At 31.6% G+C, this 121896-nt stretch overlaps 5 protein-coding genes, 1 long non-coding RNA gene and 1 pseudogene across 12 annotated transcripts in view; all 7 read right to left on the bottom strand.

Moving 5' to 3' along the window:
• Positions 1–2425: 2425 nt before the first annotated feature.
• On the bottom strand, positions 2426–4270 carry LOC128172957 (tripartite motif-containing protein 3-like). The gene has a single exon (XM_052838692.1). The coding sequence runs from the start codon at positions 4257–4259 to the stop codon at positions 3921–3923; it is 339 nt and encodes a 112-aa protein (XP_052694652.1). The 5' UTR covers positions 4260–4270; the 3' UTR covers positions 2426–3920.
• Positions 4271–13352: 9082 nt separating this feature from the next.
• Positions 13353–14436, bottom strand: LOC128174510 (tripartite motif-containing protein 2-like; the record flags this gene model as incomplete). The annotated part of the gene is made up of 1 exon (XM_052840049.1): positions 13353–14436. A coding segment is annotated over one exon (1026 nt), but the record flags the coding sequence as incomplete, so codon positions are not given.
• Positions 14437–20242: 5806 nt separating this feature from the next.
• Positions 20243–22414, bottom strand: LOC128172565 (uncharacterized; annotated as a pseudogene).
• Positions 22415–22987: 573 nt separating this feature from the next.
• On the bottom strand, positions 22988–58083 carry LOC128172863 (uncharacterized). Of its 7 annotated transcripts, none has more exons than XM_052838571.1 (9): positions 57934–58083; positions 49271–49438; positions 27417–27518; positions 27221–27316; positions 25219–25348; positions 24850–24986; positions 24136–24236; positions 23749–23890; positions 22988–23470 (listed from the first exon to the last, which is right to left on the bottom strand). In XM_052838571.1, the coding sequence occupies exons 2-9, from the start codon at positions 49374–49376 to the stop codon at positions 23286–23288; spliced, it is 999 nt and encodes a 332-aa protein (XP_052694531.1). In that variant the 5' UTR covers positions 49377–49438; positions 57934–58083; the 3' UTR covers positions 22988–23285. The 7 variants fall into 7 exon arrangements, with proteins under 7 accessions (XP_052694531.1, XP_052694530.1, XP_052694529.1 ...); XM_052838570.1 differs by lacking the exons at positions 25219–25348; positions 27221–27316; positions 27417–27518 and adding exons at positions 47053–47182; positions 48895–48990; positions 49091–49192 and having other exon boundaries at positions 57934–58075; XM_052838569.1 differs by lacking the exons at positions 49271–49438; positions 57934–58083 and adding exons at positions 27598–27765; positions 34959–35044.
• A 2486-nt stretch (positions 58084–60569) lies between these two features.
• LOC128173493 (uncharacterized) lies at positions 60570–69790 on the bottom strand. Its single transcript, XM_052839191.1, is given in 9 exon segments — positions 60570–62327; positions 62604–62745; positions 63041–63141; positions 64291–64427; positions 64644–64773; positions 65934–66029; positions 66134–66235; positions 66324–66478; positions 69632–69790. Coding segments are annotated over 8 exon segments (999 nt in total). The 5' UTR covers positions 66430–66478; positions 69632–69790; the 3' UTR covers positions 60570–62142.
• A 27907-nt stretch (positions 69791–97697) lies between these two features.
• On the bottom strand, positions 97698–100889 carry LOC128170910 (uncharacterized). Its single transcript, XM_052836663.1, has 4 exons — positions 100842–100889; positions 100526–100757; positions 100305–100421; positions 97698–97804 (listed from the first exon to the last, which is right to left on the bottom strand). The coding sequence occupies exons 1-4, from the start codon at positions 100887–100889 to the stop codon at positions 97698–97700; spliced, it is 504 nt and encodes a 167-aa protein (XP_052692623.1).
• Positions 100890–118945: 18056 nt separating this feature from the next.
• LOC128173274 (uncharacterized) overlaps positions 118946–121896 on the bottom strand; it is a 5370-nt gene continuing 2419 nt past the window's right edge. The window contains exons 2-3 of the long non-coding RNA XR_008242461.1: positions 120638–120679; positions 118946–119233 (exon numbers count right to left, since the gene is read on the bottom strand). This is a non-coding gene — a long non-coding RNA (uncharacterized LOC128173274). The remainder of the gene's footprint in view (positions 119234–120637; positions 120680–121896) is intronic.

Genomic DNA, 121896 nt, shown 5'->3' with positions numbered 1-121896 from the left:
CAATTAAAATTGACAGGGAAACGTTTTTTTAATGTCCAATGACAAAGTTACAACCCTCTAAACTACAACGGCTACTGTGAGAAATATATGGGTTTTTCCCCAAAGATGGCGGCCATGGGACATAACTTTCGTAAAGTGTTGATTGGTCTATTGTTTAAAATATTTACATGTATATTTCAATGATAATATAACTTCATGATATAATATTACTCCCTTAGACACATAAATATCTCGTGCGAACTGGGTTTTTGATACCCATTTAATAACAGGGTATCTTCTTTTGAGACAAAGTTACAACTTAAAAAGCAAGTTTTAACAGTTTTTTAAATAAATGGTTGTAGAATGGAGACTTATGACCTTTTTCATATTTTTCTAAACTTTTAAATCTTGAAATCTTGAATTTAATCTTTAGCTTCGCAGTTCAAAGTGATTATAAAGGCATTGTTCGGCTCTTGTATGCGTAATATACATACAGTGCAACATGTAGAACCTCATTTTTGGGAGTTGATTTTAATCAACTCTCCTATGCAGTTACTCTGGCAAACCGAAACTGAAACAGTGTTTGGACCTAAGCGCAAATCATCACCGCTGACAAGACTTCGTTTTTGAAAATAATCGATAAATTCGATGTAATTTACGCTGAAACATTTTTTAAAAAGGAAACTTATTTATAAATACCTTGGAAATGGTCAGATTTTAAATAGTACGAACAATTTAGAAGTTTTTGCAGTCGTATGTATTCCTACCTCAGAGATCTTACAATCATAGGCTGTCTCCGAACATCTTCGGCAAACAGAGAGTCAGTCTATATTGAGAGGTCGCATCGTCAAGCTATCACGTGATCGGGTATATCTTCCTTGTCGGAGATTAACGGAGATAGTCGAGCATTCGATTGAACGAGACTAGTGTTCACTATTGGTTGGATTCATGCAATTTTTGAAATATTTCGAATACCGATACATAATTTGATAAAATCAATTCTATTTTTAAATATTACACGACATGATTTATTAGAGATTTTCTCGAAATTCTTGTCGGAAAAGTCCGAGAATTCATATTATAAAAATGTGCGTAATTCAAATACCGATTATAAACTACTTGCCAAGCAAATTAACATATCGATGATTTTAAGATAAATAATTATCGATAAGTACTTCAGTACTTTGATTTTTAAGCCAGTTCAAGAAATGTTTACATTTTACATTATCCTCAAATGCACAAAATGGCCGCACATTCCCCTTAATATGCAACTAATAGAGATGTTCTAACAGATTCAAGCATACGCAGCGAATGACTTTTGAGATTTTAGATAATAATAATAATAATATTAAAAATCACAAACATTTACATTGAAATCTAAAAGAGTCCATTAATGATTTTTTTGGTATCCTACCGTTTGAAGGCTTCATAATGTACGCCTAGCAAACCTGAGCATGAATGAATAAATAGCGTCCATATTAAGGCACCCTAAGTAGTTGTAAGGGGAGTGGTTATGGACGACGACGCATTTACATTTAGTTTTTGAGTTCAGTTGTTGATCAATTATTATTGTAGAGTACATGTATAATACATATGGTCCAAGTACAAGGGTTCAACAAAGAACTCCAAACATTAACTTTGGACACAAGATATAAATGATAGAGGACAAAAATAATCTTATTTAGAAAAAAAGATTACAAATACCAAATGATATTCACTAAAAACAATTGATTTATCTACCCTGTATACATACATACCTCTGCGATATGACATGGCTCGTTCAGTTATTCACATTGCGTTGTTTAGCTACCATTGTTAGATCAGAAGGTGAATTTAAATGTCTGGTCGAACTTTAACCTATTAAAAGTTTATGTGCATGAATCAATTGAACAAAGTATATTGATGTTTGTATAAATGGTTTATGCTAGTTGATATTGATTAAATTGAATACAGAGAAAACTGAATATTAGACCAAGAATATCAATATATAAAAGTAAAAATGTGGTCGCAAATACATACAACTGTTCAGCATTGTACGATATTTTTGATAATTTTTATAGTTAAATGAGAGTAGTTGTTACGATGTAACACTCAATACAGTACATATTTGCTGGTACTTACATTAAAGGTATTAGAAAATCTTAATGAATGGAGTGTTCGAAGTGGTCTTTATTTTCCAGTTTTAAGTGGTCTAGTTAAAGCATTAAATTGAGAGATTAATTCAAAGTTAATATGCAAAAGAATAGGTCATTCCTAGTCTACCGACTGAATCTGCCCCTGGATGATGGTACGGATATTTATGAACAAAGTCATTTCTTCGTAGAATATAGAGCTAAAGTGTTTTTAAATTACAAGAAAATGCATGAAGTATGTTTCTTTAATTTTTTTTAATTTAGTTATAATAAATTCATATCATTTCCTAGAGATAATCATAAAACACACAACTTTCATATTCATTAAAGGGACATGGTCACGATTTTGGTCAAATTTTATTTTTCTGTTTTTATTATTTACAATGCTTTAGGAATGCAATTCTAATGATAAAATGAATTTTGAGAGTCAATCGTAGAGTTATAAGTAAGACACAGGACTTACAACTCTTTGTAATGTAAACAAGGCTCGTGCCCTGTTTTTGTTTACATATGTTAAATATACCAGTCAAAATCTTTTTCAAACCGATTTGTCTATCTTCTTATTCATTTCAAGCATAAAAACAGTTCCTAACGTTTAATACATTAGTTTTGGTCTAAAACTGTAATTTTCACTTCAACATTCAAAATGTAAACAAAGGCTTTGTTTACATAGCAAAGAATTGTAAGCTCTGTAACTCGCTTATAACTCAACAAGTGACATTCAAATTTGGTTGCATATTAAATATGCCTTACCGAAGCATTGTAAACATCAAAATTGGAGAAATCATTTTTGACCAAAATCGTGACCATGCCCCTTTGAATGATTCATTATATTTTTTAAATCGTCAATCCATAGAAGAAAATAAACACCTTTTTCTTAAATCTAAATTGCCGAAGTCCAACTGTACATGTGCATGGAGTACAAGAATATCAAAACAAAAGATTCTTATTCAATGTATGCCCTTAACACATCCATAAAGTATTATTTATATAACAAAATATATGTGTTTTAAGAACATGCTATGGTTATATTTCTTAATGAATGATAAATAGGTTCATACAAGTAAAATAGCTTTCTTTCAGTCATTTATTGTGATGCTAGTATTGTCATATTTTTGCACTTAGATAAATGTACGTAGTATTCATACATACATTTAATCAAATACATTATTGTTCAAAATTGTGTTAATTGCATCGAATGCCGCACCTGTGGACTAAAAGAAAATGAGAGAGAGAGAGAGAGAGAGAGAGAGAGAGAGAGAGAGGGTCTTCATTTTTGTTTGAGTTAAAAGTTTATTTCAAAAGATTTATTCAATTGAATTGTATAACTTTGGTTATAAATTCAATTTAACTATATGTCTTACATTTTTTTTTATTGTGGTGATATTCAATGTTATATGTGGACATTATTTCAAAATAAATTTCATTAAAAGTTTAAACAAATGTAAAAGAAATTTTTGAAAGTACAATTGCAAAAATAAGCATTACCAGATATAATGATATGTGATGAATTTTAAATAACACAATACTACTAATTGTAATGTTTAAAGAAGGTTTTTACAACGAATAAAACTTTCAAAATATTATTAAGTCCACATGTCTTTTCTCGTTTTGTTTTATCAAATATTTTTTATCAAGCAGCAGCAACATTAGATGGAACACTTAAGTGAATGCAATCAATATATATCATATACATAGAAGAAATAAGAAGCTTATAATGGTTTGTCAAAAAAATGTATTTTACTAAGAAATTCTGTAATGTACCAGCGACTGTAGAGAACACACAGTGCTTAAAACAAATAAACTTATTCACTGACAGTATTGAATCTTCTTCACATTACCACTGTCTCTCCTTAACACTATGAGTTTATCTCTCCTCAACACTATGAGTTTATCGTCATTGTCCACACTTAAACCCCACGGAGCCACTAAGCCACAGTTGTCGATGTAGCGGAGAAACTGTCCGTCCTGATCTAGGATGTGGATACGATTCTCAGGGGTTTCAACTGCCAGGATCCGCCCCTGGCTGTCTGTAGCGATGCCGATAGGATTAAAAATTCCCGTGTACCGAAACCTGAGTTCACCGGCACAGTTGACAACAGTGATTGCATTGTTGTGGCCGTCAGCCACACAAATGTCTAAGTTCATATTTCAACGATGTTTTTAGAACATGAACATGGACATTCACCAAGATTTGAATACAGACGCTGACCTTTGCCATCAAACTGTATACTTTGTTTTTCGGTTGAGCCAGAATAACGAACAACTTTTGAATCATATCCATTCAAATTGTCCATAACAACCAAGATATCACCCGAAGAGGAACAACAGACATAAAAAGGTCTCCATTCTTTTAGTATAACGACTTCAAATATTTCTGTATTCTTTACTATGTTCACACTGAGATTTTTTAAATCAGTATAAACTAAATCTCCGCTTTTTGTCACTGCTATGTCAACAGGTATGTTTCCCGTCTTGGTTTGAAATGACTTCACTAGTTCTCCATGGAAATTGTAGAGCCTTATCCTATTATCACGATGACAAGTCCAGAATTCTTCATTATTTGCACTACATACACAGTGTAAACTATTAGAATTTAAGCACTGAATGTAGGTATTTGCAATGATTCTTGGTACATCAATAAGTGTTTTAACTAAGGGAAAAGACGTTGTACCTGGAGATTTCAATATGTACCCTTGTTCTTCAGTATTGATGGAAAGCGGTGACAGCAAGCCAAAATTTTCTTTTACTAGTATTCTTATTTTGTTGACATCATGAGGAAAAAATTCAGGCAGTGTCACCACTGGCTGAGCTGGCAATCTTCTAAATCTATCATTTTTGGATTTGTATAAGGAGACAACACTTACATCGTTAGAATCATATAGTTTTTTCAAATCTTCTATGCTTTGTTTGATATCAGAAATTCTGATGGTGTATTCATCTTTCTGTCTATTCAAGGCAGAAAAAACATTACTTTCATTTTTGTCAAGTCGCCATCTAAGTTTTTCTATAAACATATCTATTCCTCTGTGCCAAAGTTCACCCTGTTCGTTGATAGCTGATTTTAACTTTTGGATGTTTTCTTTCATTTTGTCTTTTTGAACTGGGATCTTAGATGCCAACTGTTGGTATGTAAGATAGATTTTATTCTCTAACTCTTGTAAATCGTCTTTAATTTCCGCTTTCTTGTTTTCGAAACATTTTAAAATGTCAATTTTCTTGTGTTGTTCATGTTCACCAGACGTAACACAAAGTGAACACATCGGACCATCGCATGTTTCACAGTAAAGTTCACAAATTTTCGGGGAATGATTTGTACAAGTAAGAGTGGATCCTCGCTTTCTAAATGGCACCACCCGGTGTTCTATCAACTCATCAGAGAGATGTTCACCCACGCATGCTTTACATAGATTTATGTGACAAACATCACAGTACATAGAGGGACCAGGGTTCTCACAGAGATCACACCGTAACACATCCTGACCACTGCGACGAGGGTCCATGGTTGGGCACATATATCAGTTACCAAAACATATTCTAGAAAAATATAAAAAATTGTTTTTCGTTATCATTTTTCCTCTGAGTTTATGCACTTAAATTAAGTTTACAAATTCACCATATATTTCATAAATGCTTTTCTTTTTGAAAATTGTGACACATACTAAAACACAGTATAATTTGAATTTTAAATGAAGACCATGTCCATACTGCACATCGAAAATTTCTGCTAATGCAATTGTATTTTATTTAGTTACATTGTTGTTGGATTCAGAATAGGAAAATAACTGTGCCCTTATATGTATGACGTTATCTTTTATCGATTCTGTTATTTCAATGGTATATTTAACCAAGATGAATTAAATGGATATTATAATGAGATGTGGTTTTGTAAATTTCAAGTAAAGAATATAATGTTTTTTTATTAATTTTGTGTTGCCACTGAGTTGTTTTTCTGTAGAATAAAACACAATTTATTGATGAATATGATGTCAGTACACAAAAAGTTAACTTAATGCGACACTTTATAAATAGTGCCTGTTTGGGAGGGAACAGTTAAAATTAACACCCCGAGAAAACCGTTGTCACCCGACGCGATTTCAGTATTTAACATGAAAGTATAACAAAACGTTTTATTAGATATTGTCTGACCTCATTCTGCCAGCGCACATACATATTGTTCTTGAAGGCATTTTATTAGAATTTAGATAAATTCGATTGACAATAAAATGCAAATAAAAAGAGATGTCCAAATGAATTCAAGCAAACGCAACAATATGTTTACGCTTTTTCTTACAAATCAATAAAAAACCCAGAGATATTCCATTTATATGTAAGGGAGTCAATTCGTGGACCTTTTTTTTGTAGTGTCCCATTTGAAGGCTTCATAATATACGCATAGCAAACCTGAACATAAATGAATAAATAACGTCCATGGTAAGACATCCGAAACAGTTGCAGTTACGGACGATGACGCATTTACATTTAGTTGTTGAGTTCAGTTGTTAGTCAGACATTATTGTTGATAATATGGAAAATAATCCAAGTACGAGGTAAATACAAAGTACTCCATACATGTTTATTTGATAATGGACATAATAAATACTGCTTTGAGAATAAGATTAATCTTATTTAAAACAAAAGGCTAATAACACTACATGGTGTTCGCTAAAAAAAGACGTTTTACCTAATTTGTACACATACATACCTCTCCGATATGACATGGGGAGTTAAGTTATTTACACTTCGCTGTGTAGCAACGAACATAAGATCACAAAGTGAATTTAAATGTCTGGTCTAACTTCAGCTAGTATATTGATATTTGTATAAAAGGTTTAAGCTAGTTGATATTGATTGTGAAGGAAACAGGGTGAACAAGACCAAACAAGAATATCAAATATTAAAACTAAATACATGGCCGCCAATACTTTAATTATTAAGCAACAAACATACGATCACAAAGTGAATTTAAATGTCTGGTCTAACTTCAGCCGATGAAAAGTTTAAATGAATGAATTAACTGAAAAAAGTATATTGATATTTGTATAAAAGGTTTATGCTAGTTAATATTGATTATGAAGAAAACAGGGTGAACTGAATATAAGACCAAACAAGAATATCAAATATTAAAACAAAATACATGGCCGCCAATACTTTAATTATTAAGCAAGGTACGTTATCTGTGATGATTTTCATATTTTACCGAGATAGGTTAGCATTTGATACAGTACATATTAGATGTTACTTACAGACAACGTGTTGGAGAATCTCCATGAATAGATGTTGGAATTGTTCTTAGTTGTCATGATATTCCGAGTGTATTATTTTTGTTGTTTTGTTGTTAAACATGACATTTTTTTTATGTCAAATACGAGTAAATATTTTTTATTTTTTTATACAAATACAACCACTGTCAAACATATTTCAATGTTTTCATAATCAATTTTAATACTTTTTTTGTATATAAAAAATTATTTTTCTTTAAATTTATTTGATTCAGGCTTCTCTTATAAGTATTTTTGTACTCAGTTCATTCGGATTAAATATATTAAATATTTAAAAAACCAACATACTTTTAAAGATTTTTAAATCTAAAAAAGAATTAGGTAGTTAAAGTATTACACTATTTCTTTGTCTTATTTCCTGGTTAACTTTGGTTTATTAGTGTTGTTTTAAAACTGTACAGTGCATTCTTATAGATATGACATTTTACATGTTCATGAGAAAAAATATAATAATTGTAATGAATATTTCGTTAATTACTTTATCTCTCTATTTGACCCTTTTTCAAGAATTAAGTACAGCTGTATCAAAAGAACATTATTGTTTACGTACCACGTGACAATCAAATGTTATCCGCTGATTCCAGTTCTAGGTTCTTTGTTGTGTGTGATGTGATAAACATTGTGTTCTTTATTTAAGTCCTACTATTATTTTTCCCTGTATTTTTTACACTATGCAATTCCTACGTGATGTCACTTCAAACAGACTCATCTCTACCTCAGATCTTATATTGACAAATATTTACAGTATATGCTCTGAATTTTATATACATGTATTTGTATTTTTTCTGTCACATATATTCCACATAATATTAAGTATTCCATGCTTGTTTTTGCTCAAATTGTACACAACCTGTTTGTACAAAATGCTAGTAAACAGTTACAGATGTACTGCCATTCGTGGATACCGAAAAAAAAATCATTTTTGGGGGGTGGGGGTGGGGTGGGTCCGACGGTTATATGCGTTTGCAGGGGAGGGGTTTGAGCATATTTTTGGTGAGTTTTAATGCAAATGTAAAGAAAATTGAATTTTGCAGGGAAGTCTACACCCCCCCCCCCGACTCCCGTCTTGATTCAGTTCCATTTGCTCATTGCTGAAAGGTTATACAAGCCCTTGATTACTGTTTACAGGGAAACATTCGCTCCCATTTTGTTTTCACTCTTTTTGCCCTCGTTGTCAGCCGACGAATTAAAGTGGACGATTTATGTTGAATCATACTCTCTGTTTTTAAACACATCTTTGGGCGGGCGAATCGGGAACGTGGCAAACGATTTTGGCGAAAATAACACAAAGCGTAACATAACCTTAAATACAGTATTTTCAGTATTGTTTTATACACAGTCAAATAATTGTGCCTCAAAAGAATTTCTTATTAACTTTTTTGAAAAAAATTCATATAAGAAAAAGAGAATTTTTAGCGAGATAATTTGACATGATGTAAAATGATTGTGAATGGCTATAAAATGGTTAGGCGATTTTCTCCAAACTTACACTTGAAAATTTATGCCGATGTTCTAATCTTTTGATATTTAGAGTAAATAAACATTTATAGATATTTACAGGAAAATATTTATTGATTTCTAAGTCTAGAAGCAATGACATGGAATTTTTTGTTTAGAAAAAAAGAATAAAAAAATAAAATGTTATTCATATCATAATGCTGAAATTCTTTTCTTTTTAAAACTGTATAGTATATTTTATAGTACAATTTGTCATGCAATGCATGAAAAAACATGTGTATTTGGAAAAATAAAATTTTTGGCGGATAAGCACTGAGAGAGATACAACTATAAAGTACAAAAATCAATTCTAAGTCTAGTTTAATTTAATGTTTTCAGAATGCTAAGAAATTTGTTCTAGGAAGTTAGTATTAAATAAATCTGTTATTTCATTAATGTTTCCTAAAAAAGTAAAGTATCTGTTCTTCTGATGAAGGGAATTGACATACCAATTATTCAGTTTATTCACAGACAGTATTGAATCTTCTTTACATTACCACTGTCTCTCATCATCACTACTAGTCTATCATCAATGTCCACACTTAAACTCCACGGGGTCATTAAGCCACAGTTGTCAATGTAGCGTAGAAACTGTCCGTCCTGATCCAGGATGTGGATACGACTCGCAGCGGTTTCGACTGCCAGGATCCGCCCCTGGCTATCTGTAGCGATGCTAAACGGTTTATAGATACCTTTGTACCGAAATCTGAGTTCACCGGCACAATTGACAACAATGATTGCATTATCGTGGACGTCGGCCACACAAATGTCTAAGTTTTTGTTTTCAACGATGTATTTAGTAGTATCGAAGTTACAATTAACGGCGGTTATATAAAGACAGTTTCCCTGGGCATCGAACTGAATAGTTTGTTTCTCTTTGGACCCAGAGTAACGCACAATTTTTGTTTGTTCTTTATCAAAATTATCCATTACAACCAGAAAATCTCCCGATGATGAACAGCAGATAAAAGAGGGGATCCATTCCTTTAGTCTGATAACAACATACTTAAATATATTCTTCACTTTGTTCACAGTAGAATTTTTGGGATCAGTATAAACCAGATTACCATTCTTAGCCACTGCTATGTCCCTTGGCATAATTCCTGACTCTGTTTGGATTGTCTTTACCAGTTCTCCATAATAGTTATAGAGTCTCATGAATTTATCAATGCCGCAAGTCCAAAATTGTCCCATATCTACACAAGACACTTTGCGCAATGATAACCCATGCTGAATGTCGGTGTTTGCGATGATTCGTGGTACATTAATGAGAGTTCTGTCTTCGGGAAAAGACATACTACTTATCGGTTTCAGTATATATCCTTGTTCCTCTGTTTCTAAAGATGACCATGAAACCAAACCAAATTGTCGATGTATCCCGTTTTTCCCAACATGGACCCAAATTGGCAATGGCACCGTCATTTTAGTTCGTAATCTTCTAAATATATCATTTGTTGTTTGGTATGTGGAAACAACTTATATCGTTGGAGTCTTGTAATATTTTTAAATTCGCTATGCTTTGTTTGATTTCAGCAGTCCTAACTGTGTATTCAACTTCCTTTTCATTCAAGACAGCAAGAAGTTTGGAATCTATTTCATCAACTCGAGAATTTTGTTTATCTATAAAAATATCTATTTCTCTATGTAAAATTTCACGCTGTTTGCTAATTTTTGATTTCAATTTTTGTGAGTTTTCTTTCACGTTGTCTTTTTGAACTGGGATCTTTGATGCAAACTTTTGGTATTTAGGATAAATGTGATATTCTAGCTCTTGTAAATCTATTTTTATTTCTAGTTTCTTGCTTTCAAAGCGTTTTAAAATGTCAGTTTTCTTGTGTTGTTCATGGTCACCAGATGAAACACAAAGTGAACAGATCGGACGCTCACATGCCTGACAGTGAAGTTCACATATTTTGGGGGAATGCTTTAAACAAGTAAGAGTGGATCCTCGCTTTCTAAATGGCACGACTCTGTGTTCTATGAATTCATCAGAGAGATGTTCACCCACGCATGCTTTACATAGATTTATGTGACAAACATCACAGTACATAGAGGGACCAGGGTTCTCACAGAGATCACACCGAAACACGTCCTGACCACTCCACTTTCTGTGAGTTAATGCATTTAAATTAAGTTTACAAATTCAACACATATATATCATAAATGCGTTTCGTTTGAGAAATGTGACACATACTAAAACACAGTATATTTTAAATTTTAGGTATAGACCATGTCCAAACTGCACATGGAAAATGTCTGTTAATGCAGTTGTACTTTTTAATGTAACATGTCTGCTGTTGTATTCAGAATAAAAAAATAACAATGACCTATAACGTATGACGTTTTCTGTATTTGATTCAAATATTTTGATGGTATATTCAACCAAGGTGAAGTAATTGGATATGATGATTATATGTGGTTTTGTAAATTTTAAGTAAAGGAAAAAAACATTTTTAATTTTACATGTTTAACATGTTAACATGTTTAATTTATTAATTTTGTGTTGTCACTGAATTGTGTTTCTGTAGAAAAAAACTCGATTTATTGATTACTATGATGTAAGCTTACAAAATGGTAACTGAATGCGCTACAACGTTTTATTAGATATTGTCCGACCTCATTCTGCGAGCGCACATACATATATTTCTTGAAGGCATGTTATTAGAATTAAGATAAATTCGATTGACAATAACATGCAAGTGAAAAGAGATGTTCAAATAGATTCAATCAGACGCAAAAGAATACTTACGGGATTTTTACTAATCATTAAAAAAGTAATCTAAGGGAGTCAATTCATGGAATATTTATTTTGTAGGGACCCGTTTGAAAGGTTCATAATGTATGCCTAGAAAACTTGAGCATGAATGAATTAATAATGTCCATGGTAAGGCATCCGAAACAGTTGCTCGGGGAGTGGTTACGGACGACGACGCATTAAAATTTAGTTATTGAGTTCAGTTGTTGATCATTCATCATCATAGATTATACATTATCATAGATTACATTGTACACGACCCATGTACGAAACGTTAACAACAAACTACATATACACATGAATTTAACCATGGGCATAAAGCATAATTAAATAAGATGAAGGAAACTCTTAATCAGACTGAAAGTATGATAAACTGTATAATATTACACACCAAAACTAAAAATAAACGATTCAGTGCTTTTTAAACGTACCTGTATGTTTTAACATTGCAGTCTCTTGTATTTACACTTATTGTAGCTACCAGTGTGAGATCATCGACATAAATGAATTTAAATGTCTAGCTGGTCCAATATCAATCGATGAAAAAGTTAAAGTGAATTATTCAATTTGAAAAAAAGTATATTGATATTTGTAAAGAAAATCCCCACAAACATCATTCAATATTTAAAGGTACCCGTGCATTATGAGAGGGCGAGCAGTTGTACTTACATTTGTTTATGTAGCTACCAGTGTAAGATCACCAATAACAAGATATTTAGAAGTCTGTTCCAATATCAATTGATAAAAATGTGATTGAATGATTCAAATTCATGAGATATATTGATATTTGTAAAATGGTTTATCCTGATTTATATTAAATCATTAAATGAGAGAGAGAAAGAGAGAGAGGAGAGAGAGAGAAGGAGAGAGAGAGGAGAGAGAGAAAGAGAGAAAAAAGGAGAGATAGAGAGAGAGAGAGAGAGAGAGAGAGAACCGGATGCAAAGCACTAAACACAAACATAGAATAAAATTAAATATGATATCTAATACACTAAACAGTTTTACTAGTGTACGGTATCTGTGATTCAATTTCCGTCAGGCTAGGTAGTGGATGAATACGATTTTGGCTAAATTCAAAGTTTCATCCTGATTAATTTTAATCAGGTAGGTTTTATGTATTTTTAAATTACATTTTCTGATTGATTTGTTTTTGTTTTCTAGATTATTCTTGTATATTTGTTTTGAAAATAAAATAAATTTAAAATTGTGTTTAGATAGTTATTGGTTTTTATTCTAATTTTTTTATTTTCTAAAACTAAAGCTATATGTACTTGTACACACACTTCTTTAACATGATCCATTATATATCTATGATACTTAGTTAATAGCCATTATGATGGAACATCAAATTTGAGGGTTAGTCGTAGAGTTATAAGCAAGACACAGGGCTCACAATTCTCTGTCATGTAAACAAGACGCATGCCCTGGTTTTGTTTACCGGTACCTGGGTTCAATGTACCAGAAAAAAGTTTTGCATCTCGCTTAAAACTCAACGAATTTAACATTCAAATTTTAGTTGCTTATTAAAAATGCCTTACTGACGTTTTGTATACATTAAAATCGGAAAAATAAGTTTTGACCGAAATTGTTACCATGCTCCTTTTATTCATGGATGCGTTATTATTTTTTTGAATAAAAAAGGCTTTTCACTATTGCAAAAAGGTTAATAAAATGCCTAGATGTTAAGTAAATGGTATTAAATTGATTTATTGTTTTAAACAACACATTCATTTTACACAAACGTAATGGACACAATCAATCCGTTTTAATAGTTATATTTGATTTTCTTGATTTTTCCTGTATCATATTCCACCACAATGAGATTATCGTTGCTGTCCACACATAAACCCCTTGGACTCCTCAATCCGCAGTTGTTAATGTAGCGAAGGAAGTGTCCGTCCTTGTCAACGACGTGAATATTGTGGTTATAGTAATCAGATATCAGGATCCAACATTGGCTGTCAGAAATGATTCCAAATGGTCTAAATACCCCAAAGACATGAGATGTGTGACCAGTGTATCGGAATCGGAGTTTTCCGGCGTGGTTGACCACCACTACTGCACCGGCTTCACAATCAGCTACACAAATATCCAAGTTCCTGTTCTCAGTGATACATTTAGGGAAATAATTGATTCTGCTACCTGAATAGAGAGGTTGTTTTTTGTCATCAAACTGAATGCTTTGTTTTTCAGCGAATCCAGAGTAACGCACGACTTTTTCTTGTCGATCATTAGAGACCATGAGAAGGAGTAAGTCACCGGAGGACGTACTACAGACACCATGTGGTGTCCATCCCTGTAGTCTTATTACTTCCCATATCCCTGTGTCCTTTACAATGTTCAACGTTCCATTGAAGGAGTCGCCAAAAACAACACTACTGCAACCTGTCAACGCTATGCCACATGGAATGAACCACGGTCTTGTATTGATTGACTTCAATAATTTTCCATTTAGATTGTACAGTTTTAAGATGTTGTCATAGCTACTCGTCCAAACTTCGTCATCGCGAAGACAACAAACGCTCACCAGAGAATCATGGACAACATGGTCAGTGGTTACTTCTGTAAGGATCTGTGGCTCATCAATTAATGGTCTAGCAGATGGAGGTATGGCATCATCTACAGGAGTAGAACAGCCATTTTCGTCATCTTTCATTGATAATGCTGTTAGAAACCCAAACTGTTCATACATCTTTTCCGTGTTGATCTGATGTGGTGTAAATGTTGGTAAGGAAACTGTTATTTTTGGATGCAATTCTCTGAATATATTATTCTTGGATTTGTATGCAAATTTCTCTATGCCATTCCTTTCCCTTTTGGTCAATAATTGTTTTCATCTTTTGAGAGTTTTCAACAAAAGCAGACATTTGACTTGAAATGCTTTTTGCAATCTCTTGATATTTAGGAAAAATTGAATCCTCCAGTTCTTTAAGATCTTTTTGAATTTCTCCTTTTTTATTTTCAACATATTCTAATATGTCAACTTTTTTGTGCTGTTCATGCTCACCAGAGGAAACACAAATCGCACATATTGAATTATTACACTCTGCACAGTGAAGTTCACATATTTTTGAGGCATGCTTTGGGCATTTTGGAGTAGATCCGCGCTTTTTGAATAGTACGACTGAGTGTTTTTGGGAATCATCTGATAGATGTTCCCCAACATAGGCTTTGCAGAGTTGTATGTGACAAATATCACAGTACATAGAGGGAAGAAGTGTCTCACATAGATGACATCGTAAGACGTCTTGTCCACTGCGATTTGGGTCCATTTTTATACACCGTTTTCCATTCTCGTGAAATATTCTGAAATAACAAGAAGTTTAATTTATCTTCATTTTTTACGATAAAAACCATTTTAGTTCAGAAGCTTAATTTTGAAAGAATGCCAAATATTATGCATTAAGAAAAGTGCTAACATTCACGTCAAGTATTGACTATTTGGGTACATTTTTAAACATTTGATTTAGAAGATTGATGATAAGTTTAATTAAAAATAAGAAAATGTAAGTTATTTTTATAAACTCAATTGTAAGGAGAAAGTAAGCTACTACCTCTACAATCCAACATGGCGATTTCAAGTCTGAGTTTCGTTCAGGTTTTTAAGCGTTGGTAAGTAAAGAAAATGAATATTTAAAGCACTTGTTATTGATCAATACATACACAGGGTTTAAACGAATGAACTGTATCGTCATATGGTTGAAATGGGTTTTGCTTGAATAGGTGTCTTTTCTTACAGTTGGTTTGGTTTGAACATATTTTATTGTATATTTACACAATTGGGCACAATTTTCATATCTTATTAAGCAACAAACATGATATAAAGTATCGGAAAAGGTCACATGTTTAAAACAGATGCAATATATATCACATACATTACTAAAGATGCTAACGGCACTATTAAATAGATATAAATATATAAAGTGTAGTACACTACAAAAAAAAAACGTTCAGATTTTTTTAAATGAAAAGGTGAACCATAGAGAACAAAGTTTCATTAAAACTATAACTAATTGTAACATCGCCCCAGAGCAACACATGTGTGTTGACTATATTCAAATTTCGAATATAAAAAACATTATTTAGCTCGTCTCTGGCACGTGCATACTTAGTAGAAGAGAAAAAATAATGATAAGTGTCTTTTCCACATGTACATAAAGGACTATCAATGATATTATATCGAAATAAGTCACAATTTAGCTTGCAATTATGACGTAGTTTAGTATGGATTATATTGTAGGATCTATCTCCAAAAAGAAGTATGATGGCTGAGATTTATTTATATTTAAAATATCTTTATAGGAAGTATGAAATTGATGAAGGTTGATAGTGAGGTAACTTCCCTGATATGCAGTTCCATTCCCCAATGACTGTTGGAATTAAAGAAGATTTGTACACTTGCAATCGACATTTTTGGTAAGGAATAGTTCTGAGAATTTCTCATCGTATAATTAGACAAACTACACCGCTTGTCTGGAAAACATTCCTTAATGTTAGAAGGAATTATATTTTTATCTACCTTGAACATTGTTTTTAGTCTAGCTATTTTACGTTTTGTACTAAAAGAATTCCAACCTGCTTCTAAGAAGAGCAAGTCTCTGGAAGCAAAAATTGATAAACCAGTAACAATTCTAGCAGCAGTTAGTTGTACTTGTTTAAGCTTTTCTGTGTCTGCAAGAGAACATCCTCCCTAAACTTCTGAAGCATATCCCAAATGTGGCCTAATGAAGGATGTGTACATATGCGATAAAGATTAACGATTTAATTTAAATTGTATGTTATATTTCTTTATTTAGATTTATTTTTTTGTGTGCCTTTGCTATTATGTTATCCATACAAGCTGTCCATCTGGGATTTTCGGAAAAAGTTAATCCTAAGTGTTTATGGCTAGTCACAAACTCTATGTTACAATTTTGAAAATTTAGAGATGGATATTTAAAAACATTTTTGTTTTAAAATACATAACTTTTGTTTTTGTGTGATTAAATTTAAGGAGCCACTTTTTAGACCAATTATCTAATTCTAAAAGATCCTTATTTATGTTATTTTCTATGATTTTTAAATTTTCCGAAGAATCTTGTAAACTATTATCATCAGCAAATAGTGTACAAAAAGTAAGCATATTATTAGCTACATCATTCATATATATCAAAAACAAAAGATCGAGGTCCTAATACAGATCCCTGAGGAACCCTTGCATATAATGTATTCACAGACAAATATGTATTACGGTACACAACTCTCTGTTTCCTATTAACTACGTAGCTCTGAAACCATCTCAACAAATTACCATCGATTCCATACGTTTGAAGCTTAAATAACAAACCCTTGTGTCATACTCGATCGAAGGCTTTAGACAGGTCACAAAAAACTACACAAGTTGTTTTGCCTTCATCAATGGCTTTTAAAATACAATCATAAGTTTCAATAAGCTTCAAAAATTGTACAAATGCTCAAATACAATGCGTTCCATTATTTTACCAACACAACTAAAAAGCGAAGCAGGTCTATAATTTGACGGTTCAGACGGGTAATCTTTCTTAATTAAAGGAAGTGCATTTGTTATATTATTTTCGATGAGCGAGGAAATATACAGTCGTTCAATGATCTATTGAAAAGTAAGCATAAGGGTTTAACAATTGTATATATTGTGCTTTTCAACACCTTGTGACTAATGGTATCTGGTCCAATGGCTTTGTTTGAAGGTAAAATTGTAATTATATCTATACTATCTTGCTCTTTAATGACAATGTTGTCTACATCACTATCACATAAAGAAAACATATATGGTAATTTAACTCCATAATCATCAACACATGAAATCGGAGAGAAAAAATTATTGAGGACATATACTTTATCTTCATTAGAGAATACATTTGACTGATATCCATTATTAGAAGAATATACTAATGGGGGAATAACTGTTAGGGATTTAACACTAAATACATCCTTTAAAAGTTTCCAAAAAAGTTTGGTATTATTTGTACTAGCATCAGCAAGATTTAATTCAATGCTTTTATAGTAATTATTTATCGATTACTTTTTCATGTTGTTTGCTTTATTTCTTGCTTTTCGAAATTTCCGTAAATCGCTTAATTTATTTGATTTTTGTGCTTTCTCCGTAAACGATTTTAAATACGAATTTCTCTACGTAAAACCGAATCAAACCATGGTTTATCTCTTGGCCTAGTAACAATAGTTTCCTCAGGTATGCACTCGCTGACGTGTCCTAAAAAAGTTGAAGTAAAATCTTGAAAATGATTAATATCAGTAGCATAGTTCAGTTCCATAATTATTTATGCTAATCCGAATCAGAAATTAAGGTATTTAATTTCTCAAAGTTGTACTAGTATTTTCTGTTTCTTAGTAAGCATTAATCTGTTGATGCTAATGTGAAGAAGATATTCAAAACGTTTTGTCACAAATTTTATAGTAAATAAACGGACATGTTTCTGAAATAAAAACTCAAATAAAATATTCAAATTTTATAATATCTCAGTAATGTCAAATCTTCATATTGGGTTATTTGCGTTAGCTCTTTAAGTATGCAAAATTGACAATTTCAGGTTTTTGATGCTACTTCTAAATATCAATACAGCCTTCGCAATCTACCAATTATTTCTCCACGTGTTATATCAACTGAAAATGCTATGCACGGTTGTGCTCACTTTCTTGGACTGCTAGTGATGCTCTAAATTGTTTTCAAAAATGGACATTTTTCCTTTTACCGGTTAATACAATTCTTATTATGGTACAATTTTGCAAACTTTGAGAAGCACCTTGTCTCAGTTCACGGGTTAAAATAATTCTTATCAGAAATAATGTTACGCGTTTCTACACTTTGTCGACAGTTGTTTCTTCAATAAAAATGGAAGTCCTCATTGGAAATCAAAAAATTGTTTTGTTAAAAACCATTCGAATTGCACACACAAGTACTCTTATGTTGACATTAAAAAGACGCTTTAGTTTCTGATAGACAAAATTTATGTATTTTTTTTTGGAAATCAAGTCTTCCAACAATCTGTTGGAACTCCCATGGGTACCAATTGTGCCCCATTGTTAGCAGATCTATACATTCTAGTGAACTTGAAATAAAAGATACAACAGAGTCTGCCTCATCTGTTTCATATTTGGATATTTTACTGGAAATGGACATTGATGGTAACCTAACAACAAAACTTTATGATATACGCGATTACTTCAAATTTTCTTGTCAACTTTTCTTACTTATGTACATTTTGAAGCAATACACCTTCATCACCTGCACGTGGTGCTTTTGTCTCTCAGTTAATTCGATACGCAATGACATGCTCTTCGTATGAGCAGTTTGTAAGGCGAGGCAAGATACTGAAAAACAAGTTGATAAAACAGGACTATGAACAGTCTCATTTGAAATCATATTTTCGTAAGTTCTATGGTCGATAGAACGACCTTGTCAGCAAATACAATCTTCCACTGGGTCTCATGCTGACTGACGTTTTTCATACTTATTGTTAGACCATAATTAATCGCCTACTTGTCTACGGACCTTTCCGTTCTTTTCCCCCGATTACGACAAAGAGCAAACGGCGCGTGTGACAGGTCAGCAGTCCTGCTTACTCCTCCTAGGCACCTGATCCTACTTCTATATTTTCCGTGTTGCTCTGCTATGAATTTGTATTTCGATTTATGGATTTTTGAGATGGTTGATAGTTTGGTATTGTCATTTTTCTTTCTCTCAAATGCATACTTTTGGTGTAACGGCTTAAACTTCAAACCAGTATTTGGTGCTGCGATGAGAGTTTACCATTCTCTTGAAATTCCTTTTTATGCATATTTCAAGATCATATACGACACTGTCCTATTTCCTATTTTCTTAATCAATTTCGTTTAGTGAGAGAGACTTTTGAAGAAATTCGTACTAAATTTTCATTCCTACGTCATACATTCCAACACTTTCTAATTACTATATACAAAGTGTACATAACCGACCAGTTTTAAACGGATAATAAAGGGGAATATATCAGATATCTTATTATCGCATTATCACTGATGTGAGATAGGTTTGTCCAATGAGAGACAGCAGTGTGAGATTTTTGTCTCATGCTTTGTATTACTAAGACGCTTTAAACGTAAACATACGTTATCTACTGTAGGGAAAAGCAAAATAATAGATTGAGATTATTAATAAAGTAATTGTTTTGCTTAATTATTTATAATCTATCGTATTTAAAAAAAGGTGTCATATGCTCTCATTATGACTTGCACTATTTGAAACAGGCGGAGGGATAAACCGAAGGCAATCTCTTGAACTTTATAACAGAAAGTTGTCAGACATCATTTTTAAAGTAAAATAATGCGACCAAGAATATCATTCATTATATACTAATGTGGGATACCCTCGTCTTAGACCGTGAATATTTCCCCCCGGGTGGAATTACACTATCTCACACTCGTAATAATTAATCATTCTATTAGTCTTAGATCTGCTTTGAAAGCCATTTTGAGTAAAAAGTGTGTCTGAGATAAATTTATATATCCATGATATGTCCAACTTTGTCGAACGACAGGGATTTAGTCCCCAAGAAAAACAGAAGGAAGAAATATGAAAAAAATGTTTTAATCACAAAAACAATTTTTGATTAAAAAATATCAATACGACATTTCATTCAAATGAATAATTCAAATACAGAAATATTTAAAATGTCATTGATGATTCATTAAAATTTTAACATGTGCGTTTTCGTTGCTTAAGGTCTGATTATTGAGAATTGATCTACACGTAATATTGAATTTTTTTAATTTTTCCAGTACCTATCTCAGCCACAAAGAGATTGTCCCTGTTGTCCACACATAGACCCCATAAATTGCCATTGGTACTATAGTCAATGTTGCGAAGGAAACTCCCGTCTTCTTCAAGAATCTGAATATTCAGGTTGTTGAAATCAGATGTAAGTATTCGACATTGACTGTCGGTTGTGATTCCGTACGGTCTGAATAAATGAAACACTGTATAACGAAATCTAAGTTTCCCGGCATGATCAACTACGACCAAGGCACCTGCATCACTGTCTGCCACACAAATATCTAAGTTTTTATTTTCAGAGATGCCTTTAAATTTAAAAGCACAGATAGGTGAATATAAAGGCTTTCCACTGTCGTGGAATTGAATGCTCTATTTCTCCATAGAGCCAGAGTAACGCAGAACTTTTACTTGCTTACCGTCATCATTGGCCAGAACTACTAAAATGTCATCCAACGACGACGTACAGACACCGCAGGCTTTCCAGCCCTGTATTGGAATCACCCTCGGAGTATCTGTATCCTTCACTATATTCAGAGATTCCTCTAAATAATCAGCATATATCAGATCACCACACCTTGCCACAGCTATACCAAGAGGATAACTACCTGATCTTGTTTGAATTGCCTTAAGAAGTTCTCCCTTTAGATTATAGAGTCTCATGTTTCTGTCATAGCCACTTGTCCATATTTTGTCATCATTTAGACAGGACACATTCCATAATCTATTAGGATCTCCCCATTCAGTGGCAATATCTAATGTGATACGTGGCGTATCCATGAATGCTCTTTTTAAAGTAGATTTATCGTCCTTTGCAGTAGATGTAGCTGAAAGGAAACCAAACTGTTGGGAAATCTGTTCTTTATCGATTTGATGGGAAATAAAAATTGGTGAGGAAAGTGTGAAACACGGAGGAAACCTTTTGAATTCAGCATTTCTGGATTTGTATGCAGAAATAAGGCAAACATCGCTTGAGTCCAATATCTTTTTTAGATCTTGAATAATTTGTTCTATTTTGGAAATTCTGCGTTCAATATCAGATTCATTTTTATGTAGAGCAGACATTTGTTCTTTGTTCTTTTCGGCGTTGTTAGATTTCAGCTTTTTTATAACAGTATCTATTTCTCTATGCCATTCTTTTCCTCTTTTGTCGATTTCATTTTTTCACTTTTTGAAAGTTTTGCTTGAGGCAATTTTTCTGCATTGAGATTTTAGATGCTATCTCTACGTATTTTGGCAAAATGCATTCTTCTAGTTCAAGTAAATTACTTCGAAGATCTGCCTGTTTGCTCTCAACTCGGCTTAATAAATCAACTTTTTTGTGCTGTTCATGTTCACCAGAGGAAATACACAGCGCACATATTGGACTCTTACAGTGTTTACAGTAAAGGTCACATATTTTTCTTGAATGTTTTGGGCATTTTGGAGTAGATCCTCGCTTTTTAAATGGCACAATTGTGTGGTTTTTGAAATCATCTGATATATGTTCCCCAACACATGCTTTACACATCTGTTTGTGACAGATGTCACAGTACATAGAGGGAACAGGTGTATCACATAGGTAACATCGTAAGATGTCCTGTCCACAGCAAGCTGGATCCATTGTAATCCACTCTATTCATATATTGTTTAAAAATCAATGAAGAAATCCATATATATTGTTAAAAATTTTCACCCAAATAAAAACGATTACAAAACATTATGCATGATATAAAAGAAGAATAATACCACAATAAAATTATTATTATACATAGTTATTTTATGATTAATCATCGGTATTTAATTCGAAGCTTGAGATAATAATGTTTTAGTATAAGTGTATACATACAGAGAGACAAGAAATCACAAACCTCTAGATCTATGGCGATCCAGGTATCGGTTCTCTCATGATCAGGAGAGATTTGCTGTGTGTCGTTACGGGTTTGTTTTGTACGTAAATTCTGTTTTGATGCTCTGATAATCGGGTCTATGCAGATCTCTACGCAATAGACTGGCCTGAGCGGGATTTAAACTGTTTTGCGTGTGTAAGAACAGTTACCAGATCAGTAGTTATAAAAGACAACCTTGATGTAAGACACATAGTATTTCAAAACAATTAATGCAGACAATTTTGAAACATATATCTCGACGTTTAAACTCCAGTGCTTCGATCTCGTTTTTTAACAATCGATTAAACTTTGTCTTTTTATCGATCAAAAAGGTGTATAATATTAACTAAATGTTGACTTAATAGTATAACCAACCCCCTGTGAATAGAATTGCAGATCTTCACGCTCAGCAGGTAGATGATTGTACACTACCAACGTATATGTATATACTGTTCATATTTTAACACACAAAGATTATTTAATGAAAATCTAGAAGGACTGTAAAGTTAGCATTAAAAACTTTCAATTCTGTAAAAAAAAATATTTATGATTTTAATAAATAATATTATGAAAAAAAAATTAACAGCAGCTGTCCACATTGTATTTCCTTATTAGCGTAAACTGAAATTATATTACTGTTATTAAAATGAATAAAAAAAACTAAAACTAAAAAACTCTACCTATATGAAAAACCTCTTTTTATTAAGAAAATCATGATTTATACATTGTAAATTTTAATCTAGATCACATGCCTTTTACTTCATAACAAATCTTCAAAGACATTAGGTTCCAAATCAACACACAATTCAAGGGGCAAATCAATGTTATTGTTCATCGTAGCTTGGGTACTGTCTCATGAAGATTTAAACTGAGCTAATGTTTAAAAAATAAGGAATCATTCTTTATGTATTCTGGATATTCAAAGATTTACTTCTTATTATTTGATCCTTAGATTGCTTAGGATGATAAAATTGCTCCTTTTTGAGATTGTTACAGTTTCTGAAAAATCACTTCATAAATGTTATAGTCCACACATTTCATGTCAGAGAGACGACTTCTCAAATCATGAAAGAACAATTCACAAACATCTGCAGCGTCGTTGATACTTCTTGTTTGACATAGTCCAGCCATCAAACTAGGAGAAATCCATGCTCTCACGCATTTTAGTAGGTCCTCTAGAAAGTATGAGTTGATATTTTGAAATATATAATAAATACTGGAGCTTATGTCCTTTGCATAACAATGGATTTGATTTTGAATTTTGACGTTTTACATTAAATTCCCAGATTTAACTTGCTACGCAGTTGATTTGATTCATTTTCTCTTCATGACCAGGTGAGTTTTGTATACTTTAAATAAAATGAATTAACTGTCGTTGAAATTGCTCAGTAGAGCTTTCACTTTGAACGTTGGAAGTTCGCGACTAAACCAAGAATACAGTAAAGTTACTTACTATTCTGATACATTTTGACTCTTCTATGCGTAAAGTGCAGAAATTCCACACCATTATCCTTCCCTATTTCCACAAATGCTGTTTTAATGTCAGTCTCCGTTCGTGCGTTATTGACAGGGACGAATGTATTCCTCAATTCCTCCTTCGTTTATAATAATGATAATAATAGTAATGATAATAATATATACATTTGTTATAATGATAATGATGTAAACACATTCAGCACATTTAAATACAAAACTGATTTTTGATTACACGGCACTCAAAGTAATACATGAACATTCTTTTATCCCCATTATTCTTAAACTATAGGCATCGATTTGAATTCCATTTTAAACGAATGCGACAACCATTTTAAATACTCATTATAAAATCCGTGTGCAGTACCTTTGATATGACATTTCTTTGGTAAAGTTGATAAAACGTAGATGAACACATTTCATTTATTTCCAGAGGGTCAGTGGGAATGTTCACGAAAAAAATTGCACCTGTAATGTTGATATAAATTTACACTTTAAATTTTTTGTCAAAGTCAACATCACAATAACACAATCATCTACAATATAATTTATTTTAAAGTAATTTCCCTTTGATTGCCTTTCCATAAGATGCCTTATGAGGAATCATTATAATGAATTTAAAAAAATGTATCACTAATATGCTTAATTGTTTTTTTTTAAAATTCTTCAGGACAATAAAATAAATTACATAGAATAAAAACATAGAAAACAAAATCTAAAACTTCAACTAATACTACCAACTATTTTAATTATAAAAAAAATAACAACTACATTTTGAACAGTTTTGTTTTCTAGTGATTAGGATGGTGTAGGCCATGCGGCCAATTGCTCTGGAGTCAGAAGTCGACTGTCAACTTCACACCTGATTTGGTTATATATATATATATATATATATATATATATATATATATATATATATATATATATATATATATATATATATATATATATATATATATAACAGTGTAACACGTACGAAGAGGAAGACTTTTTTTTTTAAAAAGCGGATTTTAACCTCAGCTGCCTTGGTGTACAAACGTATTGCTTTAGAGTCTGCAATGTTTCGATACAAGTTAATTACCTCTTTTCATTTCAGTGAGTCTGGCCCGGATGAAAGTTTTTAAATCCTCTGCCGCTAAACTCCTAACCTTCGTTGTTTCTTCGTCACTTACCAATAGACCAGGAACGAACATCAATGCATTTTCAAGTACAACATACCTACATGTACAAATAAGCATTTATAAACCGCCGTTGTATTGTTTTATGGATTTTAGAGATGGTTCACAGTTTGTTATTGTCATTGTTTCACGATGAACCGTGGTTAAAAATCTCATACACTTGCTTTTTATTGTTTTACTGGAAACAAATCAGACTCTCTCCTTTGTTATATTTTTCGTAGAGCTTAGAAATAAGAGATTTTTCTTTAATGTTGACTAATTTGCTGACTTACTCAGAAAGAAATTGCACCATCAATGAACAGGTTCCAATATCGATGGTTTTGTCAGGTAAACAGGGGTGGTATGCGCTTCCAGGAATATTGTGTACTGCTAAGAAGTCGTCCTTTATCTCATTCTTAAAATCTAGAAATGGTATATATTTTCTCTTGAATTTCATTACAAAACCATCAACATATGTTTGATGGTAAAAATTGAAGAAAGTAATAACTATCAAACAATTTGAGGAAAAACTTATAATTGTATAAATGTAGTGTCAATCTTAAGATTGTAACACAAAATTATATTCTTTTTATCTTTTTATCTTTTATATGTACATTTGATACAAATACATATATACCATATATACCATTCACTCAAACCCCACCACTCACAAACATATATAAAAAATAAACACCTCATTTTACATTATGATGTTTATTAGAAATTAAGGTAACTGTCTATGCGTCAAAAAACAACGACTGACGTAGTTCGCGCGTTATTACGTCTTGTCCGTGCCCGATGTAATTGATATATTTAACAAAGAAACTAAGCTGATATAAAAAATGATTTAAAATTATTATTTTAATCATTATTTAAACAAATTAATTGTTTTTAAAACTAAATCATATGTTAAAGAAAAGTTACTTCATTACTGTTGTTATACCGAGTTCATCACTTATTTTTCGATTACTCTTTTTTTCTATTACAATTTTCTTTTATGCTAGTAAGGTCCATATTCAGAACAGAACATTTTGCTTTATCATAAATATTGGCTTGCTTCAGTTCTTCTTCGATATTCCTGTGTGTATTTTTTCTCTCTCACATTTTAATGAAGTGTTTATGTCAATATTTAATTCTTTTTTTTTTCATTTCATCCTTGATTGTGTTTTTAATTTTCGCCGTTTAACTTTGACAATATATTTTTCATGCCCCTACACATACCATTCTTTGTTACCATTGTTTGTTTTCTTTCTTAAAGGCTTTTATAAATTGAATGTAGATACATTTCATCTGTTTTCTCACCTGCTGTGTCCGAGATTCGACGGGAATTTTTATTTCTAGCTTATTTGTCAATTTTGTCAGATACATTTTGAAGTAAGGTTGATGCATGATTAATGTTTTATTTAACGATGTTGTTGTTGTCTTTTGTGCCCGTAGCGGATGATGATGTCGACAAACGAGGTCAAGGGGTAGCACGATAACTGTCCATGTTCGTGTACACAGTGCTCAACTTAGATAAATGCACAGATGCACTTTAAATTACGTTCTTATCTAAGATAAGATCGCAACCTACTGCACACCCCGTGACTCCAAACAACACCTCTTACGGATAACGTCCATTTGCACACTGACACTTGAAAAAAAGCTATTTATTTTGTACCTCGCCACTATTGGTCGCGTGCTCCTTCTGCGTTATGTATGGGTGTGATAGAACTATTTTAGATTTAAGGTATTCAATGTATAACGACCACATTTCGTATTTAAAAAAATGAATGTTCTGATATTCTTAATCATGATATCATTTGGAAGGTGTTATCAAATAAAAAAAAACTCCACCAAAGGAATTTTCATTGTTTTCTGTTTTAATATTGTCCAATCAATTGCACCTTGAATTTTGCATTGAAGTTTGTGAGCAACACGTGTTTTATTTAGATATTGTAAAGAGTAACTTAAAAATTCAAACTACTGTGGAATCATTAGAGTTCGTGGTGGCTAAATTTTCGTGGAATTCGTGGGTACCTCTCATCCACGAAATAACATCCTCCACGAATTGAAAAATTAGGTTAATAAAGGCATATTTCCTTTTGTAGATATATAAGAATTCACGAAATAACGTCCCCACGAACCTGTAAAATTTACGAAAATTGTCGCCCACGAAATTTAATGATTCCACAGTAATCTCTTTTTGAACACTTGCATAAACTTTCTCTTTATCAAAATGTAAAATAAAATGAAAAATTTCATTTATCATGACATAATATTATGTAAAAGTTAAATTCAATCTTAATAACTAACCTTCTGCATTCTTCACCAAAGCGGAAAAATCATTTGTGGGTTGATCATTCAATGTTACACATATTTCACACGACGCCGATCTTTGTCGAATGAGTTCTATAAATAAAAGTTATAATTATAGTGAAAAAAATAAATCATGTTGATTTTGATTGGATACAAATGCATATAATTTATTCATTAAAAATTTGTATCCTACCGATCATTATCCTTAGAAACGGAAAGATATTTTTTCCGTCATTTGTTCCGAAATCTGCAAGATTGATCTTTGATTTAAAATCCAATCCATCAAGATATTTGTCTGAAAAAGAAACAGAAACATTTTTTTCATAAGCAGAAAACGCGAATCAGAAGAGAAATTTCAAATTAGTTATACTTACTGAAAATATCTTTCAACCTTCCCACATTTGGCAATAGGAACAAATCAAAATTCTCTGAATTGACATGAGAATACTCTGGGTTCATCTTTGGCTTAAACATTGCCATTCCAATGCCTCTGTCTATGTTTTTAGACGTGCAATTTTATCCTTAAATCTTCTTTGGTGATCCTTCGATAAAAAACCAAAACGGTAAATATTAAGAGTGACACTAAAATTATGTTTAGTTTAAAACCACTCAGCATTTTTACAAGAGGAAGGGCGTTATATCCCAAGACTTTACAATTGCTTACCTCTCACGAACAAAATTTAACAATTTACTTGATTATATTCATTATATATTAGCTTTGAACTCATTCCCCCCAAATCTATCGTAAAAATGGATTCATGATGTTTCCAGTTTTGATAGGCTTACATTGTCTGTGCATATGGATATAACTCACTCTTCCAAAATCAGAGTGTCAAATTTGTTCCTTTATCATGTTAGCTTTCTACAATAAGCCCTTCTTCTGTGTCGCACAGAGCTTAAGTTAAACATATTTGGAAACAAAATGTCCTAAGCGAATGCAATTACTCTGTTATTCTGTAAAGTTTTATACTATTTAGGTAAAGTTCCGTTTGCATGTCTTACATGGCAGAGCAGGGAGATTAAATATAGCATCAAAGTAGCAACATTACGTCTCATGGTTAACTTGACGTTTAGAGTTGTCTTTCCGCTATGCTTGTTGCGAACTTTGCACACTTAGAGAGTGAAAGGAGAAAAGAAAGTAGAACGTCAGTGACATGTACCACTCAAAATGTGCTTTGCGCTTTAAGGAAGTCTTCTCGTTCTCAAACATACTTCTTATAATAAGAAATTCAAGAAATGTTGACACAGTAAAACAGATCATAAAACCAATAGATTCTATCAGTTAAATCAAATTTGACTCTCTTGTTTTTGCATAAAGGTCAGGTCAAGTTTACTACCCTTTTCCTCAACTTTAAAGATGATAAAAATAAAAGTAATTGTTTTCAATTAAGTAGACATCTGTTTAAGATATGAAGTTTCTATTCTTCAATAAAACGATAGAATATCAGAATGTATATCAGATTATACTACTAAATGGGAATAAATATTGAAACTATAATTGATATTGCTTAGTCCGCATTTCCTCTAATTCTCTAAAATTTTGAAGATATTTTGATAATTTTTTATGTTTCCAATATTAAAATATTTCTTATTTTTACGTATTATAAAGACGTCACATAAAGATATAAATTGACAGAAAAGCTAATGTATTGACTATTTAATAAGAAAGAAAAACTGATTTTAATGATTTTTTCACACATATCAATGTATAAATGAGCGCTTTAAAAAGTTTATAAAAATGTAACTTGATAAACAAATCTTATTTTAAAGACAAATTCTGAAACCAAAGTATCAAATTATTAGTTCACATTAGTTAAAAAAATCCAACATTACTATTATTGTTTTAAAAATGCTAAAACAGACTCATTAATCTAAAGCAATTTTGAATTGCGAAACATGTGATATTTTCCTACTCCAATATTCCGCCTAAAATATAGTCCTTGTTAAATTCTAAATATTGATTACTATTTTTATGCCAAGTTGTACGATAATAAAAAAGAAAGAAAAATTTACTATTTTAATATCCTTTCATCTTGGTTTATTGAACAATTCATCAATTTTACGTTTCTCAAAAAGTCAAAATCCAGAAAAGACTCCTTCCTTAAATCATTTTGGAGTCGTTTTTTTTAATTCTATGGAATATAAGCTTTTTATGACAAAACATTTTGATAGAAATATCAAAATATTGTTTAAATATGTTTTCAAAAGAAAAAAGAATATACTGTAATACACAAACAATCTGAAAGTTTGGACTGCGCTGAAAATATGGGAGCTAAAGTAACAGTACCTTAAAACTATTGAGTTATGAAAATTGTTCATTTTATTCTTGAAATCCTTCCGCCACAAAATACAGTCCCTTACTCTGATATGTATTTTTCTTTTAACAGTTTCATTCACTTGGTGTATTTGGCATTGTAAAATATAAGTAAACAAATAGAATTAATATATGATGCATAATTTTTAGACTAGAGTGGACATAGATTAGGAAACACGAGAGGAACGAACCTTTTTTATAATTTTACTTTTTTCATAAAATGGGTACATGTATTAATGTGTTACTTAACATCATATTTATTTAAAACGAGAGAGAGAGAGAGAGAGAGAGAGAGAGAGAGGGGGTGTTTCTCAACCTTTGATAAGATTTCTCACGGCACGTGGTCAGAGCAGGGTGCTTTCATAGACAAGAAGTGTCATATACTAATTATACACACGCACAAACATAGGGATATTTTTTTTGTATTGTGCTTTACCTGTGGTTCTTAATATACCTGTATGAATAATGCATTATTTTATCTTCATGTTCGTAGGAAAGCGCATATGATCAGTCACGCACAGTGTTTATACGTCCCTTATATGATATATTGCTGAAAACGTTCGTTAAGACAACATGTGCGCTTATTTAGAAATCTGCATTTTAATCAGATTGTAGTAACGGCAAAATATATTACCTAACTAATTCATATAAAATATTAGTTTTTTTGGAACGAACGAGAGAGAGAGAGAGAGAGAGGGAGAGAAAGAGAGAGAGAGTTGTCTCAACATCCGATAAGATTTCTCACGGCACGTGGTCAGAGCAGGGATGCTGTCACAGACAGGAAGGTTATGTAATAGTCTGAACAGGAATGACCTTTCTGAATTTTGCATTATTTTGTGTTTGAAAATAGACGGTCAACATATTGTAAAGATCGAAAGCGCGTACGGTATTTATTGCTACTTTTAAATAATAACGCGTTTTTGCAAATAACGATTCCTCTAATATTTTACTTTTTTTTTTGAAACCGGCTACTTATATTAATACATTACATAAATTTTTGCTTTTAAACATGAGCAAGAGAGAGATAGAGAGAGAGAGAGAGAGAGAGAGAGAGAGAGAGAGAAAGAGAGAGAGAGAGGTTTGAAAGTAGTTCTTGAGTTAAATAAGAGTCAGATTGCCGGGAAAACATTCATGGTGTCGCGGGAAAATACATCTATATTTAAACAGTTGAATAATCTATTCTTTTCACAGAATTAAACAGTTATATTCAGTCAATAGAACGATAACTGAAAGTTATGGAAAGGTGGCTGAATGGCAGAGATATACCTTTCAGTCAATTTTGGGAGATCTGAATGGCAGAGTTTCATCTTGTGTTTGTTGTTCTGCTGAGTAATAAAAGTTTAAAAGAAAACTGTGAGTTTTGGGGGCAACATTCGTCTAAATACAGCAGTTCTTGATCTGTACGCAGACGAACGGTGGAAATCATTCGTTTTACATATCAGACCAAAAAACACCGTTTGATTTGAGAAATTATGCGTGCATTTCTTATATTCCTATTAATTGAGGGCGGTTTTCTTATAGTCTGGTGGCCATTTCATTAATGTCGGATTTCAGTTTTAATTTGAAGAGTTCACTTTAAAGGCAGCTTTTTGAAGCGACTTTATATATAAGGATAATAAATTATTCTTTCTTCCAGTTTTTCACCTTTCTTCTAACTCTTTAGTCTATCTTTTTGGAAAGTCAGTTTTTTTTGTTTTCAATCTTTTTCCAGACGTCACTTTTATCAGCTATTTATGTTTACTAGAAGAAACACAGGTTACACAAATTATGCTGTCATATTCAAAAAAAAGTTTACAATTTTCTTTTTGAATGATTGGGACACATATGAGTAGATCTTCTCTTACAGGATGGTTTAAGTTTGTGTTCTGTTGACACGTCAAAGAGATTGCTCCAGAAACAGGTGTTATAAAGTTGATTTTTTACAAATGTCAAAGTACATAGAAAGGGCAAGGGTTTTAAAAGGATTACATCTCAAAATTTCCTATATGGTTCGGCGAGGGTCTTTGTTTGTATACTGTATAATGTACAAGGGGATATCATGACAATTCTGTTGTACAAATAGTTATCTGTATCTAACGGTTAAAAATTGATTAAACCTCTACATACCTTAACGATTCAAAGTGGCAGATCTACGTATTAAAATATTACTTAAATAGTTATGTGCATTTGTGTAAGATCACGTGATGAAGTGGCAATATATAGGGGTGGAAAGCCTGTGTGCATTATCTTGTTGCATGGTATTGATCTTTGGCATTTCAAAAGTAGAACGACGTCGGAAGAGAACTCCGTCTATGTACGTTAATAAATAAGGGGTCGAAATTTTTTTTTTAAAATCTAGGTAGCATATACATGGATCATTTTATAAAACCCTCACCGTCCTGCAGACCCTCTACAGCCCCCCCCCCCCCTGTAATGTGTAAGAAATAAGCCTTTCTCCTATAATCACACATATTTTTAATATATATTTTTATAATTTTTTTCTTCAAATTTTTACGGAATGTATTAAAACTTCTATACATTAAACAAATTTTTCCCGTAAGATGTATAATCTTCATACGCAGCCAAATGCAGATTAAACTTTAAAAATTAAAACGTAAATACGAAATATAAATAATGTACAAATGTAAAGGGTCAAGGAGAAATGTGTAAACAAGTCCTGAAACAAGTATGTCTGCTGTGGGGAAAAAAGGGACTTCTACGATAGACCACGGTGAATTAGATCAGATAGCGTTATTGTTAACAGGCCAATTGTGTTAAAAGGTTTGTGTAACGTAGGTGATCGTTCGTGTATCGTGTGGAATCGTTCGTGTATAAGAATAATTGGTTTGCGTTTTTTACCGTGCGTGATCGTGTGGATTTTTTGCCTTTTGTAACTTTTTTCTACCGAATGCAAGAATTTTTTTTCTACGGGATGTTTCTTTTAAAACAGCGCATTACTGTGACTTTTAAACTTTTTATGGATGAATATTGACAACTGTTTACATACATGTACCTTGTCAACGCTAATCTTTTTTTTAAAGATATCTTCTTTAGCCGTTAAATTGTTAGTATATGTACCAGGGTCAATAAAAAGATACATCGATAATATCGCTGTCTGTCATATAAATTTTATAAAAATCACAACTAACACATTAACCTTTGTTTAAACATTTCTTGCATTGCTTTGTGAAGTTTTACTACATTTGTTTGAGAGGTATATTTGTAACTGGATTTTAAAAGCGGCATGGTTATTACCACAGAGCACGTTTATACGGGTAAACATGACGTCATGAAAGTTTTTTAAAATTTTTGTAACTGTGTGCCTTATCAAAAATAGAAGGTGAGACGACATTATTAACTATTCGACAAAAAAAAATCTATTTATAAATCAAATTTCTTGCGGGCTAATGTCCAGATCACAGATTCCACCACGTAAAAATGAATAACAATCAAACACTAATGCCCATTTGACACATTGTTTGCATCAACGTGCATTTTAACAGCTTGCATCAGTTTATTAAGAGTTTAACTTATACCTCCATCACGTTTCCTAAGAAAAAGCAGTTAAGGATGAATAAATTCTGCATAATATTGTACCTAGACAAGAACTGCTTAACGTTTAAGCTCTTGTTAAGAGGAGGACCAATATGACGTCGAGACTTCATATCTTGCTGTTTTCTGGTTTACAATTCAACGTCAGATAATTGTGCATTGGTTGCTTGATTCACAATTATTGATCTGGATGATTTATAATTTTACAAACTCACGAAAAATACATGTAGCATGGTCCAATTTAATTCATCATCTTCTCCTTTCAGTCGTCAGCATCTTACAGATATCAATAAAAGGTCATTTCCTCTACCTTTGCATACAATCTAACTGTACTTTTGAATTATAGACATGCTTTTATCTGGGTATATCCCTCTAACTATTTTTAGAATCGGTAGGACAACAAAGAAGTGCCTTTAAGCAAAATAGTCCCTATACTTGCAGAGTGTATATACATTTATTGGGACATTTTAAATCAGAATGTTTGACACATGTCAGAAAAGAGGATTTGCAATTTTTAAAACAAGTGTCAAAATTGAATTATCATTTGAAAAAAAGAATTGAAATTGTTTGATGTACACCCTTTCCAAAACTGAGAAATTCCCTACTTTTACTTTCATTTTCAGAGTTTTTCAATACAGACGCATTTTGCCGGAAAACGAATCTGACTTCAAACCACGAAATTTTAACAGGAAAGAGACAATTTGATGAGCTTTCATTCAAGAGGTCCCTTGTTGCTGAACGAAAATTAGGGCCGGAGCTATGAACCCTAACGTTAACATTACCGCCTATGGAAAATGCATTAGTGGACTATACCCATCCAATAGGATTTTCTTGGGTAAAATTGCAGACTTTTATGCGCAGCAGCTAGATAATTGTATACTACCAACGTATATGTATACATTGCATATTTAAACACACGAGGAGCATTAAATGAATATTTACAAGGATTGTATAGTTAGTATAAAAAAAAATTCAATTGTGTAAAAACGAAATTATTTATAATATTTATGAAATATTATATAAAAAAGATTGATGCCAAACTAAAGGTCTAGTACTGTTATCAAAGTTAATTGAAATACCTACATAACAAAATTTTTGTTTTAAACTGAGAACGTTATGCTTTCTACATGTGGAGTCTGATTATACATTATTTCAAGCAGGATCGCATGCCTTTTAATTCATAACAAAACTTACCAGACACTCACTAATAAACTACCAAATTTAAATTCACAATTCAAGCGGCAAATTAATATTATTGTTCATCGTACTTTGAGTACTGTCTACATAATGGTGATTTAAACTGAGCTAATGTTGAAGAAATAAGGAATCATTCTTCAAGTATTATTAATATGCCAAGAACTACTCCTTTAATTTGATGCTTAAGTTGCTAAAGACGTTAAGTTTCCTTGTGCTTCTTTTGCAAATGGTTACAGTTTCTGAAAAATCACTTCATAAATTTTATAGTTCACACATTTCACGTCAGAGAGTCGACCTCTTAGATCCTGAAAAAACAATTCACACACATCTGCAGCGTCGTTGTTGCTTCTTGTTTGACATAGTCCGGCCATCAAACAAGGAATAATCCATGCTCTCACGCATTTTACTAGGTCCTCTAGAAAGTATGAGTTGATATTTTGAAATATATAATAAATACTGCAGCTTATGTCCATTGCATAACAATTGATTCGATTTTGAGTTTTGACATTTTACATTAAATTCCCAGCTTTAACTTGCTACGCATTTGATTTGATTCAATTTCTCTTCATGACCAGGTGGATTTTGTATACTTTTAAAAAAATGAATTAACTGTCGTTGAAATCGCTCAATAGAGCTTTCACATTGAACGTTGGAAGTTCGCGACTAAACCAAGAATACAGCAAAGTTACTTACTATTCTGATACATTTTGACTCTTCTATGTGTAAAATGCAGAAGTTCCGCACCATTATACTTCCCTATTTCCACAAATGCTGTTTTTACGTCAGTCTCCGTTCGTGCGTTATTGGTAGGGACAAATGTATTCCTCAATTCCTCCTTCGTTTATAATAATGATAATAATAGTGATGATAATAATAATATACATTTGTAATAATGATAATGATCTTAACACTTTCAGCACATTTAAATACAAAATTGATTTTTGATTACACGGCACTCAAAGTAATACATGAAAATTCTTTTATCCCCATTATTCTTAAACTAAAGCCATCGATTTTAATTCCATTTTAAACGAATGCAACAAACATTTTAAACACTCATTATAAAATCCGTGTGCAGTACCTTTGATATGACATTTCTTTGGTAAAGTTGATAAAACGTAGATGAACACATTTCATGTAACACCAGAGGGTCAGTGGGAATGTTCACGAAAAAAATTGCACCTGTAATGTTGATATAAATTTACACTTTAAAATCTTTGTCCAAGTCAACATCACAATAACACAATCATCTACAAGAATACGGTTCTACCGTTCTGGCGAGCGCAGCAAGAATTACGCATACCTTGCATCATTGTCAACCTAGTGTTATTTAGGTATCAACGAATGTCAAAGAATGTTTGAGAGAGTATTGCTGTTCAATAAGTATGCCAAAGGTACTAATTTTAATGGTTATGATACATACAGCGCAACCCCCTACCCCGACAGAGAGAGAGATAGAGAGAGAGAGAGAGCAGGCACGTAGCATCGTTTCTGAGAGAGAGAGAGAGAACCCAGACCCTGTTTGTAGGTTGTGTAATTTCTCACTTTCAAATTTAATTGTTGACTATAAGCAATATCTACATACATTTTTTAACTGTTTATTTTTTCATTAAATATTCCTTTTTATAAATGTCCTATTGTTAATTTCCGTCCTACTCATATACTTATCTGCTGCATGCACAATTAGCTTAAAAATGGATCGATATGACAGTAAAGTATGGTTCTTGCTAGTACTCTATATAAAAAAATTAAAAACAAATCATATGTCAATGAGGCAGGTATCGCGGTCTATACTGAAATAGCTAGTACACACATTACAGATGTTTGATCCACCTGTAAATTTATCGCGGGAAATATAGCGAGAGAGTACTGTGACGTCATCCATGACTTTGTTCGTCCTTGTTTACGTTTCTCGACTCAATACGAAGGTATGGAAGCATGTAACAAATCTTTTGAGTCTCGCCAAAGCATATGCGGTACTCAAAACGTGTCTTCAAACTTTAAGACACCGTAGATTACGAATTAAAAGTCGGCCATTTTTGGCATAGGACCACGGGTTAAAACATTAGCGAGCATTATGGGACATAGACAAAAAACTTTGATGAACTGTAGGTTTAGCTCGTTCTTTTTCCCGCGCACACTGGTTCTTAGAGCTCGCTTCGCTCGCTATAATTGATTTTAAAGTAACTTCCTTTTGATTGCCTTTCCATAAGATGCCTTATGAGGAATCATTATTTTGATTTTAAAAAATGTATCACTTATATGCTTGATTTTTTTTTTTTTTATAAATTTAGCAAGAAGTGATAAGTCCATTCTTAATGTTCGCACATATTCAACAGCAGAATATATTGCGTCAAATGTCCACTAATAGAACACTGAACAAGCTTGACAGAAATATTGCCATCACTTGAGGTTACAACTGGTGAGGTACTTGCTACACATTTGAATGCCTTACATTCGGCTAGAAAGGCCTATATTCAGACACAAAGCTAAAGAAATATTAGGGAATGTACTGAGACAAAAAAGTTAGGACATTGCAGCTCATTTTTTTTACGTGACTGTGAGTGTGTTTTACAACCAAGAGCGAAAAAGATAGTTATTGCCAGGAAACGTTGTATACACGACATAGGTTCTTGGCAAGGACAGCAGATAAGAATAGTTTCGAGTAATTGTCGAATCAATCAAGAAAAATGTAAAATTATCTTGAATAAAAGACATGACGTCTTTTCCTTTTTTGAAGTAACCATAGAACCAGAAAAAGGCAAAAGATAATATATATATATATATATATATATATATATATATATATATATATAATAAAAGAAAAAAAGCAACACTAACTGCAAAACATAAGCGCTTTCATTGTTAAAAATCTTCAGACGTTTTACAACGTCTGAAGATTTTTAACAATGAAAGCGCTTATGTTTTGCAGTTAGTGTTGCTTTTTTTCTTTTATTATATTTTTACCGGACACTGAGAAAATACTTTTGTGATTTGGATATATATATATATATATATATATATATATATATATATATATATATATATATATATATATATATATATATATATATATATATATATATATACCGTATAACGGGTATTTTCTGCGGTTGTTTATTTTCTGCGGTATTTTGCGGATAAGAAAAATCCGCAAAAATTCAAAACGCAAAATATTCTTTAAAAAAATCACTAATTTTGACACTATTTAAAATACAAGCTATAATTTTCAAACGTGATCAGTCCGTTATTAGGGGGCTCTGCGTCGTATTTCACACCTAATTATCTCATGTTACCTGTGTGATATCAATTATAACTGAACAGATATATGGACTGTGTGTTTAGTCGAGTATGAAATAAAAATGATCAAAGAAAAGTTCACAAGCAGTATTTAGTAGACTTGTAAAACATTTGAGAGTTGGTTCTCATTCACCGTGAACGCGGTAAGAATGTCGATTTTAAGATATTGAAAGCGCGGAAGTATTCTTCCAAATCCTAACAGACAGTTATCGGCAAGTTTATCCCCTAGATCGATCCAAGAGTGTAACACAAGGGTGTCTGAAGTTATGGATAAATTTACAACGCCAAATTCGAGCAAAAAACGTGGTTCATATTCGACCTATTCACCCAGGGACCGAGCCATAATCGGGAACTGCGCCGCTGAACATGGACCTGCCGCAGCTATGAGAAAATTCAAAGCCGATAATTCAGAATTAAAAGAGTCCACAACAAGATATTTTAGAGATTCATATAAACGCGACCTTACAAACAGAAAAAGAAAATAAGACTTTGAAATAAAAATTGAAATTGAAATAAAAACGCTACAATATTGTAAGTTTGGTTCTCTAGTTTACGTTCCCTATTAAGGCAAATCGGGTAAACATATGTATTTTTTGCGGTCTAATGTAACCGCAGAAATTGAAAACGCAGAATATAATTTGATACTTTTTAGGGGTTAAACCGCAAAAATTTCAAGCCGCAGAAAATACCCGTTATACGGTATAACAATATATATAAGATAATATATATAATAATACTATAGTATTATTGTTGACGTTATCACTAAGTAACGTAATAACGTCATTGTTTTAACGACGGTAAAACGTCTGACGATTTTTAACAATGAAAGCGCTTATGTTTTGCAGTTAGTGTTGCTTTTTTCTTTTATTATATTTTTACCGGACACTGAGAACATACTGTTGTGATTTGGATATATATATATATATATATATATATATATATATATATATATATATATATATATATATATATATATATATATATATATATATATATTCTAGTTCGAGGCAAAACAAATATATATATATATATATATATATATATATATATATATATATATATATATATATATATATATATATATATATATATATATATATATATATATGAAAAAAATCACAACACCGAAATAAACTCAACTAGTTTCATTTTAAATCATCAGGAGTTTAACAACATGTTGCTATGTTACACAAATACACATACATACGAATACATATTTCTTATTGTGACGTCATAAAACGCTAGTATTATGTTACCTTATGTAGCCGAATTGATTATGACGTTATAATATAAAGATATACATTAATTACGGGAAGATAAAATTCTCCATACAAATAATAGAAATATATAAAATAATTACGGGAAACAGTTTTTATCTGATACATTATATAATTATTAGGCATTTAAAACGGGTCTATATTTGTTGATAAACAGTTTTTCTTTTGCCTCACGTTCTTTTTCTGTGGTATCCCTCAGAAACTTGTAAAAAGGAAAAATGGTAAAATTAGGACTTTTATTCCTTGCACAGTTCCTTATATGTTCACTGACGGACGTACATTGGTATTTAGGTTCCCTGATTTGTTGTCGGTGCACGGTCATCCTGTGTCTCAAGGTGTCTCCTGTCTGACCGATATAATTTTCACCGCAACCAGCGCAACGTATGACATAGATAAGGTTTGAACTGGTGCATGCCATGGAGGTTTTGATGGAAAAATCGCTTCCGGTTTTAAAATGAAATGTGGATCCTTCTGTCAGATATGGGCATGTACTACATCTTGGTTTTTCACATTTTTTGATGATGGGTGGTTCCTGGATTTTACCAGAGCATCGTTTTCCAGTAAAATCCAGGAACCACCCATCATCAAAAAATGTGAAAAACCCAGATGTAGTACATGCCCATATCTGACAGAAGGATCCACATTTCATTTTAAAACCGGAAGCGATTTTTCCATCAAAACTTCCATGTCATGCACCAGTTCAAACCTTATCTATGACATACGTTGCGCTGGTTGCGGTGAAAATTATATCGGTCAGACAGGAGACACCTTGAGACACAGGATGACCGTGCACCGACAACAAATCAGGGAACCTAAACACCAATGTACGTCCGTCAGTGAACATATAAGGAACTGTGCAAGGAATAAAAGTCCTAATTTTACCATTTTTCCTTTTTACAAGTTTCTGAGGGATAACACAGAAAAAGAACGTGAGGCAAAAGAAAAACTGTTTATCAACAAATATAGACCCGTTTCAAATGCCTAATAATTATATAATGTATCAGATAAAAACTGTTTCCCGTAATTATTTTATATATTTCTATTATTTGTATGGAGAATTTTATTTTCCCGTAATTAATGTATATCTTTATATTATGACGTCATAATCAATTCGGCTACATAAGGTAACATAATACTAGCGTTTTATGACGCCACAATAAGAAATATGTATTCGTATGTATGTGTATTTGTGTAACTTAGCAACATGTTGTTAAACTCCTGATGATTTAAAATGAAACTAGTTGAGTTTATTTCGGTGTTGTGATTTTTTTCATGTAATACTACGTGTGTGGATTTATACTATTTATTTTTGGAGTATATATATATATATATATATATATATATATATATATATATATATATATATATATATATATATATATATATATATATATATATATATATATATATATATCCAAAGTCTCTTTTTCAATGAATAATAAAATTTTAAAAAAAAAACTGTTTCAAAATATTTCGACCGTGTTACCGGTCTTCATCAGTCGGTGTTTATTGTCTATAGCAACACAACGTAGAACATATACTATGACGTCACAATGTTAATACAGTCTGGCAAGTGACGTCATACAACAATATTGCGCCAAAAACATATGAAATATAGGTGAGAGTCTATAGAAAGTACATTGATAGCCGTAATTAGTACATAAACAAGTAAAATATGAAAAATGTATAGATAACGGGACATAAAATAAAGGAAATGTCTATACAAACTACTAATAATGTAGTCTAAAGACATTAATGTTCCCTTTTGTTGATACCAAGAGGCATATAAGTATTTAATTTTTTCTTCCACAAATTTTCTCTGAATTTTCTGTAAATTTCATCTTTGTACAATTTTTCGATACCTATTACAGAATAATCCTCAACTGTATGTTCGTCCGTATAAAAATGCATTGCTTCAGGGTCGTTAGTTTCTCTCCTGATCAGTGGCAAATTTAAAACATGTCTTTGATATAAAGTCACCCCGTTTCCCCAACATGTACAATTTTGTTACACTTTCTACAAAACACCCCATAAACAACATTACTTGACTTGCAATCGATATGATTTTTAACTTGATACGTTTTGCCCTTAGAATCTTGAAATTGGCCAGAACAAATAATATATTTACACATAACACATTTTTTGCACCACACGGCTCGCATAAGTGTTGTTTTTTAAAAAAGAGGTTATTATGTTTCTTATGGACCAATATGTCTTTCAAGTTTTTGTCTCTCCTGAATGCCACTATAGGTGTGTTATGAGACGCAAGTTTTAGGCGGTCGGAATTTTCGAGAATTTTTTGACGTTTCTTTAATATTTGATGAATAGTTGGTAGTTCTCTGGAATAGTTTAACACAAACGGAACACGGTTACACTCTTTGTTATTTTTTCTGTAGTTCAATAAATCCGAGCGGTTGAATTTATCCACCTTCGCCAGCTGATCCTCGACCTCCTTGTTGGAATATCCACATTTGTGTAAATTAGTTTTAATTTTCTCCCGTTGTTTGAAATATCCCTCATCTGTTGAGCAGATTCGGCGCGCACGGATACCCAGTCCAAATGGTATAGATTTTTTTGTAGATTCAGGATGGCTGGATTTTTTTATTTAGGTACATGTGTTTGTCAGTGGGTTTACTGTACAGGTCGGTAGAAAGAAATCCTTTTTCAATAGAAATATTTACATCTAGGAACTCTATGCTAGATTTAGAAAAGCGTAGATCAAGCTGAATATTTGGGTGTATACCATTTGCCATTTTATGGAAATGTAGGAGATCGGCTTCTGTCCCTGACCAGATTCCAAATATGTCATCGATATATCTAACATGAAAAAGAGGTTGTACGTTACACTGTTCCAAAAGAATACGTTCCCAATCCCCCATATATATACATGCATAGTTTCTGCCAAGTTTGGATCCAATAGCAGTTCCTTCTGTTTGAATATATTGTTTGTTATTAAAACTGAAATTGTTATTTTCCAGGACAGCATCCATCATCTGTAAAATGGTATTTGTGTCAACTTCTTTTTTCTGTCGTTGATTTAAAACTTTTGCTATTACTTCCCGCGCTTCTTGTCTGGGTATACTGGGATACAGCGCTTTCACGTCCATACAAACTAATATTGAGGAATTGGATAATGGTTGATTTACGGTAGAAAGTTTTCTTAAAAAATCTGTAGTGTCTTGTACATAACATTTTAACGATCGGTTTGCCTCCTCCAATTGCGATTCTACATATTCTGCAAGCTTCTCTGTTGGATGTTGGCGGCCATTTACTATTGTTCTAAATAAATGGTTTTCCTTATTAATTTTTGGATTTGCCTGTAGTTTTCCTGAAGATATTTCTGTAGGTAAAAGACAATGTCGTAATTCAGACGTGATGGATCCTTTTTTATACATATTGTTAATTAGTTTCTTAATTTTGTTAGTGATTTGTTTGCTTTTATCTACTTTAACTTGATCATATGACGCACTGTTAATCATTTCATTCTCCAACTGGTCGACGTACTTATTGATGTCCATCACTACTATCCCAGATCCCTTGTCTGCTGGTCTAATAATTATGCTTTGATCATGTAATAATTCCCTCATTGCTTTGTCTTCTGAAACAGTTATGTTACTTGAAAATTTTCTATTTAACCCCCGGATAACGTCTTCTTTAACTTGTCTGATGTATTCATCCAACCACTTGTCTCTTCCCTCTTCTGGTGTCCAATTACTCTTAGAGTTTTTATGATTAATAGTACCTACATCTTGTGAAGAAATGTCAGTTTCTTCGTCAATGAAATACTCCCGAAGCCGCATCCCACGTTCCCAAGTCTTCAGATCTGTTAGTAACTGTGTGAAATCAATATTTTTTCTAGTTGGTACAAATTTTAATCCTTTTTTCAATAAACTCATTTGATCAGCAGTAATTTTTTTTGATGATAAGTTAATAACTTCCATGTCACATGTTTCAGCTACTGTTTTTGGTGAACACACTTCCTGTTCGTTGGCCTGAGAAGTTATTTCGTCAATATTAGCGTGTATTGATGGTTGGTAATTCTCTTCTTCAGGAGAGGGTGATAAGTTGCAAATACATGGACGATGTGAGGTCTTAATTAAGTTAAAATGATTTGACGAATAATTAAGACAAATAAAATCTTTCTTATGGTTACATTCACCAAGCGGTTATTTCTGCCACTGCGATTGTCCATTGAAATATGTCTTAACAAAAATGTCTTTATCAAAACGATAAGATGTAGCGATGATTTCTGCCCAGGAGGCCACTCTGCCATCTAATGACTTGACCTTGTTCAATTGAGTGTCAAAATCCCCATCCACAAATTCTCTGTAAAATAGTCTATTGGAACTCAATTCTTGAACAATGGTGTTTCTTACATATGGATGGAGATCCTGATTATCATAAAGATTGTACGCAATGCATCTATAAAAACAATTTCCGTCTACCTCTACTGAAATTTCTGTAGATGTATCATCTCTAATAGTATTGTCCACTGTATGTATAGAAGTATTTTCCGATATGTCCGAAATGTTATGATTAACTACTGGAATCCTAGACAGTGCTGAGGGTTTCTTACTCTTTAACCTATGAAGTCGGTTAGCACTGGCATCAACATTATCTTTGATGGATGAAATGGCAGCCATAAATTGTTTCTTGCCGAGTTTTTGCCGCCAAATTTCACATTGCCTATCTATGTTAACATCGCTACATCTTATCGTTTTGATAAAGACATTTTTGTTAAGACATATTTCAATGGACAATCGCAGTGGCAGAAATATCCGCTTGGTGAATGTAATCATAAGAAAGATTTTATTTGTCTTAATTATTCGTCAAATCATTTTAACTTAATTAAGACCTCACATCGCCCATGTATTTGCAACTTATCACCCTCTCCTGAAGAAGAGAATTACCAACCATCAGTACACGCTAATATTGACGAAATAACTTCTCAGGCCAACGAACAGGAAGTGTGTTCACCAAAAACAGTAGCTGAAACATGTGACATGGAAGTTATTAACTTATCAAAAAAACTTACTGCAGATCAAATGAGTTTATTGAAAAAAGGATTAAAATTTGTACCAACTAGAAAAATATTGATTTCACACAGTTACTAACAGATCTGCAGACTTGGGAACGTGGGATGCGGCTTCGGGAGTATTTCATTGACGAAGAAAATGACATTTATTCACAAGATGTAGGTACTATTAATCATAAAAACTCTAAGAGTAATTGGACACCAGAAGAGGGAAGAGACAAGTGGTTGGATGAATACATCAGACAAGTTAAAGAAGACGTTATCCGGGGGTTAAATAGAAAATTTTCAAGTAACATAACTGTTTCAGAAGACAAAGCAATGAGGGAATTATTACATGATCAAAGCATAATTATTAGACCAGCAGACAAGGGATCTGGGATAGTAGTGATGGACACCAATAAGTACGTCGACCAGTTGGAGAATGAAATGATTAACAGTGCGTCATATGATCAAGTTAAAGTAGATAAAAGCAAACAAATCACTAACAAAATTAAGAAACTAATTAACAATATGTATAAAAAAGGATCCATCACGTCTGAATTACGACATTATCTTTTACCTACAGAAATATCTTCAGGAAAACTACAGGCAAATCCAAAAATTCATAAGGAAAACCATTCATTTAGAACAATAGTAAATGGCCGCCAACATCCAACAGAGAAGCTTGCAGAATATGTAGAATCGCAATTGGAGGAGGCAAACCGATCGTTAAAATGTTATGTACAAGACACTACAGATTTTTTAAGAAAACTTTCTACCGTAAATCAACCATTATCCATTTCCTCAATATTAGTTTGTATGGACGTGAAAGCGCTGTATCCCAGTATACCCAGACAAGAAGCGCGGGAAGTAATAGCAAAAGTTTTAAATCAACGACAGAAAAAAGAAGTTGACACAAATGATGGATGCTGTCCTGGAAAATAACAATTTTAGTTTTAACAACAAACAATATATTCAAACAGAAGGAACTGCTATTGGATCCAAACTTGGCAGAAACTATGCATGTATATATATGGGGGATTGGGAACGTATTCTTTTGGAACAGTGTAACGTACAACCTCTTTTTATGTTAGATATATCGATGACATATTTGGAATCTGGTCAGGGACAGAAGCCGATCCCCTACATTTTCATAAAATGGCAAATGATATACACCCAAATATTCAGCTTGATCTACGCTTTTCTAAATCTAGCATAGAGTTCCTAGATGTAAATATTTCTATTGAAAAGGGATTTCTTTCTACCGACCTGTACAGTAAACCCACTGACAAACACATGTACCTAAATAAAAAATCCAGCCATCCTGAATCTACAAAAAAATCTATACCATTTGGACTGGGTATCCGTGCGCGCCGAATCTGCTCAACAGATGAGGGATATTTCAAACAACGGGAGAAAATTAAAACTAATTTACACAAATGTGGATATTCCAACAAGGAGGTCGAGGATCAGCTGGCGAAGGTGGATAAATTCAACCGCTCGGATTTATTGAACTACAGAAAAAATAACAAAGAGTGTAACCGTGTTCCGTTTGTGTTAAACTATTCCAGAGAACTACCAAATATTCATCAAATATTAAAGAAACGTCAAAAAATTCTCGAAAATTCCGACCGCCTAAAACTTGCGTTTCATAGCACACCTACAGTGGCATTCAGGAGAGACAAAAACTTGAAAGACATATTGGTCCATAAGAAACATAATAACCTCTTTTTTAAAAAACAACACGTGTGGTGCAAAAAAATGTGTTATGTGTAAATATATTATTTGTTCTGGCCAATTTCAAGATTCTAAGGGCAAAACGTATCAAGTTAAAAATCATATCGATTGCAAGTCAAGTAATGTTATTTATGGGGTGTTTTGTAAAAAGTGTAACAAAATTGTATATGTTGGGGAAACGGGGGTGACTTTATATTAAAGACATGTTTTAAATTTGTCACTGATCAGGAGAGAAACTAACGACCCTGTAGCAATGCATTTTTATACGGACGAACATACAGTTGAGGATTATTCTGTAATAGGTATCGAAAAATTGTACAAAGATGAAACTTACAGAAAATTCAGAGAAAATTTGTGGAAGAAAAAATTAAATACTTATATGCCTTTTGGTATCAACAAAAGGGAACATTATTGTCTTTAGACTACATTATTACTAGTTTGTATAGACATTTCCATTATTTTATGTCCCGTTATCTATACATTTTTCATATTTTACTTGTTTATGTACTAATTACGGCTATCAATGTGCTTTCTATAGACTCTCACCTATATTTCATATGTTTTTGGCGCAATATTGTTGTATGACGTCACTTGCCAGACTGTATTAACATTGTGACGTCATAGTATATGTTCTACGTTGTGTTGCAATAGACAATAAACACCGACTGATGAAGACCGGTAACACGATCGAAATATTTTGAAACAGTGTTTTAAAAGATTTTTATTATTCATTGAAAAAGAGACTTTGGATATATATATATATATATATATATATATATATATATATATATATATATATATATATATATATATATATATATATATATATATATATATATATAAATATATATATATATATATATATATATATATATATATGTTATTTTCCCAAGTAAGAAAATCATCCAATGTATGGAAAACAAGAATATTTACTCTTGCTTCTCTTGGTAACATCAATAACAGTGTAGCACGTACTGTGTATAAAGAAGAGGAAGACGTTTTTATTTAAGCGGGTTTTAACCTCAGCTGCCTTGGTTTGCAAACGTATTGCTTTAGAGTCTGCAATGTTTCGATACAAGTTAATTACCTTTTTTCATTTCAGTGAGTCTGGCCCGGATGAAATTTTTCAAATCCTCTGCAGCTAAACTCTTAACCTTTGTTGTTTCTTCGTCACTTACCAATAGACCAGGAACGTACATCAATGCATTTTCAAGTACAACATACCTACATGTACAAATAAGTATTTATAAACCGCCGTTGTATTGTTTTATGGATTTTAGAGATGGTTCACGGTTTGTTATTGTCATTTTTTCACGATAAACCGTGGTAAAAAAATCTCTCATAAACTTGCTTTTTATTGTTTTACTAGAAACAAATCAGACTCTCTCCTTTGTTATATTTTTCGTAGAGCTTAGAAATAAGAGATTTTTCTTTAATGTTTACTAATTTGCCGACTTACTCAGAAAGAAAGTGCAACATCAATGAACAGGTTCCAATATCGATGGTTTCGTCAGGTAAACAGCGGTGGTATGCGCTTCCAGGAATAGTGTGTACTGCTAAGAAGTCGTCCTTCATCTCTTTTTTAAAATCTAGAAATGGTATATATTTTCTCTTGAATTTCATTTCAAAACCATCAACATATGTTTGATGGTTAAAATTGAAGAAAGTAATAACTATCAAACTATTTGAGGAAAAACTTAAAAATAATATAAATGTAGTGTAAATCTTAAGATTGTAACACAAAATTATATTCTTTTTATCTTTTTATCTTTTATATGTACATTTGATACAAATACATATATACCATATATACCATTCACTCAAACCCCACCACTCACAAACATATATAAAAAATAAGTACCTCATTTTACATGATGTTTATTAGAAATTAAGGTAACTGTCCATGCATCAAAAAACAACATCTGACGTAGTTCGCGCGTTATTACGTCTTGTCCGTGCACGATGTAATTGAGGTATTTAACAAAGAAACAAAGCTGACCTAAAACAAGATTTAAAACAAATCTATTTTAATCGTTATTTAAACAAATTAATTGTTTTTAAAACTAGATTGTACGTTAAAGAAAAGTTACTTCATTTCTGTTGCTATACCGAGTTCATGACTTATTTTTCGATTACTCTTTTTTTCTCTTTCAATTTTCTATTATGTTAGTAAGGTCCATATTAAGAAAAGAACATTTTGCTTTATTATAGATATTGGCTTGCTTCAGTTCTTCGTTGATATTTCTGTGTGTATTTTTTCTCTCTCACATTTTAATGAAGTTTTTAGACAATCTTTAATTCTTTTTTTTTTCATTTCATCCTTGATAGTGTTTTCAATTTTCGCGTTTTAACTTTGACAATATATTTTTCATGCCCCTACATATACTATTCTTTGTTACCATTCTTTGTTTTCTTTCTTAAAGGCTTTTATGAATTGAATGTAGATAAATTTCATCTGTTATCTCACCTGCTGTGTCCGAGACTCGACGGGGATTTGATCGGAACTATTTATTTCTAGCTTATTTGTCAATTTTGTCAGATACATTTTGAAGTGCGGTTGATGCATAATTAATGTTTAATTTAACAATGTTGTTGTTGTTGTCGTCTTTTGTGCCCGTAGCGGATGATGTGGTCGACAAACGAGGTCAAGGGGTAGCACGATGGCTGGCCATGTTCGTGTAAACAGTGCTCAACTTAGGTAAATGCTCAAATGCACTTTAAATAACGTTCTTATCTAAGATAAGATCGCAACCTACTGTACAGCCCGTTACACCAAACAACACCTCTTACGGATATTGTCCATTTGCACACTGATACACGTGACAAAAAAGCTATTTATATGCTACCTCGCCACAATTGGTCACGTGCTCCTTCTGCGTTATGTATAGTTGTGATATAACTATTTTAAATTTAAGGTATTCAATGTATAACGACCACATTTCGTAATTAGAAAAAAATGAATGGTATGATATTCTTAATCATGACATCATTTGGAAGGTGTTATCAAATAAAAAAATACTCCACTAAAGGAATTTTCATTGTTCTTTGTTTAATATTGTTCAATCAATTGCACGTTAAATTCTGCATTGAAGTTTGTGAGCGTTCAAACTTCAATGCAAAATTTAAGGTTTTATTTAAGTGTTTTATTTAGATATTGTAAAGAGTAACTTAAAATTCAAACAAATCTCTTATTGAACATTTGCATAAATTTTGTCTCCATTAAAATGTAAAATAAAATGAATAATTTCATTTATCATGACATAATATTATGTAAAAGTTAAATTCAATCTTAATAACTAACCTTCTGCATTCTTAACCAAAGCGGAAAAATCATTTGTGGGTTGATCATTCAATGTTACACATATTTCACACGATGCCGATCTTTGTCGAATGAGTTCTATGAATAAAAGTTATAATTATAGTGATAGAATTACATCATATTGATTTTAATTGGATACAAATGCGTATAATTTATTCATTAAAAATTTGTATCCTACCGATCATTATCCTTAGAAACGGAAAGATATTTTTTCCGTCATTTGTTCCGAAATCTGCAAGATTGATTTTTGTTTTAAAATCCCATTCATCAAGATATTTGTCTGAAAAAGAAACAGAAACATTTTTTCATAAGCAGAAAACGCGAATCAGAAGAGAAATTTTAAATCATTTACACTTACTGAAAATGTCTTTCAACCTTCCCACATTTGGCGATAGGAACAAATCAAAATTCTCTGAATGGACATGAGAATATTCTGGGTTCATCTTTGGCTTAAACATTGCCATTCCAATGCCTCTGTCTATGTTCTTAGACGTGCAATTTTATCTTTAAATCTTCTTTGGTGATCCTTCGACAAAAAACCAAAACGGTAAATATTAAGAGTGACACTACTTTGATAAAAAATTATGTTTAGTTAACCACTCAGCATTTTTACGAGAGGAAGCACGTAATAACCAAGGACGTTACAATTGCTTACCTCCCACGATCAAAATTTAACAATTTACTTGATTATATTTATTATTTATTAGCTTAGTACTCATTCCCCCCAAATCTATCGTAAAAATGGATTCATAATGTTTCCAATTTTGATAGGATTACATTGTCTGTGCATATGGATATAACTCAACCGCTTTCTACAGTAAACTCTTCTTCTGTGTCCCACAGAGCTTAAGTTTACATTATTTGGAAACAAAATGTCCTAAGCTAATGCAATTACTCTGTTATTCTGACCAGATATAAAAATGGAAAATTAATGTTTAAAATAAAACATAAGTAAACAAGGTTTTTCTGCTATTACTAGCTGTAAATTCTATTTGTCCCTCTCTGGTTACAAAGATTTGACCTGTAGCTTTTGACTAAAAAAAGAACTTAGGAACTTTATCTGGCTTATCAGTCGACGACTTTTTTGTGTCAAAAACTACAGGTCAAGTCTTTGGTTACAGTTTAAATGTAGAAAAGAAAATACCAGGTTTAGACCTAAAATGAGTGTGATAAACTTTACAAATTTAAATATATGGTCAAATCGAATAAGCAGATAGAGAACTCAGCTTGAAAAAGATTTTTAACAGGTACAGTCAGTGACAAATGTAAACAAAAACGAAGCACACGCTTTGTTTACTTAAGGGTTTCGTTTACTCAGAATGAAAACAAATTCCACTGCTGATAATGAAAACCATCAATTGTGTGTTTTAGAAATTTTATTATAGTGTTACCTTTCACTTTAAAAAAAGTAGGTCAATGACCTACTTTTTGAGATAATAGCCCCGAATATTTTTTGAAAACTCAAGAAAAATCCTTTAATTTTCTTAATTCTGAAAATAATGAAAATTGCTAATCTCTTGTAAAAATGAAATACAGTTTATGAGTGGTAATGGCACTAAACAGATATAAAGCATTAAATGTTCAAAGACATTTAATATGTTTTACGGTACGACCGTTGGGGCGAGCGCAGCATATGATCAAATAATGAATTATAATAAATCAATAAAAATAAAAGTATCAACGTAACGTAAATGAATTTGAATGCAAAATAAGATATAAACATGCCTATTTTTTCTAGTAAATTTTCATTATTCATAATATATAAGATTGTTTATTTATTTAAATAGAATTTATCTCAGTTTTTACAATGTTGTTGAATAATAAATGTTTTAACATAATGTTTATTGCAGTTTATTTCCTCTTTTCTTGCAGCAGACATTTTTCTTAAACTTACATATAAAAAATTGACTTATCATAGAGCCGCCCCCCCCCCCCCCCCGTTAAAAAAATACAATTTACGTATAAAAAAAATTGCTGATCATATAAGAAAAACGGTTTTGGACCCCTCCCCGGGAGGATGTAATAAATGTGAAAATAAAGATACCATTGAGCAGTTAAAGAGCTAAATGCATACTACGCACTCACTGTTCCTCACCCGGATTAGAATTTCCCTGATTTTGAGAATTTCTTTTTCATTTTGCTTGTAAATATTTTTTGAATGATGCTGCTGCGCCCCTTTTAATCGTTCCTGGAAATTAATTACTGTAAAAATAAATGTGAGCATTCATCCAAATGAGAGCAAGTTACAACTGTTTTCTATTTAAAAGAAAAAGAAAGATGTCCCCATTCGTTAGCTTTGCAAGATTTTGAGAAGATTTTAGTATTTATATTCTAACAGATTTAAAATAACTACTTAGAGTAATTTCCCCTTATTGTGACGTCAAAGTTCACGTCGGTCAAGTGTCGTCTGTCTCTTTGAAAAAACCCTGGAAAAAAACTAAGTGAAATATACTGTTTTGTTTACTTAAAAAGCATGATATTCTTGAAATTACACAATTTATCTGTTTCTCAAAAGTTTTACTTTGATTCTCGCGAGAAGGAATCAAGTCTAGTGAGATCGTCCGACATTGATAAATTGCATTGTGGGTCGAAATTTACTGACGCCAAAAAATTCTGTGGGATCAATGTGCAAGAAATCCATTGTGACGTCACTCGAAGGAGCGACAACTCTGTTAGTCTTACGTAATGGAATTATTTTATTTACAATGCATGATGAACATAGTTTTTTATCTTGTTCTCGTGAGAGTGTGAAATGGGAAACCATATTTACAGGGAACTACGGGGACGATTAAAACAAGGCATTACTGGTCCGATTTACTGACGCCAAAAAAATCCGTTGAATGAATGTGCAACTAGTCCGAATTTTCTATTCACACACGCCTTGCCGGTAGAGCTCGCTTCGTGCCGGCGCTGCGCGCCGGCGAGCTTCGCTCGCTATTTAAATATTCCAGTCCTAATTTTTCTATCAGTTTTCAAATCCCAACCGATGTTTGACTGAATTTGACAAAAATGTGTTTGAAGATAATGCTTAAACATCTATAGTATTAAACTAGTTACAGTAAACGTATTATAGTTGGCGTGTACGATGTTTGGCGGAATATGATTTTTGAACAATTTAGCGTAGATTTGATTTAGCGCATTTCAAAATGTAACTACTTATCTACTTACATATTTTAAATTTGGCGATGTACTTGATTTAGCGGATGCCATTTTCCGCCAAAAACGCTATATAGAATACACAGCCAAATGTAATACGTTATATACAGTATATTGACTTTATTCTGCTGGCATAAAATATATGTGAGATCAATGATCAAAATATTAAGATATGGTCTTTTATCGATTTAAGCATTTTTCAATATTTCTGTAATGTGTATCGTACGTTTATCTTAATGAAAAAGTGAGATAAAACCAACAGAAAATATGCAAAATTATGTTGACTAACAATAAAATCTTAACATTAATTATCATAGTACTGCCAGAAACATTTCAGTAAAAACAAAATCTGAAAAAATTTACTTCAAATTTCCTCTGTTTTGCTAAAAGCCCAATTTAGTTTAATTCAATAATACAGTAGAAATATCGAATGATTTGTCAGTTATAATTCATTTCAATAATACTTTTTGAGTTTAGAACAAATTTTACTCATGAACTTTAATAACAATCTGAACTTGGATACTCAAGCCTGGAGTAAACCTGTCATTAAACAAAGAGTTGTGAGCTCTGTATCTTGTTTTTCATTCTATGACTGACACTTAATTTATGGTTGATCATTAGAAATACATTACTAAAGTATTGTTAACAATAAAAATAGAAAAATGAAATCTCATCCAAATCGGGAGCATATATCTTTTTATCTTAACATCTAAAATTAAAATTTATACATCTTTCCATTAAAAATGATCAAATACATTTCAAATCCTTGTGTCTTCAAAAATAATTCAGGCACAGTTTCGGTGTCGTATTCTTCTTTGGTGCCGATTATTGCATGATTCTTGCAGACCATGCACTACATCAGCTGACCCACTTTCCCCTGAGTACTTTTGTAAGCTGATAGTTCCTTGTCTCCAAGCTTCGTAAAGTAAAAAGGCAGCTTTTGAAAGAAAACCTATTTCTGTGGTTTTTCAAAACAACTTTTTGTAGGAATTGTTTTGCAGTTCAAGAATGCAGTAACCCTACTAGAGATATTAACAAAATAGGATATGGTGGACGATGGACAATAAAGAGAATGAGCATCTTAAAACAATAGATTACGATGGCAGGGCTTGCATTCGTGGTGAAATAAGTAGTACAATTTCTGTTTGTTCTTCTCTTATGTATGATACACTTATTTTTACGAATAGTAGAAAAACGTAAACTTTTATTTTGTTTTAAAGCCTTTATCCTCATTGATCCTGGATCTTCTTTTCAACCGAAACATTGATAACGTTGATGTCTTAGGCAAGAGGGAACATGTCTTATTTGCAAAATTTACCGGCTTTTGCTTTTGCATTAGTAGTATCTTTATGTTAAACTTCTGGTTACGGAGTTAATTAATCTACTAAAAGGTTTGTTCTTGTGCATAGGCATTATGGTGCAGGGTAATCCATAAATTCTGATACTGCTTTGAATGCCCATTACAATTTAAAAGAACAAATTTAAATTCAGTGAAACATATCTGATGAATATACAAAAAGTACAGTTTTATACTATTTAGGTAAAGTGCCTTACATGGCAGAGCAGGGAAATTAAATATTAGCATCAAAGTAGCAAAATTACGTCTCATGGTTAATTTGACGATTTGCGGTTTGCATGTATAAAAATAAGTTTTTTTAGACCAGTTGCCATGCCATTGATTTGTCTCTTATCCAGTAAATAGAACTTTTCATAAATCAGAGGTGTCTTTCCGCAATGCTTGTTGCGAACTTTGCACACATATAGAGTGAAAGGAGAAAAGAAAGTAGAACGTCAGTGACATATACCACTCAAAATGTGCTTTGTGCTTTAAGGAAGTCTTCTCGTTCTCAAACATACTTCTTTCAATAAGAAATTCAAGAAATTTTGACACAGTAAAACAGATCATATAACCAATAGATTCTATCAGTTCAATCAAATTTGACTGTCTTGTTTTTGCATAAAGGTCAGGTCAAGGGCACTACCCTTTTCCTCAACTTAAAAGATGATAAAATAAAAGTAGTTTTTTTCAATTAAGTAGACCTCTGTTTTAGATATGAAGATTCTATTCTTCAATAAAACGATAGAATATCAGAATGTATATCAGATTATACTACTAAATGGGAATAAATATTGAAACTATAATTGATATTAGCTTAGCCCGCATTTCCTCTAATTCTCTTAAATTTTGAAGATATTCGATAATTTTTTATGTTTCCAATATTAGAATATTTCTTATTTTTACGTATTATGAAGATGTCACATAAAGATATAAATTGACAGAAAAGCTATTGTATTGACCATTTAATAAGAAAGAGAAACTGATTATAATGATTTTTTCACACATATCAATGTATAAATGAGCGCTTTAAAAAGTTTATGAAAATGTAACTTGATAAGCAAAAATCTTATTTTAAAGACAAATTCTGAAACCAAACTATCAAATTATTAGTTCACATTAGTTAATAAATCCAACGTTACTATTATTGTTTTAAAAATGCTAAAACAGACTCATTAATCTACAGCAATTCTGAATTGCGAAACATGTGATATTTCCTTTCATCATGATTTAATGAACAGTTAATCAATTTTACGTTTGACAACTCGAAATCCAGAAAAGACTCCTTCCTTTAATCATTTTGGAGTTGTTTTTTTTTTTTTAATTCTATGGAATATAAGCTTTTTATGACAACAATTTTTGATAGAAATATCAAAATATTGTTTAAATATGTTTTCGAAAGAAAAAAGAATATACTGTAATACACAAACAATCTGAAAGTTTGGACTGCGCTGAAAATATGGGAGCTAAAGTAACAGTACCCTAAAACTATTGAGTAATGAAAATTGTTCATTTTATTCTTGAAATCCTTCCGCCACAAAATACAGTCCCTTACTAACTCTGATATGTATTTTTCTTTTAACAGTTTCATTCACTTGGTGTATTTGGCATTGTAAAATATAAGTAAACAAATAGAATTAATATATGATGCATAATTTTTAGACTAGAGGGGACATAGATTAGGAAAAAAGAGAGCAACGAACCTTTTAAATAATTTTACTTTTTTCATAAAATGGGTATATGTATTAATGTGTTACTTAACATCATATTTATTTAACGAGGCCGAGTACAAAACGAGTACGCACGCTTTCGCGCAGCGTTTCATTTGTATTGTGACGTCATCTTTTTGCTTTGTTGACGCCATGGCGTGATAGTTTCAACTGCAGATATTCAGCAAAATTTGTTGAAAATAGCTCGTTTGATGCGTAAAATTAATATTATAGTGTGGAATAAACGTAAATGTCTCGAAGTATAAGCTATATTTGGGCTCGGTTCTAAAACATGAAGAGGGTTCAGCAAGCCTATCCCTCTGTCACGTTTTCTTAACCCGCCTAAATATAGCTTAATTCATATATTTCAAGACAATAACCATGTATTTTATATAAATGACCCTTAATATGCGATGTTATATATTTATTTATTACTTAAATGTGTCTGAATGTTTTAATATTACTATAAAGATCACCATTTCCGTCTTTGTCAAATAAAAAATAGCTATTATCTGGCAAACTTGGAAATTGGGCATACAAAAAACAACTTTGATAAGACCCCTGGAACAAACCAGGAGGTAAAAGTTTTTTTTTATTTGACCATTTGATGCCTTTAACCAATAACTTTAATATGTAGAACAGAAAAAGAAATCCCTAGGGCAGAAATTTAAAAAATATGCAAAAAATGTGCAAAATTGATACATTTCAAGCAAAATCCCATAGGGTCCTATGTTAAAAATTAACAAAATTTGAGATGACCCCTTGAACAAACGGTGTGGTAAATGTCTGATTTTTTTATCTTAAAATAATAATCATATCAGTAGGAATTCCTGTAAAAAATTTCATTAAAAAATCTAGGGCAGAAAAAATTAGACCCGGCCTCGTTAAAACGAGAGAGAGAGAGAGAGAGAGAGAGAGAGAGAGAGAGAGAGAGAGAGAGAGAGAGGAGAGAGAGAGAGAGAGAGAGAGAGAGAGGTAGAGGTGTTTCTCAACATTTGATAAGATTTCTCACGGTACATGGTCAGAGCACGGGTGCTTTCATAGACAAGAAGTGTCATATACTAATTATACACACGCACAGACATAGGGATATTTTTTTTGTATTGTGCTTTACCTGTGGTTCTTAAAATACCTGTATGAATAATGCATTATTTTATCTTCATGTTCGTAGGAAAGCGCATATGATCAGTCACGCACAGTGTTTATACGTCCCTGATATGATATATTGCTGAAAACGTTCGTTGAGACAACATGTGCGCTTATTTAGAAATCTGCATTTTAATCAGATTGTAGTAACGGCAAAATATATTACCTAACTAATTCATATAAAATATTAGTTTTTTTGGAACGAACGAGAGAGAGAGAGAGAGAGAGAGAGAGAGAGAGAGAGAGAGAGAGAGAGAGAGAGAGAGAGTTGTCTCAACATCCGATAAGATTTCTCACGGCACGTGGTCAGAGCAGGGATGCTGTCACAGACAGGAAGGTTATGTAATAGTCTGAACAGGAATGACCTCTCTGAATTTTGCATTATTTTGTGTTTGAAAATAGACGGTCAACATATTGTAAAGATCGAAAGCGCGTACGGTATTTATTGCTACTTTTAAATAATAACGCGTTTTTGCAAATAACGAATCCTCTAATATTTTACTTTTTTTTTTAGAAAGCGGCTACTTATATTAACACATTACATACATTTTTTCATTTAAACATGAGCAAGAGAGAGAGAGAGAGAGAGAGAGAGAGAGAGAGAGAGAGAGAGAGAGAGAGAGAGAGAGAGAGGGGTTTGAAAGTAGTTCTTGAGTTAAATAAGAGTCAGATTGACGGGAAAACATTCATGGTGTCGCGGGAAAATACACCTATATTTAAACAGTTGAATAATCTATTCTTTTCACAGAATTAAACAGTTATATTCAGTCAATAGAACGATAACTGAAAGTTATGGAAAGGTGGCTGAATGGCAGAGATATACCTTTCAGTTACCTTTCAGTCAATTTTGGGAGATCTGAATGGCAGAGTTTCATCTTGTGTTTGTTGTTCTGCTGAGTAATAAAAGTTTAAAAGAAAACTGTGAGTTTTGGGGGCAACATTCGTCTAAATACAGCAATTCTTGATCTGTACGCAGACGAACGGTGGAAATCATTCGTTTTACATATCAGACCAAAAAACACCGTTTGATTTGAGAAATTATGCGTGCATTTCTTATATTCCTATTAACTGAGGGTGGTTTTCTTATAGTCTGGTGGCCATTTCATTAACGTCGGATTTTCAGTTTTAATTTGAAGAGTTCGCTTCAAAGGCAGCTTTTTGAAGCGACTTTATATATAAGGATAATAAATTATTCTTTCTTCCAGTTTTTCACCTTTCTTCTAACTCTTTAGTCTATCTTTTTGGAAAGTCAGTTTTTTTGTTTTCAATCTTTTTCCAGACGTAAATTTTATCAGCTGTTTATGTTTACCAGAAGAAACACAGGTTACACAAATTATGCTGTCATATTCATAAAAAAGTTTACAATTTTCTTTTTGAATGATTGGGACACATATGAGTAGATCTTCTCTTACAGGATGGTTTAAGTTTGTGTTCTGTTGACACGTCAAAGAGATTGCTCCCCAAACAGTTGTTATCAAGTTGAATTTTTACAAATGTCACAGTACATAGAAAGGGCAAGGGTTTTAAAAGGATTACATCTCAAAATTTCCTATATGGTTCGGCGAGGGTCTTTGTTTGTATACTGTATAGTGTACAAGGGGATATCATGACAATTCTGTTGTACAAATAGTTATCCGTATCTAACGATTAAAAATTGATTAAACCTCTACATACCTTAACGATCCAAAGTGGCAGATCTACGTATTAAAATATTACTTAAATAGTTATGTGCATTTGTGTAAGATCACGTGATGAAGTGGCAATATATAGGGGTGGAAAGCCTGTGTGCATTATCTTGTTGCATGATATTGATCTTTGGCATTTCAAAAGTAGAACGACGTCGGAAGAGAACTCCGTCTATGTACGCTAATAAATAAAGGGTCGTAATTTTTTTTAAAAAATCTAGGTAGCTTATACATGGATCATTTTATAAACCCCTCACCGTCCTGCAGACCCTCTACAGCCCTCCCCCTGTAATGTGTAAAGAGTAAGCCTTTTTCCGATAATCACACATATTTTTAATATATATTTATATATTTTTTTTTTCAAATTTATACGGAATGTATTAAAACTTCTATACATTAAACAAATTTTCCCCGTAAGATTTTTAATCTACCTACGTAGCCAAATGCAGATCAAACTTTAAAAATTAAAACGTAAATACGAAATATAAATAATGTACAAATGTAAAGGGTCAAGGAGAAATGTGTAAACAAGTCCTGAAACAAGTCTGTCTGCTGTGGAGAAAAAAGGACTTCTACGATATGCCACGGTGAATTAGATCAGATAGCGTTATTGTTAACAGGCCAATTGTGTTAAAAGGTTTGTGTACCTTAGGTGATCGTTCGTGTATCGTGTGGAATAGTTCGTGTATAAGAAAAATTGGTTTGCGTTTTTTACCGGGCGTGATCGTGTGGATTTTTCGCGTTTAGTAACTTTTTTCTACCGAATGCAAGGATTTTTTCCTACGGGATGTTTCTTTTAAAACAGCGCATTACTGTGACTTTTAAACTTTTTATGGAAGAATATTGACAAGTGTTTACATACATGTACCTTGTCAACGCTAATCTTTTTTTAAAAGATATCTTCTTCTGCCGTTAAATTGTTAGTACCAGGGTGCCTTGTTAAAAATAGAAGGTGAGGCGACGTAATTAACTATTCGACAAAATAATCTATTGATAAATCAAATTTCTTGCGGGCTTCTACCTGTGATGTCCAGATCACAGATTCCACCACCTAAAAATGAATAACATTCAAACACAAATGCGCAAATAACATTTGACTCATTGTTAGCATCAACGTGCATTATCAGGCTGCATCGGTTTTTTAAGAGTTGAGATTACACCTCCATCATGTTCCCTAAGAAAAAAGCAGTTAAAGATGAATAAACTCTGCATCAAATTGTACCTTGACAAGAACTGCTTTAAGTTTAAGCTCTTGTTAAGAGGAGGATCAGGATGACTTCATGACGTCATATCTTACCGTTTTCTTGTTGAGAGTTCAACGTCAGATAGCTGTGCATTGGTTGCTTGATTCAGAATTATTAATCATGATGATCCACCGAAAAAATAGCACGGTCTAATTTAAATCATCTTCTCCTTTCAGTCGTCAGCATCTTATAGGTAAGTCATCTCCTCTACGTTTACATACAATCTAACTGTACTTTTCAATTACAGACATGCTTTTATCTATTTTATGAGAGGCTTATTTCTTCAATACTAGAAGTCACATAGATTAGAAGCATGGATTATTTTTTCTATCTTCTAATGAAGAGTTCCAATAGGATTTCAATAAGTTGGATAAAAAGAAAGGTCGTGTGAGGAAGACCTATCGATACCTGTCAGACCATGACGAGTATTAAGAAAAGGGGGTGTTCTAATCAGACTGTAAAGATTTTATAATAATTCTGAATAGATGTACCTCTATTGATTAAAATTTGAAAGGTAAGAAACCTTTAAACACAATCATTACACTTGCCGACACCTCCGTTATTCACAGCATATGTCTAAAATGTGGTTATTCTAAATCATATTAAATATTATCTATTTGATATCGGGGATAATGGCCGTATACCTAAATTATGTTAAAAAGTACCCAAACTGCTTAGAAATTGTCTCGTTTTTTACACTACATTATAGATTTCCCCGTCATTTTGTTTATCGTTTAAGGTGCATTTAACTTTCTAAAACTAAGTACAGGCCGGTAATACCTCGGCAATCATCCAACTAGAAATATATTCCGGGATATCAAATTCTTCTCCCTCAACAATAGATTGAACAAAGATACCATATGCGTTTGGTTATAAAATCGCAATAAAATTTGGTTTAAATTACAACTTTATTTTTTTCCCATGCTCCCAACATTTGTCTGAACTGATCCATTTTATTAGTTCACGTCTTTTTTTCACCTACTTTACACTAAACCTTGTATTTTGTTTAATGCTCTCTTAAAAATATACATATAAAGCTTTCTTTAAAGATATGACATCACTTACTTAATATACATTATAACGGGTTCTTTATATGTAAGTTTCGCCCCATGTAATTTCGCCCTTTTCACACCTGCAAAAAGTTCCGTTTCGTCTTAGACTCACCAAGACACAGTATTTTTTAAAGAAAAAATAGTTTTAAATATACCCAGTCTTAAATACGCTTGCTGACGAGGTCGACATGGACAAAAATAAAACGGAGGCGAATATTTTCCTGTATACAGTATTTGATTACGATGACTCTAAAAACTTAAAAAAAATTCTTAATAAAAATATCGATATCTAAAATATGATTTCAAATAAATTGTGCGAACAAATCATACAAAAATTATAAGTTTTATTCACATTGCTCATTAATGCTGGTGTAAGGTGGCTTTTTACGAATGGATTTTTCATTATCAATCAAACTTTACTCTTGCATAACTCATAAGTTTAAAGTATAACTTTAAACAAGTAGAGCAAAACAACAACAGAGAAACATAATATCAATATTGGTTATAAAAGATGATAAACGATTCGCCTCATAACCGAAAAGCAGAAAGTTTTTTTTGTAATCAATATCAAATTTTCTAAATATATTCTTATGCACTTATTTTTGTAATCTTGGTTATTTCTCTAAAGGTGGATTATATCCGCATCTAAACACATTTATTATTGTTATATCATCGTAAACTAATAAATGATTGACAAAAGTTCCAAATATCACAATACCTTAAAACAAATAAGATATGGCATTTTCTAACAGCACATAATTTTATTGTTGATTTTGATAATCTACGCGGACTCTATATTGAACACCAATAAAGTCAGCCAGGCGAAAAGGGATGTGCAGCATTTTCTCCTCATTGATAAATATTACTCATTGAATTAAATTGACATTGCAAACAGTGAGTAAGAGAATACACAGTGATTTAATGATGGTTCCAAAATTTTATGAATTATTATGAATCGCTCTTTAGAAGAGCGAATGGTCAAAAGACTGACAGCCATAAAGATAGTCACAGAGATATGAGTTAATTATTGAGCTTCCAGTGAACTAGCATATACCAGTATATATATATTTTTGCATACTGAGTACCTGTTTTTAGGGACTATGCTGCAAGAACTATTATATCTTATCTTTCCGCTATTGATTACATTTATACGCTTAACTGGTTTGGGGATCCATATTCGTGTTTAAACTGCTGTTGTCAACACACAAGCTGACCCGTCCAAGTTACTTAACAAACGGTGTCATACAGTCAACCAAAAAGGTGGATAATTTTTGATAAACGTTGGCTTAATAGTATGGCCTTTTCTTGGGTAAAATTGCAGACTTTTATGCGCAGCAGCTAGATAATTGTATACTACCAACGTATATGTATGCATTGCATAATTAAACACACGAGGAGCATTAAATGAATATTTACAAGGATTGTATAGTTAGTATAAAAAAAATTCAATTGTGTAAAAACGAAATTATTTATAATATTTATGAAATATAATATAAAAAAAGAAAAATGCCTAACTAAAGGTCTAGTACTGTTATTAAAGTAAATTGAAATACATACATAACAAAATCTTTTTTTTAAACTGGGAACGTTATGCTTTCTACATGTGGAGTCTGATTATACATTATTTCAAGCAAGATCGCATGCCTTTTAATTCATAACAAAACTTCAAAGACACTCACTAATAAACTACCAAATTTAAATTCACAATTCAAGCGGCAAATTAATATTATTGTTCATCGTACTTTGAGCACTGTCTACATAATGGTGATTTAAACTGAGCTAATGTTGAAGAAATAAGGAATTATTCTTCAAGTATTGTTAATATTCCAAGAACTACTCCTTTTAATTTGATGCTTAAGTTGCTAAAGACGTTAAGTTTCCTTGTGCTCCTTTTGCAAATGGTTACAGTTTCTGAAAAATCACTTCATAAAATTTACAGTTTGCCCATTTCATATCACTGAAACGACTTCTCAAATCATGAAAGAACAATTCACAAACATCTGCAGCTTCGTCGTTGCTTCTTGTTTGACATAGTCCGGTCATCAAACTAGGAAGAATCCATGATTTCAGACTTCGTACAGGGTCCTCTAAAAAGTATCAGATGATATTTTGAAATATATAATGAATACTGAAACTTACGTCCATTGCATAACAATTGATCTGATTTTAAATTATGATGTTCTGCAACTCCCAGTTTTAACTTGCTAAGCATGAGATGATTTATTTTCTCTTCTTGAGCAGGTGAATTTTTTTTACACTTTTATTCTAAATGACGTAACTGTCAATAAAATTGCTTGAAAGAGTTTTTGCTCTAAACGTTGGAAGTTTGTGACCAAACATAGAATAAAGCCAAAGTTACTTACTATTCTCATACATTGAGATTATTCTCTGCGAAAAATGCAGAAGTTCCACGCCATTATCTTTCCCGAATTCTACAAATGCTGTTTTCACCTCAGACTCTGTTCTCGCGTTATAGATAGGGACAAACGTATTCCTCAATTCTTCCTACATTAATAGTAATTCTAATGATAATAGTATTAACACTTTCAGATCAATCAGATACAAATTTGGTTTTTGATTACATTGCACTTGAAACAATACATGGACATTATTTTATCACCATTATTCTTAAACTAAATAAAATGATTTTAATTTTATTTTAAACTAAACCCTTAACCATTTTAAACATACATTAATAAATCCGTGACTAGGATCTCTAAATGAAGTAAATTAGCCTATTTGAAATTGAATTTATGATTAAAAATACCATTTACTTAAAAGAATGACTGTGTAGCAGTACCTTTGATATGACATTTCTTTGGTAAAGTTGATAAAACGTGGATGAACACATTTTATTTACATTCAGAGGTTAAGTGGGTATGTTCAGGAAAAAAATTGCCCCTGTAATTTTGATAAAAATTTACTTTTGGAAATCTTTGCCCAAGTCAACACCAAAAGAACACAATCATCTACACTATAAGTCTAAAGTAACTTCCACTTTAATTGCATTCCCATATGATGCATTATGAGGAATCATAATTATGAACATATTAATACTTCTCTACTTGACTATTTTTTTGAAACTTAGCAAGAAGTGCTTATGTTCATTCTCAATGTCCGCACATGTACAGCAGCAAAATATATCGATCGAATGTCCACTTTATTCTGTTCCAAGATATTATTGCAGCACATTTGGAGGATTTAAAAAAATATATACATCCGTGTGAAAGAAGTTCAATTGAAATCGATGAAAGGGAAAATGTCCAAGAAATCTTCTCTGACACATTATTTTTTACTCGAAAAAAATGCAGGAACAAAAACAAATTTCTAATGGAGATTTTTAATGTAAATGTTTACATCTTTTCTCCATTTGAAAGTCACTCGGAACACCTCGCACAATTTTTCAACGTTATCATCCCGGCTTGCTTGCATGCAAATTCCCCGTAGACTTCACACGTTTTAGTCGTGTATTGAAATCTGATAAGCTAACAGGGGCGTTTTAACTGAGAAATCTTGGAAACTTTTCATACTTTTGAATGAACATGGATAAAACCATGAGATATTTATAAATATAGAATAATAACAGAACATGTGAATCGAGGGTATCTTGGGACAGAGAATAATAAAATGCTAAAAAAATCTTGAACGAAAAATTGCCACCTCTAGAGGGTAAAACTAGGTATTTACTAAACATTTGAATGCCTTACATTATGCTAGAAAGGCCCACATTCAGAAACAAAGCTTATGAAATAATACGGCATGTACAAAGGAAGAAAGTTAGGACATGAGAGCAAGTTTTTTTTACCTGATTGTGATTGTGTGTTTTACAACCAAGAATGAAAAAGATGGGTATTGCAAGGTAAGAGAATCATCTCAATATTGGAAAACGAAAATATTTACACTTGCTTCTCTTAGTAGCCTCAATAATATTGTAGCACGTATTGGGTATAAAAAAGAGTGGATTTGTATTTTACGGCTTTTAAGATCAGCTGCCTTGGCGTACAAGCTTATTGTATCAGAGTCTGCAATTTTTGGATACAAGTAATTTACCCTTTTTCATTTCAGTAGATCTGGACTTTATGAAATTTTTCAAATCCTCTGCAGCTAAACCTCTAATCTTTGTTCTTTCTTCATTACTTACCATCATGCCAGGAACGTAAAATAATGCTTTTTCAAGTACAACATACCTACAAATAAACATGTTTAAACAACGTCCTGGTATTCTTAACACGATTAACCGTTGTTAAATATCTCGCAAACACTTGGTTTTCACTGTTTTACTGAAAAAAAATCAGAATTACTCCTCAGTTTTTTTTCGAAGAGCTGAGAAAAATTTTTTTTTTTTACGTAAAGAAGTAATATGTGGAGAATTTTCATTAATTTTCACTAATTTGCTGACTTACTCAGAAAGCCAGTGCAACACCAATGAACATGTTCCAATATCGATGGTCTCGTCAGGTAAACAGCGTTGGTATGCGCTCCCAGGAATAGTGTGTACTGCTAGGAAGTCGTCCTTTATCTCTTTCTTAAAATCTAGAATTTTGGTTTATAATATTACTTGAATCTCATGTAAAAACCATCAACATATGTTTCCTTTTAAAAATAGAAAAAAAATGATAACTTTCAATGTCATATAAGTAGGAAAAAAACTAAAAGAAAAGTTTATACATACCGCTTTAACTTATGTAATAGCTGTCGTGTAAATCTTATGGTTGCTACATAACTATTTTTCTTTTCTTTTTATTCATTTTCAATACAAATTAATGTTTACCATTCACTCACCTCACACTACTCACAAACAAGTTGAAACAGTGAATAGTTAATTAAAAAGTCTTAAAAGTTATGCCATATCAAAGAGCTCATTTTGACAACTTTCTTTAAAAAATCTATTTTTTTCTATTTAATCTATTAAATTTTTTAAAGATTAATAATTTTGTAAATATTTTACAATATCATCAAATGCAATATACATTCTTTTTCTGGATTGGCTAAAAATATGTCTGTTAACTAACATGATATTTACATTTTAGCCATTTGTTATTCTCTAGAAAACAAAACTGTTATTTTTTGTTTTCTAGAAGAATAACACGTCGACATCAAACTCAAAGGTTTTCGTTAATGTCACCAAATTTATCAAATGTGTATCGGTGTACGTAGCAGATTCTAACAATAACTATTCCATTTTCCACTTCATTCCACTGAAATGAGATTCAAACAGATGGTTTAAGGACATGTGAGCAAAATTTATGTGGTCGGATTTTTTAAATTTTGAATATTTATGGATTTTATACCAAAGAATATATAATCAAATTTTCAGACAAAAAGAATGATTAGAAAATTTGTTTAGTTCTACCTTGAGATCTGTATAATGAATATATTACTCAATGTCATAAAATCTAATCATTAACCGACCATTAAACAAACATTAACACGTGACATCACTTACCCAATTCAAGCAATCACCAATGGTCAATGCCAACCAATAGGAATTCATTTGTTGTATTGATTTTAAACCCGAAATGGTAGCTGAGATACGATTATAGGTTTGTCGGAGTCAGTCAAGTCTTATCTGGGGTAAAAATTTGTAGATTGTAGGTCTGAGGAATGTGATTGTAAAAAATAATAATAAAGGAAGTGTCATTTATTCTTATTAAATGTAATTGATTCAATTTTTTAATACTTGAATAACTAACCTTCTACATTCTTAACCAAAGCAGTGAAATCATTTGTAGGTTGATCATTCAATGTTACATATATTTCACACGATGCTGATCTTCGTCGAATAAGTTCTGTATATAAAAGTCATAATTATAGCTAAAAAAAAAATTGGATGATGTTGATTTTGATGGGATTCAAATGAATATAATTTATTCATTAAACATTTTTATCCTACCGATCATTATCTTTAGAAACGGAAATATATTTTTTCCGTCATTCGCTCCGAAATCTGCAAGATTGACCTTTGTTTTAAAATCCAATCCATCAAGATATTTGTCTGAAAAAGAAGCAGAAACTTCTCTCTATAAGCAGAAAAAGACATAAAAAGCGCATCAGACGAACATTTTGTAATTAGTTATACTTACTAAATATTTCTGTCAACCTTCCCACATGTGGAGAAAGGAACACATCAAAATTATCTGAATTGACATGAGAATAGTCTGTATTCATCTTTAGGTCAAACATTGCCATTTCAATGCCTATGTCGTGTGATTTTATCCTTAAATCTTTTTAGGTGATCCTTCAATTGAAAACAAAATGTTAAATGTTAAAAAGTGATTTTGATAAAAAGAATATTTCGTTCAAAACCACTCAGCATTTATTACAGGAGAGTAAGCCCTTTATTCAGGGAGGATATTAAAGACGTGGTCATAACTTCTTCTTCCTCACAAACAACATTTCACTATATAATTGATATATACATGTACATTATTTGTTAACTAAGTACTCGTTCCACCAACATCCAACGTAAAAAAAAAGGTTTCCAGTTTTGATAGACATACAGTGTCTATGCATATGGATGGAGCACAGTCTTACTCTATCAGTGTGTCAAATTGGTTCCTTTATCATGTTAGCGTTGTTTCATTTAGCCCTTCATCTATGTCCCGCAGAGCTTAAGTTAAACATGTGTGGAACAAATGTGCAAAGGTAACGCAATAATGCTGTTACTCTGAACAAGATACTTGTTTGGAAATTGAAAATGTCCGTTTGAAATAATATTTTTTGATAAACAAGATTTTTTGCAATACCTGTTCGTTTAATGGTGCATTCCTTAAAAGATCCAAAATTTGGATTTTGTGAGGATCAACCTTAAAAACTGTAGGTGGATACAAGAATGGAACCTTGAATAAATATTCCTTTTTAAAGCTGTAAGCAGAGCCTAGCGCTTTATTGTCGTTAGACTTCTACTTCCGGTGCATCGAATAACCGCCCCCTATGAGCAGAAGTATACATCATTTACACTGGTTAGGGAACCAGTTTCAGGGGTTTATGCACATAACTGCAAGGGCTATTGTGAATCATACGCGCTATTGTAAATTTAATGTACGGGGCTTACATGCATCATTGCAAGGGGTGTCACGCAGTAATGAGGAAATACGTTATAGTGCCAATACAAAAGCTGAAAGTTTATATACATACATACACTGTTTATCCTTAATATACATTCAGAAGCTGGGTTAGCGCTTTTCAGTACTATGAGTACTTTGATTTAAATGCTATATTCAAACTAGTGCTTTGACATTTGGTGGGATGTTACTGTTTAGTTTACTTTTTAAAAAGCTATCAAATATTTACCTTCTTTATTCTGTTTCGCTAAGAGAAGCTTCTCAATAATCAAAGACTCTTGATATCGTAATTTGTTTTTAAAGATCTGTTCTGCTGTGTGAAATTGACACTTGTTCAAGTGATATACATGTATATATATTAGTGGACAAAGTCGGACTGGTTTCATTGCGTTCAATGTATTCATATCTAATAATTTAATTCTGGTTGTAACGCGGCATTTGATTGGATAGAAAAAATTAGTTAAATTTATATAACCTGGTTTGCACGTCACAAGACACGTCACAATGCACCAACGTCAAAGACGTATTAATCCGATTGACGTAACGTTTGAATTTTGAACAGATTAATATCATTTTTAAAAGTAAAACGGACTCAATTTTCACAGCAAATTACTGAAAATTAAATTATAAGGAATGAACTCAATATCTACCCAAGATATACTTGTATAACCTAGGTTGGAGCAATTTAGGTTTTTCTATAATCCGCGAAGCGGATTATAAAGCGTAAATTGACCCAACCCAGGTTATACTCGTATAACTTGGGTAGACATTGAGTTCATTTCTTAATTAGCCAATGATTGGCCAGTCAAGTGAACGATAAGTTGTGTCAAATTGTAATTTAATACAGAGTGCCAAAAGTCCAAGCTCTAGTCAAAACAGCTATAAATTGCAGGACAAGGATGAGTCATATCGTCACATCTTGCTGTTGATAAACCAAAGTCAGATAATCGTGCATTGGATTATTTATACACAAGTATTTGACAAGCATTATGTTACAAAACCACTTTAAATAGCGCAAATCTTGCAATCTCCAAACTTCTGAATATTACATTCATTGCGAAAATGTTAAATATGAGAACATCCCTCATATTTCTATATTTAGATATTTAAGTTCTGCAGTCCTGTTAATCCAGTGTCACAGGAGATGATATTACAGTTTTGAAGATAAGATAATATTAAAAATTGATTTAAAATCATATTGATGGATAGTGAAAGTCAAACTTTTTTATTAAGGATAAAATTTCAGACAAAGTTTGATTCAGAATGCATGAAAACATATTTGTAAGGACACTGAATATAAATTGTATGAATTATCACCATTTAAAACTCTCTCAGGAACAAGATCGTTTTATGAAGGTTAACTATATAAAGAATTAAGGGCGGAGGTACAGCTGCTTAACGTCACGAAGTGATCAAAAGAGGAATTTTTCCATAGAAATATACATAAATGTAAATAATGCAATTAAATAGACAAAATACTCGTATTTTTTTTAAATTGTTGATTCAAATACAGATAATCACTCAAGCAAAACTGGAATTAAATCCATGGACAGAAAGAATTTAACTTTTTCGATGTTTTGCAAAACATCTATTTCTATTGCATAATAGCTTGAAAGCCCATACGAATGATTAAATATCACGATCTAAAATGTTAAAAGATCCAGCCGAAGCTAATTGGAAGGTCTATTACGAAAGACATGGTATCTAAATTGGTGAAATGTACTGTTGTTAATTATTTACTATAATTTGTTACACAAAACACATACATTATTCGACAAAATGTTTTGTATTACAGGTATTTATAGATAAAAAATGTTTTATTTTCAATTTTTCTCGACAAATTTTGGACATTAACAAATAACATAATATAAAATTTGTTAATTTCCCTGTAATTTTTTATATAATTTTTTTTTTTGGATTTTAAAGGAAATATGCACTGCCGCAAAAGTATCTTAACAATAATATACATATGCATTGCAAAAATAAGTGCTGAACATCAAATCTAGGCTTTTAAGAAGAAGTAAAAATTGAAAAAAAAAATATCAAAGGAAATCGGGAAGTGTAATTATTTTTTAACAATGTAACATAATTCATTTTGTTTCAATCAATTATCAATACTAGGTTTATAAATGTACAACAGTGACTTCCTTTACATAAAAATCAAGTATTGTTGACTCACACTAATACCACACTCATACCTCACACTCACACTCATAATGACTCACACTCATACCAATACATATGCACTTAAACAGAAGAATTTTATCCAAACATACGTTTCCTGACTTATCTGTAAACTATGTTATTCCAAATCACTTTATAAGTACCTGTTCAACCGCATGGACATTGGCTCTTTTATATTACACAATATGCAGGAAAAAGTATTCCCGTCACTGCAGGCGCATGTTAAAAATAATTAAAACACGATCTGACTATCGTTTATGTAAGAAGCTATCGACTTCCTCTGTTAAATAACAGGCAGGTAAATGGCCCCGGCAATCAACCAGAAATTGTTTGTGAATTGAATCCCCCTAGCCTAGTTTGAAAACAGATACGTATACCGTACCTGTTATATAATGTTATTACAATTGCTTTGAATGGCAATGGTATTTTGTTTTTATCTCCTAACTTCCGACACACAATGTATGTCAAACCCGATTGAAGTTATCAAGTTGAGTCATTTTCACCTTCCTTACATATTACAATTCAAATTAATATTTTGTGTTTTGTTGATGTTCTACATTTATAAATGCAGCAAATTGTAAAAAGGACTTCTTTTCAACAGATCCCGAGATAAATGTCATCATGTACATTTCGTTGCTTCTATTTAATGATGAGAATAATGTTTTGCTTTTTTCTATTTATTCAGGAAACAAACATTGCAGAAAAAAACCAGTCAGCAATTAATAATCATGAGATAGTTGCAACCTTCGTTGCCCGTAAAAAACACCAGAACCAATTTTAAAGTTACCTTTTACGTCTCCCTCTGAATGTCCTACAGACTGTGAACATAAGTATTGCATGATGATGGCGGCCATTTTGATTCTTGAAAATATGTCCTGCTGATCAAAGGTTTTTTGTACCGTTTGAATTAACATGTGCATAAAACTGCAGGAAAATATCTCACTTTTTTCGTAAGATCAATCAAACTGAAAAAAAAATAATTACAAGGTTTTACCTTAATTTCTTAATATTTTTTTTATGTATCCGCGGTCCTGATGAACTTTGCGCGCTCGTTTAAAAAACGATGCATACACGTTATATACAAATTCTACCCACAAAAGTCCAAAAAGTTCTTACATAGTTAAAAAGAACAAAAAAAAAAAAAACAAACAAACAAACAAAAACAAAAAAAAAACAAAAAAAAAAAACATGCGATAAAAGTGTGAATGAAACTATGAACTTTTCTTTTATTAACAAACCAAACTTTTTGGGGGGTTTTATATCAGGTGACAGTGCGGTAAAAATCACATCTTAGTAAAAAAAAATGTGTTTTGTGTAATTTAAAACGGCCGTAAGGGAGAATATATCACACATTCGCACAAAACATTGGGACCCTTTTAAACCATTTAAATAGGTAAAAAGGGGATTAAGACCATCTTAACCAAGGGAGGGGATACTCTCTTTTATGATCACTGCTTGTAAAGTCTTATGGAAAAAATTTTTGGTGGTAGAATGGCTATGGTTTTGGCATTACTTTTATTACAATGTACTTTTATTAACTCTTTTTTTCCAAATTCTGTTTATCTTATTCGATCAACCGTTATGATCCACGTATTAAATCTTTTTGTTTCAGTCACGTGATAATTTTTGAAGACCCGAAAGTGGAATATAATAAATGTTGCGGTAACCCCCCCCCCCCCCTCCCGGCCGCTTAAAACATTGTTACATGCCTGAGATCTAAAACATTTTTTTCTGTTTCCACTGATTTCTTGTTTTATCTTACTTTACATCTTAATTATAAATTATTAAGGATTAGAATCAAGACTCGAGATTGCTACTGCTATAATTTTATACACGACTGTAACTTGCCGACATATGCATTCACCTTCTCTCGCTACAAGTATCTTGGTAAACAAGGATATATTTAGGGGTTGAATTAACCATGTGCGTCAATGTTATCTATTTACCAGGCATTATCTGTAGCAGAAGATAGGCCATATTTTGTGCAGAATTATTGTGTACATCATAAACACTCCTAATAATGCTTTAATAGGAGAACACTGATTTTATATTGAAACTGATATCAACTTGTGTGTCAAACAAGTTCGTTTATGCCAAGTGCTGTTTTCAAAGCATTCAGTCGATCTCTAATCATTACCGAAAAACATTGACACCAACATTTACCTTCTCTCTCCGCAAGAGTAAACATGGATACGTTTTGGATACGTTTGTTATCTTGTCGAATCTGACTGATGGATCATTGAATGTTTCATGCTTCGTACATTCACATCGATACCAGATATGATCATTTAGAAATTTCACCTCTAGAAATATGCCTTTTATGTTATGAATATTTATTTCTATTCATACTAAATGATTTGTGAAATGCTTAAAAAAAAAAATGAAAATTCATAAATGGAAACACGCGTTTAGTATCACATGCATTTGTACGTTGTTATTAGTGTAAAAATATAATATATAAAAAAAATATTAAACATAAATAAAATTAAATATTAAAATATTAAACAAGATAGCTTTATCAAAACTTTTGTCATTTTTTTATTGTGCAACTTCATCAGATGTATTGATCTATTTATTTTAGAAACGAAATTTAATGTATAAATAACCTGGTTTTGTTTAGCTGTAAAGTTCGTCTCCTTCAAACTGTTTTTAAAATTTTGATAAAGTTTTTACCCCATTACGTTCTATGAACTTTTGAATTAATTAAAAATTGTAGTCACTTTGTCTTATCCTAATCGTATTACTCTAAAAATATTAAGAATGCTCAGAAGATATTTAATCAAGACAAATTAATTATTGTAAAAAAATGCATACACCAAGAGGGATTTTACAATAATGATAAATATTTACATTCCAAATATTTTTTGCATGTAAAGTGTGTGAAAACACACTGCAGTTATAAGACCGTAACACACACAGGGTACTCAAAGGTTAGAATGACTAGTTTTATTATGACGTCACAGACGATGAACGCTGTAAAATGCTACGTCACAAGCGAGAATCAAAGTTCACGCTTGTGGCTGTTACAGTGGCTCTTCCATTAATTTGAACTTACCCTTAGGATAAAACAGAAGTTTTGACGTATAAATCACATTTGCACACAAGGCAAGAAGTTAAAAATATTTAAATATAAGCATTGAATCATTATTATTTGAAAGATATAGTCTCATAACTGCAGCGGTGTGTGCATACAAATTTTCATTACTCAATTTGTATGCAATGATCAAAAATATATACAATATATTTACCTTTAATTTAGACGAGCCACTTGCTCAAAAGAACTGTTTGATTTAAGGAGGCCGATTTGGGTTTTTTTGCGGAAAAACTACAATAGCATAACTCTTTTTTTTTAACCATATGTAATTTAAACCAACTCTAGTTTATTTGCGAAGGTTCATGAAAATCGACCGTCTGGTTCTTTTTAGGGACCATCTCAAAATAGAGGTACATTTACTATAGGAATATTTAGGAAACTGTCATTTTCCGCACATCAAAGCAGTTTTAAAAAAAACTTCAATAGCTTTTTTTCTTAAATTGTTATAAATGATTAGCAATATCATTTCCTACCTTATATGTAAAAAACACAAAATTCTACCGTCTGGTTTTTAGTGGGGGCCATCTCAAAATATTAAAATGCACCAAATTTTGCTATATATTTGGATCATCACGAATGATGATTGGTAGAAATGGATTCATTCCAAAAATGAGGAAAATGTCCTCAAGGATAGCATCATTCTGTATATAAAATTTCAACAGCGTACAATTTTTACTTTTTCTTTTATGTTATTTCTTATAACGTACTCCTACAAAGCTTCATTTTATCATAACGTCATAAAAGCGCAATGGCAATGCTCCCCTACCACACAACGTAAAAATCGTGTTAAAAATAAAAATTTCCTTTAAAAATCTAAATAATTTTATCTGTATTTTGTTTATTGTGTTCAATTTTATAAATGATATCGAAAAAAAATCATAAGAAGTATAAATCAACTGTATTATATTAGAATGCGCAAAAACATGCGCAATGCAAACTAAAGTCGGCCTCCTTAAGTAAAAGTTTAGATAATTTCTAATAAACTAACACTAGAAAACTATTAAAGTTTGTTTTTTTCGATTTTTTGAATATAATTTTGCGTTTAATTACAAAAATCAGAACCCTTTTTAATTTTAAAGATTACATGTATTAAAATACCCAGAATATTATGTGTATGTACAGGCCTATATATTATTTTCTCGTATGAAATGTTTCAAGAAATAACAGTACTATGGTATTCTTTAATGATCAAAAGTAACATAAATCAATGCAAAGAATTATAGTACTTTCATGCAAATCACTATCAATGTACATTTCAAATTTATGAAAAGATATTAAAGACAAGTAGGTACCGGTTGCACAAACGATGTTTAAATAACGGGTAACAATAAATGTATTCTTATTTATACATAAATAGGTTACCTATGATGTTTGCAAAAATTCCTGTTGAATGTGGTAAATGAAAACAGATAAAGATTGTAACTTTGAATGATCTTTGCGTGCATGTTAAAGGAGGTAAATGATTTTTTCTATAAAGGAGTGTGTAATATCGAAGATTAACTATTTCACGTGCGACGGAATTATTAATTATGGGGTCTCTTAGTCTTCCTTTATAGGCTAAGGCCGACTTAATTTCATATGCTCTTTGTTGATCTGGTGAGTGATAAAAGTTGGTAAGGAAATTTAGGTGCAGCATTCGTCTAGATTCAGCATTTCTGAATTTGTATGCAGACAAACCGTGGAATTCATTATTGTTCAATTTACATTTCAGACCAAAAGTACTTCGTTTGATTTAAGAAATTATGCATGCATAGTCATCTTCCCCTGTATTTAGGACAGTGTTTTGTCTAGATGCCATTCCATCAATGTCGGATTTAAGTTTCTTTATAATATCATCTATTTCTTTGTGCCATTCTTCTCCTTTTGTTGCAATATTAATTTAATTTTTGTGAGTTTTTCGTAAATGCAGCTTTTTGATCGGGGATTTTAGATACACTGGCTTCATATTTAGGAAGAAAGAATTCTTCCAGTTTCTGTATATCTTTTTTGAAGTCTTCTTTCATGGTGGTAATCTTTTCTCCGGAGGAAACACAGGTTGCACAGATTATATTGTCACATTGTTAAAAAAAAAGTTCACAAATTTTTGGTGAATGTAGATAACACATATGAGTAGATCTTCTCTTATTGAATGGAACAACTCGACAATGTCGACACTTCTAAGGCATGGCTCCCCACACAGGTCTTACAAAGAAGATTGTGCCAAATGTCAAAGTACATGTACATAGTGGGAATAGGCGTTTAACAAAGATTTCATCGTAAAACGTCCTGTAAGCTTCGGCGAGGGTGCATAGTGATAATCTGAAAGAATAAACCAGCAGAGTTATTCGCCATTTAAATGGTAATGACTGACTATAACTTGTCATATAATTATGTTAACTAATCAGATCTTTATATCGGCTTGTCAGATAATTATGATGTCGACTTGACAGATATTATAGTGATAAGTTACTGACAGTTAGTTGCACTAACACGCTTTGACAACAAAATATGCAATTTTTAGTCAATATGGTTATTTTCTGACAAGTCAACAAGATTTGACAAGTTGACATAAATATTTGTGAAGTGATGGCAGATACATGCCACCATACATACAAATTGTATTGTCACTTCAAATAATGACGCGTTTTTGCAAATATAAAATTCCTTTAAAATTTTACTTTTTCCAGAAAACGGCTACATGTAATAATGTGTTACTGTGTTAATGAGAGAGAGAGAGAGAGAGAGAGAGAGAGAGAGAGAGAGAGAGAGAGAGAGAGAGAGAGAGTTGTTTAAACATTTAATACGATATTTCACGGCACATGGTCAGAGCACGGCTGATGTCACAGACAAGATGTGTTATGTAATAGTAATACACCCGATTAAACACAGGGAGATATTTTCTTTAAATTGTGCTGTACTTGTGGATTTCAATATACCTGTCTGAATCATGCATTATTTTATCTTCATATGGGTAAGATAGCGCATATGACCAGTCACACACAGTATATATATACGTCACTGATATGATATATTGCTGATTCGATTTCTCACAGCACGTGGTCAGACCACGGGTACTGTCACAGACAAGAAGTGTTATGTAATAGTTATAACACGCGTTAACACACTGAATGATTTGTAATGTACCTGTCTAATATATGTATTATTTCTCGTTTAAATATAGACGGTCAACATCTTTTGAAGAGCGAAAGCCGGAACGATATCTATTGCCACTTTAAAATAATCACGCGTATAAAATTCCAAATTCCTTTAATATTTTTTTTTTTCAGAAAACGTCTACATGTATTTATACGTTACATAACATCTTATCTATTTAAACAAGAGAGAGAGAAAGAGAGAGAGGCCTGAAGTAATTCTTGGGTTATATAAGAGTCAGATTGACGGGAAAACATACATGTTGAGTTGTTGCCTACTGTAGCGATCTCATAATAGACCATTGCGTTATATTTTTCTTCTTAAAATCTGTCGCATATTTTCGTTATAAAAAAAAGTAATACTTTAAAATCTTACTTGTATAATATTAACAAAAATACGTGTAGCAATAGTTTTCTAGAATTTTTTTTCAATGAAATAATGAATTTTTCTTTTGATAATATCTATATCGAAAATATTGTGACGATGTACCGCGGAAGAGATTAGAACACCATCATGGTGTCGCGGGAAAATACACCTATATTTAAACTATTGTATAATCTGTTCTGTTTGCAGGATTAAACTGTGTTATTTAGTCAATAGATAATTTGAAGGTGACTGAATGGCAGAGGTATACCTTTCATCATCTTTCAGTTACCTTTCAGTCATTTTTGGATGACCGATGGCAGCGTTTCATCTTGTGTTTTTTTATCTGCTGAGTAATAAAAGTGTATAAGGAAAAGTGAGTTTTTAGAGCAACATTCGTCTAAATTCAACATTTCTGGATTTGTACGCAGACGATCGGTGGAAATCATTTGTTTTACATTTCAGACCAAAACCATCGTTTGATTTGAGAAATTGTGCATGCATTTAATTTTATATTCTTGTTAACTGAGGACGGTTTTTTTAGTCTTATGGCAATTTCATTAATGTTGGATTTCAGTTTTAATTTGAAGAGTTTGCTTCAAAGGCAGCTTTTTTTGATGTGATGGACCACACTATTCTAAATCGCCTAGAATTTTTCTTTTGGAATAACAGGTGCTGCCTTGTCATGGATACAGTCGTACCTCAGTGATCGATATCAAAGTATTGCTATAGGCCAGTCTAAGTCTAGAGACTTTCAATTGAATTTTCAGAATGAGTTTCCAGTGCTATGCTGACGATACTTAATTGTATATGGCAATTACACCTACAAGCAACTGGATAGATATACCATCTCGTCTGCAGATTTGCCTGTCTGATATTGGTACTTGGATGCGTTCCAACTATTTGAAGATTAATCAAGAAAACACAGAGCTAATTGTCTTCGCTCCAAAACACAAAATTAATTACTTCAAAGAACTCAGCATCAATTTTGACGGCAACAAAATTAACGTCTGATCAGCTGTAAAATCTTAGGTGTCATTTTTGATTCGGTACTAAACATGGATCACCAGGTTCGAAACATCGCAAAATCATGTTACCACCAAGTACGGTATATTGGTTGCATTCGACCCTTAATATCAGAAAGCGCTAGTAAAACCCTTTTATGCTCACTTGTGACCTCTCGATTGGACTACTGCAATGCCTTACTACACGGTGTATGTACCAATTCCTTGTCAAGACTTCAAAGGATTCAAAACACAACCGCTAGGATTATAACGCGTACTAGGAAATATGACCACATAACACCAGTGCTGGTCAAGTTACACTGGCTTCCATTCGAGCAGCGAATTCAATACAAGCTGATCCTACAGGCTTTCAAACCCTTACACAGAACATCGCCATTTTATATACAAAAACTGGTCCAGGTCTATAAGCCAAATAAGTCTCTGCGCTCAGAGAGCTCTATACTCCTTGTTCAGTCGCGTGCGCGGACTAGGTCGTATGGTGACAGGCGGTTCGACGTGGCCAGTTCCACATTGTGGAACAACCTTCCCCAAAATCTTAGATTAGAGGGAAATTTTTATTCGTTTTAAAAAATTATTGAAAAATTATCTATTTAACAAGGCTTATCCAGAATAATCTTAAGTATTTACGCATTTTAAACTTTATTCTATTGAGTACAGAGACAGCATGGCATTGATGTTTACATGTAAACAAAATTGAGTGTTATATAAGTATGTAGTTTTTAAAATTTCGTGTATTTTGGTATAATATATATTCTTAGCTTTTTATGCCAATAACTTTTATATGTACATCGCTATAGAGTAATTTAATATAAATTATATATTGCGCTTTATACATTTTGTATAATAATAAAAATAATAATAAAAATAATAACTTTTGAAGCGGCTTCATATGTAGGGAGAATAAATTCTTCGATCTTCTTCTTTTTCTCCCTTCTTCTAATTCTTTAGTATAACTTTTTTGAAAGTCAGCTTTCTTGTTTTCAATCCGTTTCCATACGTCAATTTTTTCTGCTGTTCATATTTACCAGAAGAAGCACAGGTTGCACAAATGATGCTGTCATATTCACAAAAAATGTCCAATTTTGTTTTTGAATGATTGGTAACACAGGAGTAGATCTTCTCTTACAGGATGGTTTAAGTTTGTGTTCTTTTGACACGTCAAAGAGATTGCTCCCCAAACACAGGTGTTATAAAGTTAAATTTGACAAATGTCACAGTACATAGAAAGGGTAAGGGTTTCAAAAGGTTTACATCTCAAAACGTCCTATATGGTTCGGCGAGAGTGTTTGGTTGTATACTGTATAGTGTACAAGGGGATATACGGGATATCATGACAATTCTGTTTCAAAAATAGTTATCTGTATCTAACGATTAAAAATTGATTAAAACTCAACATACCTTAACGATCCAAAATGGCAGTTCTACGTATAAAAAATCTTCCTTAGATAGTCATTTGTCTAAGATGACGTGATAAAGTGGCATAATATAGGTGTGGAAAGCCTGTATGCATTATCTTGTTGCATGGTATTGATCTTTGACATTTCCAAGGAAGGACGACACCGGAAGAGGACTCTGTCAATGTACACTAATAAATAAGGGGTCGTAAGAGAATAAAACAAATCTAGGTAGCTTATACATGGATCATTTTATAAAACCCTCACCGTCCTGCAGACCCTCTACAGCCCTTCCTTTGTAATGTGTAAGAAATAAGCTTTTCTCCTATAATCACATACATGTATATATTTGTTTTCATTAACGAACTGACTTTACAAAATCTTTTGGAAATAATAAAACTTCTTTACATTTAAACATAATTTTTCTTGTAAGTTTTTAAGTCTACCTACGGAGCCATTACAGCAGATTAAACTTTAAAAACCAAAAGGTAAAATCAAGATATTAATAATGTACAAATGTTAAAGGTCAAGGAGAAATGTGTAAACCTGTCGAAACGAGTTTGTCTGCTGTGGGTAGAAAAAGGACTTCTACGATAGACCACGGTGAATTTGATCAGATAACGTTATTGTTAACAGACAAATTGTGTTAAAAGGTTTATTTAACGTAGGTGATCGTTCGTGTTTCGTGCGGAATCGTTCGTGTATAAGAAAAATTGGTTTGCATTTTTTACCGGGCGTGATCATGTGGATTTTTCGCGTTTTGTAATTTTTTTTACCGAATGCAAGGATTTTTTTCTACGAGATGTTTCTTTTAAAACAGCGCATTACTGTGACTTTTAAACTTTTTATGGAAGAATATTGACAAGTGTTTACATACATGTTCTTTGTCAACGCTTATCTTTTTTTTTTAAAGATATCTTCGTTTGCCGTTAAATTGTTAGTATATGTACCAGGGTCAATAAAAAAGATACAAAGATAATATCGCTGTCTGTCATATAAATTTTATAAAAATCACAACTAACACATTAACTTTTGTATAAACATTTCTTGCATTGCTTTGTGAAGTTTTACTACATTTGTTTGAGAGGTATATTTGTAACTGGATTTTAAAAGCGGCATGGTTATTACCACAAAGTACGTTTGCGGGTTAACATGACGTCATGACAAAGTGTGTACAGTTTACGAAATTTACAATCTTTATTCCATATTTAAATGTTTTGTATCTTTCCTATTACATTTCAAAACCACCTTGTATGACTTGGTATCTTATTTCCTCACAAATAATCAAGAATCAGAAGTTATTTCTCGGATGTTTTTTTTTTTTTATTTTTGTAACTGTTTGCCTTGTTAAAAATAGAAGGTGAGACGACGTTATTAACTATTCGACAAAATAATCTATTGATAAATCAAATTTCTTGCGGGCTTCTACCTGTGATGTCCAGATCACAGATTCCACCACCTAAAAATGAATAACATTCAAACACAAATGCGCAAATAACATTTGACACATTGTTAGCATCAACGTGCATTAACAGGCTGCATCGGTTTTTTAAGAGTTGAGATTACACCTCCATCATGTTCCCTAAGAAAAAGCAGTTAAAGATGAATAAACTCTGCATCAAATTGTACCTTGACAAGAACTGCTTTAAGTTTAAGCTCTTGTTAAGAGGAGGATCAGGATGACTTCATGACGTCATATCTTACCGTTTTCTTGTTGAGAGTTCGACGTCAGATAGCTGTGCATTGGTTGCTTGATTCACAATTATTAATCATGATGACCCACCGAAAAAATATCACGGTCTTTTTTAAATCATCTTCTCCTTTCAGTCGTCAGCATCTTATAGGTAAGACATCTCCTCTACGTTTACATACAATCTAACTGTACTTTTCAATTACAGACATGCTTTTATCTATTTTATGAGAGGCTTATTTCTTCAATACTAGAAGTCACATAGATTAGAAGCATGGATTATTTTTTTTATCTTCTTATGAAGAGTTCCAATAGGATTTTAATAAGTTGGATAAAAAGAAAGGTCGTGTGAGGAAGACCTATCGATACCTGTCAGACCCTGACGAGTATTAAGAAAAGGGGGTGTTCTAATCAGACTGTAAAGAGTTCATAATAATTCTGAATAAGTGTACCTCTATTGTTTCAAATTTGAAAGGTAAGAAACCTTTAAACACGATCATTACACTTGCTGGCACATCCGTTAAGCACAGCCCATGTCTTAAATGTGGTTATTCCTAATCTTATTAAATATTACCTAGTTGATAACGGGGATAATGGCCGTATATCTAAATTATGCTAAAATGTACCCCAACTGCTTAAAAATTTAAGGTGCATTTAACTTTCTAAAACTAAGTACAGGCAGGTAATACCGCAGCAATCAACCAACCAGAAATATATTCCGGGATATCAAATTCTTCTTCCTCAAGAATAGATTGAACAAAAATATCATATGCGTTTTGCTACAAAATTGCATTAAAATTTGCTTTAAATATCAACCTAATTTTTCCCCCATGCTCCAAACATTTCTCAAAGCTGGTCTATTCTATTAGTTTGTCCTTTTTTCACATACTTTATACTAAACGTTTTTGTATTTTTTTAAATGTTCTCTTGTAAAAGATTAGTTTAATAAATATGTAAGGGAAATAAAACCTATACATATAAAGCTATCTTTATAGATGTGACAGCACTGACTACATAAACATTGTTATGGTTTCTGTACATGTAATTTTCGTCCCATGTAATTTCGCCTTTTCGGACTTGCAAAGAGTTCTGTCCCGTCTTAGGTTTGCACAGACATAGTATTGGTTAAAGAGCAATAATTTGAAATAATGGAAATCACCCAGTCTTGAATACGCCCGCTGACAATGAGGTCGAAAGCTGCGAAAAAAAAACTGGAGGCGAATATTTCCCTGTATACAGTATTTGATTTCGATGACCTTAAAATCTTGCATTCTTAATAGAAATATTGATATCTAAAATATGATTTAAAAAATCTGCGAACAAATCATACAAAAATTATAAGTTACATTCACATTACTCCCATTTATGCTGGTGTGAGGTGGCTTATTACGAATGGATTCGTCTATATCAATCAAACTTCACTCTTTCATAATTCATGATTATCAGTTTACATTATTAGGTAACAAAACAACAACAGAGAAACATTATATGTATTAATATAGGTAATAAAAGATGATCATTGATTCGCCTCCCAAGGAAAAGCAAATTGGTTGTCATTATCACGTTTTCTTATTGTGGTAGAATGCATTTATAGTAGTTATTTTTATAAAGCCAAATCATATCTTTATATAAACACATTTTAAAAAGAAATAGATGTTGATGTACAATGTAACTTTTAATTTTTCTTTATAGTTTTACTTCCTTTTTCAATCTTTTGAGTACACCAGTAATGTGTTTGATTTACTTCTTCCTAATTTGAGGCCTTAGATTGGATGTTAGAAAATGATTGACATTCGTTTACTCGTCCTGTGTAAACCATGTCTAGCGCTCGTGACGATGGTGCAATTAACTTTTGTCTTTTGATGCATATCGTGACGATAAATCACCATCTATTAGCGCTTTAATAAAAAAAAAATTAAAAGATATGAATTAAAAATTTACTCGAACTTGATTGATGTACCACAACAAACACGCTGATCACCTATAGTCTGACAAAATCACGTGGCGCCGATCTTGCATACATTAAAAACTCGTTTATTAATAAAGATTTTTCTTCATAACTGTAATCAATAGCGGAAAGGTAAGATGTAATAGTTGATGCAGCATGATCCCTTAAAGCAGGTATGCAACAATCTACACTAGTATTCGAGTAAACGAATGTCAATCATTTTCTAACATCTAATCTGGGGCCTTAATTCAATTGATTGACAGGGCTATACTGACCAGGTAAATTTGAAGGCAGTGCTTTTTTCTTACACTTTTTAGGAATCTATGCTTGTCTTCACAAGGTTTTAGAATACCCATTAGTAAAATATTCTGCATTAAATGTGATTTTTTCCCAGTAGTTTCTTAGATATGTATTTAAGAGAACGCATAGAAACTATGTGTTCACATAAACCGATGAAGTATTGTGCTAAGCTTTAGAGATTTTTTCTAGTATTCGTAAACGTACCCATACACATTTGAAATTTCAACCTCTCTTATATGATGTATAGCTAAGTGTAGCTGTCAATTTTTAATCGAGGGAGATAACTTTTGTTTCAGTCAGATACTTTTGTTCACCTGCCATTAATCGTTAAGACGCGACAGGTTTGGCTTGCTCAACTTGCTAGACAACTGACGGGATTACGTACGTGGTGTGACAAGGAACAACTGTCTTAAATTTTGTTGTAATTAGGTTTGCAAGGATACTTAAAGATATGGAATCTGCGTGCTTGTAATGTATTCATATTCCTACCAATGATTACTACATATAAGTAAAGGTACCTTGATTTATTTTCTTTGGTGTGTCATATGTATATTCTTACCCATGAATGAAAGGTATTTGTAAGTTTTATATATGGGACTAATGTTTGTAGTGCATCTGTTTTTCATTATTTTAGTCTAATGAAGAGATCGATGAATGAACTTTGCCGCTAAATTTTATTTCGATTTTTTTCTCTCCTTTAGGTTTGAGCTATATTGATTAGAATTATTTATGTACACGTTGCTTTTCGACCCCCAGGATATATGTATTCTGATAAAGTATGTTATCAATCACATCACTGATTGCATAAATAAATGGAATTTTTAATTTTTGATTAAGTTTTTGACATTAAGAATCAAATGTTCAAAGTTCGTGATTATTTATTCTAAAGCTATTGTATTTATACTGTTTTTCTATTTTCTTTTTTCTGATTATATGCACACTTACTTTGTAAGATAACAAAGTTACAAAGTGACAGAGTGCAATAAACATTTTTGTTTGGTGATTTTTTTCTTTATAATGATGAAGGACTTTTAGTTTAATTTCGAAGTAGAAATGCTTAATGCAAAACTTATTAATTTTGAACCCCATTAAATATAGATCAACATTATTACATCATCAACAACATTGTTGATAACGTCAATAAGCTTTTGTGGAGACCTCACAAAACCTCACGCTCTATATACTAGAAGTTATGGAATTTATCCCTAAGGAGAGAGAGATAGAGAGAGAGAGAGAGAGAGAGAGAGAGATTCAGTTCCGTATCAATCAAATTCTTATACGTATTCTGTTTGGTATTTATTCTGTTGAATTTTTTTTATCTAAATCTAAATACACTTGTATATAAACTACAAATAAAACTAGTAGGCTAATTGTTCTTGAACAATTAGAGGTCTTTCCACCTTAATATTTTTAATGAATTGCTAGATTGCTCAATACGGTATACAAAAAATTATTCTACCTATGATACATGTTGTACTAAAAAATGGGAAAACAACAAAGCCATAAAATGATTTTTAAAGAGATTTTGTTTTATTTTCAAGCCATTTCTATAAGAATTCCATGTTGTATATATCGTTGACATTTATTGAATTACTTTTCTGAATTTTTTTGCACTATGAACAAAACTGAGCCAATTGAATATTCTTTACACAACCATATAAACAGTAAATCTAACAATATAAGAGAGTGTTCTAGAGGCTAGCTGTCTTTGTACAAAATGAATGGGTTGACTGTAAAAACAAGTTCCACTTGAGTAACCAAAGGACTTGATGTGATACATGGCTGACCCAATTGAATGCCTTATTGTGCAATCCAGCAAGCTAATAAAACCCTTACTATAATTCTGTATATCAAATGATACGAAAATTCATTAATAACCGACTTCCAAATGACCATAACCTTTGACCTTTATGTCATTTTGTTCGGCCAAGGTAGACGCTTCTATTCCAAGTGGTCAGAACTCTGTATGATATATAGTTAAAAAGTTGGAAGTGATTTTATTTAAGTTTCAATACTTTCAGGTTCAATAACTGCTAGAAAGGGGCCTTAGATCTTTCCTGTATAAATAGATTAGAGAACCCTCTAAGTGTACTGAAAACATTGGTAAAAGTTCCAAGTCGCTATCTCTTATGGTTTCAAAGATAACAAGCATGGAGTATAATAGGGGCAATAACTCTGTAATTATTTAAAGGTGTGAGCCAAGGGGCTATATTTTAAAATGTCTTACAATGTCCTACTACATCCAAGGAAAAGTTTTTCTCTAGCACCCTCAACAAAACAGATCTAAAAACTCATTTAACAAATAACCAAATGACCTTGACCTTTGACCTTTAAGTCATTTTGTTCGACCAAGGTAGACACTTCATTCCCAAGTGGTCCGAAGTCTATATGATAAATAATAAAAAAGTTGGAAGTGATTCTGTAGAAATGTAAAGACTTTCAGGGGCAATAACTACTAGAAGGGGGTCTCGGATCCTTTCGGTGTGAATAGATTGAAGAACCCTCTGAGTGTGCTGAAGACAATGGTAATAGTTCCATATCTCTAACTCTTATGGTTTTAGAGGAGTAGCGATAACAAGCATTTCGTACAATAGGGGCTATAACTCTGTAATTATTCAAAGGTATGAGCCAAGGGGCTATATCTTAAAATGTCTTAAGATGTCCTACTACAACCATAAAACAGTTTCTCTCTACCACCCTAAACAAAAGAGATATAAAAACTCAAAAAATAACAGCTTCTCAAATGACCTTTGACCTTTATGTCATTTTGTTCGGCCAAGGTAGACGCTTCCATCCCAAGTGGTCCGAAGTCTCTATGATAAATAATAAAAAAGTTGGAAGTGATTGTATGGAAATTTAAATACTTTCAGGGGCAATAACTACTACAAGGGGGCCTCAAATCCTTTTGGTATGAATAGATTGAAGAAGCCTCTAAGTGTAATGAAGACATTGGTAAAAGTTCCGAATCTCTATCTCTTATGGTTTTAGAGGAGTAGCGATAACAAGCATTTCCTTCTCAATGGGCAATAACTCTGTAAGTTCTGGGAGTTCTTGGACACAGGGTCAATTAGTACCATAACTTTTAATGAGCAATTACATAAAGTTTAAATTGTTTGGATAACTCTAATAATAAAAAAGTCAACCCGAGCTAAATAGAAAAAAAGAAGAATAAAAAACATAAAGAAATCAAGAGGTCTTTCACCTGAAAGGTGGAAAGACCTAATAATTTCTAGAAATAGTATAGATATACATATCCACTGAGTATGATTTCTTCTATTTCTGACGAAATTAACTGTAATTCACGGCTCTTTTAAAACTGAAAGGAATGAAATCCAGTTTATCGATCGATCAACACCTTCAGCAATCTAAGAAAAATCACGACCCGCACTAAATTAATCTGATTAAGTCAGACTCAAATTTCCATATAATACCACTTGGTTATTTCTTTTATCTAACGTACTGATGCACATTATTAACATTAATTTAGAAACTTTTACTAAGTTATTACGATCAACACACCAACGAGCGATTGTGTTAACACATTTTACCATTGCTGATTAGGAAACAATATGGCGTCGAGGTTATCATTCGATACAAAAACAGGGATTTTGTTAACTTCAGTTTGCAAAAATGCAAATTGCCAAAATTTCTGGAACAAATTTTAAGAGAAGGATTAGTTTTAAGCTGGAATCATCCCCGTTGGTGGATTGTGACGCTGCCAATCGTCCATTAACGTCGCCGTTTTCCAATGCAACGTGAAAGGAAAGCGCCCTAAGAAATCCTGTACCAAAATGATAAATTTTATGTCCCTTGGAGTAGGTGTTTTGACTCTAGGTCGGAATCAAAATGGTCTTATATTGTGAATGTATATTATGTTTAAAAATATTCTTTACTTTTACTGGCATTGAATAGAATTTGACTACTCAAAAGAAGGACTATAAATCCCTGTACTAAATTTGTAACTTTCATATTATCTTATGAAGCAGTTTTGACTCTAGGGCGGGGCCAACGTGGTTATTTATTGTAATTAGATAATGTTTGAAAGTAATCTTTTTCACTTGTGCTGCAAATAAATAGAAACTGAATGCATATTAAAAATACTACTTCGAATGATGCAGTAACGCAGACTCTCAAGAGAAATTATTATGAAAACGGAAATAAAAAAGACATATACACAATTGGATTCCACTGGAAATATTATGCATTTTAAGTCATCAGCTATCAATATTCAAGTTGTTAAGTCTCATCCAGAATTACACGTGTAAACAAACCGATTTTTACATGATTTTGACTGTTACGTGATTGTGATTGCTATCTAAAAAGTTACAGTAAAATCGACGCACAGAGAAAAGACTAAGAATTTGAAGTAATTTTATGTACATACATGGAGTAAAACAATATGCATTCAGAGAGAGTGCGTCTTTAAAAATATACAAACATTTAGTTTTTGATGAGATTAGATTTCCCTGAGAGGCCGATTGCTAATGATATATGTCACGCTGCAGTATTTACATTACCCTGCGCTTGCTGAAGAAAAACTCATTCAATATTTACACGCGTGTACTAGTATTGGCCCGACGAATAATTCTATTTCTCTCTTTTTAATTAAATTTATTTACTTTTGAATAGCGAATTTTTTTCAAAAGTAAATATTTTCATATGATATCACAAATATATAATTTTTTTTGGTAAAAAATCTTATTTGGTAATTCATGGTTCTATGCGTCACCATGTCTCTTTAAATTGAGAATTAATAATTAATGACACCTAAGGAAGAAGTTTTGGTTTCACCGTTTACATATAAGTCATGTAAATTATTCTTGTTGCTGGTTATAACCGATTGTCAGACCAACATGCAAGAGTTATTTAGTGTTTACGAATAAGTGGTGCTAATCCAGAGCAGACATCATCCAAAAATTACATATTATACTATCATAAATCTATGTGATTGTATAGAACGTTGACTTTACTGTTTGGGGTACCTTTTTACCAAATTGGACTGTCCTTCTGAGACATCCTTATAAACTAGTAACAGACGAAAGTGTTGGTGTCGACTTTACTTATCTAGTTCCTTTGAAGATCTCTACACGAGTGAAACGAATAAAAACTAAAAAAAAAAAAACCAGGTTAAGTGAGTTGGCTTCGCGGTCTCTAAAAACGTAAACTGTTCTTTTTGTTTAAAATTTTAACTTAGGTAGAAATTAAATTCATTTCTGAAGTAAATCAAAACTTTATTTCATGTGATTTTTATTTTCGGTAAAACAAGTGTATAGAAGACAGCAAACTATTTGACATTTTTTGTAAAATGTAGGTTTAAAATCGTTATAATCTACAATTAAAATTAAAATTAAAGCTCTTATACTACAGTAAAAATAAAACAAAAGTATAAGACAGAAGGAAAGTAAATAAAAGGAGAAGTGAAAAACAATGACGTAATACAATTTAACTCCAAAAAAGAATCAAAATTAGCAAAATCCAAATACGATCCTAAAAAATTCTTTGTCCAAGCTAAAAATAAAAACAAAACAAAAAAACCCCAAAAAAACCCAAAACACAATTTTACACTGCAAAATGCATGTTAAAAAAAAAATTGTTGTAGTAAGTATTTGATGAAATTTTGCCCCCATACTTTCTTCTCTCTACTCCTACTAGGATTAAATACTTTCTTTTTTTATCAGTTTTAAAAAGTAATTTTATCTCAGCAAAATATCAAAACAGATCGGGTTTCAAAAAACATAGAATATGTTATTACATGTCAAATATGCAATGGCAATTATTCCTACAAATATTGAAAGTAAATGCGTTTGCGCAGTTGACAATTGAGTTTTTATAGAAAATTGTTTAAATATCGCCGCTACATTTTGTAGATGTCAGTTCAGTATGTATAGCATTGAACCAGTAAAAGAAAACCTGTATTAAGACCCGCCTTTGTAATAATAAATTACAATAGCTGCTCAGATTGTAAGACAGTCATGTTTTTATAGTCTTTAGTATGAAAATTGTATTAAATACAGGGTTGGCAAAATCGGATAAGGTCAAATATACAATATTCAATATGATATATAAAAAGATACAAAATTGTAAACAGTGTAAAAAAAAAGGATATAAGATAACAATACAATAAAATATAAAATTAGGTAGATAAATGAAAATGAAATATGTGAAAAAGGAAGACTTTCTGTGCGTGACATTTAAATTTCATTTCGTATTGTTATGATTATGTTAAAAAAAAAGAAAACAAGAAGTCAATAAATTTTTTATACCCATTAAATAACAGATATACCAGTATCAAATAAATAATATTTATATATTGACAATAAATACATGTATAATAAGAAACATAACAGACTAAGTTATGTACATGTAAACCCCAAAATATATGCGTAGCGATTAAAACTACATTCCAACAGTATGTATTATAATTATTTGTATATAAGAAATGATATGAATCGGATGTATATGTATATATGAACAGAGTTTATTTAAATATATATATATATATATATATAGAGAGAGAGAGAGAGAGAGAGAGAGAGAGAGAGAGAGAGAGAGAGAGAGAGAGAGAGAGAGAGAGAGAGAGAGAGAGAGAGAGAGTTTATCATATATATTATGTATTGTTGCAATAGTTAACGAATCGGTAATAGGAATGATCAACCCTAAATTTAAACAAAAGGCCCGGGGGCCATATCGTTCTCCAACCAAGGCAGGTTGCAATGTTATATACAAATACTTAAGCCAGTTTTGTTTCAGTTGTTCAACGGTTATAGGAATCAAGATGTTTTAATACACATGAGGGTTGTTAGTAAAGTTTGCGGACAATTGTGAGCGGACTATTCGCGTGATACCAACGAAACGTTTCCGATTTAGTCTCGGCGTATTTTCTAAGATATATCTGAATATTTGCTTTTTTTAAATGCACAATTAAAATGTACATCTTAAATAATTAAATATGTACCGTTTAAGTGCAAAAAAATTAAACAACATTTCATAGGACATCACAATAACATATGAAGGTCATTTTGTGAAAGTTGCAATAAATTTGAAGATTTTCTGACCGTTTTATTGCCAAATATGGACACCTTGGAGCATCGGGTCGTTTTGAAATTTTGTGTGTTAGGAGTAAAATTTCCACTGCAGATTAAGGTTCTAAGATGCTGCTCTTTTTGTAGCACAAAGGTTGAAAGATGGAAGAACATATATTTTGAGCTCTTGCAGCACTCCAACCAGCTATGCATCCCGTATCTTGAACCTATAGATATTGCTTTATTTCCTTATTAAAACTCAAAACTGCATATACAGAGATTTTTGAACCTAAATAATCTACGATATACCGCAATAGGCTTTATTAAAGAAACTTGACAAAAAATGGTATAAACAGGCATTTTATAAATGAGTTAAATGGCATGAAATGTTTGTGAAACTTAAAGGGTAAAACTTTGAAAAAGAGTGACAAGTTTGCATTTCAGTTGTGTGACGTCACCTGACGAATTAGTGCTTCGTTAAACCTAATCATGCAAAGTAAAAATCGCTCTATCTATTTCATTTTTTTTTTCAAAATCATATGATTTTTTGCATAATTATTTTCCATTCATAGTTATTTAATAAAACAAACATCATCCTACAAAGTAAACAGTTATTTTGTCGTCATTAAATTTGTTCGCAAACTTTTCTAACAACCCTTGTACATGTAATAATATTGCAACTTTTAGCATTGCTAAAAAGAATATCTTTAAACTTAAAATCAGTGTACCGTGAGCAAAGCAAATCGTGTTGTTTTAGATAGTTGGAAGAATAATTGTGTTATAGATATTTTTGACAGAAACAAAAAAAAATAGCATTCATTTATAGTTTAGAGCAAAACTGCAGCTGCATAATGTAAAGATTACATTCAAAACTCTTCATAAAAATAGCAAAGTTGGCTATTCAAAACTGCATAACACTTTTTATCAAGAAGATAAACATAAAACCTTACATGTATACAGGGAATTATCCAAAATAACATTATGTTGCATGTTTTTTTTTTCTAAGTTGAATGTTATTTTTGTTAAGTGCCCAAATAAAATTATTAAACTAAAGTAAGAGTCTCTGTAAAATGGGTTGGCAAATCCGGACTGGAACAAAATAAAAGCCGGGGCATGTCGATATTTTTCAATTTTCTTTGCTGAAAATCAATTAATCTCATTGCAAATTTCAGGATAATCAATGTAACTGTATTTGCTATTAATATTTCTGCACAACAATGTGTATTAAGAAATTTATCGACGATAGTTGATTTCCAAGTTGGTAAAATGACTAGGCAAACCCGAGTCGACATTTTACTGTTTTGTGGACTTATTTAAGGAAAAAAAATGAACATTCAACGATTAATTTCGATAAAACATTTGAAACACTAATAAGTAATAGGCATTTATAAAACGGAAAAGAATAATTCTGCGATTAATAATATTTTAAAACCGGATCCCATCACCCGGAACAAACTTGAAAATTCCGTAATAGTTGCGTGTCTATGTTATCCCACATGGATATTATTTAAGCTGACATCTCATTAAGTTAATTTCAAAAAGAGAGGAAGCTGAGAAGAAACTGGGCAGTTGTGATGAACAATTGTTTTTAAGTTCAAAGTGATATCTTTTGATGATAATATTATATAATGAGTTGGGTGCTTTTCAGACACCCTTTATATAGCTTCCACAGAACTTACTTGACTCATTCAGTACATAGACATCAATCTGTTGTCTGTTCTGTAGTTTTCTTAAAAAGTAGGTATAAATTATAAATAGGTGTATTTTCTTTGAATAAATAAATGTTGTATATATCTTGACTTTTCATCTCATTGGGCAGGAAATATTGAATCAATATGCTGTACTTGCCGCGGTCTGGGGTTTCAATTTTAACTATGGTAATGATATTAATTTAATGATAATTTTGTAAAATAATTATAGTTTGTTAAATAGAAAGCATATTGATTCAATCAGGTACAGTATAAGATGTATGGTTACCTAAAAGTAACAACTAAGTACATGTGTTTTCTTATTTTGTGTTCCACATCCTCACGCTCCTTCCATATCTGTGTCTGAGTTCCTTCGGGGGCTTCTGGGAGGCGATTATGCTGGACATCAGGGAAAACTGCTATATAACTGTACATGTTATATGAAGTCTTCACCCATTGCACGTCCTAACTCCCAACCAGATATTACAAAGGAAGGAGTACATTTACACACCATCTTCATAGTATATGATATCCTCATTTGTGATATATGTATTGATTTCCATGCTGATGCAAGAAGTTTTTATTCATCCGTTCGCATGCAATTTTAGCTTAACTAAGGAAGGTGACATACTTAAGATGTAGAAAAATAGATACAGAGACAGTGAGTTTCCAGCAGGTAGAACATAAAAATTAATTATGATGAAATTGCCTATAATAAATTGACTTAATTTCAATATATAGTCCTAAAAAACACCCAAAAAAGATATTTTTTGGTAATCATGTTGGTTAAAGTCACATTTATCATTACATATTACATATGATTTTTTTTTTCATATTGCCATAATTTAGGAGGAGCGTAAACTATCCTGAAGGTTTAAACTTGGTGTAAACAACATATAGCTGCCATGGTATTTTTATATATATAATTATATTTGAAAATAATTTGAACCTGACACTGACTTTCTTATAATTTGTAATTTGAACTTAAATTGTTAATTATAATTTTTACAATTCTTTAAGTAGAATGTTAAATATATTTTATTTTAGGACAATCAATTCAACTTCTTTAATATTTATTTTTTTTGAATTGTAGGATGGAGCGAAAAGCCATTCTGTATGGCATCATCTTCAACAAAATCCAGGAAGGAAGCTACTCACATTTTGCAAAATCCAAAGGAGGATTTAATATCAACAATAACCCCTAGTCGAACCAAAAGAAGTGAAATTTATCTAATTTCCGATGAAAGTGACGAGAAACGGATAAACAAATGGTCTCATGATAGCTACCAATGGGTAAAAAAGGAGGGGATGGCTATCCCAGGCAAAATGCAATTGTGTGGAGAAAGACCTACAACATAAGTAATAAAGTTGCAGATAAAATAGGTTCTTCTGGCTCCCAACGAGTGTCGTTTAAACTCACAACAAAATCAGTTTTTTCTAGTGTAAAACATAGGAGATGAGAGTATCTATGTACCCAGGCCTCATGGAAATCAGAAATCTACTTCATTTAGAAATTTTGCCTCTACTATGCCATCTGTACTTTCAAAGACTAAAGAACGACCAGCCTACAACAAGCCACAAGAGATTTATAGGAGTATGGTGCTTGAGAACAAAGTTGATGGTAAATATCAGGGAGTGCTAAACCCAAGGAATGCAGAGCAGATCAGGAATGTTCAAAGGCAAGGGAACAAAACAAAAAAACTTTCCCATAATGAAATCTACAACACACTTTAACTTGCTTTTCATCTGGATGACTATGTGCACCAACTAACTGTTTACCCAGACCTTCAATGTTTTGTGGCCAACAAGGAACTCCTTATGGAGCTGAACAAAAATCTTCAAGCAGAGTCAAATGAGGTTCCTCTTTTATCCTATGATACCACCTTTTTGATTAGGGACTTCTATCTTTCAGTTCTAGTTTTTAAACATATTTTGTTTGAATGAAGTCCAACAATCCCTGTTGCATTCTACATCTATGACAGGAAACCAGAGGATATCCATCATGATTTTTGGAGTAAAATCTGCAAATTAGTGCCAAATCTGAACAGGGCCGAAGTTGGCCGAAGAAACAACAAATAGTGTTGAGGATGACAAAGACAGCAAACTTCCACACAATGCAACAGTGATTGAGGAGGATAAAAAAAATCTGTACTGCACAACGATCATTGGCAATAGCTGCTGTCAAAGAAAAGAGGGTTTGTCACGTTCCAGAGGCAGGTTCTTTTGTGCTTAAAGGTTCCAAAGGGGATAATTACAGTGTGACATTATATCCCGAAAAATGCCAATGTCCATTAATCGGAGCATGTTATCATATCATTACAGTAAAAATGACCATTGGGGAGGAAGATATAGAAGAAAAGAGGATTCTCAATTAACACAATTGAGAAAGAACAGTAGTAAAAGGGCCAACAAGAAAGCAGAAACAAAAACCCAAGGCCATGCGACCAAGATATCTCAATTATAGCTGCCCCAGATTCAGTAGTGAAAAGAAATCCAGAATGGGATAATGATTGTATGGTTTCTCCATCACCTTGCCTGCCTTTCTCAGATATGAAGAAACTTACCTCAATTATGAAAAGAAAAAGGCCAGATGGCAAAGAACAGACTAAAACAACAAGGGAAAGAACCAAATTTGAAGATATGGATTCTGAAAAAGACCACTCTCAACAAATCTGCATAGAGGCTGATGACAATGCAAATCCAGCATGTGAAAACAAGCTTATGAAAGAAGAAAGTGGACAGAATATGGGAAACAAATGCTTACATTCCAGCATAAAAATGACATCCTAACTGACGAAATGCTGTATAGTCACATCATCAGTTTTGCACAAGACATCTAGCAGCAGCAATTTCCAAATATTCAAGGATTTCAGCATACAGGGTATGCACCAGTGCTCAAAGATCAAAAATGGGAGTACAAACTTCAGATGAAATCCAAGAAATTGGATAACAAGCATTCAACAGGAGGAAGAAGAAAACATCAAGATGTTGGACAGTTGTAACAAAAACAGAATTACATCTCACAGTCAACTCAAATCCAGCTTAGTAAAGTTTATGGAAGTGGGAAAAAGGCCATCAAAGTATCTGTATCAGAAGTTAAACAACAGCAAAATGGTGTTGATTGTGGAGTGTATGCATTTGCCAATTTAACCGAGTTTTGTTTTACAGGTAACTGACAACCAGCCTGTGAATAATGACATACACAACATAAGAAGTCACTTGGTTAAATGCATCAAGGACAAGACGTTCACTCCCTTTCCAAGACGACCACAACACAAGAAAAGACTCAGTCTGAGTAAAAAAGATAAGATTCAAACATTGACTGTGCAGCACATTGCAATCTGCCAAACATCTTTGATGAAATGATTGCATGTGACAATCCATCTTGTCTTCAATCAGAAATGTGCAGGTGTAACAAACCCGGATGACAGTTTTCTATCCAACTGTCCACATCGGCCTCTCACTTCTAGGTAGATCATCAAATAGTTTTTATTTCTGTTTTATTATTAGTGCTTGAAAGATATTGTTTTTTATTGGCAAACTGAGGCTGGGCCCTGGTAGGGCGTCGTGGTTATCACGATAAGAACAGTACTTGCTTACAAAATAAACCAAAAAAAAAAAAAAAAAAATACAGCATGCTTATTCGTTCATGCTATATAAAATTTACAAATACTAAAATTTAAAAAAAATAGTGCTTTTAATATATTCTTTTAATATTCATTAAAAGTTAAAATTAATATTTAACACCAAAACATTACTCAGCTTTTCAGTTTAATAAATAAGGTTCTAATGAGGATACCTCCTTGTGGTTAAAGCTAGGTAATGTCACAATATTTGTGATAGCTAACATCCTCATGATTTCAGAATTTTTGAGTTTGTCCCGGGCGATCGGATCCGGTTTTAATGACCCTATTTTTCCTAAAAACTGTTATTAATCGTAGAATTATTACTTTCCGTTCAATAAATGCTTACTTCTTATTAGTATTTCATATATTTTACCGGAATAAATCGTGAAATGTTCAGTTTTTTCTTAAATATGTCCAAAAAAACCCAGTAAAATGTCGACCCGGGTTTGCCTACCCATTTTACCAACTTGGAAATCAACAATCGTCGATAAATTTCTTAATATACATTGTTGTGCAGAAATATCTACAGCGAATACAGTTACATCGATTGGTAACATATCCTGTTTTCAATGAGAATGGTTGAATATTAGCAAAGAAAATTGAAAAATATCGACATGCCCCGGCTTATATTTTGCCCCGGCCCGGGTTTGTCAAGACTCCCAAAAAAGGTATGCTGGCCAAACTCTGTTTAAAAAGTATGATCACGATTTTGGCCAAAGTTCTTTTTTTCCGTTTTGATGTTTACAATGGTTCTAATAATTAACGAAAATGTGATAGTCTGTCGTTAAGTTATAAAAAAGATAAAGCAGTTCTTTCTTATGTATACAAAGATCAGGTCATGTTTTCGTTTAACATTTTTAAAGTAGACGAAACACTATTTCAGATTTAGACCTAAAATGAATGTGACAAACGCTGAAAACTATTTATGTATGTTTAAAACGAATAAGGAGATAGCTCGATAAAGAAAGCTTACTGGTATTTTAAACCAATGTAAACATAATTATGTCACGAGCCTTGTTTACACAGATTTGTGGACTCTGTACCTTGCTTATTACTCTACGACTGACGCTCAAATTTTGTTTGATTATTAGAAATGCATAACTAAAGCATTATAAACAATAAAAAATGAAAATATGATTGACCACAATCGTGATCATGCCCATTTAATATATTAATTCCTTTTATTTCTTTTGAAGACTATTTTGTTTAAAGTGTTGCTTTCATTGTATTTCTGTTATAAATTCTAAACCTTTTTAGGACCTTTACCTGACCTTTTAGGGTCATGATTTGAACAAATAAAAATCTTATATAAATCAAATTGCTTATGATAATGATTTAACATTACAGGATATTTAGTTTTTGAGAAAATATTTTTAACTAACCTTACTCTATTTACATCCTCTCTCAATTATCTCCCATGAAAAGGGGACATGGCTCTTCATTTGAACAAGCTTACCATCCCTTCTTCTTAAGATGCTTTGTTAAAGTTTGGTTGAAATTAGGCAATTGATTATGGAAAGGAAAATGCAAATGTAAGCTTTGCAAAAGTTAACTACATGTAAAACAACGACAGCAGACAAAAAACACATTTTGATCTGAAAAACCTTCAGCTCAGATGAGCTAAAATGTAGAACATCAAACAATAAAACGGATTATTTTTAATTTGCTTGCAGTCTGATTGATGCCGGTTCCTCTTCTCCTTTATTTCGTCAGGGTCTGACAGGTATCGATTTACGACCTTAAGATCTGACTAATTAGGGAGGGGCTATTACTGATTTAACAAAAAAATATTGAAACTCTTCAAAAGGAGATAGAAATATTAAATCATGCTTGTTTTCTGTTACCTCCGGTATTGAAAAGTTACACCTTTCATTAAAGGGGCATGGTCAGGTTTTTTGTTAAATTCTATTTTTATATTCTTATTATTTACAATGCTTTAGAAATACATTTCTAATGATCAAATAAAATTTGACAGTCATTCGTAGAATTATAAGCAAGAAACAGGGCTCACAATTCTTTGTCATGTGAACAAGGCTCGTGCCCTGTTTTTGTTTACATAGGTTCAATATACCAGTAAAATATATTTTTCTAGCTAATTTGTCTATCTTTTTATTCATTTTAAGCATAGATAAACAGTTTCTAACGTTTAACACATTCGTTTTAGGTTTAAAACTGAAATTTTGCTTCAACGTTCAAAATGTAAACAAACGCTTTGTTTACATAGCGAAGAATATCAAGCTCTGTAACTCGCTTATAACTCAACAAATAACACTCAAATTTCGGTTGCCTATTTAAAATGCCTTTCTGAAGAATTGTAAATATTAAAATCGAAAATATAATTTTTGACCAAAATCGTGACCATTCCCCTTTAATAAAATAAAAAAATCATGTCTTGTTTGGTTGGTACATTTAGATTCTATGCAAATATGAACGTGTGAATATGACCTCCTGTCGATACCTATCAGACCCTCACGAGTAAAAGAAGAAAAAGAGGGATTTGAGGTAAACAAACTGATTTGTTAGGTCTTTATTGTGAAGTATTAATGATCTTTGTGTGGATATTATGTAGTTTTATATATATATAGTCAAAATAAAACCTACAATATGAAGACAAATGTAGAAGCGATCAACTTTTCTTCTCAGTCGCTCATTATCATGCATTCGAAGCCGGTTTCCATCTTTTTTCTCCTGACATATATGATCATGCAGACGGTAAGAAAAATAATCAAAACAATGCCGGCGGCAATCGATCCAAAAATTTCAATTTCTCTAAAATGAAAAAAAAAAATACAAAAATATCTTTTCAATTGAAAAAGAAATGCATTATCTATTTATTCTAAAATAGGTTTATCCATCAGACTATTCCAGTTTTAATACGTATTCTAAAATAAAGTTTATGATATTCAGATTTGTTGGAAGTTTTAATCTTACCTTAATTGTAATTCATCAGTGGTTGATGATGTTACATCGTATTTCATTGTCGTTGTAGAATAAATAGTACAACTCACGGAAACAAGCTGATAACAATCAGGATCTGTGTTAACATCAATAGTACAGAAGATACATGTAATGTTTCTTTTTTAAGTTTGTGTAGATTAAATGTAATACATTTGTCTTATTTAATCATTTATACAAAACAACTGCACAAATGTAATTTCTTAATAGATGCAGATTTTACATACTTCGAATGTTTGATTCATTCATTCAGATTGGACGTTTTATGTAAAAATGACTTCTAATTTGATGTTTTAGGATATGATACTTTAAATTAATTTTCCGTGAAACAATGCCAAAAATTAGGAAAAAAGATTGGCATGGTAAATTGTTAATCTGCATTAAATACATAAAAATAACACTTTTTTGAAAAACAAGAACACCTGTCATAAAACTGTTGGATTTCCTAATGGATGTAGACATTTTACGGATCAATCTCACAAAGTTAGGTAGCAATGTTGTTCTATGTGCTACCAATGTGATCCCCTAGATATCACATGGCCAGAATCATACACTACGCAGTACAGTTAAGGCGGCCAATGAAAATATCGGCACATTTTTGTGATGAAAACACGTATACTTTAGTTCAACAGGCATGACCTTTTTCAAATCAATTACAGTCATTCAAATGCAACACATTTCTTAAATATATATATAAATATATATATATATATATATATATATATATATATATATATATATATATATATATATATATATATATATATATATATATATATCAGTACAATATCTTTTGTTGATAGTGGTCACATGATATGGCAGTCGCATGGTACAAGCAGATGAATTTGTGGTTATGAGGTCATTTAAAATATTCAATATTGCAAGGACATAGTCATGTCAAAATTCACAACTGAATTATAGAATAACTTGATGTTATATCGTGGATTTTGGAAAACGTTGCGAACTTTGTAAGAAAGGATTACATGTATTTGTTAGTAGAAACCGTAATTTATAATGCATATGTTGAATAATTTTGAAGATCATAGGGTAAATTTCATTAAAAAAATGATTAATTTGTAAGATTTTACAAGGATCGTAGAAGTTTTTAAGTTACATAGCATATTTCAAATTCACATGTAAAAGTTTGTCAGGATCAGTTAAGTGTATGCTCTTGCAATTAAGTGATTTATTTAGGTACTTAGCTTTAAGATATACGATATTTTACACAAAACCGAGGTTCCCTCTTCAAACAATGGATACTTATAAGAAAATGAAAAAAAGACTATATAGGTAGCATTGTATTAATAATAATGTTAAACAAAATATTCATGTATAATTTTCCGTTAATCTATGACATTTATTTTTCTTCGCTAAAAAACTGCATGATAGCCTTCAATGGCTTAATTTAATGCGTCATTTTGAAGCATGTGACGCCATATATTGTAGTACAGCGAGAACGACATCTCGCTTATTTTTCAGTGTGTACGATATAACGGACATCAACATTTTAAGTAATAGAATTTGTTGCTTTCAATTAAAAGATTAGCATACATAATCAATTTTGCAAAAAGATAGATTGCTAAATACTTTTGGGGTTTGTAATATACTGTAATGTCATAATGCACATTTACCGTACTTTTTGTCTGAACGGAATTTATTGACAGTCTTAACTGTGCTGCGTACTTTCAGATATGCAGTGTATGCAGTTTCATTACAGAAGTATTACCCATTCTAAAACACTAAAACTTAAATATAAAATGAACGACTAATTTTCTTAATCAAATAGTTACATTACCGATCACACCCAACCTAACATCAGAGTAAACCCGTACCAAACCCCGGTTTTACTCTGGGTTTACTTTTGAAAATTTGAGTCCACTTGGGATTTACTTTGGGTTTACTTGGAATTTGCTTTCTAAGTCAACAAGACGCACTGAAGTGTGAAGCAGGCTCATCTTTTATCTTACCATCCTATTCCTGCATCTTGTATATTTTGAATAAACGGTTATCGTCTGCTCAGGGGTATACTTCTGAATGGGTTTACTCTCTGCTTCCACTCTGGGTTAACTTTGGGTTTACTCTGGGTCCACTCTAGTAAACCCGGAGTAAGCCCAGAAAGTAAACCCAGGGTTTTTTGAGTTTACTTTCTATTAATTTGGGTCTAATCGGCACTGTTTCACACATTGCGATCGGAAATTGTTAATTTAAATGATGTTTATTAGCATTAGCTCAAATCTTCCGTTTTTCGTTAAAAAATCAATTAAAGATATAAACAATTTAACAAATGTACATGGCCTCAAGATCATGAAACAATTTCAGACTTTAGCGAAAACTTCAGGCAGTCATAAAATTATTGTTTATTATGATATGAAGATTGAAATTTTGTAATTTAAACAATATTATATCAAGACAATTTTATTACCATATTAAATTTGCCATTGTTTTTAATCAAGAGACATTTAGAAAATGTATTTTTTTAAACTTTAGTTTAAGATCGCTTCATGATCCTGGGGTCTGGTCTATCTGCCTACGATCATGATACGAATTGTATTTTAGCGTGATATGAATTATTACGTTACATTTGTAGGCAGTCGATGACTCATAGAATTTGTCACATCTGGGAAATGTGTCGTTGCAGGGAGCTGAATACTGTTCCTGAATTACTCCTCCTTGTAGATTAAACTCTACACAATGTCCTAAAAACCGTAAGCTTAAATTGATTAAATATGCAATACTAAAGCATGCTTGGAAAAAATATACAAAAATAAGCAACGGGACTTAAAGTATATAAATGAGATACCAAAAATTATTCTTGAAGGTGCGCAAACTTCTAGAAATTTATTTCTGTGACCGTTAATCACACAGTGGTATTGGAACTTTTCGACACTTGAACAGTTTTGCTGTGAGGCTATTTTGCTACAATTTTTCTTCCTGGAAGCAATTTCCCATTCCTCTTTTGACGTTGGGCATGATCTCACAGATTCAGCGTTGTCGACGGCTTCTTGACAGTATCTTGATGTTCCTTGAGATATCTATTGTAAAAATGATTATGAAAGTGTAACAAAAAGTTAAGATGCTGCTGAATAACAATTTAATATCACTGTAACCTTAATTACCTGCATTTGCAGCAAAACGTAGCCCATAAAAAGGTGGATTTTTTTCATTTTGCAACGCTAAAACAAAAATTTCAAAATTATTTCGTACAAAATTAAAAACTTATTGTTCCATCTTTACCAAACTCGGACGGCTGATGCATCTTGTGATACTAATGCACTTGACAGGCTTGGATGATGATTCACAGCAATATGTTTCGGACAGATACTAAGAAACCTCTCCTACCTCAATTAAACTTATTTGGTGGATGCAATTGTTGATATATAGTATCTCTTTTTATTACTATTCCTATAATATTGCATCAAATGAACAGTCTCATATTGTATCGGATTATACAATATTGTACCCTATTATCGATATTGTATTGTATCATGAGATTGGGTCGTTAATAAGCTATTGTATCAATTAAAACCGTATTGGAATATATGTAAGGATACGATCTTGTATATTTTTTTTAGATATATCATACGAAATAATACTGTATCATATCATGAAATAGCATTTATATGGTACATAATTTTTACATTTTAAACAATATTTTACATATTTCTATAAATCATATAATGCAATGTTATAGGATACAATATAAAATCAAATACAATTTAATATTGTATCTTAATAATTTTATAAAAAATAATATTTTATCATGTGATGTTACACAATATCATCATATCATATCATATCATATCATATCATATCATATCATATCATATCATATCATATCATATCATATCATATTATTAATACTGCATTGTAAAATATGATACAGAATGGTTTTGTATATTATGATAGATTTATGATAAATATTGTATCATACGATATAATATATAATTTTTAATATATTACGATACAATAGTGTATTTTACTCTGTAATAAAATACAATATAGCAATATATAATAATTATAATAATATAATATAATAAATACAATATATTGATACAATAATGTGTTGTTCACCAATTTTATTACAGATAATCAACTATCCTGGTTGGCCTAAAAAAAGTGATGACTTGTGTCGGTGAGCTCCGTAATCTTTACACATGTTTACATCTAAACTCTGGTTTCCTAAGATGTAGTCTCGTGTTCCATGCTCCTCTATGCGCCCTTTATTAAACGTTGATAGATGATAAATAACGCGTGCTATTTTTTTAAATACAAAACCGGGCGTATGTTACTTCCAATTACACTCAGTTCAAAACAAGTTGATTTTTTCACAAGGCGTTACTTGCGTTTTTTTACAACTTAGTCGTCTTGTTTGTAAACCTGCATTCTATCATCTTTTTTTTGTTGATCGAAGTAACATACAATATAAATTGTCTTTAAAATTGATTATATCTGTATTCTTGCTAACTTTTTTTAATCAATGTTTTCGGGTAGTGTAGATCCGAGTTTGTTCATATCAAGATCCCCAGGGGGTAGGGTAGGGCCACAAAAAAGATATAATTTTTAATTTTTACATAGGAATACATTTATATAGAGAAAATCTTAGATAATCTTCTTCTCAAAAACCAAAGCTGTATTTTTGCTGGAAGCATCCTTAGGTAGTAGATTCAAGTTTGTTCAAATAATCATTACCGGGGGTGAGTAGGGCTACACTGTGGGATCAGATTTTTACATAGGAATATATACAAAAAAGTATCTTTAAAATCTTTTAAAAAAACAATTGGCCGGTAAGATTGTATTAAAGCATTTTCAGGTAGCGTAGATATTAAGTGACAAATTATGGTCCCCAGGGAAAAGGTGGGGCCACAATGGGGTGAGGAAGAAAAAGTTATAAATCTTCTTTTCAAATACTGAAACAACAAAAGGAACAAAATATTCACCTAAGAACATTTTTAAGAAAAATTTGAAAGTCTTTGAAATCAAGATATATACTCTTAGTTGTCTAGCTATTTTGTATTTGATACCCTTAATACCGTCTAAAGCTTTTTGAAGCAATTTTAAGGCGCTTAAATACGATTGAAAAACGGTATTGTTTGAATCAAGTTTAAAATGTAATCGATACCCTAAAGACCAATTTTAAGTGTCTTGGATCTTAAATAGACTAAAAAACGGTATTGTTTGGATCAACAAAAAAACATTCAACGGGACTATTTCTTAACAACTTTATAACATAATTGACAACGATGTTAAGCATAATATTTAATGCATTTTTGTGACGTCATATGTAATTCATAGTCACTTAACATGCGTATACTAACATTACAAAAGATCTCGTGAAATCGTATCGGCGCAGGTTAAATGACTTAAAACCATAAATATTTTCAAGAAAAATCATGTTTGATATGTCATATACATTGAAGTTCTTGCTTGGCCTTCAAATACATATATATCGTTTATTACTGATATTGTTAAAGCAAATCATCAAAATAAGACATATTTAATAATCAATAGCGATTTACCTAAATTGGGTAAATCTGTAGGTTTCCATTGCATGATTTACATGGACACTTACTTTCTGTACCAGTATTATGCACAGGATTCTAAAACTCTAATCATCTTTAGTCTGCGCAAAGCTTTTTTTTTTATATGAATTAAAGAGTTTCGTTCCTCTGTTTTTGGGAAGCCATTTTGGGTTTCCTCTATTCTAGAAATTATGCATAATATATTGATTCTACCCTTAAATTAAAATTTGATAATGCCATTTGAACTTTCTTAAATAAAATAGTATTGGAAAAGTTACATATTTACAGACTTTTGTATGGGACTATATTTTGTGACGGAAGGTTTCTAAGAAGAAAATGAACATTTTTCATACCTCAGTTGTTTTAGAGTACCGTCACTTTAGCTTCCTTATTTTCAGTGCAAACAAAATTTCAAGATAATTTGTGCATAAGGATATCTTCATTTTGTTACGAAAAATATAATTGTAAAATCTTTCAATATTTCTATCGATTTCTATCGATATATATATATATATATATATATGCAAATTTAACTTATATTTCATAAAAGTCAAAGAAAAATGATCCCAATTTTTGACTAAAATCAGCTTATTTCCTGTCATATCTCAAATTTTACATTACATACCTTTTATTTTATTTTCTGAAATTTCAAGATTTTTCTAACAAGTTTATCATAATTTGAGAGAAAGTTTGAGACTCATAAATAATTTCATTACATATTGAATTGGTAATGGATACAACTAACAAAAAAAGAAGATATTTCATATGACGTGAAAATGACTTATGATGGTCAATTTTTAAAAAGTTTTAGTTAAATTAAAAATTTTTTGACCATTTTATCGCCGATTATAGACGACCGGCGCATGAAATAAACGTCAGAAACGTATACGTCAATGGAAATCTTGGACCACCGGGCCTTCATAAGTTTCAAGTTTGCCTTTGGATTGTTTGACGTCATATGACGTCGCGGAAATGTGAAATGGTGGTCCGTTAATCTAATTCATAATTAGTGAAAATCGCTGTATATTTTGAACAAAGCATTAAAGCATTAAAATCATATGATTTCTTGCTTACTCGTACTCTTTTTAATTGACAGTCATTTAATAAGACAAACGTCATCCTACAAAGTAATTTTTCCGTAAATCACTTTTGTCCGCGAACTTTTCTAACAACCCTCGTATGTTGTACTGGTATAAATGTCAATCTTTTGTTGCTTTTTGTTTTTGATAGATTTATCTATGGGCACATTAAAATAGTTTATCTTGTTTGCCATGAGTTAATTTTTGAAGAAAAAAAAATGGTAATTTCTTTACTTTACATTATTTGTAAACAAATACAAGACTCGAGCTTTGTTTAACATAACAAAGACTTCCTTTCTTTGTATCTCGCTTGGACCTTGATTTCTAACATTCACATTTTTATGAATCACTCGAAATACGTAAGGAAACCATGTTATACATAAACATTAAAAATGAAATTTTATATCAATTTACAAAAAAACCACCATACATTAAAATGTTGATCAATTGCCTTATATACATTTTATGCCGGCAGAATAATGTAAATGAAAGTAGTTTGATACTATTATTGTATAAGTGTTATCAGTATTCAGTTAAAAAAATAAATCATTTACGGATAAAAAGTTGAAAACTGATAGAGTAAATTCGGACTGGTATATTTTAAAAAAAATTGTTTCTAAAATTAAGGCTTTGTATCTATTCAGTGCCACGGTTATTTAGAAACTGTATATCATTTCTTAAGGGTTTCATTATCCGTAATATTTTCATAATCACAATCTCAATCAAAACGACCAATTTTAATGGATCTTTTTCATGTTTTAAGAATAATAGATGGCCATGAACTTAAAAAGTAGGTCCTAGACGTACTTGTTTGGAAATAAAAGATAACACTACAATTTAAGGTATATAAAATATAATAAATGGCTTTTCATTATCAAGAGTTGGATTTTTTTTTTTCATTCTAAGTAAACCTCATCCTAAAATCTCTTCATTCAATTGGTTATACGTAGCAGGGATATTCTTAAACCAATGATTTATAAATAGTCATTTAATTGAAACTAAGCTTTAAAACTGCCAATTAATTTGATAATTAATATTGATGTTAATTAGTTTTGTTTCTCTAGTATCAAATAGTTTTGTTTCTCTAGTATCATATAGTATTATCTAGTATCGACGGCATCCGTTAAAAGGAAAAACAAGCGCTTTAATTAATGTTTCATTAAAATTAACGTTTAACGTTAAGATACAATCCCTGAGATGCAGATCGTGACGTTAAAGTTGATAATGACGTCATATTATATGAAGTACAGACAAGTGACCTTCTACACATCGCTGTGAAATTAATGGGGAAGCCTTAACATTTTCGCGAATTATTGGCAATTGTTGCTCAGGTGAGCGATGTGTCCCACTGGCAGGTTGTTTAATTTTTTATTGAAAGGAAATACCGTCTCCTCGTGAATAATTGTGAAAGTAAAAGTGTAGAAAATAATCTGTCATAATTAGAATAATATAATGCATCGGTTGATTTGAAAAGTATAATCGCTTTCTTTTTAGAGCGCTCTTTATAATTCTTTTTTCATAATGTTTTTTGAATCGTGAACATCAGAGTTTTTTAAATTCAGTCTGTTAACAAATGGTAAAGTTCTAGTTAAAAAAACTTCCTGGTAGACTTCAACTTACGAATACGCTGCTATCGAAACGAAAGTTATTTCTTTATTTTATTTTTTAAAAAATACTCGGTTCATATTATACATAATTCAGACAAGTTTGATTCCGTGCAAGGATAGCGATATTTATAAGATTTCTGTATTTTCTGTATTTTTAATACTTCTTATTTTCAAAACGATAACAGCTTCATATTGATCATAATATAGGAAACTTCTCTGAATCGAATTCATTCTTCGTGTTTTCTCTCTAGCAACTTATGTTTAAAGTCAAATTTAGACCTCAGGTTCAATCGTCTTGGAACTGATTTTCTTTAAAAAGTTTTATTCAAACTTTGAACAACCTTTATTGGTATATGTCTTATGCGTTATCTTATAAAAGAAAAAAAAAACATTTGGCACTTATTAAATATACAAAAGTTAATAATTCATTTTTGAGAACTCTTACATATAATGGAAATCGATATCTTCATACCTGATCTGTAAGATTTGTCGATCATTTGAACAATTCCTACTCCACAATTCTGAAAAGGAAAGATCGAATGCTTGACAACAAACGTGTATATCCGGTATTGCCCAATGTTGTAACAAATAACCCCCCACTCAACACCGTTAATTATAATGTCCGTTCAACCAAGAAAATTTACGAGGGTATAATTTCACGTACACAAAATTAGTTTCTCCAAAGAGAAAAAGCTACCAAGGTGAAGAAATTTAGTTTAAAGTTTAAGACCTGTTTTTCTTACAGTGCAATTATTTACCCCAATGTATTGCCCCGGGCATTATTATTGGAACTAACTTGAATCTACACTAAATGGGAATGCGTTCATACAAGTTACAACTTTTCTGGCCGATTTGTTTTGAGAAGATATTAAAATAATACATTACATACTTTTATGTTAAATTTGACGACATTGGGCAATTTACATTAACAGATGATTTGATCGCAATTTCTGTTTTTATGACTGTTCGGCTGACTTTTGAGAACACTTTTTTTTCTTTTTAATACAATGCCTTTGAATTTTTAATCAAAACTCTCACTTTGAAAACGTTATTCAATTTAACAAACGTTAATCCCATTTTCCTAGGGGTAGTTTGTGCCGAGTTAAAAATAGTCATTTCGTTCAGGAGAAGGTGTCAAATTATGGTGTAACAAATAGTATGAAAAACGTCAGTCAGCATGCGACCCAGTGGAAGAATGTATTTACTGAAAAAGTCGTTGTATCGAAAGCAGAACTTACAAAAAGATGACTTCAAACAAGATTGTTGATAGTCCTGTTTTATCAACTTGTTTGTTAGTAGCTTGCCTCGCCTTAGAAACTGTTTATACGAAGAGCATGCCCTTGTTCATAGAATTAATTGAGAGACAAAACACCATATGCAGATGGTGAAGGCATATTGCTGCATAAGTAAGGAAAGCTGACTATAGAAAAATGGAAGTCATCGTGTTTATCATCAAGTTGTTTTGTTAGGTTACCATCAATGTCCATTTCCAGTAGTATATATAAATATCAAAGATATGACGCAGACTCCGTGGTATCTTAAAATAAAAATTGTTAACTAATAGTGCGCCATCGATATACCTGAATGTATTTGATAAAAAATCGATTATGTATTAGATTCAGTGTTTGTTTTCTAAATACATATTACATGTATTTCTTTATTAAGACGGGTACTCCCTGCGAACTCCATACAGGCAACGTAATTAAATTAACCAATTGAATATTATCATTCATTCGAGTTTAGCGGGTCGGCAGTGTTTGTGTTTCTTTTCCAGTTCAGAAATTTTTACCTTTAAATCTCCTATCGATGTTTATGTGGACTTTTTAATTAATGCATACTGTGAAGTATAATGTGAACGTTTCTTACTGCGAGAATTTTCGATGTTTTGTGTGTTTTATATCGTGAGGAGTGCAGTGTGACCACGTAAACAGATCTAGACACATCTTAAAAGTGTTTTTGTGAAACTGACTTACACATACTTAAAATGCCGAGACTTTACATAAAAACCTGAGCAATGGCTTACCTCCTTACCATTTTACGTATATTTTTCCTGTATTAGATGTGAAAAACACATTGAACTAGACTGTGGCGTAATTAGGAAAAGAATTAACTGAATAAATGTTCCCAAAGGATTAAGCGTCGCAACAGTGCGTCAACTTTAAAAAACAACAACTTGACTTTAGAGCAGCGCAAAAATCCGAGTTTTCCCACTGTGCTGGGCAGAAATGACGTTCTAAACCAAAACAATGTCTTGTAGACTTTACAAACAATGGCGCATATAACTTTACCACAAACCAAAGGAGAATATACAGAATACCCAGAAAGACAAAGACAATCCCGAAGTTTTAGAGAATGAGGCATCTTTATTCTTAGACACAAAGTTATCAATTTTATTTGAATGTTAGGTGTATTACAGTTATATTATGATAATCAAAACATGTCGTCCTTGTTTTTAAATAGCAAATTTCTGTGAGTATTATAAAAAATATCCACCTAAAACACCGTTTCCGTGAAATCCATCTTATGTTTTTGGACTAAGCACATTTAATTATTTTAAAATACTAAGCTTGACCAGACAATGATTATTTGCTATTGTTGTTTTCCATCTGAGAGACTCTAGGCAAGCATAATGAAATACAGTTGGCAACTTTGAACCTCATAATATTGACACCATTATCTGAAAGGGCAGCATATAATTTGGGACTTTGCATACTATGCTGGAACTTAGATTTATTATTTGCCTTTTAAAGACTACTATTTTCTTGTTCAGACCACATTCATTCTGAAAAATTGGGGGGTTTCCTTCCAGGGTTTTGGCATTTATTTTACAGTTTTGTCTTATATAAAGACTAAAGTACAAGACACAAATTTGATCAGAGGATGTCTTTTGACATAGATTCGTATCAAAATTGTTTTAAATTGTCCCCAGCTATGAAAAGTAAGCCTCAGAAGTTTATCAGATTAGCCTGCTCTTTATGCGAATTTGACATATCGTATTCAGATATTGACTCAAAAACCAAGGTTTTTTAAAAGTATGGTGATATATGTGAGAGATTATTTTCATAATGAATTAAGAATCCCTAAGCTTAAACAGAATTTTAAGTCTAGTGTATAAGGTCATGGTTACAAAAAATCCTTTCGATTCTAATTATCCTGTTAAAATACGACACGGGTGATTTAAGGTTAAATGTTTTATTGGGGATTTTGAATAGAAGCACTGCAATTAAAAATAATAATAATGATAAATTGATAAACTAGTAGTATTCCGCAAATGCAAGTAATAACTTCGTTATATCCTATCTTTGGGGTTTTCCAGTTTCTTATTATCTAATTTTGTCTGCATAAGTAAAAGTCAGTATTTACAATCCAAGTGAATTATCACCGACCGCCACACTTCTTTTGCTCTGTATGTTTTTTGACAAAAATACTCTTGATTATATTGTGGAGGAAAATAAGTCAGGACCTTGAAATGTCCCCGTGGATACATTTCCATTAGGCGTTGATATTTGACTTGAGTTTTTGTCTGGCCATAAGGGCCATTATCATTTTGATATGTTATAGTACTCTTCATAAGCAATCACAGTGAAGTCGTATAAAACGATACGATATGAACTTGTAATTTGAGCAAAACCATGCAAAATATCGAATGTTTATTCAACTGTTGCAATAAGAAATATGCTTGTTTTTGATGGTTTTACCATTACATACTGTTGAGAGGCAGGCTGTTATAATTCTATGATGCGATGTTGAATTGAAAAACGTAATGCTCTCTTCACATAACGCAAAAGTTGCTGCTGGGTTTTGTGATGGCTGATCAAACCAGTAAGAAAATTAAGTCACGTTGATTGCTATGCTTTTCTTCAACGTTTCTATAACTGCTCATTTTAAATCTTTGTGTTTTGTTAAGAAGGAGCTATTGTGTGCCATTTCTACTTTTTGGCCAAAACGGTGATTGCATCTCAGAAATATGAAATCTTAACAGTTACTTTGCATTGTCGTTTTTTGTTAAACAACGAATCAAGAAGACCGTTTGTAAATAACAGAAAACAATTTAGCTGAGCGCGATTTGATATGCACGCAGTTATCGATATAAATAGTGTCTGAATATTTATTCATAATAGCAATTCGTTTGGTAGAAAAAGTATTTTATAACGAGTGTACAATTCCTATTAGCCTAACGGTGACCATTCAAATTTTCGAATTAATCTTAATGTATATTTTGAAATAGTTTTATTATTTTGTCTATACATTCTACATGTAAGTTAGAACAAATTTGAAGAAAATTAAGGTAACCATTTATTCATCAAAGATACATGTCCCTCAGATATTAATTTGAACGATAGTAAATTACTTATTTTTCTTATTACAGAAGTGTATTTTTTTGTACAGTTGCAATTACAAATGTTTTCAATTGCTTTTTGTTATCAAATATTTATATAAACAAGTGATCCAATGTAACAATGGTGTAAAAGTAATCCCAAAAAGTCATTCAATATAGCGGATAGTTTCAGGGCATGTTGCTATTTTTAGCAGAATGACGTAATCAAACAATAGATGAGAAAAGGGAATAAAAAGCAAGATTTAAAAGCAGTGATTATGACACATCAGCAAAAAGTTGATAGGATGTAAGTTAGACACAATCCAATTTAACATAAGATTCATAAACATCTGATAAATCTCTGACTATGTAAAAAAAGCTTTCATTTGTCAAGATAAAAACAAGTAATATCAAAATCGATAAACATCACTTATAATATATTTGAAAAAGAAAAATTACGTTTAAATGTTTTTTTAACTATGGTTTTCTATAATTAAAACCATTTCAGGAAAGTAACAATCAATTTGAAATAATACTTGCAAACCACTTGATGTAGCTGATACTAACTGGAGACTTCTTCAATGTTAAACAAGATAAGAATTTCTCAATGTCGTGTAGTTAGAACCGTTATTTTTACATAGAGTTAATCCATGAAGATGTCCTGAGGTTTATGAAATATATATAATCAATCCTGACACTAGTCATGGGATCTTGTTGTTGAATTAAGGTTAAATCATTGTTTTATGGTATCATTACAAGGCTTGTACATTTCCATCTCACTTAAGAGAACAATTCTCGACGAAACGTTAACTAGTAAAGAATATATTACAAAAATGAACAAATGTCCCATATAATTAAAAGAAATGACGTTTTTCATAGGAATTATGTTAGTAAAGTTACCAATAATCTAAACAGCAATTAATTTAAATATTGAATATAGTATTATAATATCATAAAAACAATAAAAGCATTAACGTACAGTTTTGATAATATTTACTTTACCTGAATTACTTTTAGTCACAAATAGGCTCTCTTCAAACTCCACTAAATGTTTTGTAACAAACTACTGAAATAGTCTGTCATTTTGTAGAGTATTAGTGTACTGTTGTGCGTGATATAATGAGTTTCTGATAAAGATGAATAAACAATTAACAGGCATGCTAGGGCTTAGGGTCATATATCCTATTCATTTTTTTTGGACATACACATGGTTATGATGACGTCATTGTGTTTTGACAATACATGCATTCCTCATATTCATTGGATGCTCCTTAGAGATCTTTAAAAACCTATCAATGACACTTTAATCATTTAAAGTACAGGCATTAGTATTGGTTTTTTAAAACCACGATAACATTGTTAAGAATATGTTTCTTACATTTGTCAGATTTCATGCAGTCAAGGATTTCTGAGAGATGGTCTCATGGGTCAGATTATATCTTTAAAGCCGTCATGTCTTGAGTTAAATATAAACAGAGAAATTCAAGCTTCATGTTTGAAGCTTGAACCCAACTTCTTTAAGGACATTGATATATAGGTTGTTAAAATCAGATTGAAATACTCGACATTGGTTGTCAGTAATGATTCCATACGGTCTGAATAATTTCTTTGTGGTATAGTGATTAAGTTTTTGTTTTCAGAGATAACATTAAATTTAAAAACACACATACATAAGATAAAAAAATTCTTTCTATTGTCGTGGAATTAGATGCTATGTTTCTGGTTTGAATCAGAGTAACGCTCAAATTTCACTTGCTTTCCGTCATCATTGGCCAGAACTACAATGGTGTAGCAGACACCGCAGCTTTTCCAGCCCTGTAGTGCAAACACTGTCTGAATTTCGGTATCATTCATTATTTATAGAGTTCCGTCTAATAAGGAGTTGTTTAAAATATTCAGTAATAAATACGTTTTTTTTACATACAGCTTTCTTTATAATACCCTTACCAGCCCCCGTGACCGATATGGATTCTCCTTGAGCTGATGCCTACCTGCAAGACTGATACGGATCCGTATTACACCCCTTGCTTTATTCCTTTAGTTTTTCTCTTCAGAATTCGGTAGAAATATTAGTTAATGGTCTATACTTCACAAAACAGCCACTGACCTAATTCACGCGCTATTACCTCTTGATTGAATTGAGGCATAAGCAAATTGTTCGATATGTAATTTCTAAACATTTAACTAATAAAATAATAAGAATTCATTGTTTCATATTACAGTCTGTATCATCTCAAGACACTAATATCAGCAAGAGGACGACCGAAGGTCCGAGAGCTGATAAAGGTCGAGATAATGTATTATTGTCCATACATCAGATCACCGCACTGCCAGGAGGATAACTACCTGATCTGGTTTAAATTTTCTTCAGAATTTCTCCCTCTAAATTATAGGGCCTAAAGAATCTGTCATTGCCACTCGTCCATATGTTGTCATCATATAGGCAGAACACATTCAATAATCTATTAGAATCTTCATATTCAGTGCTTATATTTAATGTGATACGTATTTATGAATGTCCTATTTGAAGATGATCTACCGTCTTGATCTTTTGCAATAGATGTAGCCTTAAGAAAACCAACTGTTGGCAAATCTGTTCTTAGTCGATGGATCCTCGCTCTTTGAATGACACAACTGTGTGGTTTTCTTTTTACCTGTAATTCATCCGATATATGTTCCCAAACATAGGCGTTACAGAGTTGTAAGTAACAAATGTTACAGTACATATAGGGAAAAGTTGTTTTACAGAGGTGACATCGTAAATCCTCTTGTCCACCCGAAATGTGGATCCATTGTAATCCATTTGTCTTATATTTTGTTTAAAAATCTATAAAGAATTCCACATTACTTGTTTAAATGTTGCAGCAAGATAAAAATATATCACAACTCTTAGTGTTTAATAAATTTGAATATAAATCAATGATATTTAGTCCAAACTTCGTGATAAACTACGTTTAAGAAAAGTTTTTAAATACATGAGGAATAAAAATTTACAAACCTCTATAGCTATTTCAGTCATTGGTTCTCTCTTATTAAAAATAGGTTTCCTGTGTTGGATCACAGGAATTTTTTGTACGTAAAATTCCGTGTTGATGCATTGATAAGCGATTCAATGAAGTATTTGAAGCATGAGACCCTTATCAATTTACTAGCGGGATTTAAACTGGTTTGCATGTGGGCATTTCAATTAGCTTGATAAAATAATGACAAGGACAGATACCGGATCAGTAGTTTTTTTAAAGACAGTTTTTTTTTATGAAAAACACATAGTATTTTAATATTATGAATACATGGATTTTTAAAACATTTTCTCAATGATTAATCTAAACGCCCTGATCACTGTTCTCAACAAATAAAGAAGCTTTGACATTCATTTATCTAAACGGGACTGAATATTTTCTAAAGTTAGTTACTAAAGTACTAAGTTTTCGAGTTCAGAGCAGCATGCAGATGTTTTGATTATTACATGCATTGCATATCTAATAACATAAAGATGACCAAATAAATAAAGTACTATATCAAAATAATAGACTTGAAATTTTGGCTCATTATACCAGTATATTGGATGAGTACTGTCATTTTGTTTTATACATTTTAAACATCTTTGGTACTTGAAGATTACGAAATTGAATGATTTGTTTTTATTTTTTCTCAATGAAGCTTCACTAAATAATAATGAACGAAAATTCCTCAAAAATGTCGGAAATTATATTGCGCATGCAGATTACATTCACGTTAAATCAAGGGAGGCTCTTTAGGTTATGTTTCCAGAATATCGCATTTGCATGAATAAACTCAGAAACGATTATACAAATATAATACGTGTAGAAAATTTGCTATATATTCTGTTCATCAAAGAAAATACGGCAGATAACACTGACAAAGGGCATTGAATTTGAAAAATCCCGAGAGTTCCAAATGTCGACATGGTGTGTAAATTTGAAGCGACAATATCGGCCCGGGTAGCTCAGAGGTAGAGCTACTGACTAAAGTTGCAGGGGTCCCGGGTTCGATTTCCGGTCCAGCCGTATGTTTTCAATGTGTTAAATGCTTATTCCTTTTTTCCTATTGCAGTATACTGTCGCATTCATTATTGATAATACTAAAAAAATTGGAAATAGAATTTGTAATATAAATCTGCAATCCCATTAGACTTCCGAAATGATAGATTTGAACTATGTTTGCAAACAACACTAAAGTTTGGAATATCATGTATATAAGCTTTATCTGCTTGTCTCTGTGGGGCATAATTTGTCATGTTTATTGATAAAATTAACAAACTCAGGATTTCCGAGCTTAGATGCTAGTCCACAAACCTTAATGGAAATAATTCTTACAGTATAAGTTACTGATTTTGTGATAGAGTTTCGTTTTTCATTGTTTACATTTCCGGTTTAGTTATTGCTCTCTTTGGTATCCCTAACTGCGCGTGGTCGTAAAACGTTATTCAGATACGTTGGCGCTGCACGTTGCGGGTTGCAAATTGGCGTGGTCCATATACGGTTTTCGGGTCAGTCAACTGGATCGGCGCTTGGTTATGGATTTATGAAAGGAGGATTCGTGTATTTTTACAAAAAGCTCATCTGCAACCATCATATCTTTCTTTCTGAGGTGCTTTGTTCGTTTATAATGAGGAATTGACAGTTTTCAGCGGTCGTTATTTTCCTTTGGAAATTGTTTGTTATTTCCAAATGGCCTTTAAACAAGGCTGGACGGAGCAGCTTTTCAGACTTTTCTCTTTCTTTGTGTAGGACAAATATTGCTATGATTGGCCGATGCCGCCCTTGCACTTTTCCCTCATTCTATGTACTCTTTGGAACTGTGGCTCTTCCATTATGTCCAGTTCTGATTTTAAAAAAATCGCCAAGAACTTCCTCTGAGTTTTCCATTGTGTTTTGCTGATTCCTTTTAAAATTTTCTCTCAGAGAACGCGTTTGAAGATCTAGGAGGCGTTCGTTTAGATTCACGTACTCTTATTTCACAAGGCTCTCTGAGAGAATAGACTCATGTCCTGAAGGTTATTTTTGTTAACATTCGTCATTCCACTGACAATTTTTTAAACAGCCAATCTTCTTTTGCTTGATCTTCATACTCGTTGTTGATAAATTTCACTCTTTCTTGAATCCGTTGACCTTGGCCTTTATATCTTTCAGTTCTGTGTTTACGTATCCAACATTTTTTTCCAGTCTCTGTGCAATAAGGCCCAGTTTATTTATTGCAAATTGTTTATTTCCAGTTTTATGATCATACATTTATGACTATGTGACTTTATTTCAATTGATTAATAAGATACAAAGCTATCTGTTATTCAATATTGACCAGCAATGATGTACTTATTATCTTATCAACAGTGTGTACATGTATGCATTGAATAAAGATAATAATAATTATTAAACTTATAAAATAAAAAAAATCATTAGATAGCTCATTAACTACTTAATCTTTTGATCTGCCACCTGTAAAAGGGTAGCTAGGCAGTACTTAATTTTTTTTTTTATTTCTTAAATTTCATCAGTTTAAACTTTCACCACTAAAACTTGGATCTGAAGCAAAGGCATTATTGAGATAATAGTAAATCAAGGTTGATATGAAATTGAATTTTCTTTGACTTTGATTTCTTCATTCTGCGTTAACAAACTAAATTTAATAAATAGAGTGTGAATGATGTGAGATGTAATATTTATTTTTTATTCATTCATAGACTCATTTAAGAATGCCAAAGAATTATACCATGGAAGTCTTTATACTTTGTTTCATAAACAGGTACTTGTTATTTTCCTTAAATATATACTTAATCACTTTTATAATTTTTAGAATAATATGTAATTAAGTATTAAAATGAACAAAAATTATCTTGATTGATAAATCTGAACATGAATATATATCATCATATCATGTAAAGATTCAATGTTCAATGCTTGAGAATGCTGTGACGAGGGGACTTGAAATAGTAAATATATTTTTTGCATGTGAAAACAATTCTTATATTATACCTGAATTTATATATAACTGAATTATATGTATGTGCATGTCAAGGATAATTTTTAAATCACAAGCTCATAGATCAATCAACAACCAACGAGCAGCTTTCCATCATTTATAGATCACAAGGAGACCTTCTGAAGTAAACAGTTCAAAGTAAACCCCATTTTTCCAATTTATTCGGACATTGAAATTGTTACTTAAATAGAAAAAATTATTAAATTTAGGAAAATTAGAATATAATAACACAATATTATAGTCAAATATGGAGTATTCGTAATCAGTAATCGTAATCGGCTGTAATCGATTACATGCTGCTGATTAATCATAGGAACTCAGTAATCTTTCATTTTTCTGATGACAAGTAATTGTAATGTAATCGATTACTCTGAAAATTGGCCTGCAATCGTGATAAATTTTTGATTACTATAATGATGATTACAATAGTACATCTGAAAATTTTCAAATTATAATTCAAAAGAAATATTGGACTAGGGTTCAACCTTAGATTTGGCTTCAGTAAGAACTGGAAATGAAATATGTGTTTTTGCATAAGGTGATACAGGTCTGCTGAAAGTCCGCTAGTGTAACGTTAAGCCACAGTGATATTATAAAGCATGTTTATTCAACCATTGTGTTTATTGTACATGTAGTGAAAACATATACTAATATGTAATCTTAGTTCAATACATGTCAACACAATCAATTTTAAGTAAACGGTCTTCTGTTTAATCTATATAATTAAAATTGTGTATATTTACGCAACTCAGAAAAATGGTAACAAAGAAATTAACTCAAAATTTTTTTCAAGTGTCATTAAAGTTAAGGACACACTTTATTTTTTCTCACCATTTGATTTTATATATTTATTCAATATAAGTGAATAATATCAATTTAAAGATGCCTAAAAATATTATAATTTTCCTTATTTTTAAGCTTGTTACCATAGCAACGGTTCTCAATTTTCTAAATTAAATTTTTGATTGCACAATCATAATAGTGTTTACCAAAAAATCCAAGAAATTTCTGTTTAGTAACCATGGAAACGCTCTAAAAATATGCGTTTCTCCATCAATTTTTTTCTTTATTTTGAAAAATGACAACTATTTGTAATAATATATTCTACCCTGGAAACCCCAAGTTCTGCACATTACTCACAATATGTTCTCAAATAAGTATTAAAATGCTATTTTTACATTTTTATCCTCGGTTACCATGGCAACGGGACCACATAGCAACTAACAAATGATGTTAGGCTTTTTTACTCACCAAAGTCTATCAAATTGTCAAGTATGAAAAAATTCCGTGACTATACGTGGCCACCGAATTTTGATTCTTACATAGAATTGATCTGAAGCCCCATTGAGCCTTATTGCTATATTAGCATTTTTAGTGAAGAGGTTTTTGACAAGAATTTTTTTTAAAGACCCACACCCTAAGTTCACTCTTTCCTGATTATCTCCCATTTAAAAAAGGGTTGGTTCTTTATTTTAACCATTTGGATGTCACTTCCTATAAGGCACTTTGTCATAAGTTTGGTTAAATTTTGCCCAGTTGTTCAGGAGAGTAAATAAAAAATGAGAAGTTACAGACCAACGGGCGGACAAAGATGCAGACGGCAACAACATGTTATGGGTTTAGATGAACTCGTATCAGCCAATTAAAGGTAAAAAGTACACATTTAGGAAAAAAACTCAATGAAAAATAAAACTGAATAAAACAAATTACTTTTAAGATTTATGTAAAACCATCAAGATTTATGTTATAAAGTAAGATAGTACACTGCATACCCGTATAAATAATGGGGTCATCAGGAAATGAATTACTTAAATACAAAAGATTACCATAAAACTAAAAACAAATCTCTAAGTTTTTGGCTTATGTAAGGTAAAATATTTTTTAAAAAAAACCAAAAACGAACTTTGAAATAAATACACCCTGCCATAAATTTGGAGAACAATCACTTAAAAACGTTTTCTGCAAAAAATCGAAAACACAAAAAATGATTTTGATTGTTATGCTGTTCGTTTATTAAATTGGAAAAGTATTTTAGAAATAGAGAAATAATAAAAATGATATACGGCACTACATTATAAAGTAAATATGATATATAATATCAATGTAGTCAAGAACATTGTGAAAAATTTAATCACACATTAAACAATTCAGCATTTCATAGCAATGCAACTAAATCATGTGAAAGAAAATCAATATATAAACAACAGGATCATTACGAAATTGTATACATATCGGCACATTTCTTTGCCAAAAAAGTAAAAGAGGATGCAAATTCGTTTTGCTGCCTTTGGATTGGAAAATTCTAATGTGCAAAATAAAATAATTTGGAAAATAACATAGCTGCCTACGGATTCTTCGGAATTGTTCAAAATTTTAGCATATTTTCACATGAAGCAGAAAATATTAACACAATTGCAAGTCTTAGAGTTACTGTTAAGGAGTATATAATTGTTATTAGTTTTTACAATTATTTCATATAAGTTTGTTTATCTCTAACTTATTCTTTCCTTTAAAGCAATCCCTTTAGTATAAAATTTTTGAAATTTGTACTACAAAACCGACAATATTTTGATATTACATGTAATAACAGTTAAGTGTTTTTGTTGTTGTTGTTTTTTTGTTTTTTGTTTTTTACATTTTTGGACATAACTATTCACATGTTAATTTCTGACATTTTTGATTTCTGAAACATGTTCTCTTGTAGCTGTTTATCTGACAGCGATTCTTTCGCATCTGAAAATAAACCAATCAATTGAGTTTTCATTATTTGCGTAGGTTTGTCATGACTTTTTATTATTGTATATAAGTTCAATTTTTAGCTAATTTTTATTCATTTAAGGCGTAAAACCAATGATTTTGGTTTTAATACACATTGAAAATCATTGTTATGTTTTGATGCATTTGTTTAATTACGTTGAATATTTCCTAGTCTCCTCTGGTCAGTTTGAAGAGCGTTAATGTCATTGTTGTTGTTATCGTCATCATCTGAAGTAAAACATATCAATTTAAAGGTGTTGTTTACCCAAGATTTGAGTTGTCAAATTTGGATTGTTATAAAGTTCAATATCGACCAAGAGTAAAATGTATTTTAAACGCAACAATATACTATCATTGACACAACATTTTATATTTTTCTCGTATTTGATTGAATAAGCTTATTAAATTTATATCGACTTGTTGCAGTACAGAAAAAATGTGGAATAAATTTTGTTTTCCACTGATATGTTTTTGGCATGTACAATGATAAAAGGAAAAATTTCATCTGTTTATCAATATAACTTTGCACATTTTTTCTGCTTGTTTCAAGTTGCATGTTCTTTTTGATTGTACGGCATAAAATCAAAACTATAGAACATGTTTTTAAAAACACCATATCTTAAACTTTTGATAATTGACCTTATATGAATTAAACATTAGCAAAATAAAGTCAACATAAATAGCTTAAGATTTTAAACGTTTTGGCATTTTAATCATTTATTTATTTATTTTTTAAATTTTTTAAAATTATATTAAAAATGGGTAGAGTTTGAAAAATTGAAAAAGGAAATTTGGTCACGAATATTAAACGAAAGCTCAAAATCAACTTTCTTGTATCTATTTCGCTTTACTGTCCTTTAAACACTGCAATTTAGTTTCCAAAGAGGTGATTTTTACAATTAAGCAAATTTCAATCATACCTAAATATTTTGAGGATTTTTAAATCATTACAAAAATATTCGAATGCCACCAACTAAAAGTGTAGGCCATTCACTCAGTTTTTTAAAAGTAAAAATAACACCTGAATCGAAGTTGTAAAACAAACTATATGTTTTGCATTTTAATCAGTATAATTGTTATCAATTCTGAGTAACGTTGTCCTTAAACTTCATACAACTCAAACTAAAGTACAAATTGTTCTAAGAGAGTGGTAACCCTGTCTTCCTTATAATTTATCTTAATTAAAATAAAGAAATATTAACTCATTTGATTTAAAACTTCAAATTTGTTTTAATGGACCACTCAAATCAACAATAAATCATAGCAACTGGTTATCAGTACAAATATATTTTTATGATGAAAATAAGTGGTACAGATTTGCTTCTTATCCGATTAACCACTGATAGTTGGTATTATTGCACTTCAATACAATTGCATCTAAACGATGTATATTTATTATAAGATAAAATAGTTGCAAAACTATATCATTATCAAACAATAGAGTTTTGTATGTGTGTTTTCATGCTTGAATAATAATTTCGTAAAATACCCAAACCATTTATTTCTCCCGAAACTTAGTTATTGAATGTAAATCAATAATTAAGGAAGATTTGGAAATGGAAAAAAAATAAATCATTTTTTCATTTTTAAATTTTTTACTTTCTACAAAAATCTTACTTGGACTTAGCTTACCGATATTTTCATTTTGGTGGTTAAGTGGAACGTCTCTGCTATCTGTTAAGAAAGATAAATTAAGGTAGCTCGCGGGTTTACCTGCTTGTGAGTAAACCTACCTTGAAAATTTGTCCACGTGATCCATGGGTTTCAGAATTTTATTTCTAAAATTTATTTGAGATTCGTCTGTGCAGTAATAATGCTATCGTGTTTCAAACACAGTGTCATTGATATAACCAGTAACGCCATTTTAATGAAATATACAATGTAGTGAAATGCAATTCTTAGTCGAGAAACGCATTACAAAACTATGCTCCAAACTGTTCAACAATTCTGACGAAATTTATTATACTCAACACAATAACAGAGGAGATCATTATGAATCAATTCATAAATAAATAATTAGTATGTGTTCTTGGACAAATTCTAACAAAACAACTTTAAAGATTTTAAAAATTTCGCAAAACCTTTTATTTTCATTACGACGTTAGCCTTTCATCTAAGAACCCCAAAATTGAAATGCATTTATTGACAAGACTAGCTGATTAACACATTTAATAAAATGTAAATACTGATAAGACATTATTGTGAATGTTAACAAATACAATTGATGCAAGGCTTCAAAGAAACAGAAAATTGCTATTTTTGTTTTTTGAAACTCTGAGTCAATCAATGCAAAAAAAAAAATGCCAAGCAACTACTGACATAATAAATTTGTAGTCGTATAAAAAAAATTAGCTCAAGCCAAAATAATTTAAAAAATTTGATTTCTTGATAAAATCACGGAAGTTTTAATTTAAAAAAAATTGAAGTGAATGCATACGATTCAATTGATTAACTTTTTATGTTTTTTCTCTTGATGCATGATGCATGATTTTAAATGGTTCCAACGCACACTCATACTTTATAGAAAAAAATGTGACAATTTGTGTGACATCTTTAAATTTTTAGCACTTGATAGTTATAAATGATTGTATTTATAAACAGTAATAAACTGCATTTAAGCTTTCTGAAATATTTTCTTTTATGCTTCTAAATATCCCATTTGTCATTTCAAATAAAATGTATGATTTACAACTCTTTAAGTTGATTCCTATTGTGACGTTAGCAAACCCGTGAGCTACATTAAATAAATGAAATGTAATGTATGTAGGAAACTTGCATCGACAAGCTACTTAACAAGAGGCCGATAGGCATTAACGGTCAACTGAGTATAATAGCCCATACACAAACTTGTCGAGGAGTGTCATATATGCATTTAATTAAGTTTCATTCTA

The sequence above is a fragment of the Crassostrea angulata genome, chromosome 2, assembly GCF_025612915.1.
Source record: "Crassostrea angulata isolate pt1a10 chromosome 2, ASM2561291v2, whole genome shotgun sequence".
NCBI classification, from domain to species: domain Eukaryota; kingdom Metazoa; phylum Mollusca; class Bivalvia; order Ostreida; family Ostreidae; genus Magallana; species Magallana angulata.
Note: the sequence above shows the minus strand (reverse complement) of the source record. Positions and strands in the feature narration are given on the sequence as shown.

What these genes read in the sequence shown, in the direction of transcription:
- LOC128170910 (XM_052836663.1), bottom strand. Translation starts at nt 100,889, where the DNA reads ATGAAAAAAATCCACCTTTTTATGGGCTACGTTTTGCTGCAAATGCAG. An exon ending in ACGTTTTGCTGCAAATGCAG is followed by an intron (nt 100,758 to 100,841) that starts GTAATTAAGGTT and finishes TTTTTACAATAG; the next exon opens with ATATCTCAAGGAACATCAAG. An exon ending in ACCTTCAAGAATAATTTTTG is followed by an intron (nt 100,422 to 100,525) that starts GTATCTCATTTA and finishes TACGGTTTTTAG; the next exon opens with GACATTGTGTAGAGTTTAAT.
- LOC128172957 (XM_052838692.1), bottom strand. Translation starts at nt 4,259, where the DNA reads ATGAACTTAGACATTTGTGTGGCTGACGGCCACAACAATGCAATCACT.
- LOC128172863 (XM_052838571.1), bottom strand. Translation starts at nt 49,376, where the DNA reads ATGGCAATGTTTAAGCCAAAGATGAACCCAGAATATTCTCATGTCCAT. An exon ending in AAGGTTGAAAGACATTTTCA is followed by an intron (nt 27,519 to 49,270) that starts GTAAGTGTAAAT and finishes TTTCTTTTTCAG; the next exon opens with ACAAATATCTTGATGGATTG. An exon ending in AGTCAAAATGTATCAGAATA is followed by an intron (nt 23,471 to 23,748) that starts GTAAGTAACTTT and finishes CATACTTTCTAG; the next exon opens with AGGACCTACTAAAATGCGTG.